Here is a 144,179-nt window from a genome sequence, read left to right as displayed (position 1 = left end):
ATCCATATTTATATTGCACAGATTACACTGCAAGAGAGAAAAGATCAATCAAAATATTTGTCCTACACTCTCACCTAATCCATTTGTAGGTCAGCAGAAAAAGGGAAATGCACTGAAGATTTACTTTATGTTATTAAGAACAGTTCTGTGAAAGAAATATTGTGACAGAAAATAATGAATTAGGTGAGTGATCAAGTTCTTTAGGACATGGCCAGCAAAAGTGCATTAACATGAACAGCTATACTTGAATTAATGAAAACTGAGCATGTAGAAATCCTGGGAGCCTTGGAGTTCCTAGAAAAGGTAGAACTGTGACTTCATTCAGTCAAGCTCAAGTCATTTAAAATGGTTACGAGTTCATCACCATAAAATGTACATGTCTGGAAAATTAAATGAAAGTGACACATTGTCTGTGGAAGGGCTTGTAAAGATCTCAGCAGAGTTAACTCACTGAAATCTGTGAGTATAAATATTTGGAAAGGCTCATCATTTTCTTTTATAAGATAAGCATGTAAGAAAAGAGGTTACTATATTGAAGTGTCATCTAGGCTAGAGAATAGACCTGTTGCTTCTCTTATCTATTTCTGTTATGAGTGTATGTGAGATCCACAATCATCAGTGAAGCTCCATTTGTATAGGACTCTAGGTCCTATAAAAACACATCTTGGACTTGAAGAATGTGAATCATTAATAAACAAGATGTTTTAAACTTGAGAGTAAGAAAACATTTTCTCCATTTTATAGGTAGAGGGGTAAAGCAGACAGTTGGATTAATTTGTTAAAGATAGCACAAGATATCTATGGCAAAGCTAGGGATTTTATCATAAATTCATAAGAATCATTGCAATGAGTCACAGAATACGCCAAGTTGGAAGGGACCTACTAGGATCATCAAGTCCAGCTCCTGGCTCCACACAAGGCTGACTGAATGTTTAATTGTTTATTTCAAACTCATAGTACAGGTACTTCTTTTTCTAATAGTAAATTCCATCCATGTTGCAGTTCTACTGTGAATAGAAATAAAGGAAATATTCCTAATTAGCTCAAAAGGATTTAGATGAGTCTGTTGAAAAGACTGATCAGTAAAAGCCACCAGTAAAAACATACACTCTTAATTTTACAGATTGCTAGAGAACAGCCTCATTGCCATGTAATTAAATCACAATCTAAATAATGGACAAGGGCATAAGTAGTTCTAAGACTGCTTGTTAAAATAAATCAGTTCAGAGGCATTTACAATGCTGAACTGAGTTTTATTGAATTGATAAATATGTGTGCTGCTACTAAAATAAGTGCAACATTTTATAATATATCTTTTATTTTTTTAATGTGCAGTGCATAAAATCAAAATCAATATATATATCATTATGGTATACTCTCCTGGGTCTTGGAGATGGTATGCTCCTGTAACTAGCATCCTACAGTTTCTACTACAAATGTCAGGTAAAACAAGCTTGTAGAAATATTCATGTAACACTTCAACTTTTACAACTCACAAGTCAATAAATTCTTTCTTATTTATCTGAAGAAAAAAAAAAGATAATTTTTAGCTGTCCAACTAACAGGTGACATTTTTTATCTCCTGAAATCTGAGAAAATTCTAGGTGAGGGTTTTTATACTGGTGGTTCACAAGTCACATTACAAAACAGAGACCACTCTTGCTGCGTAACAAAATATTAGAATGAAAACAGAGATGTTTTTACAGCAAAAGCATGTGAAGAAAAATTCTTTAACAGGACCCATTTAGTTGTCCAGAATATGGAAGTGATACTAACCTTTGATATAGATGCATTATTTTGCTTATCCACATTTGGATAGGTATAATTTTACATCTGGTTTTACTGACTACATACAGAACAGAACTACATCCAGTACATCCCTGCTCTTTCATTGAAATGTTATATTCATCTCTCTCCCCATTCTATAAAAGGCCTGAGCTCTAAGCCTGAACTGCACCTCTTCTTTAGCAAGAGATTGGCATAAGACAAGGAAAGCAAAATTTATAGGCTCTGTCTATACAAGTAAACTCAAAAAGACCAGAACGCTAACAAATGCATGGGCAGGTCATCATCAGTAGTTTTAGATTGTTAGCATGCTTCCTGGCTTGGTTTTGGCCTATGCTAACTGTCTGTCTGTGAGGCAATGAAATGACAAGTCAGGAGAGGGAGGTCACAGGCAGATAACTCTGTAGCATGGCAATTCCTGGAGATTCATCAATAGACAGATTATTCCAACCCATGAATCTTTTTGGACTACAGTTTGTTTGTTTTAGTCTGATATGCTTAGGTATAAATTGTCATAGTAACAACAATCAGAAGCCTACGCTGCTGGTGGAAAAAACTAAACTGAATTTCTGAGCCTGTTTCCAGACTGAAGACTTAGGCTGGACTAAGCATTTTGAGAAGAAAATAAAGAGGAACTAAAAGCACAGTTTTGTTTAGCTACTTCCAATATTTGTGTTCAAGTTTTTGTTTTCCATTTACAATGAAATCTTCTGCTATGTGGAGTGTCAGTTGTATCTTAGACCTTCTCTTTTATTTTCCACATTAGACATAGGATCTAGTGTCGTACTGACATCCTGAAATACATGTGAAATGTCTCTCTGACAAATTGTTTACACATATGACATAAAATAAAATACTCATCTTAGTGATAAGATGCTAGAAGGGAAACAGAATTGTTTCCCATGCCATAGCAGATGTAATAGAATCCATCAGGTCATAGGAAAACCTGCACAGATTAACAAAAGAACAACAAAGGAAGGGAGCTCAGAAAGTGGAGCAACACGTATCACAGTAACAGACAGCTAAGAATACTTCTCTATTTCACATATTTAACACCTTTGTTGTTCTTTAAAATGTAGGGAGAACACATTAGATTAGCCTCCTGGGTGCGTCTGTCTTGTGTGACTGACACATAGGAAGTGATTAATCCGAGTCATATTGTTTTTCCTCCATAAGAGTGCTGATAAACTCTCCATTAGGACTGAAAGCCCCTCTAGGCTCTGTCAGTCTCATTGCTATTTAATCCTAAATGAAGTATGTCTTATCAATTCATTCCATGCCATGACCCTGGTCAAGGTTGGATGAGGGTCTAGCTATAAAAGAGCAGGAGGTAGTAAAAAACATTATTTTTCCTTGACAGACTAAGAAAGCAGTGATGTGCATAGAGGTAACAATACTTTACTGTAAATGCATTCCCTTAGATATATTCTATATACACACTAAGAGAATATTTTTATTTTTTATTAACATTTTTAAATGACAGAACATCATAGTAGACTTTTTTTTTCCTTTATTTTTTAAGATGAGATTAAAGCAAAGATTTTGTGGTTTTGTTTTATTTTCTTTTTGATTTTGTGGTTTTGTTTTATTTTATTTTTTTATTAGCAAATCCTGTTTATGAGAAATCTATTTAAATTAATGCCACTCCTTTTTCAAATGTCTTTTAGAGTCAAAGAAGAAAGTGAGTCACATGGCAAAATTATCCTTCATGCTATTATCAGTGAAGATGAGCCAGCCCTCCTACTGTTTGTTGATGCATCTGTCTAGTGCAGAGGGGAAAAAAAAGAGACAAAAAATCCCTACTCTGGGGAACTGAGGAGATCACAATAGTTTGTAAAAAAAAATATAAAAAAATAGAAGAAGAACTAGCTCAAGCCCCACTCTATGCCTTTCCCTTTCCCCTCTGGCAATCAGTCTAAGGAATTCACCTCTACGTGTACATTGTACTTCCTGATTAATCAGCTACTGAGTCCAATAAAATGAAATGAAATAAAAAATAAAATAAAATAAAATAAAATAAAATAAAATAAAATAAAATAAAATAAAATAAAATAAAATAATAACACTATACTAAACACTAAACAGACAAACTGTTGCAAATTTTGAGAATACTGTCACTTTCTGTTATAAGGAAAACTAAAACAGATTTTACTTCATAGAATTCTAGGCCAAATTGACACTGGAAAATTGTTAGGATTGTGATCAAACTTGTAAGCAGGATTTCACCAGAGGTACCTCATTTGTACATCCTTGTAGACTTGTGAAACCAAACAGAAAACACAATAAAAGATGTTCCATTCAAGTGATGTCCAGCATTACTAGAGTCACAGGTGATAGTTTTAAAGTGTCTTCTTAATTTAGAATTAGGTTGTGCTGTAACTATTAACACTGAAGTAGGCTCGATAGGTAGACATCAGTACTTATACCTGGCAAAGCTTCAATCTGTTGGTTGTATATCGGCCAACAATTTAATCTCTTCCATGTTGCTAAGTGGCAAAGCTCTGTCAACAATAAAAACGAGGAGAACTAAAAGAGAGAGGTTGTTTTCAGAAAAATATCTAAACTTTTTTCCAACATAATTTTTCGGTTTGAGCATCTACATAGTTTGTAATTTTTATCCTTGCTGTCCTTGCAATGTCTTATAACCATGAACAAGTGGGAAGTGATATCAGAATCAGAGCCCTACATATCAACTTGTCCTGTGAGTAAAGCAAAGATTTCTATAATGTGATATCTGAATACTAGGGAGACTGGATCAAATTGTAACTCCTTGTCCTTTATTGTTCTTCCTTCTTCCATCATTATTTATCAAGCCACCCAGATTCTGCTTCCAGACTCCCACTGTTATCACCTATTAACAAAGAGGGCATGAAAGATCTATTTAATTATACTTCAGCTGTAGATTCTCAGCTGTGTACTCCTACTAGGTCCTTTGAGAATCAGTATTATGAAACCCCAGTTGTCCAGAGGAGTTCTGGAGACCTGGATGGTATTACTAAAGAATTATCAACGTCATTAATTGAAGCAGTGCTTAGATCTTAGAGCATCTGGACTTCTATGATCCCTGACCACAACACAACATTAGCTAGGCATAATTGGTCTGTCAGGAAAACCCACAATTATCATTCACACAATGGTCTCTTAACAGGTTATACTTCCTTAGGTTTGACAACAGTTCATGAAAAAGGAACATCAGGGAGGACACACTGGAGGAGGAGGTCACCTTTTTCTGACACTTTGCTGTCAAGAAATCTTCATGTACCAGCTAGCTGCTTCCTAGGAAAGCTTAATAAGGGAAAAATAACTATATGTATAGTAATACACCACTGTACAGTGCAGCCTTGGAGCTCAGAAATCTTGTATAACCTGTATTTGTTGACACATCGTAATACAGCATAAAAACTAAAAGGAGAATCGACACTACAGCAGTTACGTGCATATGAACACTCTGTCTGTATACTGATTTGTTGCAAGAGGTTCTTCCATGCATGTATCAAAAATGGTCAGTTTAAGTGAGGCCTGGGACCAACAGAGCCAGAGGGCTTGCTAGGTGGGAAGGAACAGGGACAGTGCTCCAAGACCCAGTAAGGACCCAGAAGGTCCTGCCTTTGTTCTGCCTATCTGCCAATGACTTTATCATTTTCTCAAAAAAGAAATAGAGAAATAAACAAAAAAGAAAATAAAAAGAAAAATAAATGTTTTCATACTTCTTAAAAACCCTCAGGGATGATGACTCCACCACCTCTCTGGGCAACCTGTTCCAACGCCTGACTGCTCTTTCTGAGAAGAAATGTCTCCTCATTTCCAACCTGAACCTCCCCTGGTGCAACTTGAGGCCATTCCCTCTAGTCCTATCAATAGTTACCTGCGAGAAAAGGCCAACCCACAGGTCCCCCACACCTTCCTTTCAGGTACCTGTAGAGAGCAATGAGGTCTCCCCTGAGCCTCCTCTTCTCCAGACCAAACCCCAGTTCCCTCAGCCGCTCCTCACAGGACTTGTGCTCCAGGCCCTTCACCAGCTTTGTAGCCCTTCTCTGAACACACTCCAGGGCCTCGATGTCCTTCTTGTAGTGAGGGCCCCAAAACTGAACACAGTACTCGAGGTGCAGCCTCACCAGAGCTGAGTACAGGGGGACAATCACCTGATGAAGCTACCAAAGTTGGTTTTTTAAAAAAAAAAAAGAAAGAAAGAAAATATATTAGTTGTTAGTTTTTCTATCTTAGCTCTTAAAACAGAAAAAAAGTAGTGAGAAAACATCACAGCAATATCTGTGCTATGTAAAAAATAGCATTAATAGCAAATCTGCTACTACTATCTTTTTTAATTATCTGGTACAATCCCTATGAAACCAGGCAAAAAATATTTTTTCCTCCCTCTCTTGTTTATAAAACATTTAGTATTTTTTCACATCATTTGACTCACAATATACCCTTTCACAATTATCCAGTGTGTATAGGAACTTGAAAATATTTTACAATCATAATTAACCTGAATAATTATTTTAAAAAAAAAAATGTTTTTAAGAAAAAAAAATTAAAAAGCTAAAAGCATTAGAGGGTAATAGTAATATTCTGTCTTAATGCTCGTTATATTATTGAATATATAGTTCAGAAACTATTTTCCTTGAAAGCAACTGTGCAGATAATAGGTACATATAAACTGTATAAAGTAAACAACTCTTGCTTAGCCATAGGTAGACATATTTTTTGAGCCAGATGCCTAATTTGTTCACAAAAGTTTCATATGTGCATATATATATATAACAGGCATGAAACCAAAATGTAAATTCTTTTATGCAGATGGATACCTACCTGAGTGAAATCAAAAAGTGCAACTATAAACAATGTTTAATTCTTATATAAAACATAAAGTAGTTGTGTCTAAGGACAAATATGCTGATTTAGTAGAAACAGAAAACCAACACTGACTTTGTCTTTTAAGCATACAGCATTACACAAGGGATTAATTAATTGTGTGTGCATATCTCTGTGTGTATATGTATATAATTAATATTTAATAATGTGGAAGATGAGCTCTAGTGACTCTTGTTGCAATAGCTTAAGAAATTACTGTCCATGTCTGTTCCAAAGCTCTCCTGCAGGACACCACCCTAATTTCAAAGTCGGCAGAAGAAAAAGTGCCTGATCTGCAGGAAGTGTAGGAGGTGTCACACACCTTAGTTTAATACCACTTTTGTCACTAATCTATGCTACGATACCAGTCTGGAAAGGTCCTGAGGCACACAAACATATTGCTTTCTGCCAGCTGTCTTATAGAGGCCTGATGTGTGGCAGGTGTGTGAGTGTAGACATCTGAGTTGAAAGGCAGCAACCAAATTCTATAAAGGTCTTTTACCATAGCCCTTAGAGAAAGTTTCAAAATGTATCTCTTCTTTAAAGGTTAAGTCTTAGATATATACATAAAAAGACATATATAATAGCATTTCTGGCATCCTTGCCTATGGCAGGAGGGTTGGAACTCAATGATATTTAAGGTCCCTTCCAACCTGAGCCAGTCTATGATTCTATGATTTTGAGATAAAATGCTATTTATTTTTAAATAAATATTTTTTGTTGTTTTAAAATTTACTCCAGTAATTACTCACTAATTTAGGCTTATTGAAATGCATTTTCTTAATCTTATGTTGTCAATTATACTCATGGGCTGATCCACAAGGGAAGATGAGCCAGGATGCAAGGATAATGGCAAAGCAGGCAGGGGCAGTGTCCCACAGGACCCAAACAAGAAGAGCAACACTCTGATGATAACCAACATCATCAAGCAGTCTATTGATCTCCAGACAAGTCCTCGGGGATGAGGCAGGTCTGCAGTCAAGACAAGGTAAGTCAGCAAGACAGGGTCAGGAACAGCAAGGTACAAGGCCACGCACAGGCATACCTGTGGCATAGCCCAGGTAAGGGCCAAGCCTGAGCTTAACTTCAGCCAAGGGGCAGGGGTTGCACTGGTGAAGATCACAGATGAGCCTTCTTTTAGTTCTTTCACACACAGCTTATTTCACAAAAGTCTAACCCAAGTTTATGCAGTGGCACCATTATCTGAGAAGGCCTCGAAGACTGCTAGCTAAACCACTAGAAGTAGGGAAGAGATATAAGAGTCTGATGGTACACTCAGGACTATGGCACAAGTCCTGAAAGCGTCTGCTAGGTATCATACTCTCAATTCAAGAAGTGTCACTAAGATTGACTTGTTTCCTAAGATGTTATTTTTGGGTGACTCCGTAGGACCAGCTGATTTTGTTTGAAGTGCCCAATGGAAAATAGAACTGACAAACTCTACCAGCATTACACCTGCTAGGGTTGGAGGAAAAGGTTGGTGAAAATATGAAGAGGTTACTGTGCTACACAGACCCTTAGTGATTTGCAGCATTTCTAAATTTAAATTGAAATTTCTATATTTATATCTCTAAATTCTTCCTGAAGGAATGCTAAGAAAATTTTATCTCCTGGAGTGCTATGCATCTAAATATAGACCCTTGCAAAGTGATGGTGCAACAGATGGCTGCAATCAACAGAGAAGAACTGGCAAATCATGGTTGAATAGAAATGGAAAATTAATAATTAATATCATATGTTCACACATGAAACATGATCTTTTAACCTCAATTTCCATCTATAGATTTGTTTTGATTAAGAAATAAATTACAAGTGCATAAAGATTCCCATTAGTGATAGGTATAATTGGATGTGTCTATCGCTCAGTGAGTAGAAGAGCAAAAATCAACATCTGCAGTCCTAGCTGGAAGCAGCCAGAGCATAGTCAGGGTTCCAGTGTTCAATCACCAGCAACAAAGGAGGGTTGGCACATGGCCCTCAACACTGTTACCATCGACATATGTTTCCATTATAATGAACGTCAAGCTCATTTAGAAAAAAAATTACATCTATCAAAATCGAATGGCCAGCTGAATGTTTTCTTGTAAATGGCCTTTGGGATAGATTTTGGCCATTTAAATAGTGCCAGTGAAATATCTACATATGTTAAATAGATGAGTGATCTCTCCTAAGTCTGTGTCAGCAGTTATACCATTTTTTCTCACTTATTGAAGACTGGAATTGGAAATGGAAATATGTAAGGCTAGGAACAGCACTGAGCTTATGAAGCTACTCCCATATCACAACAGGAGACATACTACAGATTTTCTTACATGCACAGTGTCAAGGAATCCAAACCACAGGCAAATGCTGTTTTGTTGTTGTGGTGTTGTTGTTTGTTGTTGTTGTTTGTTGTTGGTGTTTTTGTTGTTGTTGATGGTTTGTTTGGTTTTTTTTTGAGGATCTCTGTCTAGATGCAAGTGAACTTCTCCCAGAATATTCATTTTATCCTTCTGCTCATCTATGCCGTGGTCATTATCCAAACAAGGAAAACACTTACATGCTAATTACCAGATTAGTTTCATAGACTTCAGTAGTGGTATCTAATACTTAAATTGAGCATGTGCCTAAGTGTTTTTCTGATTGTGTCACAAGACTCTCTCCAGGGCAGATGAGCTAATTTTCTATAAATCCAAGCCCACATGTCAAAATTAAGTCTATATTATGTGTTAAATAAAAAATGCTCTGAGCATGACATCTGATTTTTTGTTTCAAGAATTAAGAGACAATATTTTGATCAGGCTTACATTTACTATATAAGTACTGATTTATTTCATTTTATGTCTTATTATTAAAACTTATCTTCCATATGCCTATATAGCCTCTGTCGAGAAACTAAAGGTAATACGCAAATAAAATTCTAGGATGAAGCATTAGGAGGAAGATGTTCCCACCTAAGAGACTTTGAGACTGGTCCACCATTTTCACATAGAGCAGAAGCAACTTGCCAAATTACAGTAAACTGATAGCTAAGAATCATCTGTCCACCCTCTTAAACTTATATAAATCTTTTAAAATAATAAATAAATAGATAAAACCTCTTGCTATTTCTATTTTTGAACAATTTTTGTTCTGAATCTATTTAGGGCAGAATAAATAAATAAATAAATAAATAAATAAAGGCAACATGACATTTAAAGTTAAACCATCCATACTTCTCTGCAAACAGAAGTGCTTCAGAGAATTTTCAGCTCCTCATTGACTTTGTCTGATTAATTAAAATCAAATATTACCCAATTAAATATTTTCCAAAAACAATGAAAAAAATGCAAAGAACAGGTCCAATTCCTTATATACCCACAATAACTTGGAAAATAATATTATTAATAAATATTAATAACAATAAATGAAGCTATAAGTGAGGTATTTCTACATATTTACAGCTGCTGAGAAATTGGATCTTTTTTTGGGGGGGAGGGAGGGATTATTGTATTTGTGAATCACATTTATTGCTCAGGGGAAATCACTGCTGTTTTTCTTGTCCTTGTTATTCCAGTTTTAAGTAATTAATCAAATAGCTATATTGGTAGACAAATAGATGGAAATTTTGTAGAAACGCTCCATTTAGATTTTTGAGTGAGCAAAGACTCATTTTTTATTCCTTCCCATAAGATATACTAAATTTCCTAGAAATGACAGAAAATATATAGACTTTTGCTAGTAAATGTCACTTTTTAATCCTGTTGCTAGAAAGACTAGAACTTAAAAGAATATGTCATGATTATGAAATTTTAAAAATTAAAAAACTTTTTAAATTAAATTTAAATTAAAAAACTGTAAATGCGTTTATACAAGGCTCAGCTCTGCCACAGATTTTCCATGTGACTTACCTAGCAATAGGTAATGATACTCAGATAGTACAGCATAGTGTTGTTAAAGGGTGACTGTAAGTGAGCAAGAAATTTTCCCAAGGCATTGAAACTCCATGGAGACTGATGAGTTTTTATTCCTCCTGTCAATAGTGAGGACTACAAGATAAAGTGTAAAAGTACAGAGATCACCTATTTTAGGTAAAGGCTTTAACAACTGAGTCAACAATTTTAAGATGGACAAGATGATTTGACCTTCCTCTATCAGTCTGCTTAGCTTACAACACATGCACTGGCTTTTATGAATGAAGCATTTCAGAGTGGCTATATATAAAGAAAGCTTTAGTACACCATGATTTGAGAGGCTTTAATAGTGGTGTGCAAACTGGAGTCAAATCACAGGAATGTGAAATGGAATCCAAATCTTCATCAGACAAAAGTCTTAACCTGTTGCAACAGATTTGATCCATACAAACACACCATTTGCATCTGGGAGAAAACAAACAAACAAACAAACAAACAAAATCCCAAATGAAATTTTTTTTCAGTCTTGAAAAACTCATCTGCTCTCCAATTTTACAGCATCTGAACCCAGTTTTCAATAGTGTTAGAAACAATAACAACAGCAAAGTTCCTATTGGAATTCAGGAGGTCTCCAGAACATCTTTCATGTGTTGTAATTCTAGTTGGGAAACGTAGCTTTTGTGCTTCAGCATGTGTGAGCAGGAAAATGGTATTTCCAACTAAAAAATATTATTTTTGGTATCTATAAGCCTTATCTAATCTCCTACTTCCAGTGGATTTTGGCTCTAGTTCTCTTTGATCCTGAAGAAAAAAATAGTTAATTAAAAGAACTCCGGGCATGAATAGTTTCAAAATAGTCTATCAGAAGCAAATGACTACAGCTTATGGCTGATCCTTAATAATCTGCATTTCCTACTTAAAAATATAGGACACAGCCTGAATTCCAAAATAGCTGAAAACTATTTTTTTTTACAGTTCTAGAAATGAATGTTTTCAATTATTGACCAAAACCACAACAATTTACATATTTCTGATTTTTTTTTTATTTTGATATATATGTCTCAAAGGATTTTTTGTCTAGATAAAGTATTCACAAATAAAAAAAGTGCCACTCAGTTCTTTGAAAGAGAGTTTAATCTTGCATATTAGCATCTATGTATCCCTTGTCATTCACAGGCATTAAAGACAAAACCACCTTTACTTAGGATTCAAGGCTGGAAAACCCCTGCCTGTTAAGTCACTGCAGTTTCCAATCAGTAACCATTACGCAGAGCTATGCTTTTCCTCCACATCTCACATACACAGATGCAATGGTAACTCACTGCTCAGGCCAGAGAAGAGAGAGATACTCAAGGTCTTCCAGAGATGTCAATATAGAGTCTTATTTTTGGTATCTCCAGTAATTTTAGGGAAGATGTAGGCTATTATAGTCACTTTTCCTGAACATTGGCATTTGGACGTCTTCTAATCTAAGATGCCTGTTCACCTTAGAAATTACCAAAAATGTCTGCTTTTTGGATTAAGCTCCTAAAAGAAACCACTATGCACTTGTCTTCAAAAAGTTTCTAAGTGATTGACCCAGTGGGCCAAGAAGGGAAAGAGGAATGCTAGGATTAAGAAAAAAAATGCCACCTGTCACCTAACCTCCAAATGGTAAAAAACACTAGTCTCATACCATTTCCACCCAAAAGGTCAACTATCAGGATGCTAACTGTGTAATCAGCACTCTCTGACATTTAAAAGAAGTAGCAGAAAAAGACCTCATTGTTATACTCTTCATAATGAAATCATGGAAAGGCAATAGTTGAAAAATGATTACAACTAAGATTTGCTGAACCACTGAAGGTACAGAGTTCAGTGTGTGGAGAGATTAAAGCCTTGTGCAATCAGTGCCTAGAGATCACATGTCATTTCACATCAATTGGCATGATGAATCTTTTACATAATGTGAATCACGGTCTAATTGTGAGTTTGATTGCATCTACTGTTGTTCTGATCGCACAACCCCAGCACATAGAGGTGAACAGGGAGCTAAGCCACTGTATAGAGTTAAAGGAAGAAAGAAAAGCTGTGTAGCATGAAATGAAACTGACTTCTAACAGGATATATACTGCTAAGAGTTGCTGAGCAATTTAACAAATACATGTAATATATATATTGACATCATCAGGAAAGGCAATTAGAGGTCCATCTCTCCCACCAATAGAAATATAACATTTCTGAAATCAGCAGGCTGCAGCCAGGAAACTCAGACTGAAAACCTTGTTGCCAATGAAGATGCATTTAGGACAATAAACTCTCCATTAGAGGCAATACAAGCAGAATGTAACTAACCCAGGACTCTCACAAGAGAAAGAAATGGTACAATATACTTAAAAGATATTTCTAAAGATCAGGTTCAGTCATGGATTTGTCATAAATCATATAGCAAAACAAAGCAAAAATTGATTCTCTATGGAAATTATATTGCTTCTATTACCATAGTAGCTGAGACATACAGAATCTGTAATGCATTTATTCCCCAATACTATTAGAACTACTGACTTCACTTTATAGATGTGAAATAGAATATCAGTTAGAATCATAGAATCATAGAATCGTTAATGTTCAGTTAGTTAAGGAACTTGTCCTAGACACTAGAGGAAATCTACAGAATAGCGAGTAATTTTATCCAGATGTTCAAGTAGCAATGTACTACTCTAGCTGCTGGATAAGTGATGGACTCTAGCCCCTACTTGCTTGTTAGTGAACCATCTCGATATGGGGTACAGGGCTTTACTACATTCGTTACAGAACTATTCTATTTCTTGGTCTTGGAGAAAGAAGAATATCTACCAGCTAGGACTTTCCAAACTTTCTTTAGGGTCAAAAAGAGTTCTTATCATTGTAACTGAAAAGGAGACAGTTAATTCACATTTTATGATAGATGCTTCACCTCTAAATAATTTTGAGGTCTGTCTTTAAATGACAGTCAACATGTAGGCAATACGAATTCATTATGGTTAGTGTTGCTTAGCTCAGCTTCACAGATCTGAAAGCATGATGAAATAGTGAAGAAATAGTAGTTTTGCCCTGTTATTCAGTATAGTATTTAGCTCACTGTCTTTTGTGTTTATTAAGGATTTGCTTAAATCCTTCCCTATGTCTACATGAAGCCTCAAAATCTGCAGAAGCCAGATTTGGGAATGACAGGAGAGCCAGAAAGACGTTATAGGGGAACAGCTGACAAATCTGCATAAGACAAGGAAGAGGCATGACCTGGAGACGTGATCAAGCAAATTCACTGTAGAGGACATAAACTTGCAGTTGGGAGCAATAACTGCTTTACCTGTTCTCCCTAACCTTAACTTAACTCCTCAAAAGTATAGAAAGCCCAGTTAAGTAGCCTTTGCAAAAGAGAGAACTTGGAAATTTTGCTAAAAAAATAACAATAAAAAAATCAACAAACAAACAAACAACTTAGCTCCATCATAAACATATAATCTTTCTTTTACAGAAATTAAAATGAACATAAAATGACATCAAAATTAACCTTCATGTGGATGTGTTTCTGATCTTGCTATCACTTATAACATCCAAGAAGGAATTCTCAGTAACACAAAAGCATTAATAGCACTGAGTTTTGTCATTAGCCTCTCATTTTTTAACTGCAATATATGTTTAGGGCAACAGGACTTTTTTTTTTTTTTCTGTCTTGTAGAAAAATTTCCATAAGGCAACCCATTTTCTCAGAATCATTACAGTTAAAGACCAGGGAGTTATTTCAAGCTTGGCTTATGTGTAGGTGTTTGGTTATAGGTTTATATAGCTTCAGTTTGATTTTAGACATATGAATGTATAAAGCCTTTGAAATGTTTCTGAATAAATACAAGTCAAGGGTTGGCATGTCAGTTGACATAAGCTGTAACCCCAATGGCAGAACTGTGCCATTTTACCTCTGCTAGATAACTGTTGAAATGATCCTGAAAATAATCTAAAACTTAATGCAAAAGAATTTGTTACACCAGCAAATTCTTCTCTTGAAGCTAAGTTGATAACTTAGCTTTATAATCTATAAATGTTTATGGTGCCAATAAAATTATTTGCACTAAATTTACACATAAGAAAATAATTATTAAAAAATAAATAAAAAGAATCTAGGATCTGGATCTCTTTGCTAGATGCTTTTGCTAGACACCTTTCCAGCCTATACCTGAATATTTCTGATGTGCTGACAGTTAGTCATATTGCTTTGCACTTAACATTTTCTGACCCACTGTGGGGTATAATTTAGTGTAAGCTGTGTAAATATAAGGATGGAATTACCATTACTCCTTGGGGACCTGAGGTTTATTTGTTAACATTATAACTAGTGCATCCCAATAGTCAGACACTATAGTATATATCAGTGTTGACTTAGGAATTATTTGGGAATAAAAAGTTATACGGAATTATATTTCAGTGCTTAAAATCCAAATATTCAGCAGATGGAATATACAAAATCTTGCAGATAACTATTTCTTTTTGTGAGGTATTTCAGCAGAAGTTAGAAATAGAAGTTGATTACAGTGAGGTCTTCCTTGCTCATTATCCTAGTTTGAGGGTTTGTCAAAACCACACACACACAAAGTATAAATATATATATATATAAAACATATAAAATATAGCATAAAAGAATCACAGAATTTCATGAGTAAGAAAAGCAGAATTTGGCCATTTGGGCAGAGGGAAGAAAAAATTCTGGAACTTGTTGATAAGAATGCCAAATTAATTCCCCCTTGAATTCCCTCCTATCTATGATATCAAGCACAAGTGTACATACTGTGGTTTAGAGATAAGAAAGGAGTGTGTTTAAGGTAAAAAACATTGCTGGTAGTGTGGATTTCATTAAGCCAAGAACATTTTTGCTAGATAATTTAAACATGATTCTTTTATCCTTCTGTCTTGCAAGGGTTCCATATCATGATGAAAACTGAAAGCACAGTCTTTTATTGGGAACAGAATAGGCTAATAGCATAAAAATATAGGTCAGCCAAAAGTAATGACCTTAACTTCTGAATTTTAAGAGGGCTCAGATTTCTCTGAAGCAGTGTCCACTCTCATCACATTAATTAAAAACTTAAGTACAGGAGATTCAGAGAATCATACAGGTATACCCTATAGACCCTTATCATACAGAAAGAACATCTTTACAGAAGACATTGAGTATTGCTTGTAAATGCCCTTTGATTTGTCAGATATTGAAGGAAGATTCATACCTCCAGCTGTAAACAAAGAGCATTCATTAATTAGTTTCCCAACAACAACAACAAAATAAGATGCAAACACAATTTAGTGGCTTGTGACAGATGCCCAGGTAACAAATCATAGAACTGGATGCATTCTGAACTATTATTGTTGGCATAAAAGCTGTAGGGCTTCTGAGAGTTAGCCAGTCAACCCAGGAAGACTCATTACTGCAAGCAGGATTGAAATAAAGAGTGACATAAAAAGTCACGTGATATCTCAAATTCTAACACATCAATAACCGATTACTTAAGCAAAATACTGCATAGGGTTGTATGTGCTAGTGTGCATGCATTTTAAGTACTACACATGCATAGGTCACTCAGATACTGCATTAAATTCAATAAATTAAACATGAATCATTGGGCACATTAAATGAGTTGCAACCCATAATCACCTAAGAAGCAACAAGGCATTCATTTAAACTGACCTAGATGGATTGTGTAAAGAGTTGTTAAATATAATGAGAATACAAATTACAAGTTAGAATCCCTGGAAGTCTTTTCTGGTCGAAGGGATTTTTATAAGTCAGTAACTGAAACTGTGCATATGTATGATATTTTGGAACCTACTTCCCTAGACAATGGTTTATTAGTGTAGTTTATATGCAAATAAAATAATGTGAGATCATAAATAATGTGTGATGGTCCACTCTGAAGTCCTGTGCCACTGAATAGTAGGGAAGTAGAATACAGAGCAGTATTCATAGAATCACAGAATCATAGAATCATAGAATGGTTTGAGTTGGAAACATTCATACAAATGATGAGTATACAGAACAGTCAGCTGAGTCTGGTATCTCCAGAATTTCAATATCTGGCATAATTAAATGAAAAGGAAAATGATTATTTGAACTTATTCTGGAATGTACAGCACTTGCTTAGGTATGCTATGTCATCTTATTTAGAATTGTTTCATGGTTCAGAGAGAAGGACACTGTTCCTACAGTCAAAGGATTTATGGTAGAATTTATCCGAGTAAATGTAGAGGTCTGCTTTTTGTGTAAGTCAGTCCAGTCTCCATGTAGAAACCATGTAGTCTCCATGTATTCTCTGAGGAGGAGGAGGAGGAGGAGGAGGAGGAGGAGGAGGAGGAAGAGAAGGAGGAGAGGAAGAAGAAGAGGAAGAAGAAGAGGAAGAAGAGGAAGAAGAAGAAGAAGAGGAAGAGGAAGAGGAAGAGGAAGAAGAGGAAGAAGAAGAAGAGGAAGAAGAAGAAGAGGAAGAAGAAGAAGAAGAAGAAGAAGAGGAAGAGGAAGAGGAAGAGGAAGAGGAAGAAGAGGAAGAAGAAGAAGAAGAAGAAGAAGAAGAAGAAGAAGAAGAAGAAGAAGAAGAAGAAGAAGAAGAAGAAGAAGAAGAAGAAGAAGAAGAAAGAAGAAGAAGAATTCAGTGTCTCACAGTATATCCCCAGTTGCACTGAAGAGGTGACAATGATTTAAATTTCATAAGCAGTTTACCTGAGAATAACAAAAAGGAATAAAAAATCTGCCTAACTATACAAATTAATGGATTGCTAAATGAAAAAAAAAAAAAAAAAGTAGTGGAAAAACAGGGGTCATCTTAGACTGAAACATAACTTTTTCCGAAAATAGTTTAATTTAGGATGCATATAGGTTGATCACTAGAAATACCACCCTGCACATTTGAAACTTCAAGAGCCACGATACCAATTGCAAGTGATAGTTTCAGATGATAGCACAGAGGTAGCCTGTTCTGTGCATATTCTTTCTGGTCACCTGCACTTGCCTAGTATTGGAATTTTGCAAGCTTTTTGCCTAACTGTCCATTCCAATGGCCATTTACAGACCCTCCAGTGAAGTCCAGCAGTGTAGCATCAGTAGTAGAACAGATAAGTACCTGCTGAAACTAAAACCTGGAGAATTCCAAGATAATCTAAATGGTGTCATAGCCAAAAATGCTGTTTTTCAAAGCAGGTCTTCAAAGAACTTAAGATGTTTATTTTATTCATTTACAAAGTAAAGAAAACACAAATTATTAAAGTTAGGAGAATTAGCCAGAATTCCTTATTATAAATACAAAAGACAGAAGAAGTTACTGTCAATCAATGAAGAGGCATATTTGTAAATTGGTTACTTTCAAATTTCTGTGACACCTTACAAGAATGTTTTTGCTTTGGTAAATCAATGAAAGGATAAATGAATCTCCAAGGAAAAGTCTCTGAATGAGAGGGAAAATTGTTTTGTTATGGAACAAAAAATAAGAAAGAGGAATATCAAGTCAATTTTCAAAACTGCCCACAGTTCTGTTCCATCACTAGAATGATTTGTGTTATTAATAGTTTAGAATTCATATGTAAGCATGTTCTTAATTAACACTAGATAAGATTATAAAGAAAAGTTATTGAGAAACGTATTCAGAAAGGTTACCAAAAACAAGTATGGTGGCAGAAAAAAAAGTTGCAGCAGTAATTATAATGTTGCACATTTGAGACATGAATAACTTTTAATATTTTAATGCACTATGAATAATGATTTAACAGAAGCCAACCATGACAATAAGCTATGTGTCATTACACGACCTCAGTCAAGTTCTGTGTCCATGCAAGAAAATAAAGCAGTGTTACACAATAAAAATGAAATAAAAAGTACTATAATGTCATTACAGCATGCCATACTTTCATCAAATTGGCCAGGATTTCATCAACTGAATTCATTCTATATCCCTAGTACTAGTGTCCAAGGAATAAATACTTTTTGCATCAAGGATCTGTAGCAAAGATTGGCAGACATCTTGGTTACCAGATAACATCCCATGTAAGTCAATGCTAAAAGTTTTATCACCTAAAGTAAATTACTGCAGGTCTCCAGAATAGCCTATACTGTAGTCACTCTTCAAGCCAGGATATTATTCTGAACTAAATTCTATGTTGCTGTGAAATTAGATTGGACTTACCCAAGCCAGAAAGTTTAAATCTGTCTTGGGTGCCTTTTCATTAGAATATAGTCATCCTGAGTGGTACAGCTCACAGATTAAGACATCTAAATTTAGATGTTTACACACAAGCTAAACTCCCATTACCATCAGTAGAGTTCTAATTAGATAAATTTAATGAAACCTAAAGATCTATTCAGTCAATCCTAAAATATAGTTACTTTTGGATAACAATTTTAGGCTATCCATACAATTCTTCCCAGGATAATATGAGCAAAACAGTCTCAAGACCTGTAGTTGGGTCATCCCTAATGTAATTTCAGTTTTATCATCCTCTTACCTAGGCTTAAAAATTTCAGGCTGCATAGTTTGAAATGTTACTCGTTGTGGTAATATTCTATTCCCTTTATTTGATAACAATATAGAATTCTAGAAAGAACCATGCATACAGTGGTCTCTATTTCCATCTCATATTCAAAGCTCAAACTTGAAGCCTGGTTTACACACAGGAAAAAAGACAAAAAAAAAAAAAAAAATTGACTAAAGGTTAGTTTCCACTACGTGAGACAGTCACCTGAAATCCTTTGTGCATAGGTCAAAGCCAGACATTTAAACTAGTCCTTTACTACACTGGCTCTAGAAAAGATCTGGTACTGTAAGTTCACTCTTAGTCATTCAAAACAGAACAGGCTGCCTAGGACTTACTTTCAGGTCACAGTAAACAGTACTGCAGATGCTTGTGTCTGGGTGACTAAGTTTTTATTGTACATAAGGAAGCTAAGGGATGGACAGACAATAACATAGAATTAGAAGTTAAATTCATAGGAAAGGAAATGAATCAGTATTTTGAAATAGAGATTTGCTCAGACCCCATAAATTGGTGATATCATCTTGTCGCTTCACAACTTTTTTTTAGGCCCAGGAAAATGATACAGAGATAATGGAAGTTATGGTCACAGTAGTAATATTATTAAAATGTCCTGTTGCAGGTGAGACTTAGGAATATTATGAAGATCAAGTTAGACCATTACTGACCAACGGTTATATATACACACTACCTTCTGTATTAGACATGTCTAGAAGTTTTTATAACAGTGCTTTATCATGATTTGGATCTATTAGAATTTCCAATAAATAATTTTTTTAGTCTGGGCAAAATCAATTCTCATCAGGAAAGGAAGTCTCCTCTTGTGATAAACTTATCTCTTTGTACCCACTCTGACCCCTCCCCAGCTGACAGTATAGTAGCGCATGTACAGCACACCATTGGCAAATTCTGTACAAATCTGTACTCTCTGGAAGACTGTGAAGATATCTGTAATATCATATATTGTACAGTACGAAGTGTTAGTTGGCAGAACTATACCCCTGCATACTCTAGACGATTAAGAAGTTATGGGGTATTTAATTCCTGCAATGTAGCTTCTGGATTGTTTACGTGTCATTTGAACTACTTGCTAATTTTAAATAACTGATGGCATCAAATGCAAGTATCCATGAAATCAGTGGCACAGAACCCTGTAGACACTGATAAGTGAATTAGCTTCTAAACTTTGTCGGGAAAGTTTGGAGTGACTACCTGGTAGTCAGTGACATTATGTCGTTATTAAAGCATGAGTCTGGAGAAAAGATGCTTCTAGACTATAGCAAGAGTTCCAAAATTAACCTCAAATAGATGTATAACATTTTTGAAAGTTTTAATATCATGAAAATCACTTTTATGTGAAATCTGAGAAGGAATAAGTAGCTATTTGCTATTAAAATTTATCATTTGTTGATATTACAAGTGTATGTTATATTTGAAATAACATACATATTTCTTATATAAGTATACCTAGGATTAGTTTCTAGCTGATAATTTATTACATATAGTATATTTTACAGAATCCCATGATCACCATATAGATGATGTTGGAATGGAACTGTCATGACTGTGACGTCTAACCCTGCTACTCATTGAAGGGTCAGACTGAGCAGGCAGCTTATGCATACCTCTAAGGATGGAGATATGGAGATATGCCCTTTCTGGGCAACCTGCACGAGTGCTTGTTCACCTTCACATTAAAATAAATAAATAAATAAATAAATGACATAATATAATAATAAAAAATCTTATGTTCAGCTGGACTTTTCTGTGTTTCAGTTTATGCCTCTTGCCCTGTCACTGAGCTCTCCTGAGCCTGGCTCCATCATATTTGTATCCTCCCTTCAGAGGATGAAGATCCCACTTGAAATTTCTTTATTGAATGAAATCTAATTAACATTAGCATGCTAAAGTTAAATTTCTAGATTAAACAACTCATATAGTCTTTGAGCGTCCAGGCCTAATTTTCCCAGTTAATACACATCTCCAATAGGACAAAAGCTAAAAATCAGAAATGAGAAATTAAACTAGATTTATTGGGCTTTCTACATATTTGCAGGATGGCGGAATGGTAAATGCCTGTCAATATTAATTTTGGAAGGAAATAATTTAATTCCTATAAATTCACTAACTCTATAATGAGACTCATTTGAAAGGAAAATGATTTTGTTAGTAGTTTTGAAAGCTACTGGAACCAACAAACCTTATGCTGTTTCCAATAGACATGGGGACAAATCTCACTTTGCTAGAATTTCTTGCTACATTTTAGGAGAAAATTAGTTAGAGAAGTGACAAGTTATCAACATCACAAGTTAGTTGGTGATTATCAGTTGAAGAGTTTTATCCAGCTAGATCAAATGTACATTCCTTCTGATTGCATTTGAAGCAGCATATTGTGCATATGATTGCTTGCCAATGATTTCGCTGGCAGAAGGATCAAGTCCTAATTTGCTTCAGAGGGTTGCCAACAGGATGACAATCTAGCCTTGTGTTTTAGCGTTGACTAGAAGATTAGCCTGCCACTAGAGAAAGGTGTTTGACTAGCTACGTACAAATCATTTACAATGCATTTTAAGCTATATTTATATATACATTGTATATTTTATCTCCCTGATTCATTCCTCCAGTTTCTTCTTGTTACAAATCATGGCAGCATTTTGCCTCCATCAGGGAGAGCAGGTGAACAGCTTGAGCCATTCTATGCACCTGCATTAATGCTAAATCAGCTCTCATGAATTGTGCATGAGATCCAATATGTTATAGTCATTAACTCCGGCATAAAGTAAAAAAAAAAAAAGAAAGAAAAAAAACTTCTTCAGACAAGACTTTCTTTTACCATGTCAGGCCAGAAATAAAAACTACAGAAGGCGGTGATTCAGACCCTAAAGATTTTTTCGTTTTACTTGTACTAAAGGAAGAACAGGTTTAAATTAGGAAACATCAGTTGAAGGAGAAAGGAAGAAAAGATGAAACTGTGACATACAGACATTGCCTGCTATTAGTTTAATTTATAATTTGCTCGGTTTTCCATGATCCATAACGGTAACTAAAGTTTTAGAGTACATTTATATCTATGATAGAAAGAATAAGACATTTCCTTAGACCAATAATTGTGTTTCGTCCCTGCAAAATGTTAATGTTGCCACTAAATGCAAAAGTCTGTCACTACAGCGGCTGTTCTAGTAGTCTCTTCAAGGCCGTAAAGCCTGCTATAGCTCGGTTAAGTGCTTCCCTCTAGTGGTCAAATACGTCACGTACATTGAATCTTTAAAACCAGTGAGCTTGAGTTATGTTAATTTTCATTGGTGGTTGCATATACATTTAACCCAATATCTCAGACTGAGGCTCAAGGCAAAGATAACATAGGATTAGTTTCACAGATTGTTTTACGTACTATTCAATTCTTCACTTAGCAGATTGTAATGCATTGCTTTTTTCCTTCTCATACCTCAATTACTATGCCAAAATGTAATCATAGTTTACGTTTTCTATTTTTTTTTAGCCCTTTTGCTTTTTTTTTTTTTTCTTTTTTAACTCCATTTTATGTTGGTGATACCATCGAGACAGGTGATTTTTTTTTTCTCCCTAATTCTTTTATATGAAGTATGGAAACATGATTTAATCTGTGGTTATAGACAGAGTTAACATCATAGACAACTTTGTATCACATAGTTAAGTGGCCAGGTTATTCAACAGCCATGCTCACCAAAGTATTGGACTGATTCTTGCTTGTCTTTATTGACTATCTCTCCAGGAAACACTACATTATTAATTTTCAGTAAATAAATAAAATGAAATAAAATATGTAAATAAAATAAAATAAAATAAAATTATATTAATAAAATAAAATAAAATAAAATAAAATAATAAAATAAAATAAAATAAAATAAAATAAAATAAAATAAAATAAAATAAAATAAAATAAAATAAAATAATATAAAATAAATAAAATAAAGCCTCCTTTCGGTTTACTGACTCAACCTGGAATGACTCATTTAGAGTCAGTTAAACAACAAAGTTCTTTGCTTCATATTGGCACCTTGTTTTATCTGAATTTTAGTTGCAGCTTTGATGTCCCACCTTTTTCTATGCTTATTTGCATCTTTTATTGAGTACCATGCAACTCAGAATTATACTTGTGCGCATTATTTCAGATAGACTTTAGATAGACTGCCCAATGGCCACTCTGGAAGCACAATTTATAACAACTCAATGGCAGTATGCTGACAGAGCAATGTAATTAATTCATATACTTTGCAATTCTTTTCTTAGATCAAGTCATAATTAAATGCATTGTTTCAGGTCAACAACACAAAAAACAGTCTGAATTAGATCAATAAAGTCAGAGCAAATGATTATATTTGCATTTTCCCTTTAGAAACTAAAAACGTATCTGGAAATGGTTTAGTTATCTATTTATATTTACAACGGTAGATTTCAATTATGTAAAATTAGTATTTTCTGTTGTAAAACTTGTTTCAGCAAAATACACTTGTGCACTTAAATCATAGTGCTAATTTAGATCATAGTGCTCTCTAAGAACTCAGTCTAGAGATACCAAGTTTGTGATGTGTGTGTGTGTACATGTGAGTACAAGACAGAGAGATTGTATTTGAAAATCTGACTTGCCTTTGGTTAACACATTGCTGTCTTATTGGTCTTTCCTGTTTCTTTGTATACTACTCTGGGAATTTTATGAAGTCAGTATTTTCTTGTACTGGCTGAAATAACAAAATTTCAGAACTACTTAGAACACAGATGCCATTGCAACTGAAAAATGATAAAAATTGGTATAAGAGAAAAGGAATGTCAACTCCCATTTATTTGTGCTCCAGGGTATGATGCTTCAAGAAATCAAGAGAATAAAGGGTAGAGAGTTTACAGCTTTAGAGAAGATATTTTATTTATTTATTTATTTTCCAGGAATAATCACAGTTACTTTTGTAAACGTTGTCTAAACATTATTTTTCTATTTACAGCCCATTGACTTGTACATTTCTGGGGGGGGAAGGGGGCTGAGGGGGAGCATTATTTGTTTCTTTCTCACCTCAGAAAATGGGTCTTATATGATTGTATCATGTGTCAGTCCATCTGTCTATCTGGCAGTTCTCCGATAATCATTTCAAGCTGATTTCAAAACACAGGGCAGGGACAAGAGACTTGAAAGACATAGGAATGTGCATTGTTTATATTAAAAAAATGGTGACTTGAGGCAAGAGAAAATTGAAATATCATTATAGAAGGAAAGATTACTGTGCATGAGATCATAAGCTCAAAATATATCACCAAACAATCCACACATGCAACCTGGACTGAAGACAGCATGTGTGCATAGACAGTAGCTAGACAGTAGTTGCAGGATACATGGGGCACCTAAAGACATGGCAGAAACTGGGGGTATTAAAGAAGGTTGTCAATACAGTTATAGGTACCATAGAAGACTTGAGAGTAATTATGAGAAAGAAGATGCAAAAATCTGTAAAAGATTGTTTTTCCCTAGATACACGGCTCATGGAACAACTCTATTTTGGTAATTTCAGAAAAAGGCAAATGGAGGACTCAGCTTCTAATGTAATTCATATCTCTTTCTTTACTGAGAAAGGATTTGCTTTTTTGTTTTTGTTTGTTTGTTTGTTTGTTTTCCATAGTCTGGAGACAAAAATAATTAGGAATGTAATAGTAAGTCTCATGAGGTCAGTTATACAAAAACAGATTATACAACCATTACTTGTATTATCATTTTTATGGAGCTGTGAAATTTCCTTTCCCTGACAGTGCCTGTGCAATCAAGGGCAGGACAAAGCCCCAAAAGTACAGCTCCTTTGAATATGAAGAAAAACATAAGAAGATAGGTCCGTCTTCTCTGGGAAGAAGAGGTTTAGTGCTTAACTTGGGATGTAGAACTTGGATTCAGTTTCCACATGACCTTGCACAAGTCAAAAGTATCCATTTCCTCTGGAATAGCAGCTAGTTACACAGCTATGGTATCTTTGAGGAGCCATGATTAAGATAACTAGACTTAAAATCAGAATAATAAGAATGCCTCTATATCACAGAAATTTTGTAAAACTACACTTGTTGCTGATGATGAAGCAATCAGATACTGTGGTAATCAGTTCCTTAAATTGTATAAAGAAAGCTCCATACAAATGATAACCATTGGGTTTCTTCCAGCAGGAGGTGATCTGAGTTCAGTTTTTTCCCAGAAACTGAGATGTGCATGGCTGTATAAATCCATACTTCTGTCTTTAACAATTCTCCTTTCAAATCTGTATGTGACTTTGTGACACAGATTGCTGCCACTTTGTGGCACGATATACGTGTTTGCAAACAAAGCCTTCATAGCCCAGCATCCTGTCAATAAGTGTCTGAATTCCTACATCCCCTTTTCATTGCAGTAGCTCAAATAACCTAACTATAGTTCTCCCAAGCTTTACCTGGATGTACACAAAGCTTTAGCTTTCTCCTATGCCTCATTGGCTTCTACATACCCAGAGGCTGGTTCAGGGCTGTGCACATACCAAATGTTTGGCAACGGGTGGAGTGGTCGCCTGTCATTGTTCTTTCATTCTGAAATACTTTCACGAGAAAGTTTCTTCTGCAGTGCATATCTTGCTGAAATGCACAATGTAAAGATGTCTGGATCCAAAAAGATACATAGTTAATTGCTATCCAGCGTAACAGACAAAGACAAGGAACAGAAAAAGTTATAAATCCAACACGGAGGTACACAAGACTTAATGAACAGCAGATAACCAAGAAAATAGCAAAGACCAGAACTCCTCAGCAATGCCCCAGGAGCCCAGCTACTGAAAGGTTACCTGGTGCTTTGTAACTGGCATGGAGGCAAATAACATTATCAGGAATCTCACAGTAAAGACCAGTTTCCTGATGGGATATTTGAGGAGTATTATGGGACTGCATAAGACTTGTTATGGGATGTTTTGAAAGCATTGTATAAATGTGAAAAAGTTATTGCAGGGTGTTTAGGGAAAAAGACAAAGGTAGTGGCAGAGACTGAAATGGATTGGGGAGGAGTAGACATGGAGAGGTGAAGAGGAGGGGGGAGTCAAAGGGGCAGGTTGCAGACAAAGAGGCTGCAGGTCAGTACTGTTCTGTGCTGCACCCAACCCCTGCACCTGATCTCTGCATAAAGCTCTGTTTCTAAGTATTTTCTGTGCAAGGGTGTCCTCTATTCTCTGTGTGTGTGTGTGTTAGTGAACATGAGGCTGGACTGCCTAGGAAGTGTAACGTGTCAGCATCTGGAATGCCCAAGGACTGAGCCATTGACTTCATAAATGGAAGATTTTCCAGTGATGAATCCAGTGTATTTAGGGTGTAACTGCACTGGAGAAATAGAAAGGAAAAAAAAAAAAAAAAAGCTGCAAAATGTCCAAGCATACTGTAAGCCTTGCATTAATCTTTGCCTTCACTCAGCATAAGAACCATTACAATCAAAATATAGTAAACAAAGAAGCTTGTAGAGAGCTTCTAAAATTATGCATAAATTAATAAAAAGATATTATATACTTCAGGTTTAGGTGATATAATTAGTGTCTCCACAGGCTCTACTTTGATCTGATTTAAAAAGTTTTGGAATTGTATAAGAAAATACTTACAATATACTCAGTAAAGCAATGGGAGTAGGTTGTTACCTAGACAACATGGCTCATCTGCAGTACTAAAAAGAAGTGCTGAGTCTCTTACAGGCGGAAGAAAAAGCTGTGACTTGATGTCATAGAATCATAGAATCATCAAGGCTGGAAGAGACCTCCAAGATCATCTGGTCCAACCATCCCCCTACCACCAGTATCACCCACTAAACAAGTCCCCAGGCACCATGTCGAACCTTTCCTTAAACAGTCCCACGGACTCCGCAACCTCCCTGGGCAACCTGTTCCAATGCCTGACTGCTCTTTCTGAGAAGAAACGTCTCCTCATTTCCAACCTAAGCCCCCCCTCGTGCAACTTGAGGCCGTTCCCTCTAGTCCTATCAATAGTTACCTGTGAGAAGAGGCCGACCCCCAGCTCCCCACACCTTCATTTCAGGTAGTTGTAGAGAGCAATAAGGTCCCCCCGAGCCTCCTCTTCCCCAGACTAAACAACCCCAGTTCCCTCAGCTGCTCCTCACAGGACTTGTGTTCTAGGCCCTTCACCAGCTTCATAGCCCTTCTCTGGGCACGCTCCAGGGCCTCGATGTCCTTCTTATAGTGAGGGCCCCAAAACTGAACACAGCACTCGAGGTGCGGCCTCACCAGAGCAGAGTATAGGGGGATGATCACCTCCCTGGTCCTGCTGGCTACACTATTCCTGTTACCAGCCAGGATGCTGTTGGCCTTCTTGGCCACCTGGGCACACTGCCGGCTCATGTTCAGGTGAGCATCAACTAAAACCCCCAGATCCTCTTCCTCTGCACAGCTTTCCAGCCACTCTTCCCCAAGCCTGTAGCACTGCATGGGGTTGTTGTGGCCAAAGTTCAGGACCTGGCACTTAGCCATGTTGAACCTCATCCCACTGGCCTCTGCCCATCGATCCAACCTGTCCAGGTCCCTCTGCAGGGCCTTCCTAGCCTCTGTCAGATTGAAAGTGATTGACACTTCCCCCCAACTTGGTGTCATCTGCAAACTTACTGAATATGCACTCAAAAGTTCTTAGGGTCTTCTTTTAAAATTATTGTTTAAAATGTAGGCTCTAGATTTCAAACATGGAAACATATAAAAAAGAAGAATGGTTCTACTAGTGAGTGAGTAAAGATGTAGTTTTTATATTTTTTTTATAGAAATGAAAGTTTTTTGAGAATTTTTAATGCTATAAATTATATTTCCCTGGGACAACACCCTTCTTTCTCTGTTATTTTCAATTTGTCCTAAGACAAGGAAAAACCCTAAACATATTATTTTTTGTCACATATAATTTTAAGTCCAACATTTTACACTAGCTTTTACATAGACTGGAAAGCCAAAAATTTCTGTGAGAACAAAATATTTATTCAAGTACAAGAGACTCATACAAGCATTAAATGTGCATTATGAAGTATCAGGGTTCCCTCTGCTGGAATTTTATGTTATTCCAGTCCTGAAATAAAATGCACACAAAAGTTCACTCTGCTTAGTTCAAACTATTTCTAAAGAATACAGCAAAGAAATTAATACTTTTTCTAGTCTGATAACAGTCATTCTTGTATTGTAATGTGTACTGGTATGGAAGACAACAAACTACCATAGCCACATCTGAAGAAAATGTATCAGTCACGTTTGTGTGCATTTGAGCTATATTAGAGCCATCTAGATTTCTACTTCAGGAAAAGTCATACAAGTTGCAATGCTCCTAAGCTACCTTTTTAAAGGAATCCATGCTAGTGGAGCACTGGGGATACTCCAGAGATTTAGTATTCAGTTTCAGAATATTATGAAAGCCTACACAGAAAATTAGGCTCAGTTGCAGTCTTGTCAAAAAATCCAAAATCTTAATCCCAAATGGAATTTTAAAATTATGATGGTAAACTAAGCATTATGATGTTAAACCAAACAGTTTTGACAATAAAATGAGAGAAACTTAGGTTTGTATGATATGGTTAAATAACAAACATAACTACAAAACAGATGTGTAAAAGTGTTCATATATACACTTGTGTATACAAATAAAGAAGGGTAACATGGTTAAAGCCAATCTGTTTGCAACAAATAATTTATCTGAGCAGAACTGTAGAAGAGATTCTCTGGGAATAGTGCTACACACGGAAGATTGCATATAAATACGAAGATACAGTGCAAGGCCCTGCACCTGGGTCAGGGCAATCCCAAACATTAATACACACTCGACAAGGAGTGGATTGAGAGCAGCCCTGTGGAGGAGGACTTGTAGTTATTGGTGGATGAAAAACTGAACATGAGATGGCAATGTGTGTTTGCAGCCCAGAAAGCCAACTGTATCCTGGGTTGCATCAAAAGAAGTATGACCAGTTGAGAGAGACGATTCTCCCCCTCTGCTCCACCCTTGTGAGATCCCACCTGGAGAGCTATGTTCAGCTCTGGGGCCCCCAGTACAAAAGAGACATGGGCCATGAAGATGATTAGAGGGCTGGAGCATCTGTCCTGTGAACAGGGAGCTGGGGTTGTTCAGATTGGGGAAGAATAGGCTCCAGGGAGACCTTATAGTGGCCTTTCAGTACATAAAGTTGGACTATGGGAACAATGAGGAGGGATTCTTTAACAGGGAGTGTAGTGATAGGAGAAGGAGTAACAGTTTTAAACTAAAAGAGGGTAGATTTAGATTAGATATAGGGACTAAATTCTTTCCTGAGAGTGGAGAGGCACTGGAAGAGGTTGCCCAGAGAAGCTGCGGATGTCCCATCCCTGGAAGTGTTCAAGGCCAGGTTGTATGGGGCTTTGAGCAACCTGGACTGGTGGAAGCTGTCCTTGCCCGTGGCAGAAGGTTGGAACTGGATATCTTTTAGGTCCCTTCCAACCCAAAACATTCTGATTCTATGATTCTACACAACCTGTCCATAATGCTACAAAACAGAGTAAGTCTACTGGGAATAGTATCATGATTGGACACAGGAAGACAAAACACAAAGAACAAAGAGAATAGTCTAGTAAATAAGTTTATTTATTTCAGAAGAGAGTTTATGGAATTAGCCACAGTATGGAGTTAAGAGGCCTGGAGGTGGAGTTAGTTATCTTGCATTTTCTGTAACCGTCAGGAATACACTAGTAAAAAATCCAGAAGAGCTGGATCTACCAACTGCTACAGCATATGCTATCCAAAGCCTAAGAGTAACGCTGAGCACAGTGCTGAGTGACTCCCTGCAAGGGTCCATTGCTAGCACTGACAATTAACTGAAAGAACACATTTAACATAAAAATTGAAAAGTATGTATTTGAAGTAAAAAATTAAGATGAATACTTTAAACTGTTCTATGTATATCTGAGTTCTTCCACATAGTTCCTGAAAGGCTTCTCCAGAAAAACCTACTGATCTAATGTAGGTCATATTCTCTCAATTAATTTTCACTGTAAAAGGATTGTCAAATTTCATCTGCATGTTTCAAAATACTAGGCTGAGGTTTTCACTTTCTATGTATGGCTCATTCCATATATGCACAGCAGTTTAAGTTTCATTTTCCTCACTTTATCCTGTCATTTCAGGGATAACCTGTTCTCCTTCGAAAACAATTTGTGGTTTTCTACATACTGTAATGAACGTAGGTGTGATGAAATATCTTACAAGTTCTCATTTCCTCTTGGACATTGAATGTTTTATTAATTTCAGTTTGCACATTTTATGAAAGAGAGAAAAAGTGGACAGAAGAGATGAACAAAAAGTTTGCTGGAGGCAAATGAAAAGTCCTCATTTAAGATCTGGATTTAATACCATAATTCAGCAGCACTTTGATATTCTTTCAGGAGTTGTTAACTTCACATCAACTTGTTACCAATATATGTTTGTTTCTAGGAGTTAGGGTGCATGTGGGGAATAGCTATATTCTGCCACTGATGGCAAAGTTCATGAGCAAATGTAATTTAAGAACAGCCTGTTGTTCCAGAAAGTATTTTACCTCATTCCTATTGGGCACGAAAATGTCTTATTTTCCATTTTTCCTTTTCAGTCTAGGACAGCTAGAGAAAAGGTTTATATTTAAGTTAGATACTTTGGGGGGGAAAAAATAGCTTGAAGAATTATTAGGTCACTAAATATTATATCTAGGATGTACAATACAGGGCTAGTTTAGATAATAAGAAACCTTATTTCCTGGAGAATTTCACAAGAAATGAAAAGGAATATATTGTAGAACAGTCTTGGCTATTTGCTGGGCAGTTCTTATCTGGACTTTTATCAGTGTGCCTGCTGAATTTTACTGAGAGTTGTTTTTCCCCCATACATATGATGCAAGTTTTATAATATTCAGAAAGACTGTTTCATATTACCCTCCGCTCCAACTCATTAGACAAAATATATTCTTTGTCAGACCCACTTGGATAGGGGAAGGTAAGTTTTAAGTACCAGTTCAGGGAAAAACATTTCTGATCATTCTTAATACGTTAGAGATTACATATGTGAATTTACGGCTGTCTAGGGCAGGGTTGACATGTCTCCCTAAGCAGAAAAAGGACATTTTAAAATCTTGTTCTTCTAGGGTTAAAAATGTCATGTAACAGAAGGAGACATGCTCTACCACAATAAACCATCACTCACATGGGGCCTTTTAATGACCCTGCTCCAAGAGGGCAAATCAAATGAAGTTTTCAGGCATGCTAGATCCAGAGCTGGCCTTTAAGTTTTGGCTTCTGAGAATGCAATTTCTTCTAATAGAAACACAAAAACAAAAACAGGAAAGTAAATGGAGTTGCCTCATCCCCGTACAGATTCACTTTCTTGTTCCAACATGGTTAGGGCATGCACTAAGAGGTAATAGCAAGTAATTGCTCTGAAATGTCTGAACACATCCTAAGAGATACAAGAACACAAGTTCTGTGGAATATTTGTTAACTTAAAGAATGGAATAGGTCTTGTAAATACTAAATCTTTTGCTAGTAAATTCAGTCCTGAAGTCCTAATTAATCTGAGGACCTCTACTGAAACACATATGACATTATTATGTTTTTAATTAATTAAATATAATAAGAATATCCCCATGTGGTGAGATTCAAGCCCTAATTAATTAGGTCCAAGTATAAAAGAATATGATTTCCTGACTGAAACTACTGTGCACTTGCCTGGAATGCATATTTTACTCTGAACGTATTCAGAGAAGGGAAAAACAGTTGCTATACAAAAGGGTATAACATTCAGAGTAAATATTGGGAGCTGCAAGATAAGACAAGTCTGAAGATGAATCATCAGGAATATTATGCAGTTGTATTCTCATTTATCTAGAGCACTCATGGCAAAAAGCACTATGATATGACAACTTCAGAATATGGCCACTTGCATTCAAAGTTAAACATTTGACCTCTGAGTCCGTAGCTCTCTCTGATTACACTCTTGGGCTTGTAGCTGCCCAAATCTTTGACTAAAAACTGTTTCTACATGCATTCATAACACATTCAACTAATTTTAACATGAAACTATACAGAAAAAAAAAAAAAAGAAAAAAAAAAACAGTGATCAATGATAATCATCACATTTTTACTCTACTGTTTACTGTAGCCAGGCACCAAACTATTTGTGGCTATTGTCTTGGCCCATTACAATTGGAATTTACACAGTTACTAAAGAGTTATGAAATTTAATGTGCTACATCATCTTTAGCTTAAGAGAAAAAATGCTAAGCTCTTACTTGAAAACAAATCCAAATTCACGATCAAGGTGATCTTGATCAACATATCATTTCTCTCATGTTTAAAATGCTTCCTTTTTTTTTCTTTTTTTTCTTTTTATCATTTCTTTCTCCCAAAGTATTCTAATAGTCAAATTGGTGAAATACAGTTTGGATATATGGGCTATAAAATGAGTGGGAAACGGGATGGACAGACTCAAAGCGTTGTGATCAACAGCATAAAGGTCAACTGACAGAAAAGTTTTCCTCAGAAGTCAATGCTGGGGGCAGTACTGCTCAACATCTCTTTTAAAGACCCAAACAAAGGAAAGGAATGTAGTCCCCGCAGCTATGTAGAGAGTATTAAATTGGGGATTGGGGTTGGTACACTGGAAGGTGGATCTCCCAGCCAGAAGAATTTCAACAGACTAGAGATATGGAGAGACCTCATGAACTTCAACAGAAGCAAATGCACCAGCAAACAGTTTTGCAAAAGGGACACGTGGTCCTGGTGGGCATGAAAATGAGTCAACATTGTGTCCTTCCAGTGAAGAAGACATACTGGCCTCTATTAGCTCTATTAGAAAGCAGGTCTGGGGAAATGATTATTGTCTTCTATTTGGCAGTTTGGAGAGCTCATCTGGAGCACTGTGTCCACTTTTGAGCTTTCCAACACACACACCTGTCATACTGGAGCAAGTTCAGCAAAAAGGTAAAAGGGAGTAAAAGGAGGGTTATAATGGTGAAAGGTCTGGAGGGGAAGATGTATGGTAAGGTCCCTTGGTTTGTTCAGCCCAGAGCAGAGCAGGCCGAGGGCTCATGGCGGCCTGCAGCTCCCTCACGAGGGGAGCGGAGGGGCAGGCGCTGAGCTCTGCTCTCTGGGGACAGCGACAGGACCTGAGGGAACAGCATGGAGCTGGGACAGGGGAGGGTCTGGCTGGGTGTTAGGAAAAGGCTCTTCACCGAGAAGATGGTCGGGCACTGGGACAGGCTCCCCAGGGCGGGGGTCACAGCACCAGAGTTTAAGAAGTGTTTGGACAGTGCTCTCAGACACATGGTTTGGTTTTTGGGTGGTGCTTTGGGGATTCAGGAGTTGGATTCAATGATCCTTATGGGTCCTTTCCAACTCAGGATATTTTATGATTTACTGAAAATGTACTTAATTTTGTCAGGTAGCATTATCATTTTAGCCTCACATGACATAATTTTAAATTACTTTTAGAATCCAGTGGAAAGCACACCTAGCCATGGCTCTAGCTGTTGTAAGAGTTCCTCTGTCAAACTACACAGGTCAGTGAGAAGGCTATGAAAAGTCCCGTGCTATAAAAAAGTAAAACCTAAGTGATTTAATTTTTCAGCTCAATTATATATCAGGAATACAAAGGATAGCCATCAATTGAATTTGCAGTTGAATACCACAAGGCCACCAACTGACAAACACACCAGTCTTTCTTGAAAGATAACCTTTTGAAATTCAGCTTTGAAACCAAATTTTAGATGATGAGTAGAAATTCTAAAAATAACCTTGTAACACCTTGTAAAACTTCTAAATATGTAATTTCGGCTAAATTACTCTGAAGTTATTCTCCAGAGTCTCGGATCTCTCACAGTTAAAATCAGGCAGCTGGCCTAAGAGAACAAAGGCTTCCTTCCAGGATACAAAGCCCAGTCTTTCCTTTTGAACTCAGCATAGCAAGGAAATGCCCTTGGTACTGTGGAAGGAAAGAAAAGAAAAGATGTCAGAGTTTATCTCAATGTGCACTCATGAAGTGTGGGGTAGCTGTGAAATTCCTCAAGTCTCATGACCAAGAAAAGTCATGGTTAGAGAAGTTCCATTTATTGCCAGGAAACCCACTAATGGAATTTAACATAAATAAAATAAAATAAAATAAAATAAAATAAAATAAAATAAAATAAAATAAAATAAAATAAAATAAAATAAAATCTGGAACTGGCAGGAATTGTCTGTTTCATGAAATGGTACTAAGAAACAAAACAAAAAATAAGCTGGACACTAAAGAGCTGCTGTAAGTTATTGTGAAGTAAGGTGTCTAATTTGTAGGAAGGGTGGAGAGTGTCTCCCAGCTACTGGTTAGAGTAAAATGAAACCATTTAGTGCTAGTCTGAGCAAGAAAATGAAAGTTAGGAAAGGAATTGCTGTATGATTTTGCACAATGAAACAGTCTGTTAGCTAACTGGAATAACCAAAAGCATAAGATATTAGAAATCATATAATACGTTTTCGCTATAAATATATATACAGGCAGACTGTATACAACTATCTATGTCATAGTAGTGCTGCTGCTTTCAAAGCCTACAGTAAAGCTGGCTGAACATTTATTACACAGAAATGAATTTTTCTACTCAGAATTATGATTTTTAAAAAGGCAGATTTTTAACCATTTTTGTTAGCCTTCTTATCAGCTTCAGACTGTAATTATTAAAGTTATGACAATTTTTAAATATAATTTTCTTCTATAGTGAAAAAATGAAATCACTATAAAAGTTACATTTCAAAAATTATAACAAATGCTATTTCCAAATTTTCTTATGAATTACTTATTCTTAATTATAGTAAATTAGTGGAACTAATATTTGTATATATTTGTACATATATGTATATGTTTATATAACTATATTTCTATACACACTAATTTAGAATGTCTTGCAGTTATCTATTTACCATTTAAAATATCTTCCTGAATTCTGAGAAATGCAGGAACGAATATAAATAAGCATGTCTCATTTTATCTCCAATTAGGAGCAATGTAAATCTGCTCCTTCATGCTGCTTTGAAAGATTCTGGAATTTGGGGAAAATTGTATTTGTAGTACACTGTGAATACTGCAGAAAATCATATTTAAAAATCATTTAAAATACCTAATAATAAAGTGCTATTTCAGCTACCTTCTCTAGGAAATATAAACAACTTTGTTCTAAAAATTTGAACTCATAGAAGGTACATCTGTTTTATCATGTTATTTATTCAGATTTGAAAGTTTCATACTTCTAAGTTTCTAAGTTTTTGAAAGGTCAGGTACAGATTTCTAAGGTCAGTCTTTATGCAATACCTTTGTAATGATGGTGCATTTTCCCATAAATGCTAAGTATCCTGTGTTAACTAACTAACTAAATAAATAAATTGTGATTGTTATTGCAAGTCAAGACAGATCTTCTTAGCAATGACAATCTACAGTATTAAGTAGACTACATATATCTTCTAAATGTCTGTTTCTGGGAACTGAAAAATTAACTGGCTTTATTCTCACCATATTTGTTACCTCAGTTTCCCATTCATTTTGCACCTAACAAGCTTTTCCAAAGTACAATGGCTGCACAGAAACAGAAATTGCTGAGTGCTTAATATGTGTCAATTTTAAAATTATCTTCCATAATTTTGCCATCTGCAAATGGTTAATAACATTAATGTTTATGAAAATCACATTAATTTTTGTTCAGTCTTATTATACAATCAATGGGTGGAGGTAGTCCAAAACCCCATATTAACAGTTCCCACACTACCTTGGTTCACCTACCACATTGTGAAAAATTTGTTTTAAATACCATAGCAATATACTTGAATTGGTGTGAATCACTCCCTAATTTAAGCATACCTGCACAAGTGCCATAAACCTAAAATATTTTATTATAAATTTGGTTGCCACTGTTTGGATTATGAGGTTGCACTTTGCTAAGCAGAAGAAAGCATTGTCCTTAGGTCTCTAAATTCAGGTTACAGCTCTATTCGCTGGGCATTACATAAAGATCGGTGAATTAGTACAAATTTTTAAAGAAATGAACCCTCCTAAGTTTTCCTCTGGGGAGGAAAAAAAAAAATGTTTTTGTTTTCCAGGCAACTCTTCTATATTTCCATACATGCAAAAGAATCAATTCTGGAGATGTGCTTGAGAACTGAGTACATTACATTTTCACTGGAAAAATGTTTTGTTTTATATCATATTGATTTTTTCTTTTTCTGGCTTCCCCTTTTTTAATCTTTGATCGTTTCAGCATAATAACTGATAATTAGCTAGAAAATTCTAAAAGGCTGAAAATCTACTGTACATTTCTAGTTTCATCCACTGTTAAAATGTCAGAAGTCTTGTCATAAAATTTACCTGCAGGTAGATGGAATCTTATGAATGTCAGTTTTTTTAAGTTATAGGTTAATGCATATTGACCAGCTATTCCAATGTAAATTATATATATATATGGGGGGGAAAAAAAAAGAAAGAAAGAAAAAAAAAAGTAGTTTTAACAGTAAACAATAATGTCTGCTTCTATAAATAGGATTAATCGGGAACAATTCCAAAAAGGATTGAATTAATATTGAATTCATGCAATTATACACTGAGGTTCAAAACTTCAGTTCTGGAAGCCCTAGAAATGCATGTATTTAACAGAACTTCAGCTTTTTGACATTCATTTATTCTAGCCATTTAATGTTCCTCTCCTGTTCTCTGCTGAGCCTGTCCAGCATCTCTCTCTTGGTTAAGCACGGCACGGATCCCATGTCTGAAACTCTCCAGGGAGTTGATCTATTAGATGCACTTTGGGAAAACAAAGTGGATATGAAGTCAATGATGTTTATTTTTAAAGCATATCTGGGGAAGAACAGAGGTGTCTTTTACCCTTTGGATGATAAAAAAGGAAACATTTATTCTCAAACTGGGAGGCTATACATCTCTCACATTACCAGTAACTGCCTTAGTAAGCAGTCATGACAAGCACAAGGCTTACCCAAACATACCAGCTAACACAAACTATATTATTGTTATGTTGTTCTCTAGTCCCTATACCCTGCCCTAATCACTAGGTTATAGTTTATTGTAAACTGAGGGACATCTCCCATACTTCTGGCTATTCCTCTGCACATATACATTTGTTTGGAATAGAGATATAATGTTACAGCTTATACTCCTGCTTAGAATTTGGAACAAAGTTCTGTTATAGCACCTCCAACAGCTTATTCAATGCCAAATGGTCTGGAATCTCTACTGTACAACCTTCACAGGTTCTGCGTTGATCTACTATAGTGGAATGTTTAGGAGTACTGAGCCTTTCTAGTATTCAGCAAAGGGAACCCATAACCAATGCTGACGACCCATTCTGCTGAGGACTTTACCTTAAGATTCCAAAATCCACCAACTCACATCCCATATGTAATGACTTAACACACCACACAACTTGCCAAAACCCATTGCCCTGTGCCCTACACATGGTATGCTTCTGCATGGCCTTCACTGCATAGGTACACACATTATTTACAATAATGCAACCACAATGAGTGAGAGGTACCAATGTGAGCATGTCAGCCAGCAGACAACACAGAGCAAATAATTCTTCACTCTGTGAATGTAGCATTCCTGTGAGATATCTGAGATCAGCATCAGCATGCACCAACAAAATACACATGTATTGAAAATGAGTGAAAAGAGAAGATGATGCATGTCCATGTAGGTCCCTCTATGTTTGTAACCTACTAGGTAAAGAAAAATAATTGTTCTTTCCCAAAAATTTGTTCTTGTATTAAATCACTGAATTACAGAAACACGGAAAGGTTGATGTTGGAAGGGACCTCTGGAGGTCATCTTGTACAATACCCTGCTCAGGCAGAGATACTCAGAGCAGGTTGCCCAGGACCTCGTCTAGATGGTGCTTGAAGATATCCAAGGAGGGAGACTCCACCACCTCTCTGGGCAACCTGTGTCAGTACTCAGTCACCCGCACAATAAAAAAGTGCTTCCTGATGTTCAGAAGAAACCTCCTTCGTTTCCAATTTGTGCTCGTTGCCTCTTGTCCTGTCACTGGATAACACTGAAAAGAGCCTGGCTCCATCTTCTTTGCACCCTCTCTTCAGGTATTTATAGACATTGATATTATCTCCCCTGAAACTTCCCTTCTCCAGGCTGAACAGCCCAAGCTCTCTCAGCCTCTCCCCATAGGAGAGTATTTTTATTTTTAAATTGCATTTACCTTTCAGTATGTGAGAAAACCTATCGAAGCTGATGAAAACTAAACAGTTAATTGAACTGGATCTTAATTTAAATTTTGAATTATGAACAGTGTCACAATCTACTGAGCAGCTGAACTATGACGCTTATCAACAGATTTTCCCAAAACATTTTTGTGTTATTTCCAGACAGAATTGACTTAATTAGCAAAAATTAAGTGTTAGCAGGACTTACATTCATACATGTTTTCATACAAACAGGGTGAGTACTAGCTAAATTTTAAGAAAAGGGGTAAGGTTAGATATGGCCATCATTTTCAAAGTCACTGAAAATTTGTATTATTTTAATTATGAAAAGCACAATTTTCAGGGACTGGGTGATCAGCACTTGCAGGAAGCTAGGTCTGTTGAAAGTGTCTTAGTCTGGATGCCAAAGTAATCATGACCAGAACGCTTCATATTTCAATACTGTTAAATAGATTATATAAACCACAAAGTTCTTCCAAACATTAACTCAGGAATGTCTGTGACATAGAGTTGGGTTGTTGCATGAAAACCTGTACACAGAAATGAGTGGGAATTCTAAAGCAAATACATAAACTTCAGGAATAGAAAGCAATGAGCATTAAAAGATATAGAAGGAAATGATACCAAAAGTGGTAAGGATTAATTATTCTCAGATGAAGTTCAGGCTTAACTCAGAATATTTAACTATTACAATAGTTCGTACAGTTGTTTTATTTGGAGTAGATATGGTTGTGAGAACATCTGAAAAAGAGGCAGCTTTTATTTTACTACTGTTTTCTGTATCTCAGATCACAATTCAATCTGGCTTAGCTAAAATATTCTGAGGATGTTTACTCTAACCCACGTTTTACAAAAAAAAAAAAAAAATTAAAAAAAACTTCTAAATTCACCAAATCCAGCCTCAAGCTCTGATATACACTGCTTGACATTTTCCTTTTCATCAACTTCTCAAGCTTGTATGTTAATACAAATTATTCTATATCACTGCTGTGAACTTTCAAGATGATAATTAAATATCTTTTTGTGTCAAATTGTTCCTCTATAGTGGAGTTTCTCTTAAAAGAACTGTACTAAGTACCCTGAAAAATCTAGCCCTAGTGACATCAGGAAGCCATTGATCTTCTCCACTATTTCTAAATTTGCATTGTATTGCTAAATACATGGAAGTCCATTCAGCTTAATACAAAGACACCTGAGTTGAGAAAATACCCTTACTTGATAAGATCTGATGAGTTGCATCTTCAGGCCATGTCCATAATTGCCATTATTAAATTACCATCAATATTCAGTATTAACCCTCAGTATTGTCATATATCTAATGTCCCGATAGTCACAAAAATATTACAGCCTGTTACAAAACTTCATTTAAATTAAATTGAAATAATTTAATAATTACTTTTAAACAACCTATGATAAATTTGCAGGGATTCTGGTGGAAACAAAATAGTACCGCATATACTTTAAACCTGTGTATTTTAATTTATTTTAATTTATTTTATTATATTTTTTAACATCCTGCTGCAGCAGCCTCCACTAAGAATGGCACAAGTGGTTAAATTTTGATAGGAAGGATTCTTTCCATTCCACATTTCTGAATCTTCTGAGTGCTGTGCTTATCAATACAGGTTCTAAGTTATGTTTTTCTGCTTTACTTTGTAACAACTTTCAGCAGATAGCAAACCTTCTGTTAAATTCCTCAAGTCAATACAATCCTAGCTTTCCCTATGGCTAGTCTTTTAGAGATGAGAGTTAAAGAACTGAAGGAAAGTCATCGCACAAAGGTCACCAAAAAAAAAAAAAAAAAGCCTGGATATTCAGATTTTCCAAGATCTTCCAAGTTTCACTCTAAAGATGATTTAAAACCTACATTTATGCCAGAACAAACATTTAAAGTGGATAGTAATGTCAAGAGTTAGTAATTTCCTCAATATGCAGCTTCTCAAACAAGTGAAAGTAAAATTTTCAAGAGCTATGACAATATCATTTCATTTACAGGACCCTAGTTTGAAATTCTAAGAAACGTGGTGAGCTGTTTAACTTCCAAATTTTTCAGAATACTTTCCCTGAGCAGCAGGTGTGGCTTTCACTTTCTGCGGACATGCTTGATACAGTAAGGTAAGCTTCCCCTCTCCCTCCCCCCCCAAAAAAATATACAGTTCACACCCACACTTAAAAAAAAAGGGGGGGTGAGGGGGGTGAGAGGTGGGAGGGGCAGGAAACACCTATCCCATACACATCGGTCCCAGAGAGAATGTAATCTTCTAGCATAATTTTTTTATTCTTACATAGTGATATTGGCCATATTTAAATACCTGATTTTGAGAAAAATAGCTGCTTTCTCCCCTGGAAAAAAAAAAAAAAAGGGCCAGAACACAACAAAGATTGTGGCTCTTATGCTTATGCTTATTAAAGATTCTGTGAATTTTTTCCCTTTATTTTTTTTTTCAAATATTTTGATTAGAAACATAACAGAACAAAAGTTTTACGACTTTTTTTTTTTTATGAAAACCACAGTAGAGGGAGAAAAAAAAACATTAAAAGAAGAAGCTAAAGCATTTCAGATGCCTTGCTGTCATCACTCAAGTAGTTCTAATGCACAAAATGAAATTATAAAATTATCCTGAAGTATGAAACCTAATGTTGAAAGCCAAGCAGAATGGAAAAAATGAAGTGCTGAATTTTCAGAGACATCTGTCAGTCATCTTTCAGACCATTCATAAGAAAAGTCTGTCATTTGCACAGCAACAAGTAGTGTTTATGTTTACCTGACTAAGATTGCTCGATTTAATTTTCTGGAGAAAAATATCAGAAAAACACCTGGTTTTGAAAGATTTTAAAAGCTGACCTATTTTAGCTCCATTATGACTGTACTCCTTCCTTGAATATTCTCACTTCTCCAATATGGTCCAACTGAATTTTATTGTAGGTACAATAAAGTTAAAGGAAGAAGAATTATGACTTAGTCACAAGATATTACATAGCTATCATTATGCATCTTCTCTTCCATAGTCTTAATCTCTCACGAAGTTGTAAATAGTAAAAGAAGAAAGGGGAGGAGAAAGACAAAGAGCACAGGAAATTTTCATGAAACCATCCAACTCCCCCAAGGCACATCTCTAAACTTCTCCTATTGAAGGAAGTCCACTGAAGATGTACTATACAATGTATATTTTCCAGTCTGTACTAATGTTGAATCAAAAGTTCATCTGAAACAAATATCAACTGTAAAATTTATGGTGACACTGTTTAATGGTATTTGTATTAACATAAACCTGGTGCAAAATGCTGTCTATCTGCAAGTAACAGTGCTTAACAAACTCTTATCACAGAGAAACTTGAGGCAATTGGATGAAGGGGCTCAGACGGGTATGAAATTACAAGGACAATACGTTTAGATGCTACAGTGCTTTGAGTTTCGAAAGGATTTAAAAGCCTAAGGGAGAAAATGTAATGAAAATATTATTATTAGGACATTTTCTAATTTGGTAAGGATTAGCTCTCTGAGACATCAATTATCTTTAGTACCTTTGAATATTCCAACCTACAGTCAATGAAAAACTTCTGTAGATTACTTCATAGTTCTTGGTGTAATGTGGGGAAGTAATGTATATATACATGCACAGGCACATAGGCATGTACATGTGTGACATGTACGTACATGTGTGTGCACGTGTTTGTACTTTGTATTTAAAAGTTCTTACAGAACTATAACGTTGGATGTTCACACAGATTTTTTTTATTGTTAAGCTTAATATTACTTACATAAGCATAAATTAAAACCAGAAGTTATATAAATTTACACATTCATAATGTAAATACAGAAAATAATAGTTCATCATGTAGAACTGTAATTGTTATATTTTATTAACTGTATGTGAATACTTACGAACTGTTAATTATTGATGTAGAATCTTGTAAAATAAAGATTTTGTTCTACAGACTCTGTCTATCTAGTTTTTATCTATTTAAATGAAAATGTTAAAATGTAGCCTCTATGCCACCCACATATAAATTCCCTATTGCCTGGAAATCAATGTACCTGAAGAAAAGGAATACTGAAAGAAGGAAGTTTCACTCTGTATCACCTACTAAAAGGAGGCGGTCAGAGATTTCTGGAAGTGGAAGAAGAGCATTTAAAAGGGACTGAGATAGCTGACAGAATGGTACCCCAGGAGCCCTCCAGCAGTGCACAATCAGGAGCAGAATATTATCCACAAGGTAGGTTTCTTTGATCTTATTGCTGATTTTTGTTTTACTCATTTCCTTTTTCCTTTACTAATGCAGTGTCAAATGAGTTTCATGTCTTACTAAAAATTATCTTATTTAGAAGCAATTGCTTTAAATTATGCTACAAGTGACAAGTATTACTATACAGCAAACGGATGGAAAAAAAATCTATTTTTTAATTCACTACTTTGTAGAATTGGCAGTTTACATTTAGTCAAATTTATTATAGAAAGAAATTTTCTATATATTGTATGTGCTTATCTATATAGAAATAGTGGTAAAACAAAAGTTTTAGAAAATCAGAATATGAATTAAAAAAAAACATTCTAATGTTTACACATTTTATGAATTATATATCAACATGTCATGTTTTCTAATATGTTTTATTTTTCTGCTTATACATTGTATAATATAACTTTCAAATAGTATGCCATAAAAATTAAACTCATTAGGCTTACCACAGAACATCCGTAATCGGTGCTATCTTCCCATTGACTTCTACCCTAGGAAACATTATGGTTGCCCTGGAGTGCTGGGCCAAATTCCTATTAGTTTAAAGTGGATACAATTGCACTGATTAAAGCTAAGTCCATGTACAGGTATAGTTATAGCCTTCATATTTATTAGAAATATTACAGCGTAAAAGTGAACATGCAGGGGTAAATGATATCAGCTGTGCTTGTATGACTTTACAGAATTGTAAAACCATCTTAATTCGGTTAGCTTCCTGTCCACTTCTTCATTGTTCCAGAACTAGACAATGTATTGCCCTGGGAGCTTCCTGATCCTCTTGTCTGTCTGCCTTATTGCTACATCCCTTGGTAATCACCAAAGTAACAGCCACCAATGCTTTGAAAGCGTGCAGTGGAGTGAGCTTTTAAAGGAGATTGAGAAACTGGTAAGTAAATGTTTAAGATATCACCATAATCAATAAACAATAATGTTGTTTGCAAATTTTCCTTTCTTCAGTGTAGATGTAAGGAGTTGTTAAATGCATAATAATTTCCCAATAGACTTTTTTTCTTTTTTTACATTATAAAAATATGTTATGAAACAGATGCCCCTTTTTCTACAAAGCCAAAAATCTTATTTTTTATTTTTTCATTCAAACTCATCTGGCTGAATATATGACATTTGTGTGTCTTTTGAAGAGCTCCACGTCCTCCACAGAGGATTGACAGAAGTCGTATATTTTAGAGTACACAGTCACCAGGGATTTCTCCAAATTAGCATCAGCTGAAACCATAACACCATAATTTACCAGGATGTAATCCCACCCAAAGAAAAGTGCTTCCACAGTTATGACATAATTGGCACAAATACTCCATGAAGTTTTTGGGTTTTTTTTGAAATCATCTGTATGGAAAGCATGTTTCCTTTCCCAGTTTAGGGTTTTGGTTTTTTTTTTTCTCCTCATGGCCTGCCTTTTCCTCACTAACATACAGATGAAGATACCTGAAACATTTGAGAAAATGTAATAGGCAAAGAGTCCTACTATAGAAGCATAGAAGTATCTATTTCTTCCATAGCTTGGAAGTTTCCCAGGCTTGGGAACATATAACCCAAATGAATGTTTTTCACACAACCTCATGAGATACATAACGTCCTCTGTGGATGCAGTTGTTCATACATTTCATTGTTAAGAGACCAAATGATTATTTAGTTAACTATTCTATGAATTGTTTCTATAATAAACCTAGTTTTGTACATATTTAAAATAACTACACTGATATTTTCTTTAAGAACAAAAGAGGCTTTTCTTTGGAATGTGAGGAAGTGAGCAGCGAAGATTTGTGTTTCCCTGAGAAGATGCTAAAAGCAGTAAGTAGGAAAAGATATGATACTTGATATTATAGATACTATAAATACTTGATAGTATTTCGCTGTAACAGCTCTGCTTCACACAGATTATGCACCTTGTCATGAGACTTTCACATTGGAATTATGACATAATACTTTGCAGGTTTAAATGACAAATCTGACTTTTGGCTTTTCACTCCAGACTCTTTTCACCGAGAGTTTACTGGCTAGGTAAAAACATACCTAGTCATATACACTGGAATCCACAGTAACCACGGCTACCTGCTAGTTGGCATCAGCCAAACCCATAAAACCAAAACCACAGTTTACTTTGCAAGAACACAATCCTACTGGAAGGAAAGTATTTCCACAGTCACAAAGTATTTTTTTTGGCACAAATAATCTCAGAATGTATTTTTGGAAGTTAGCTATATGAAAAGCACATTTCCTTGCCCAATTTTTCTCCTTTTGTGGTTTGCCCTTTGCTCAAGTCTGCAGAGATCATACAGACTAAGCTAAGTAACAACTTAGCCAGTAACTGGTCAAATTCATCCTTTTGAATTTCAAACTCTGCAGTCCTATCAGTATTGTTGCAATGACTTCTCAAATGTTTTCATAAACCATTCCTGAAAATGTAGGGGGTATTTGGAAGTATGAGGTGAACAAAAATGAAGAGCAAGAAGTTCTTGGTGGTTTTTGCTTTTGTTTGTTTGTTTTTCCTATTATTTGTGTTACTACATTTACCAGAAAAGGGTTAGATGCTTTTTTGTTAGTCCTGCCTGCTGTTTAAACCAGTAAGTTAGTTAGAATTAGTCTGGTGTTCTGAAATCTACCAGAATGGCATGCCAGCTTTGGCTTCAGCCAGAAGCAGATAATATAAAAGAAGCACAGAAGTAATTTTACATATTACTCAACACATGCATGTACTTTATATGCACGGTCCACATTCAGTCCACAAAATAAGAAGGTGCTTGTCTGAGGGTGTGCCACTGCATGAAAGCAATTCTTCCAGCCCATTTCCAGCTCATCCTTAATGGAGTTTCTAAAACAACCAGGGAACAAAAAGGAGAGAAAGCATTATCAGCCACTTTTGTATTTCCATCTTCTCCAAGAAAGAGAGAGCTCCCCTTAATCAGGCATGTGCTTGTGAGGAAAGAGCTGCACATTACTAGTGTATTGCCTTGGGTCTGAATCCAAGAGAAGCAATATATAAAATAGATACGAAAATGCAATATATATTTACATTACAAAATAGGGGTCCAGCTTATGAAGCAAAATTTGCAACTAGAAATTGCATATACAATTCCTGGCTTCCAAATAAATACTATCTTTGCAATACATATTACTTTATATATATTTTTTTGCACTTAAACTTTTAAAAGAGCACAAGAAAGTGCTGAAAACTGTGCGAGAACTTACAAGTCAACTCAGACACTTGGAGTAACTGAAACTTAACTGCAAACTACAGAAACCAAGGTAGTCTACATTTCTTTTTTCTTTTTTTTTTAATTTTATTTTCTCTTTCTCCTTGCAGGTTAAATATGATAGTGCCGCCATTGTTCATATAGTGCATGAAATTGCTGAGTTTTTCAAGAGAGCAGACACACCTTTTCAAAATAAGAACAATTTTCTAAGAGGAATATATGAAGCTCATGCTCAGCTCAAGACTTGTGTAAGTGTGTACATAGATACATATAGATATATATTCCCCCCCTCCCCGCCCCACCCCCCAGCATGATATTGAAGTCAGATTTGCCAAGAAACTTGCAGGAGAACAAACCCAGGCATACAAACATGCAGCTAACACACCCTTTTGTTCCCAAAGAGGGAACCCCCCAGTGCACTTTTCTGCCTGAGAGAGAGGGTTCCATGAATGAGCAGTAGCATATAAACACGGAGCTCCAAAATCACATTGCTGCTTCTAATCAGGTCAGATTCTTGGACAACTTGTGTATAACAACAGGTAATAATCAGTCTTTAATTAAACACATTATGTTTTTTTTTTTAATGAATAAACATAAACAGCTACATCCATGACATAGTATATCAAATGACCACCAGTTATTCTGAAGCTAATTTTCTTTAAAATATATATATATATAAACACAGTACTGTCACAAAAGAAGGAAAATCCACAGGCCCTTACCTTGTTTTGAGCACTGATGAATTCATTTTCTGATCTCTTCATAGACGTAGCAAATGTGTGCAACATGCTACCTTTAGCATTAACCCCTTCAGTGGGCTTTCATATGACAGAAGCACTACAGTGCTTTCAGCCGTAACAATTTCTATCAGTTTTACTGAGTCATGCTGAACTTCTATTTACTTCTCACTGTTCAGATTAATAGGTTCTTTTCTTTTCCATTAAAAATAACAGCTGAAGTCTGGACTTAACATTATCCATGAATCCATAGTGAAGGACTGCTTCAAAAAAATGGATAAGTTGGTGGCCAAGGTAAGCAGCTGTTTCTCAACTTATATTTTATTTTCCATAGTAATGGATGTTACCTTTTACAAAACAACTAATAAGCTTTTTAATAATATTTTCTTCACAGAAAAATGATCACTGTACTTGGCAAGAGATCCACGCACAATCCAGAGAGTTACTTCAAAGAATTGAAAACTACTCTTTCAAGAGAAGATCAACACAATAAGAATGTCAGTTTCAATCAAATAATTTGAGGATCACATTAAGATAAATTATCCTATGTTTCTAAAAATTAAAGGAAGTAGTATATACATAGTTCCTATTTAAGGTTTTATATTGCTTAACTTATTTTTGTCAAGATATTTTTGTCAAAGTATTTTTCTAAACTACTTATAATAACATTAGTCTTAATAAAAAAGATGGAAATGAACATGTAAATATGTCAATATTTATTGGTTTTAGTAAACATATACATATATTTTTTTTTTTCTCCATAAAATAGATGTCATAGATATGGCCCTCAAAACCTTGTATTCAGGCTAAACAGTGAGCATATCAGTTACACTGCTTGATTTGATAGTTCATCCATTAAATGATGGAAATATGAACTTACGTCAGCCTAATGTTTTCCCAATACTACAGATTTACACTGTTGCACTTTTAATCACTGCAATTACAAGGATACGTAATTGTTCACACGTGGAAAGATATGCATGTTTCCACAGTGTCATGCCTCCAGGTTTCCAGAACTGTTCGTGGAGAATTCTTACATTTCATTTTGATCATCCACATGTGAATTTTGTATCTTAAAAAAAAAATATATATATATATATATTACGTAGACAAGGTCCTAAATAGCAGAAACCTTTAAATGTATCATATCAGTATCTGATATGTGTTGGCAGCACTGTATATACATTTGTCCAAAAAGCTCACTGATCATGTGAAAGCTTGTAGAAGTGAATGAACAATGAATGAATGAACAGTTCAGACAATGTTCTTACCATCTTCTGACAGTGAGGTAAGCCTTGGTAAGCCAGGGAGGTAAGATTTCTGAGTACTGGATTAGAATTTACATTTCTCTAAAGAAATGTAGATGGTAAAGCAGATCAGGATGGTAAGGCAGATCAGAAGAACACTTTGCAAAACTTTGTAATATTTATACCTAGTCTAGACTGCAGAAAGGACAAAAAGGCTGAAAATATTTGTAATACCATATCTGTCCTATTTCCTCATGACTCTTTAATATTTTTTTTTTATTTATTTTTTTAACCTGGTTCAAGTCTACATGGGCAGCCTAGTACCTCACTTAAAAATTACTTTCCTAAACTACAAAGATTCCATCAATTCTTGATTTCAAAAATAGTTTGGAAAAGCAATAACAGCAATAACTTATCTTTTACAAATGAAAATGAGAGATCTCACATGATTAACATTTTCGAGATTATCTAAGGATCTACTATTTTGTCATCAGGTTCATCTTTTGGTCACCTTTTATAGCATATTCATATGCCACTTAATTTGGAAATTATTCCCTCAGCTGAGACCTCCGTCACAGATCAGCGTGCAAAGAGCGTGCACAGTATTCCAGCAGAAAATTAATACCTTGAAGTCACACAGTTATCAATACAAAAATCCAACTTTTTAAATGAATTAATTAAATTGAGACAAATAACAAATTACAATAATGAAAAATAGAAAAAAAATCACACATTTTTGAACTGAAGAAGTGCTTTTGTCTCTAGCAACATTCTAAGTAAAATATTAATATATGTTACAGTAGTTTGAATATGGATCCAAACTTTCTATGATGGAAGGTGCATTGCCAGTGTAACCACATTATATATACTGATGGCATTAAATAGTTAAATAAATAAATAAAATAACAAAAAAGTCTTTTCATTACCTTCTGAATGAGTTTCTTGAAAAAAATATATATAAATATATATAGTTTTATTACTTAAGATTATCAATTTGTAAACTGAGGTCAGGTAGGAGGGTAGGATTATTATGCTAATACATCTGTCTGAGTATTTATTTTAATAACAGCCACAATCTATTTTAATCAGATTAGAAAGGACAACATTTACTTAAAATATGCGATGCAGAAAATGTAAGTACAGAAAAACAACTTCGCAAAAATAAAGGAGTTAATAGATGCACTGTACTTTATAGCTTCGGCTAATGAATCATTTGATGAATGCAACATTTTACAATATCTACCCAAATATCCTAGCACAGAGGAAGACTTACTGTGATTAGGAAATCTTTAGGAATCCGGCAGCTCTAGTATGAGTTCCAAGCAGCAGCCAAAGACACTTTAACTCCTGACAGAAAAATTGGCAAATTCTAAACTTCTTAGCTGTTAGAATGAATAGAACAACTTGTATTCTTTCCCCAGGAACATAATTTTCTGTGTATTCACAGATATGCTATCAAATTAAAGCAACATATGAAATGAAGACATCTATCTTCTATTTACAGGAAAACAATCACAAATCATAGCTGTAATACACTGTCTGTGACAGATGGCGACTGGTGACAAAAAGTTTGGACTAGAAGATATAAGGGCTTGAATAAGGACAATTTCAAAGATATCTCAATGCAGCACAAGGTAGTACAGAACTACCTGAGCTAGCTTTTAAACTTTTGGTAATAATATGATAAAAACTCGGGGTAGAGGTAACGCTATTAGTTCTTCACTTAGGCAGTGAAGAGCTGATCAACAACAATCCCAATTTTATATAGTACAAATACAAAACAAGTCAAAAAAAAAAATACATATCAATGTATAACTCACTATCATGAGGATTTTTTTTGTTATTTTTTTTTCCCCTGGAAAACAGCATTAGAAATGTTAAAGCCTTTTATGTCTTGGCAAAAGAGAAAAATTACTCAGCATCTTCTAACACATTGTGTATTAACATAAAAACAGGGAGAGGTAGGAGAAAGATTTTTGAAGGGAAGTTTATATATAAAGGTATGAAAGAATGACCATGTTAAACAGTCTACACTTCGTCTCATGAAGTTAAAGGATTAAATGTATGCTGTTTTATTTAGTGCATTTTTTCAAAATATTTCAATATGAATGCATTTATGAGGTAAATATAGAAAGCAGAATGTATACAGTATGGAAAAAGAATCAGATAGCCAGACATTACAATTCTAGCAGTCCCCTCTTCATAGCCTGAACTAATTAATTTAATGAAGCACTTTACATCACTGGGTTTGTCGGTCAGATTCAGTGCGCATACTTCAGTGTATCCAGTACGTTAACAGTTTGTAGTTGTCCTTGACCCAGCTATTACACAATAGAAAGGAACCTGGTGGTATATGGTAACGGCAAGAATAGCAGGCACAAGTGAAAATCAAGGCACTTATGTCATCATCAAAATATGACAAACAAAATATACACTAGTTATCTAAAGTTTGAAGTTTTCAAACATTTGCTTTGCTCAGAGGCATTTTAAGAGTGGCATGGAAGAACAGCATGAGACAAAGTCATGTAGAGGGTACTTTTTGCCTGCTGGTGACTTTATCAAGCCACAGTAATCAAGGTGTTCAGGCAACATTAGGAAAACATTAGTAGTTTTATATCATGAACTTACAGCTGAAAACAAGGAGAAATCAGCACTACACACCAGTTTCTACAATTTAATGAGAATGCACGGCTTTTAGTTCAAAGACCCGAGTGCTGTGAGCATTCTGAGCTAACCACAGCATAAGCAAAAAAAAGGAGGCTTGCACTGTCATTTTAAATAAGCTTCACTCTAAGGCATACAAGAGAAAAAATATGGTATAGCAAGGACTACCACATACGAGGGAAGCTATCTGTAGTTAGTCGGGAAAAAAAAAAAAAAAAGTAGTTGCTCCAAATCACACTCTGGAGAAACTTCTTTCTTTCTCTCCAATGATCATGATGGAGAATTTGCCATTTAGCCTAAGGAGCTTAAGCATGAACCAGATTCTACATTATATATCAAAACTCTAATATTCTATGGTGCTTTGATGAAGAGCTAATTTTGTATTGGTTTATTGGAATTTAACAATATACACAAGTGACAACATTATTACCATGACCATCCTAAATCAAAGTGTTTGGTTTAGAAAATTCTAAGACAGAGAAAAAGATCTTTAGGATTTTATGACAAATACATTGCTCTTTCCAATTTAGTTCTACTACTTCACTCACAACAATACTGCAACTTTTCTACATTTCTACTTCTTGAGAAAACATACAAGCTACAGTTAATAGCCTTGCTGTCACTGGTTTGGAATATCACACTTTTTCCTTCTAACGGAAACTGTTTTTAGGTAATGATGTTTCTGACAAACTGAAAAGTAATCCTGCAACATTAAGGCTTCACTTCATGGTAAAAGCTCTTTCCTGTCTGGTTATGTCTGCCAATGACACCAAGCTGAGTGGTGGAGTCAACACACTGGAGGGAAGGGATGCCATCCAGAGGGGCCTGGACAGGCTTGAGATGGGCCTGTGTGAACCTCAGGAGGTTTGATAAGGTCAATTGCAAGGTTGTGTATCTGGGCCAAAGCAATCCCAAGCACAAATACAGACTGGGTGGAGAATGGACTGAGAGCAGCCCTGAGGAGAGGGACCTGGGGGTGTTGGTGGATGAGAAGTTGAACATGAGCCAGCAATGTGCACTTGCAGCACAGAAAGCCAACCGTACCCTGGGCTGCATCAAAAGCAGTGTGGCCAGCAGGGCAAGGGAGGTGGTTCTCCCCCTCTGCTCTGATCTTATGAGACCCCACTTGGAGTGCTGCATTCAGCTCTGGGGCCACCAGCACAAGAATGATATGGACATGTTAGAACAAGTCCACAGGAGGGCCACGGAGATGATCAGAGGGCTGGAGCACCTCTCCCATGAAGACAGGCTGAGGGAGTTGGGGTTGTTTGGCCTGGGGAAGAGAGGGCACTGGGGAGACCTTATGGAGGAGGCCTTCCAGTACTAAAGGGGGCATACAGGGAAGCTGGGGAGGGATTCTGTCAGGGAATGTAGTGATAGGACAAGGGCGAATGGCTTTAAACTAAAAGAGGGGAGATTTAGATAAGGAAGAAATTATTTCCTATGAGGGTGGTGAGGCACTGGAACAGGTGCCCAGAGACGTTGTGGATGCCCTATCCCTGAAAGTGTTTAAGGCCAGGCTGGATGGGGGCTTTGAGCAACCTGATCTAGTTGGAGTTGTCTTTACCCATGGCAGGGAGTTGGAATTAGATGATCTTTAAGGTCCCTTCCAACCCAAACCATTCTATAACTCTATGATTTTCACACCATCTTTCTTCCTGCTTCACATGCATTTTCCCCATATGTACCACAACTGCATATCAAGGAAAAAAAACAAAACGAAACAAAACAAAACTAGAAAAGTCAGGATTACATAGTCTGTTTATTGCAGCTCTGAGTCTTGAAAAAGTTTCTGTCGTCAGCAATCTGAGTTCATAAGACAGCCTCACGGGAAATGTCAAGCTTACCTGGAACTCCACCTTTCTCCCCTAGACTGGAGAGTCTAATGCAAAAGAGTACTTTTAACTTTTGTCTGGCAGAGCAGGTTATCAGATTCTTTCTAGACTCAGATGTGAAGCTGGCATGGCTCTCAGTATCTATACAAAAATACGAGACTTTCCTCTTTTGTCATGGAATTGTTAATGTTGTTAGCTAGAATGAAAATATTACTTCAGCCAGTCCTCCTCATATTTAACCATTGTTCAAGTTTTTCTTTTGTGGATCACAACTTACCTTTAAGAAACTATACAGACAACACTGGTCAAATTGCTAGAGAATATTACACAAGAGATAGATAATGGAAACACTAATTATTTATACTCTCAATCTAAGCAACAGCCTGCTCTAGATTTATAGTAGTTTAAAAAAACCCTGTGAATGGGAACAGTTTTCATTTATGCCAAGAAAAGGTTTAATTGTTTGATTTTTATTTTTTTTTAATCAGTGAGCTTAGCCCTCAAATGTGAATTATTGATAAAAACACAACACTATATTAATTTAATTTTTACTTGACCATTATATGGTATTTTCTCACATCTGAATTCTTGTTTTCTGGTAGAAGAAAGTTTATTCCTAGACTCCCAAGTCCTTGAAAAAAAAACATATGTCACTTTTATATTTTTAAGAATGATATCTACATGAAAACCATACTTATTTTACGTTCATTTGGAAACTATTTCAAGCAAGTCCATTGAAACATAAAGCTGTGGTATACAGAAATTTTTGAACATGTATGTACATGCCATAGATTATTACTGGAAAGGACATTCACAATCAGAACACAGGAGGCAAAGCAAATAAAGCTTGACAATATGATACTATCATCTTATTTCCATGTTTACATTTATATCTTATAAAGGAAGTGGTGCAATTCTTGTCACATTTTACATATAATCAGTGCTACAAATGAACAAGGTGACCTGAAGATGAACCTACCTTGGAGTGATTCCAGAGGGTCAAGAACATGGATGGTGGTCCAGGTCATTGACACCAAAATTAGTAAAAAGCAGTGGCCAAGTGTACTAGAAATACTGCTTAAAACATTTAAGTAGTCTTCAGTAAAAGGAATAAGGACTGAATACAGCAGAATCTTTTAGATTTAGAGCAGAACATAATGTATTTTATAGATTTAGATACAAGAAGAAATAAAACAGTTATCAATAACATAGGGCCTAAATTTATGTATTTATGTCACTGACAAAAACAGCCTTTCTTACAAAAAAAAAAGCAAAGGAGAAAAAAAAAAGGTATCCTTAACTTATCACTAGTAATAAATCTGTTACTATTCACACACAAAAGGAACAATGTCAAATGAAAACAGAAGAGACGGGGTTCTTAGAAAAAAACATTTTCAATCAGATGCAATACTCACCATAATTACTTTAATGATACTTGGTAGTGTTAAACTCCTCTGAAGATTAACGTTTTCCTCTGATAATTAACATGCTTTTAAGCTGAAACCACCTTCATACAATTCTTATCATTTTCTGGTCCATAACTAAGGCAGTTCCCTTGTACCTATCAGAGGAACTTTACAAACAATTTAATTCTATGACAGTTCCGTATAAATAGAGGTATATAAAGGCTATACATATGAAAGTTACACAGATTAATATATTTCATAGACTTTTAACCCTTCTTCATCCTCTCGAATACAAATTTAATCTTTTCAGTAATCAGGAAAACAACCAATAGTTCCTTACTGAGGTAAAGCTCATTCTGATTTCATGCAAGTGCTGTCTTATAGCTGGACTTCATCTAAGAACAAGAGAGCCCACACTCAATTCAAGGGCAATGAAGCTGGTGTAGGGTCTAGAGAACAAGTCTTATGAGGAGCAGTTGAGAGAGCTGGGGTTGTTGAGCTTGTAGAAAAGAAGGCTCAGGGGAGACCTTATTGTACTTTACAATCACCTTAAAGGAGGTTGTAGCGAAGTGGGGATCGGGCTGTTCTCCCGAGCACCAAGTGATAAGATGAAGGGAAATGGCCTCAAGTTGTGTCAGGGGAGGTTTTAGGTTGGATGTTAAGAGAAATTTCTTTACTGATGCGGTGATTTTACTCAGCTGGGCAGCAGAGCTCCACCATAACTGCTCTCACACTCTCCTTCCTCAAAAGGAAAGTGGGAGAAAATGCAATGGAAAGTGCTCAAAGCTTGAAATAAAGACAGGGAGATCACTCAGCAATTATCATCATGGGCAAAAGACTCAACACAAGCAGATTAATAAAATTTATTACCTATTACTAACAAGCTAAAGCACTGAGAAACAAAGAAAACAAACTAAAACCACCTTCCTCCCATCCACACTCTTCCACCTCCTCCCCCTGAGTGGCACAGGGCAACAGGGAATAGGGGCTGCAGTCAGTTCCTGATGCTTTTTCTCCGCAGCTCCCTCACGGTCCCTCTCTGCCCCTGCTCCACGCGGGTCCCTCCCACGGGATGCCGTCCTTCCCCAACTGAGCCTGCGGGGGCTGCCCACAGGCAGCAGCTCTTCAAGAACTGCTCCCACACGGCTCCGTACCACGGGGTCCATCCCCCAGGAGCAAACTGCTCCAGCACGGGTGCCCCACGGGCGGCAGCTCCCCCCAGACCCCCTGCTCCTGCGGGGGCTCCTCTCCACGGGCTGCAGCTCCGGCCCGGGGCCTGCTCCTGCGGGGGCTCTCCATGGGCCGCAGCCTCCTCCAGGCCACATCCACCTGCTCCACCGGGGGCTCCTCCACGGGCTGCAGCGTGGAGATCTGCTCCGTGTGGGACCCGTGGGCTGCAGGGGGACAGCCTGCTCCACCAGGGGCCTCTCCACAGGCCGCAGGGGAACTTGTGCTGCGTGCCTGGAGCACCTCCTGGCCTCCTGCTGCACTCACCTTGGGGGCTGCAGGGCTGCTTCTCACTCCTCACTTTCCCAGCTGCTGTTGTGTAGCAGTTTTTATTTTATTTCCCCTTTCTTAAATCTGCTCTCACAGAGGCACAAACAGCACTGCTTATTGGCTTGTCTCTGGCCAGCAGCAGGTCCCTTTGGAGCCAGCTGGAGCTGGCCCTTGTCTAACATGGGGCAGCTGCTGGATTCTTCTCACAGAGGCCACTCCTGCAGCCCCCTGCTACCAAAATCTTGCCACATAAACCCAACTCAACTGAAAGTATTGTGCAGCATTGGAATAGGAAAGTGATTGAGTCACCATCCCTGGAGGTCTTCAAGAAACATGTAGATTTAGAGCTTAGCATGGTTTAGTGGTGGATGTTGATTTAGAATTTAGTAGCATGGTTTAGTGGTAGACTTTAGTACTGGGTAAAATGATGATCTTAGAGGTCTTTTACAACCTGAAAAATTCTATGATTCAAATATAAAGAAAGGGAAATAAGACCATGGCAGCTACTAGATCTGATCAAGATGTATTCATAATTTACATATTGCTGTTCATAATACAGCAATAGAAACAAAGTGTCACCCAACACGATATCCCAAATAAGTGCATCACAGTGCCCTCATTCTATCTCAATACATTAGCACTTTGCAATGCTACCCGCTTCTCTCAAGCAATTAATACATTAGGGTATTTTTCAAGTGATGTGTAAGGATTTCCCATCCTTATGAAAGTTGGCTGGTACATAGTCTTTGGATATAAAAGTCTCTGTGCTTTCAATAATATATAACACCATCTTTGTGATATATAGCTTGATTGGTATTGGCTAAAAAACAGTCCTAAATGTATTTCTGAAATGCATCTTGATTTATGTTGGTGAATTATTCAGATGTAACTGAAGGGAAAAAAAAAACCTTATCTGATAAATCCAAGTTTAATTTAATTGATAACTTGCAAATAAATAAAGAATTAAGATGTTCTACATATTTCTGTCTTTACAAATAAGATAGCAAAATGATGCATATAGTGTATATGGTAGAGAAGTTAGCAGCTTTATACACTAAAGTATGTTACACTAATTTGAAAAGCTCTTTCAAAATTGCCTTTCCTATCCTTGCATTTCATTAAATCTCAATTAATACTTTTTCATGCCTTTGTACTCTTAGATTTCGTTTTAAGCCATAAGTCCAGAAGCTTTTTATTTCACAATTTATGAATATTTCATATAAAATGGCTTAAAATGCAAAATATAATACGATTTGTTTCTCTTATTCACTGGCTTCGTTACATATCTGACCATACACTGCTTAATTCTTTATGCTTGAGAGATTTTTTTTTTCAGGAGCTGCTAATGCTGTTAAAAATATGGTGAACCAAATCACTGAATTTTTTGAACTCTAAGGGTCTAGCAAAATCACTTACCATTCAATGCAAAAAAGATACGAAGCACATCAGCACTAACCAATAAACAGTATTTTGGCTGAATAACAACTCAAAGTAATAGTAAACATGGGGATGAAAGATATCAGTCAGTTTTAACAGTTGTGCTGGCTAATGAAATAGCAAGTTACTAGAAAATAAAGTTTGCAAAATAATTTGGTATTGTGTTATCAGATAGGTGGCTTATCCAACTATTTCTGTCTCCAACTACTATGATCGTATTGAATTGCACTTGTATTGCAGATGCCAAAGGGAAAAAGGAACAGTAAAAAATATTTTATAGCTTTCAGGTAAGTGCCTGTTATCATATGCAAATGACGTTTCACTTGAAGTCCTAACCCGCATCAGAGCACTCCCTATGCTGCAGACATTACAATGCTATCTCATTACAAGGGTGGAATGGTTGTAAAAGTGAATTAGCTCCATCATAAATTAACAGAGGACAAATCTCTCCCATATGCCCTCTTACTGCTATCCTTGTGCTGGACACGTGCTCAGCTGTCTCTGACTCCAACAGATCATGTCTTTCCTGTTAAGCTTTGTCCACATATTTGCTGACTCACTGGTGCCATGCAATGCATCGCTGCTCCAGACTTGGCTGCAGCGCTGTCAGACCTACCCTTCAAGTTATCCTCGGTTTCATTTTCACTGCTGCCCTGACTGTAGCAAGATGATATTGCTTGTTCATCCACAGCAGCACAGACAGTGGCCTCTTGCATGGAAAGGAATAGTGTCAACTACAGGATGAGAGCCTCTGAAGGAGTTAACACACAACCCCTGCAGAAAGGGATCTGGGATTCTGGTCAATGGCAAGCTGAATATGTGAACTCTGACAGCCATGAGAGCTAACCATACCCTGGCACTGCGTGGCTAGCCGGTCAAGGGAAGCAATGGTCCTGCTCTGCTCTGTGCTGGTGCTGCCTCACCTCAAGTGCTGAAGGTAGCTGTACCATTCTGCTTATGAAAGTAATATTGTGAGACCTGCGCCATCAGGTATTCCTCATCCAAATGAATGAATAAAGAAACAGAGCTTCACTACCCTTAATTTGTGACGTTGGTAGAGGTACAACCTCCCTCTGTTTGTTCTAGAGAAGGTTTCTCCATACTTCAGGGATTGTGGCACAGGATATTACTGTTAAGGAAAGCTACTAGAACTAGGTTTCCAAGTTCTGCAGACAAAGCAGTACTTAATTATCTTGTGTATAGGACTGGGGGCTGTATTTGTTTCTGATGATAAGTTTATGTTTAAATTTTGCTGTGAAATCACTGGTGTCAGTCGCAGCTAAAGACTGAAGTGCAATGAAATAATAAAAGAAATCTATTCTCAGAAGGAAATTATAAATCACAAGAAGCATAAAGAACAAGACTCTGAGCAATAGTTTTTTGGTTGTCTAGGAAATAGTTTTCTGCACCACTGTTTTTTGTTTGTTTGTTTGTTTGTTTTCCAGAGTTATTTCTTCAGAAACCATGAATTTTGGAAACAAGAAGAAAACAATACTTTCTGAATGCTTTTAGTAACTAAAGCTTGTATCTTTTCCAAAACAGAACTGTTCAGAAATTTGTCTTCAATCATTTGCTTATTTGTAAATGCACTTAAAGATAAAGGAATGTTTACCTTGTTATCCAGACATTACATAGATTGATCCTCTTAGTACTTTACAAAATTGAGTAAAATTTGGAATTATGGACTCATAGAATAATTTGGGTTGGAAGGGCCCTCACAAGATCTAAATTCAACCTCTTCCTCTAAGCAGGGTTAACACCGAATTCCAGACTTTGTACAAACAGGTCTTGAAAACATCCAACATATAAGTGAACGTTCCTCTTAGCAGCTCTCATTCTATCGTGATTCTTGATTAATTATTTTTATTGATGTCAATATGATAGTCAAGAAGACATTAAAACATTTTTGCTAATGGATATTATATTTGCTCTCTCCCTTCCTGTCTTATTTACCCTTATGTAATTAATTTTGTCCTCTGTTCTCCTTATTTAACTTTCAGTAACCCATCCTAGTCTGGCCCTAGGTACTGTAAGGCATCAGGGCTTCATAAGGCAGACACCTGCTTGATTTATTTAGTAAATGTGTGATCCACAAGCACTTGTGGATCCCAAGATAAGGACAATGACATTGCAGCAGAAGTATTTCAGGGGTAGAATGGAAATTTTTATCCCTCTCGGTCACCCAGCAAAATGGAATCACTTTGCCAGAGGTGTCTGATTAATGTTTGGTGAACATCACCATGTGCTACTGAAATGGAATGATGCTTCACTGGAGCAGATCCTGAACTCAAATTACGCTGGCTACAGGCAATGTTTCTTAGAAATACCTAAAATACTACTAAGTTTGTAGGGCACATCCTTCCCTGGGAGTCAGTTGATCGCCTTCTAGACTACCACTCATTAATTCCCAAATTCCCACTGATCTCTCTTACTCCTGTTTACTCCTTTAGAAGCTATTCCAGCGTGTCACAAAACTGAGATAGCTGCTGCTGTGAGCTAACCTAATATTTTGTTCTTCATGATTTGATAGTGAAATTTAATTTGATTAAGTTCTAAATTCATGAAAGCAGTAATGAAAACCAAATACCATGAGATGTAATATCTTATATGGTGTTGATTAACAAGAGTTAATTTTGCATCTGTGTAGAAAATTCATTTTTCTTCTTGATAAGAAGGATATTCATTTGAAAAGAAAAATCTCTCCAGCAGGCTGTTGTTATGGCACCTGTTTTTCAGCAGTATACTTTTTTTTTTTTTTTTAAAAAAAAAAGAAGCTATTTGATACACACCATTCATATTTTAAAGACAAGAGATTGTGGGAGACATTCAATCTCAGCAGCAAATAGTGGCATTTGAAATCAAGGAAATAGTGCTTTTCTGGAAGAGAATATATGATCCTAGGATAATTCACAGTAAACATTAAATATGCTCCACGTCTCATCACAACAGTCACCATTCAATTTATTAACAACGTGCCGATTATTTTGACGTAATGTTCCTAATGGTATTACTCAAACATATCATAAAAGGACTTTGGTCACTTGCATAAACAGCCAAAGAGCACTTTATTGCATTGCTAAGACATTCCAAAGAATTATAACCAATTACAGGAAAAATAAAAATATGTAAAAAGACAGATATTAAAATGTGCGTAACATGAGCACATCTAACACATACTTTTAAATACTACATACCATGTAAGTTTACAACATTATAATAAAAGCAAATACATTTTTTTTTAACCTGTCCCTCCACCGCCCCAACTCTGCTCCACAACTTAAACATGTTACTTAATTTCTCAAAGATGCCAAAATATTTCTATCTGTAGGTTCTGGCATATGACACTGTGTTTATGGAGTTGTTTTGTTTGATTGTTTGTTTGTTTATTTTGTTCTGTGGTGCGGAATGTGGGATAAAACTCCCAGTATTGCTTTGAGCAAAGGATGCATATAAATGCATTTTTACAAGGAATTAGTATTAAATACATGTCATCTAACTATTTAAATTTTACAGAAAAGGAGAAAGGAGATGTTACTAATTCCTTTCATAAGAAGAAAAGAGACCATATTGCATAAGTCATCCAGATTGGCATCTGATAAATGAAATTACTCTGCTAGTCATTAAAGGCTATTTCGTTCTTCCACAAATTGAAACATTACATAGTTTTCATCATCAATTATGATCTCCAATCAGTGTCATAAAAAATATTTAACATATTAATAGCATATTAGAAATATGCTATTTGTACCAGTTAACTTCTACACTAATACTATCCAAAGACTGAAAAAGCTGAGTTTCTTCCCATCTTCAGAGTAAGGAAGAAAAGAAACAAAGAAGATAACAAGAAAAGTAAAAAGAAAAAAGAAAAATAGATGGTAGGGAAAAAGAAAAAAAAAAAAAGTAAGCTGGAGCAAGGAGGAAAAGGAGTAAGAAAAAAAGTGCACAGTTGAAAACAAGAAATATTGACCGATCAAGAAACAGCATAAGTATGAACTATGATGCTCTCTCGAAGAAACAATCTTTGCTGTTATACATTATTCATGACACCATAGCAAAACAACAACAAAAAATCAAAGGTAAAGTCTGCTTCTTGAAGTGTAAATTATTTGGAGCAAATAGCTAACTTTATTGATTTTTTTAAGTACTTCCAATCTCTCTCTCAGAAATTGCTGGCTGCTAATACACAAACTGTAATGCAGATCCCCACTGTCTGCTTTACTGCCAAAATTCCTTTTCTAGTCTCCTCAGTCCTGCAGAAAGACAACTTTGTGGTGCTCTGCTCCACAGAGAGTTTGTGGAGGAGACAAAGATGGCCTGTAAACTCTGGAACGCATTCCATTGTGACCATTTATGCTCTCTCCCCGCCTCTCAAACCCCAGAATTAATGTTTCCATTAAGTTCAGACATTTTGAGCTTAGAATTCTCTTTCAATCCAGCAGTAAGAAACCACAATGAATAAGAAGAGCCTTTGAAGGATGAAGGTTACTGCAGCTATGATAAAAAGTGCAGTCATATCACTTTATTTGAACAATCTATCACTAATGGCTGTCTGAAGTCAAGGCAAGGATGTCAAAACCTTACTTTGTCTGCTCAAGGAAGTCTTGGGCCAACAAAACCTAGTCCTCGTGGGTGACTTCAAATGGACATTTGTTGGGAAAACAACAAGGTACTGCACAAATTGTCCATCAGTTTTCTGGAATGCACTGAGGACTACTTCCTGCTGCAGACACTGAACCTGCTGAGTAGGAACAGCATATTGCCAGATTTACTGCTCACAAACTGAGAGGATATACTCGACAGCATGACTACCAACGGTAGTCTTGGAAACAGCAATCATATCATTGTGAAGTTTATAGTTCTGCTGAGCACACCAAAGGCCAGTACGTAGAAGAGCCAGCTTCAACATGCTCAGAGTCCAGTGGTGAGGGATTCTGTGGGGAGCATCCATAGAGGGCAAAGGAGCTTACAAGTGCTAGGAGTTATGGAAGAACAGCCTCCTGGAAGTAGGCTGAGGGAAAGGAAGAAAGCAGAACTAGAGACCATCTTGGTTTAACAATGAGTTTTTGGGTGTGCTTAAAAGCAATATATATATATATATATGAATGCTAAGGCTCATAGAATTATAGAATAGTTTGGGTTGGAAGGGACCTTAAAGATCATCTAACTCCAATCCCCCTGCCATAGACAGGGTTACCACCCTTTAGATCAGGTTGGCTAAGGCTCCATCCAGCCTGGTATTGAACACCTCCAGGGATGGGGTATCCACAACTTCTCTGGGCAACCTGTTCCTGTGCCTCACTATACTTTCAGTGAAGAATTTCCTCCTAATATCTGATCTAAATCTATCCTCTTTTAGTTTAAGACCGTTCCCCCTTGTCCTAGCATTCTCTACCCAAGTAAAGAGTCCTTCTCTATCTTTTTTATAAGAGTCCTTTAAGTACTGAAAGGCCACAGTAAGGTTTCCCCAGAGCTGTCTCCCCAACTCCCTCAGCTTTTCTTCATAGGAGGGTGGCTCCAGCCCTCTGATCAGCCTTATCTAGAAGAACTGGCTAAAGATGTCAAAAACAACAAAAAAGGTTCTTCAAATATGTGAGCAGTAAGCAGAAGCAAAGGGAAGACGTAGGCCTACTGCTAAATAGGGCAGGGAAATTAGTTACAGCTGGTGCTGTCAAGGCAGAGGTTCTCAATACCTGCTTTACCTCTGTCATTACTGGCATAGCTGGACCCCAGGCAGCAGGTGAAGCAGCTATGGCAACTCATGTGCCAATCCACCAGTAGTGGAGGAAGGGCTGGTCTGCGGCCTCTTACAAGGGCTCATCCCAAATAAATCTATGGGCCCAAGTGAAATCCACCCAAGGATGTTAAGAGAATTGGCTGACATTGTTGCAAAGCCACTGTCTAAAATCTCAGAAAAGTAATGGAGATCAGGTGATATTCCTGATGACTGAAAGAGGGCAAACGTCACGTTCATCTACAACAAGTCCCCCAAAAGGACTCAGGAAACTACAGGCACGTTTGTCATGCTTCAGTCCCTGGGAAAGTAATGGAGTGAGTCCTAGAAATTAGGAATCTCCCCAGGGATATGGTGGAGTCCCCAACACTGGAAGTGTTCAAGATGCACCTGGACAGAGCACTAGATAATCTCATCTAAGTCCCCTTTTCCACAAAAGGTTGGACCAGATGATCTTGTCAGGTACCTTCCAACCTGCATTATTCTATAAATCACAGCTTCAAATAGTTTAATTTTAGATAAACTGAAATTATCTAGTAACATGGAAACTGCTGCATGTAGCCTGCAAATATTTGGGAGAACTGCATTTTTTAATTCATCTGATTGGTAATTGTATAATCAAATTTATATTACACTAATTACATTGTCTTGTTAATTTAGGAGAATAAAATATAAAATTCAAGTCTTTGAGGAAGGTAACAACAATTTTGATGTTTGTAGGACATCAGATATTATATTAAGGAAGAAACGAAGTTACACTTACCAAATGAATTGAATTAAATCAGATCATTACTTACTGTAGTCTATTTCTTGAAGTATAAAAACGGTACATAATTTTAAAGGAGCATAACATATCTATTTTTGTTTTTAATGATCCCCAGTGTTATAAAATGGGGAAGTGGTTACTCTTTCCTTAAGCAACCCTGATTTATACCTACTTTTCCAGATTTTTTTTCCCCTTGCAGTTATTTCCATGAGGTCTGCTGAGGGAAAAAAAATCAGAAAGAGCTTCAGGCTAAATTAGCCATTTGGCTCCAATCCACATAAGCAGTTAGCTGATGTCTCCTGTATTCATGCCTTGTTGAAAACAAAAGCTAAAGCATTATTCCAGCCAAACTTGTCTGAGGAATATGATAGAACAAATTTTCAGAAAACTCTTAAATATCATCTACTCTGCATCAGAAGTGACCTCCACATAAAATTTCAGAGTGCTCACCTCTCATATAATATAGCCTAACAATTACAGCACATGACCAGAAACTGACACTCCTAAGATCAACTTCCTCTTTTACCCAAGTACATTGAAGCCTTTCTCCACAGTCTGAACTGTCAGTCAGGAGGACATTTTTTTTTTTTCTTTTTTGGATGAGGACACTAACTCTCCTTCTGAAGCTGTTACAAAGATTCACTAATCCAGAAATACTGTACAAAGGATAATACCATATAATAATCAAGTAATTAGGACACTCACTTATAAGAAGTCCTGTGTACCAGACAATATTTTAAGGATTGTTTATATTTTTATATTGAGCAATAAAATACATAAGCATGTCATTCACATCACATAAACCGTAAGATTTCTCCTCACTATCTTGAGATAATCCATGCTGCTTGAAAGAAAACTGTAGCCACACCATATTCTGAGAATAGCATAATTAGTCTACGTACTTTTCACGTGAACTATGAACATGTATACATGACCCTAGTCATTTCCCAACCAGACACGTACCTTTTGTGGCTCATAGCTTACAAATTATCCTGTGGCACCAAATGATGTCTCAATGTGGAAGTTCTCTAGGTGAGAAAGACAAACTTACGTATTCTTCTTCCCCAAAAGACGAGAAATAATTTAGTCAATTTTATGATTCATCAACCATTTAATTAGCACAGTGTTTTCTTTTAAAGAAGCTACTTAGGCAGTTTTTTCTGTTTCTGAGGTTTTGTTTTTTTTTTAAACTGAGCAATTATGATACATATATGACTAGCATGGCTCAATCATTCCAAGCCTTGTATATCTGACACAACACATCTTTCATAACACAAATCCTCTTTGATCTGCAATATTGTGGGTGGTGCTTAGCATAGTCTTGAATTTTCCTCCCCAATAAAACAATAAAAACATAGTTTTAGTTTAAGAAGTGGACTCCACAGTTACATGGATCATGTTAAAATGCTGGAAAATATATGTCTAGGGTCTTAAAACATGTCTTTCAAGGATCAAAGTTTGAAGGTCAGATAACCTAGAAATATATATCATGTTAATAGTATTTGTTTGATGGTGGCACTGAACAGTGAGTTTAGCAGCTGAAGCAGGAGGAAAAAAAAAAAAAACAATAAAAAACAGTACCACATAATGAACCAACTGAGCATGGATTACAAACTCTAGTATGTGTTATTTAAGAAAACATGATTTTACAATGGAAGAAATAACTCTCTGGTGTAAAGACCAAACTGACGCATTTTCCATATAGCCATTTGTACAATATCTTCTATAAAAAAACTACCACTTGAAAGCTAATAAGAGTTGAACAATACCTCCTGGTTTTGAAGTGATATAGCAACATTCCTATTAAAGATATTTCTTCTAGGAATTAACTTGCTATTGCTTTATCAGATTATTAGCTTTTTAAAATAAGCTATTTTTTAATTAAGAACATTTATATTTAAGCAAATTTAGGGATTAGATTTGTGTTTTTCTTTATACAGGGATTGATTCAAGTACCATCAAAATGTCTTGTTGCTTGATTTTACTGGGACTTTCATTAATGCTTTAGATTAGTATCAGAACTCTGAAGTGAATAGTCAGGTACAAGAAATTCAAAGCAACAGCCATTTGACATTAAAAAAAAAAAAGTTGTAGCTGACATTCAGTGATTTTCCTTCATGATGAGTACAGTGACTATATTATTATCCCTCACTGCAAATAAGATAACATCCTTTTATAGTTGACACTTGTTCCCACTCGCACTTCCTCAGCGGACTTGGTCAGTTTAAATAAATTACACTTAGTATGTTATAAGGGTTTTATTTGTCCTTGCGTAAAATGGCCATATTCACAGACCAGCGATACCACTCTTTATCTCTGCTAAAAGCTGATATTACAGTGACTCAGGACATTATCTATCTTCAGAATGAAAATTATTTTGCTGCATTTTCCTGGGAAGTAACAGATTAATATTTTGATTACCTTTTCTATAATGTCTGTATACGTCATAGTTTTAAGTACATTCCCCTCCATGGCTCTGTCAATTGCTACTCTCCACCTAGCAAAATCAGTACCAGCAAGAGATGAAAAACACACAAAAAAATACATTACAAAATCTTATGAATATTTACTATAAGACTTAACTATTCCGGATACAATCACATCCCCTTCTCAAATCTGTGTTAGTTTCCATTGCCCTCATCTCGCTTTCATCCTCACCTATTCCTAACAGCAAGACCCTTCTTCAAATCTCTTGAAGATTTTCTTATACCTCTTGGCTCATGCTAGTTTCAGATTTTTTTTTTCATTTACACCTTTTATTTCTAGCATAAAGGAAGATTTATGGACATCAGCATCACTAGTACTGTCATTATAAAAGAGAAAAATAAAAAAACAAACAAAAAAATACCAGAATACAGCTGCTGTACTACAACATTTACACTATTAGAATGATGCAATGGAAGGGTGAAAACAAATAGGAAAAAGGCAGACTAAGAAGCACAAGAGTTCATATGCAAGATGTAGGGCCAGGGAATACCGCAGTATTAAAAAAATAATCTGTTCTCTAACAGAAATCCCTGTCTCCCTCTTCCCAGAAATGACAAACCTTTCCTTCTTTTTTCACATCAGTCTGTGCATTCTGTGACTATCCTGATTCATTTTTAAGTGCTGTAATTTCTATAAATCTTTCCATCCCATTCTCTGTTTTCTGCCTGTTTTTAATAATATTATTATTTTATAAAAAATATTTTAATAACAATCAATAATTGACTTTATGATCCAAAAGTCTCATGGTAGCTGGGCAGAAGAGACAGCTTCTATAAGCTCAGTAGAAAAACTTGAAGTGTGGGCTCAAATACTACTAGATGGCAGAGAATCCACCTATGAAAGAAAGATCTAGCAGTAGAAAATGATTTCAATTGGATCTTCAGTTTTCATGTACTAAAAGCTGAAAATTCATTAAGAATGAATTATACTCTGCTAGACTACTTATGCAGTAATCTTTTTGGACGCGCTTTTTCTTCTTAATTTAACTTAATTTCCATGGAAGTTAAATGAAGTGCTGGATGCATCTATGATACTACACCCACAATATGAATGGCTTTGTAATTCAAAGGCACAATATTGTTTAATAATATTTGCACAGTAAGTTGAGGCAGGCAGAAACTGAAAGTATTTTTAAAGGATCCATCAGGATTTCTTAGGTAGTGACGGGATTTAAAGAAGCTTTAATCTAGATGGCCTGGGGAACATACAGTCTAACTGCATTCTTCTCCTCTTGCCTACCCGCAACAGTCGGTATGAGGGAATAGTCAAAACCCACCTGTGCTGTCCCTATCCTGTGTAAACTGATTGTATTAAGTGTTACAGTAAGAGGACAATTAGAGCACCTAATGTAGTGTGCAGCATAACTGCTGAGATTTTACTCAGATATGCAGTTTCTTCATTATCAGTTTGCATATCTCACAAAAGCCTATTCTCTCCATGTCAGTAAGATTTATGTGCCTGTACCTAACTGCATTGCAACTATACCCCACAAGGTTAAACCAGATTGTTTTCCCTAACAATCTTCAATATTCAAGCCAAGAATTCAGTCCTTTTAAGATTATTGGCAACTGTAGTACCGGAATATATTTAAGTACATCAAGACAGCCTCGAGAACAAACAGTTCCACATCCTTTCCTCTCCTCCCACCTCTGTTATTAGACTTTACACAGACAAAATACAACTCTCTCCTGAGAGCTCTCCTAAAGAACAATGAGTAGCTATAATAAATGATGAAGTGAAATCACAGGCCCCTCCACAAGGGAGGGGAGAATTACATCACTTACAAGGATTGAATTCTTTATGTACCGTAAGGCAATTGGAGAAAAAAGTGTTTTCAGAAAATCATAACTCCGCAGCATCAAGGGTATATCTGGAAGCAAAGGGCACAAGTCTCCTTCAAGACAAAGTGTGAGTGCTTTAATTATAAAGAATAAAGCAAAATAAACCAATTCCAAAGATAGGCTAAATAGCTGCACCAAAGCAAACAGAATCAATGCAAAACTTCCTCAGACTATTGCTCAGATGACAAATTATCACTGGTTCATTATCTTGAAGTTGTTGCAGTACTTTATATTAGCCTAAGACCTCCCTATTGATTTTACAGGCTTTGTATTAAGCCCTGAATTTTAAAATGTTAACTTAGCTTTTACAGAGCTACTCTTCAAGAAACTGATGCAACTCCAGTTCAAAACAGAAATGATCAAAGCAGGACTTTATGGGGCTTATATATTTCTATAATAAAAGTTTATCTTTGTTACAATGTATGACTCAGAACTCTCAGATATAATACAGTAAATTCCCTATTGAATAATTGTTGCAGCTACTTGCACAGAAAAGATGTTCGTGGTATGCAAACTACTTGGAAATGTGTCTTTTCCATTGTCAAATTATGCACTCATTTTAGCCTCTGAGAAGATTTGCAAATACGTGTTGTGCATATAGTACGTGCAGATATCTCTTTGCAGGTACAATTTCTTGAAACATTTACCTATGAGTAATATTGACTGAAGTACTCAAATGACTGTGCTTCTGCCTGTGACTGTGTGAAAGTTGACAGGATGAGAACGTGTATTTTTAGACTGAGAATTAAGTCTAAGATGTGATGTAGATGTTGAATAAAAACAATAATTATTACAGCTATTAAGGTATAAAACTTGAGTCAGCATTTTGTTTCTGTTCCTGACTCTCTCCCTGACTTCCTTTATAATTTTGGGCGAGTAACTTGGTCCCTGATTCTGCAAATAGTTTTACTCATGCTAAGTTCCAGAAAGAACTGTTTATGGGATAACACATTAATATCTACTTAAATTAACAAAATCAGGGGCTTAAGCTGTTTCTGCTGCAACCATGGGCATGTTACAGCGATGAACATAATCATACTGGTTTGGTCCAATGAGATATTATAATAAAGTGAGTTTAAGAGAGCGCTTTATCAGTGTGGAACAAATGGCAGGGCAGAAAGATAAGGGCTACCCATCTAACTTCTGCCATCTGCTTGGCCTCCGCTGCTCCCTCTGACTCAAAACTTGTCTGCGAGCTGTGCACACTCACAGGCAACAACTCCACTTCCCTACATGTGCCCGAATGCCTGCAGTGCAGCAATAAATACCTGAGGAGGGATGGGGAGGGCAAAAAGAGGGACAAAGACCTGACAAAGCAGACACCGAGCAGGCCCTGGGACACACGAGCCCTGCCACAGGTGCTGCCACACGAAGGGAAGGGAAGGGAAGGGAAGGGAAGGGAAGGGAAGGGAAGGGAAGGGAAGGGAAGGGAAGGGAAGGGAAGGGAAGGGAAGGGAAGGGAAGGGAAGGGAAGGGAAGGGAAGGGAAGGGAAGGGAAGGGAAGGCGCCTCCCGCCCCCACCTGCAGCCCCTCCCCCGCCTCAGCCTCCACCCCAGCCCCCCTCACGCCCCCACCCCTCCCGGCCCCGCCCCGCCGCCGTAACGGCCCCTGCTGGCTGCGGCACCTCGGCCTCCCATTGGCTCCCCGGCCCGCCCGTCACCCGCCCCTGGCGGCGGGGCGTTGGGGGCGTTGCCGAGCCGCGCCGGGCCGCGCTGTCAGCCGGGGCCGGGGGAGGCAGCGCGGGGAGGCTGCGGTGTGCGCTGCGCCTCCTCTGGTCTCGTTCGCGCTCTCTTCGCTTCTTTTTCTCTCTCCCTGCCCTCTGGCACCCAACTACCCCTTATTTTTTATACACCCATCTGTGAATCCACACCAGCACCGCTTTATATTTTTCTCCTCTTTTATTTTTGTTCTCCGCGGAGGCCGAGCGCGTGGCGGAGTCGAGGCGCCGGGCAGCAGGGCAGAGCCCCGAGGCCAAGGGGCTCCCTCAGCGACCTCGCCCGGTCCCCCCCCCCGGCCGGCGCCATGGATCACCAGCCCAAATTCTTCGAGAACCTCTCGGGCACCGGGAAAGCCATCGGCGTGCTCACCAGCGGCGGCGATGCCCAGGGTGAGCCCGGACGGAGGATGAGGAGGGTGGGAGGAAGGCTGCGGGGGCGAGGAGGGGGGAATTCCCCCCCCGGGGGGCGGATGGAGCGACGGGGTGGCTGGGGGAGGCCGCTCCGGCTGGGGCATGGCGGGGGAGAGGCTCCGCAGGCGGCCTCGAGGGAGCCTGGAGGGGGTGTGGGGGTCCTGCGCCTCCTGTTGCTGTCTCTTACTGAGATCATTTAAAAGATAAACCTTTTTTTTTTTCTTTTTTTTTTTTTTTTTTTTTCCGCGGCCTGGCCGCAAACGGCCTCTCAAACCTCCTTGCCTCCCTTCCTTTTCTCACCCTCGCTTCCTAACGCGTGGCCTCCCCTCAGCCTGCCCCGGGCGGGGAAGAGGAGAGAAAGAAGCGCTGCGGTGTTGTTAACTCCTGCCGCCGAGACGGCTTCGCCCCCGGGGAGATGGGGGGGGGAAGGAGGTCGTGCCGCCTCACGGCGGGGGGAGGCTGCCCCGGCGACACGCTCGTGTGCCCGGCCGAGATGTAGGAAGCTCAGGCGGTGGCTCGCTCTCGGGAGGAGCGTGCTGGCAGCGTGTTCCACCTCCCTGAATGCCTTAAGTGCGGAGGGAGCCCGAGCCGCACGAGCAGGGGGAACAAAAGACCCACGGACATCGGGGGGAAAGAGAAAGGCTCGATCTCGACGTACTTAGTCGTGAACTAGTTTTTTTTCCTGCACTTTCGTTTCCCCTCTTCTGCCAGAAAACCTCACGTATGCTAACAGTTTGAAGTTGCAGTTAATTAAGATTTCAGACCTCCAGCTTTTCATGCTGCTTCACAGGACTCTCCACGCTTGCCGGGAGAGTTTCGTGATGATTGCTTTTAGCTCCTTTGCTTAATTTACTTTTTTTTTTTTTTCCTTCCCCGGAGAGTGCCTCGGAAGTACTTTAACTTCGAGAAGAAACGTTACTCGCGTTTGTGGATTGAAGAGAGAGGAGGAAGAGAAAAGCCTCCCTCTCTTTCCCTTATGCTCGGCAGCTCAGTGACCACTGCTCGCTGCTTTGCACATGGAAACGTGCGGGGACCGCTCTGCATCCATGGTGGAGCCTCTCCTGGCTCTCCCAATGGGCAAGCGGGTATGGGCAGAGCCGTGCCTGCTGCTCGCCCTCCTGGCAGCCCATCGCGTGGACCAGCGTCTGCCCGCTCCCCCCCTCTGGTGTGTACGTGATCCGCTGCGAGTCGCTGCAGATTCCGCCTCCCTGCGTCATCTGGGCTGGGAGAAGCATCCTCCCGCCCTCACTCCGCAGGAATAACGGGGAGTCCCCGGTCTTACCTGGGATTCTCGGGAATCTTTCTGGTCAGGGTGGAACTGGTGCCAGCCGGGGAGCAAAACAGTTCCAGAGAAGAAGCAAGCTGATGACCTTAAATGGCTTCTCTTTTCCTCCCCAGTCAGGTTACATTTGTTCAAGTTTTATCCACTGTTTGCTCTCATTACTTCCACTGACAAGTGATTCTAGAAGGGACTGTGAATCGAGGCTTTTCTGCTGTAGTGGTCAGGTCACCAAATCGCCATTTTAACTTTAAGTGTGACAGGGCATTGCCTCAAGCAGCAGTAGCGTGTTCAGCAAGAGGCTGAACCCTGCTGCTCGCTTCCGCGTGTCTGGAGATTATATAATGCAGCAGCAGATGCATCTCCTTTTATAAAATATTAATCCCGACTTGCCACTATGTGAATTAAGGCATTCTGCAAATCGCAGAATGCGTGGATAGCATCTAGACATTATCTGGCAGATTGCAACTGCAGCATATTTCCACAGAAAGGTGAAGATGAACAGCCTGTGAAAGTTGCTGTCTGAGGAGAGAGGTTGTCACAAAGACTAAACAAAGCAAATTGGATGTCTTCCAAGACATTTTGTAGGCAGCTTTGTTGACCTAACTTAGAACAAGAAAAAAGCAGTTTTAGGACCTGATCATTTGGATCGAATGACACGAGGCAGTTGAGGTTCATAAGCCTTACTATCTTGAATGTCAGAGATGTGTAAGATACTCAACCTGTAGTCTGTTTGCATGCTGGGTTAGGCGTAGAACAAGGGACAGAATGAGTCATGCCCTGTCAAGGTCATTTGCTCTGTGTAGGGCAAATGTTCTAGAGAAACTGTGAAGGATACGCAGAAGGAAATACGCTGCCATTGCTGCAGAACTTGTTGCAAATAAATGTTAAAGCAAAATGGTAGGGCAGGTAAAACTACAAACTCTGATGTAGACAAAAAAGTGAAAATATAAAAAAAAGTTCCAGTCTGTGGTTTTCTTTAAAATGTCTTAGGTAGACATGGAAAAGGTCAGATTATCTGTAATGCAAACCAGCCTGAGCAGGAAATGCAGTGCAAAGAGCACCCGTTAGTGTTGCAATAAACACGTATCTTCATCCCAATAGATGCTTTGATTTAGACAGGTGGGCTGTAAATCTTATCCTAGAACAAAATATGCTTGATACTGTTTTGGAATACAAGTTACTGCCTTTGCTGCTGTTGTACTTGTGAATAATTTAGAAGTAGCATTATGTAAAACAAACAAGCCTTTCTATTTATAGGATGTGTTAAGGTGTAAGTTACTTTCCCACCTTTGTGGTACTTCCTTGCAAGGTTTTTTGTTTATCTTTTTTTGCCAACTGTGGAATATTAAGCACTATATAATGTGTACATGCCATGCTGGGATTATTATGATTTAGTCACCACACTTTAAACACTGAAGTATTGTTTTTGGTGGGGTTAAAGGATGTATTGCTGGTTTATTTTATGTCAAAAAGGTGTAGCTTGTACACTAATGTGTGCAAGCATTAAACTTGGCAGTCCATCACTTTAGCTAGCCAGCTATATAGTAAACTAGAGTAAGTACTTTCTACCTTAATCACAGTTGCTTTGAGAGGCAAAATTTCTGACAATTCTCAAAATTTAGGAGTTAGTTCAGTTCTTGGACTATTTACAAATGGTAGTGGTGCAGCTCAGAAAAATGGACTAAAAATGGGTTTTATTCCTGCTTCCATCATTACTCAGTGGGACTCACTGTGGTCTGCTTCAGGTACGTGGTTGTATTTTATGGTGGTTGGCAATGGCTACCACAGACGATTTGGGCAGCTGTAGGTCACTTTCATGTTTGTATAACCTCCAGTCAGGGTGCTTATTCTAGAACCACGAAAGGTGTGTCTCAGCAGCGGGAGCAATATCATCTGAAAGCATCTGACAGAAGGCAATTGAGTGCTGTTGAAAAAGGATGAGCCTGTGGTTCCTTCGAGCTGTTCCCATTTACTTGCTCAGGATTATTGTCCTTAAAAGGTGATCACGTTATTTCTGAGATTAACGCAAAGATTTAGTGTTGTGGAAGATAGCAAGTGAGGGAGCTAGAAATATGGATTGCCTGGTAATATTCTAGAATATCCTAGACCAAGGCTGCTGAAGTAAAGATTTATATTTCTCTGGTTGAAGCATTACAGGCTTGCCAATGACATTTCAAGGCATATTTAATATAGTAGTGTAGATGTACTGTTCTTGTCCTGGTCACTTCTTTTGGAAAAATGAATTTTGGCCACGGAACAAATAATAAAATATGTGCTTTTTTATGACATCCAAAATGTGGAGTTTGTTTATTAACACTTACGTAATTTGAAGATAATCACATGGAATAAAGGCATCTTTTCCAGCAAATATGATTCTGTGTGTGTAGAGACATGTGCAAAATACATGTGTCCGCTTTTTAATATATATTAAAAAAAATAAGGCATGTAGTTACTAATGGATGAGTGTAACTGTTTCAAGACATTTAATATTTTGGAGGAAGCTCATCTGTAATTAGCAGAATCTGTGATTGAAAGTAGTCTCTTCAGATGCCTTTTAAATGGTGAAGGAGATATTTTTGTAGTCTAGATGTTATGTAAATATTTGTGTAGTACAGGGCTCTGATCTGATACAGTTTTTCTAAGCACTTACACTGTATAGTATTTCTCCTCAGGTAATTAGAATCATTAATGTGCAATAAAATGTTATGTAATTAACAAAACAATTTGAATTTTCTCAGTTTACCTTTAATGATTTGTTCAGTGTTTTGTATTTGACTACTGCTTCTTATCTTTCCATTTGGCAGTTATAGCCTCCTACTTTATTACAGGCATATCCATTTATGTCCTTGAATAAATTCTTTCTGTTTGACACTGGTAAGACATTTCCGTAGTGCATGTGTTAAGGCATTAAGCATGCATTTAAGCCAATACCTGTAATTAAAATAGTTGGTACTTAAGGATTTCTTGATATGTGAGCAAGATGCATAGTTTTGCATTTTCTTTTACTTGGTTAGTATTATAGTTACTTATTTAAAGGCCTGTTTGAGCTGACTAACATGAAGAAAATATCTAAACACAAAACAGTGTTTTAATTTTACTCAAACTCCATTGTTGTAATTGTGCGTATGCACGTGAAACAGGATGTAGGCACAAGAGAGGAATATTCTTCTGGGGGAGGGAGTGTCTATGAAATAATTTAAAGAGTTTTGCAGTACTGTTTCTAACTCTGCTATGAAAAATCAGTTTCTTCAAAGACAACTGAATAGAGAATATCAAGAAGGACAGTAAATCATCCACTCTGAAATTAGTTTTAGACATTACGTAAAGCTATCGAAGTAGTTGCAGGTAGCGTAATCTGTGCTGAGTCCAAAAGAACAAAATAAATCTTTTCCTCCTTCAAAGGCTTCTATGCAAAAGTGTTTGCATTAAACCAAAAAAATATTGGTTTTATCTGTGGCTTACTTTTAAAGCTGCTATTCTAATCCTACGTTTATCAGCACAGTATTTATTATTCAGGATTAAATCCATAGCTAACTGGATAAATCTGTTTTTCAGTAATAAGTGTGTAATTACATTTCATAGATATTATGGTAATTCACAAATGCTATTGTAAGTCTCCACAGATAATGAAATAGAACAGTGCTTTGGTAGACAAGTTATGCAGAGACTTTGTGAAATCCTCTGTATTTACATACTTGAATCACTGCAAGCAATGCAATCTATTCAGATTTAGAAAGCCAACATAAAATCTAAAGCTTCAGTGTTTTACCTGTATTTTGCAGATACCAAATTATAATATGCTTCAGCCCTTCTGAAATGCCAGCCACTTCTTTAGGAGTTTGCCAGTAGATGCCCAAATTCTCTTCCTATATAAAGAAATAAAGTATACATCGCCAAGCAATAATAATGCCTGTTACATGAACTTACAAAGTTTTAGTGGTGGTGCAGAGAAAATGCTTTTTGTCTGTAGTTCCTGCTTTTTCTTGAGCTTTTACCATCTTTTTGGACAGATGAATTATGAGTCTCACCAGTTTTTCATGTCAGACAGGGAAACTGGGAAGTATTCACAAAAAAAATATTCAACTGTTATGAATATATTCATGGGGAAAGAGTTAATGGATTTGCCATTTTAAGAAATAAATGCTTAAATTTTCTGTTTTAGAAGTGTGAAAGGTAAGCCTAATCAACATTTGTAGGCTAATTTTTAGGTTTTAAAAAAAAGTTCTGGCAGATCTGGAGAATTTGGAATAGGAACAGAGGAACCCTTCTTTAAAGTACACAGAGTAAGAGATTTATGCTAAAGATATAAAGATATGGTACAGGACCAATAAAGCAAAAACATAAGAAAAAGATAAAAGACAAGTTCATGTCTTTAGACATGGATGTTTATATTTAATGTCTTCTTATTTTATTAAATACTCTTTTTTTTTGCTGACAAAACAATTCTGCCTCAGCTGGCTGGAATCACAGACACCTTTTTTATTTTATTTTACTTAGATACATGGAGTACAGAGACAGCTAATGAGTGAGACACCAGAGTCTTTGAAGCTGAACATTTGTTAGATACCAAAGATGTCTTACTGTGTCCCCTCAGGTGCCAGACAGGAGAGGTGACAGAGTTGAACCTCAAGAACAGAAGGATCTTAAAAGGGCAGTTCTGAGTCTCTGAGTGATGATGAATGTCTTCCCTTCAGAAAATGAGCTTGCTGGCTCTCTTCTAGAACTGTGCAGTGATAGGGATAGTACAAAAAGTTGTCCTCATCTCTTAAACAAACTGTTGTGCACAGAATGAGCTGAAGTATGCGGTGGACTTTGATGAAAGGAGTAGCTTGTGCCTGTGTCATCTTGGTTTGCAGAAAATGGCAGTGCTGTGAAGAATGGTTGATTTTATACAGTTAAAGGTCTTTGTCTCTGCTTTTCAGGGTACTTTGGAAGGGGGGATGTTATTCTTTTATTTGTCTTTTCTTTTTGAACTGTTTAATTGAGGAGATACCTTCACTCTGTGTAATAGATTAGTTTTAATCTGAAATTTAGTGTGCTAACTTTCTTTTCAGTACAGCGTGTTAAAAGAAGTTCTCAGTTTTTCCTTGGCATTAGCCAGCTTTTGTTCCAGAGCTGTGCTTTTAGCTCTCTTGGCACCTGAACTTTTCCATGCTCTGCCATAAGACAGAGGGGCAACGAGAGAATTCTTGCTTTTATTTCCTAATGCAGAATTTGGGGGAAAGCATGGGGTTACTTAAGATTTTAGTCTTAAGGTGAAGTGACGTTATGCAAATTATATTATTATTTGTTAATTATACACAAACAAAGCTGTCTCCATGATTTTGGCAGACTTTTTTTTTGACTTTTTTTAATGTTAGCCAACTTCAGGAACGTTCTGGTATGGTCCTCATTAGTCAATCTTTGAGAACACCTCAGCCTCATTCTTTATTTAGACAGGTAAGCATTTATAGCTTTTTTTTTTTTCCTCCAATAATGGTAGGCATTGTAGATATAGGTCTTTATGGCTTACTGTGTTGTGAGTTTACATACTCTAGCCATCATGTTCTCAAATCTCCAGAGTGGTGAGCATGTAACACCTACGTTAACAGCAGAGATGACCTTTGGCTTTGCTATTTCGATATTACTGAATGCAGCAGATTTGGAGAATTTGTTATGTTTCTGGCATCCCTTTTCATCTGATGTGCAGAGGCTAATCTTTCCGTGTAGCCTAACTGCTGCTTCTGTCCTCAGGCTTTGGATAATCTCATGTGCCTTTTTAAGTGGTATAGAAGCAATTAGCATATTACCTTTGTGAACTTCCTAATTAGTGAGGAAGGTAACACGATATCTGAAGTGATGGATTATGATAGGAATTCATTTAACAAATGTAGGGGGACCAGTGGAACTTCCACTGTTGCTGAGGAGATCAAGCGTTTGATCATTACACTTGCATGTAATACTTTATATTAATATAGTTTGTTAGATGTGTGAGCAGAGAATTCCAGTGTGAATTTGCATTTCAGGGAAGCAAAGTGGTATATAGGCATTTTTCTTTTATGTGAAATGGGTCTAAAAAACATTTCTTGTGTTAATTTCTTGCTATTTCTTTCTTTCCTTTTAAGTGGCACCTGTCAGTGTCAGGAGCTTTGGCTGTGCTCCTGACAGAATACTCTGTATATACTCATGTTGTTTGGAGAGCTCAGGAAAAAGAGCTGTTGTAGCATAATTTCCCCTTTGAAGAACGTAAATTGGTTGAATGTTCATTGTGAAATGAATTTCCTTTCTCTTTCTGGTTTAGTAGCTGTTACTTTAACAATGCTGTTTTACAATAGGCAGCAATTTAATCACGGACCGAGGTGCATACTGGCATATTATTATATTAAAGTAAATACTACTGCACCCTTCATATTCATGGACTGATTGCACTATCATTAAGCAGATTCCTGGTTTAATAGATGCTGATCATTGTCTTTTCTCAGAAATGAACTAATTGTTGTTCTTATTTTTATTTATTTTTAAAGACACTGAAAGTTTGTAGTATACACACACAAAAAAGGTAACCTATAACAATGTGATTTTGCTTTTTCTTACCAGGTATGAATGCTGCTGTGCGTGCAGTAGTACGCATGGGAATCTATGTAAAAGCCAAAGTCTATTTTGTTTATGAGGTTAGTGTTTTTTTATTCATTCATTCTCTATTTATCTTTTGATTGTGTTTGAGCAATTTTCTGACTGTTTGTGGAAACTTCATAGAGTGAGTAATATAAAATAGAAAAAAATGCTGTAGATATCATTCCCTTTAATCATATCAACTTTTTTTTTTTTGTGGAAAGTACTTTTGACATGGTATGTGATAAAGCTATTTCATTTAAAAGTCATTTTTAAGTATATGGAATTCTTTATATACCAACACAAGCCTGAAAGTATTACGAATACAAAGGTGGTTGACACTCAACAGTGAGATACGTATTTGTGTACTTGTTAGATGTTTGTCCCCAATTATTATTATTGGATTTGGTCCCAGTTACTGTAATTTATAAATACCTCCATAAACCTAGTTAAACTACTAATTCTTATTTCCCCCAGGGTGTGATAAGAATGTGCCATTGTCACCATTTCACAAATAACACATTTTTATTTTTTTTTTTAGCAAGAGTTAGTGTTTATCAAGTGTTAGGCTGGTGCCATCTTTCCTGGTTTAAAGATTGGATTTTATTTTTTTTAAACAAACAAAAAAAGTAGCATATCCAGACATTAGAATTTTGTGGTTGAAGATTATGACTGCATGCGCATGAAGACTATTATTAACTTATATAACAATCATAACAATCCTTTGACATGAAAAATGCAAAAGACAAGTTTAAAATAAATGACAAAATAAATACTACTATCTGAGCATGTCTTATTGGAAGACTTAAATTCAGGTTAGACTTCAGCTTGAAAGACACCGTCAGTTATAAAATGTGCAGATTGCTCAATACAGTAAATGTTTTTTTCAGCAAAAAGTCATTCTGTTTACACTTGAATTCCTTTACAACTACTTAGAAGTACGGGTGTGATTACAAATCATAGAAAACATTTGCTGTGGGGCAAAACTCAGTAGTCAATGCTCCTATCAAAATTGTTTTTTGGTTTTTAATGTTATTTAACAAAAGGAGTACTCGAATTCATAGAGGTGTTATGAAAGTATTTTGTTGTCTGTTTTGTGCATGTAAAATACACAATTCAGTTTTAAAAGGCAGCTATTTATCCATCTTCTTTCTTGGTCTGCTTATTCCTACAGCTCATTTACTAAAGAGAGGTGAAGTGCATTGAAATGCAAATAAGTGGAGCACTGTGCTCCGGAATTCTTTTGTGCTACACTGCTACAGCAAGGAGCTCTGAATACTTTGTGTGTGCTAATTACATGACCAATCTCTAGAATTCTTTCAATGTTCAGCTGTTCTGAGATATTGCTGAAATGGGTCAAATATTTTTGTGAAAGTAAGGAGGTCTTTTGGCTGTTTTTAAAGACCAGAACTTTTTTTTTATTATATATAAATTGAAAATTATAATCTTTTAACTTATCTTAGAGTATGTTTACTTTTGTTGCTTTTTAAAGGCTGTTTTCTATCATGCAGTGTATCCAATGATAAATTTCCATAGAAGTGCTGTTGTTTTTCTGAATTTGCCAAAATCCCATTGAAAGTTATCATGCTTCTCTATCAATTGCTAAAATTTGATAAGGTGAAGTCACAGAATTTTTGGAATGAAAGTCAGTTGTAGAAACCAAGTTATTGTTGGAGTTTTGCTTCTTGAAAACGTACAGGCTTGGGGCTGTAACCACTTCTCCAGTGCTTGACCACCCTCTCAGTGAAGGACTTTCTCCTGATATTCAGTCTGGACTTGCCCTGACACAACCTTAAGTCATTCCCTTTCATCCTATCACCAGAGAGAAGTGATCAACACCCCCCTTCCTACTCCCCCCCATGGAAGTTGTAGACAGCAGCAAAATCACCCTTCAGATCCTCTTAAGTTGAACAAACCATGTATCCTCAACTGTTCCTCATAAGTCATGCCCTCTAGTCTTTTCAACATCTTTGTTACCCTACTTTGGCAATGTTTTCTTATTTGGAGCCAAAAATGGAGTTAAAGGTCTCAGCCTTCTGAAGCCTACTTCGCTGCAGTTGTACACTCTTTTTTTCCCATGTAACTATTGCCTTCCCTCATCAGAACTTTTGCATTGTAAAATCACTGTCTTCTACAACTGTGTCCAAAGCTAGGTCAATATTCTACATAAAACAACATAAAACATAATTCTACATAAAACAACAGCTCAATTTTTCTGTCCTTCTTTTAGAGGTAAAAGAGACTAACAAGATAAATAAGAAAAAAATGGCAGCGAAGTAGGACTTAGCTAATTTTATAGAGTTTAAGTTGATCAAAGTCCAAAGAAAGAAAACATTAGATACTGGAATTCTTATGCTATTTGGACATACCTTAATTCCCAAAAGGAGGAAGAAAACAAACAAACAAGAAAATTAAAATTTATTGTAAAATAAAAATGTAAAAAAAAAACCAACCAAACAACAACAACAACAACAAAAAACCAAAAGCCTGACACATGTATCTCATTTCATTGAAATGAGCACATTTGAGAATTCTGCTGTTCTTTTGTGGAAATAACGCTTACTCTACGCAGTTGCCCTAGTTTCACATTTTATTCGTGTTAGCATCTTTTAGCACTTAATATTAGGATTTAAACAGTTTGTAGCTACCCTCACAGAAAACCATCACATTATTTCCCAAAGTCTACCCCAATCTGAATTAAAATTTTAACACTCGTGGACTTACTTCACTCATGCTGTGAAAATGTGGTAAGTGTAGGAAGTATGTGTAAAAGTACCAGGCTGCTCTAGGAAGCTACTATATTTTTATTTATTTTTACTAATCAGAAGTGATTTTTTTCATATAGACATTGTGTCAGCTGTCATATATGGCTATCAATTTTAGAAACTGAAATCCTAAATATTTATATAAATAACTTTCCTTTTTTCCTCAATTGAAACAGGCCACATAGTTCCCAGTGGCTGTGTGCTCTTACCACTAAGCTGTGGAACCTTTAGGTTCTTCGCCTTGCTTAAGAGACCTTTTCTCAAGAGGCCAGCATTGGAAATGCAGTGGTACAGCAGTCATGGATTTCTGTGAGGAAATCTTCATGTCTTTTATGCGGTGGCTTGTGCACGCGGTGATATTTGTATTTTATGTTATTGAGCAATAACCAGAAAAACTCAGTAATTAAACTTAAATAACTGTTGAAGCCTAGAATGCCTAACATGAATCGTATCAGAAGGTAGCTTGTTCTTTTGCCAAAGCTTTTGTTTGTAGACATAAGATCAGAAGCAAGGTTTGCTGTCCCTGCTGCTCTCTCCTGGAGTTATGCTATATGCATATCTGCCCTGTGAACATGTGACCCACAGATTTCCTCTAGTTTGTCTTTAAATTCTCAGATCTTAGAAGAAGGAAGCATGAAAAGGGGTTGACCTTTGAATATGTATTGTTGTATTTTTTACAGTTTGCTTTTTTCCATGCTTGCCTTATAGTTCTAGTGTGTTGGTACTAAAGCTGCTATTTTATAAACTGTGTAAAAATTTTTGGGGGTAAATTGGCAAGTTCCTCTTTTTATTAAGGTCTATATGCATGCCAGGCAGTAATTTTCAGTAATCAGACAATTATGACAGTGTTAAATTTAACAGGTTTAGTTTGAAATATTTGATTAAATATTTAATGTTGAATTCCACTTTTAAAATTAATTGCCCAATCCCCAAGGTTAACACCAGCATTTAAATAGGTAAAGTGATAAATGGAAATCATTTTTATTATTAATACTTGAATTCTACTTGATCCTTTTTTTTCCTCTGTAGCTTTTCTAGAAGATTTTTTTTTTAAGTTCTATGTTTTTTATACCTGTTAATGGCAGGGAAGAACAGAGTTGAAATTATAGTTACGTTGTTCCAAGCTAGCTTGCATGCACCACTTGGCAAGCAGAACTGAGTTAGTAAAAGCTAATGTAAACAAAGCTAATATGGATCTGGCCTGTTCCAAAAGCTGTTTCAGTGTGAGGAATTATTAATTGTTATTGCTTGTCAACACAGAGAAGCTCACAGTCACGCGGAATTGCAGAATGGTTGGTTGAGGCTGGACCTGGCTCTGCGTGGCCCTGTTTGAGCAGGAGGTTGGACCAAATGACCTCCAGAGGCCCCTTCCAAACTCAACCATCCTGTGAGTCAGTCAGAGCTCATTTTAGCCTTGCTGTAAAGTGTTTCAAATCACAGAGCCAACTTCGAGTAGTAGTTTATTCCTTTGCTCTTTTTATGCTTTAGATCTGTTAATAAAATATGAATTGGCAATTTTCATCCATTGAGTCTCATGATATGCATTTAATGTAATACCTACAATACTTTCTTGGATCCAGTTTGTTTATTTTTCCTTTCAAGTAAAAACAGGAGGTGAATGATTGGAGCAAATATGTGGACTGTATGCATTTTTTTTGTCAGCTTGTCGTGCAGCTTGCTCTGGTCTATGTTACAAGTGGAGTTAGGGTACAGCATCATGCTATTTGTTCAGCATGTATTGGCTATGTATTTCAGTGTTGTTGTAGCCAATAGGAATGTGGATAGGAGAAGCTTTCTGTCCAGTACTTATTGGTATGAGGAACACTCCGGTTTCTTTTTTTTTTTTTTTGTTTTTCTTTTAATAGTTGTATGATAATTGAACTTAGTAATTTGTTCCTCAAGCTCAGTTGGATATAGTGGAATGTTTCTGTCTGGGGCTCTGCACTTTCTCAGAAAGAAAGACATAGATAAATTAAGTAGGTTAAGGATTTTTTGTTTCCCGGCTTGATCTTCAATTTTGAAAGAGTTATGCAAATAACATCTGATCTTTAAGATGTCTTATTTTGGATGTGTGTATGTTACCTATTAAAAGTATCTAGAGAGTATACAAAATAATGAAAAGATTTGTTAAAGACAGAAATTAGAGACAGATTATCTTCTACCTGTTTCTTTACTATTGATTATCTTACATGTAACTCGTACTTTTGCTGAGTCCAGGTTTTCTTTATATTCACATTCTATCAAGTTAGTGAGTGACTCAAGTTTTATAGAATATTCCTATCATATCCTATTCCAACGTTACCTTTTTAAGCCAGTGCAAGCTTGCAACATGGAAATGCACGTTCTTACTGGCCAAAACCTTTGTTTCCTCTGGATCATCCCAAATTAAGTGTTTCCAGTTTTGCTGTCTTATAAGCTTTCTATTGTAGCTTCCAATTGACTTATTACAGAGAACCCTAAAAATAAATATGTACTGCCTTGCAGTAACTGGATATGGAAGAATGGTTGATTAGTTCCTCGTATACACGTTTCTTTTAAATTTGGTGCATTGTTTCCCTTAGGATTTAGAGAAATGTCAAAAAATTTGAATACTAACTCCAGTTTTATTCTTCTCTATGTCTATATCAATTCGTTTTTTCCAGGTTCAAAATTTGCTGTATTTTCTTTTTCTTATCAGTATTCACAATATCACCTAATGGAAAACAGTCTGTAATTATCATCTTTCTGCTAATATTTATGCAGGGAATTAATAAAACCAAGCATAACAATTTTCTGTAGCTGCTAACTACATAATTTTCTTTCTTTCAGCTCAGTGTAGTTCTTTCTGTATTAGAGTATGCACTGGTTTTTGAAGACAAATTGAGTTAAGGCATTAAGATTGAATAACCTGATTTTTTCTTCCTTTATGAAAACTTTTTGCTTGTTGCTGTTTATTTTGTTTTGCTTATCCATACCTTGGGGGAAAAGCATACAAAGTGTTACAGAGGTAGATTTTTCTACTTGAACATTATTTCATTTGAATTAAGTATCTTTTAATTCAATGTTTTTCATTACTTAGAGTTGCATTTAATGTATACATGGTGGAAATTACTACTGTATTACTACAGTGGAAATGCTACAGCTTTTCAAATCAGCCTTCTTGAAATATTTTTCTTTTTTTAGGGTTACCAAGGAATGGTTGATGGAGGTGATAATATTGTTGAAGTTTCATGGGAAAGCGTTTCAAGTATCCTGCAAGTAGTAAGTGTTAGGGGATAGGGGTGGGACCCAAAGCATCTCTCTTTGGACAACAAACCAAAATCTTAGATCCAGGCTAACAACTGCAATTATGAAATTTTATTTCTGTGATGACTGAAGTGATCACATACCGCTTCTAACAGAGCCTAATTTCTGTGATATGGTTGCTTGACATTTTCTAAAGAAGATCTCTGTGGGATCTCATTTTTGGTGCACAAAAATAATCTTGAAAACCTTTGTTCTAGATTTTCAATATCACATGTCATTAGCTTCCTGAAGTTGTATTGGCAAAGACGTTATAGGGCCTAAATATGGAATAACTGTATTTCGTAAGGCAAGTGCTTTCTTACAAAACCCTGTTGGCTTCCTGTCTAAGTGAATTTAGAATTATAGTAATGGGTGTAATTACAGTACAGTTCTCCAGAGCTCAGATAATACCAGTGATTTTGTGCATTTGTATTACAATGTCCTGCAAGGTGGCCATTTGGATCTCCTTATGCTTTTCCTTGGCATGGTAATACTGTTACTTCTTCCAGAGCAGATGCTATGTTTGGCAAAGAGGCCTTGCTGCTTGCTAGGCTTTCTGAAAACTCCCTCCAGGTGAACTGACTGTTTCTTTGAAATTATCTGTAATATAAACATAATAAACATAAATCAGTTAGCATAGGAAAACATAGATTTTTTTAAACAAAAGAACAACAACAAAAACCTGAAATGAGATATCTTATCCATGCACATTTATTTTATCCACTTGTCTTTGTTTTATCCATTGTCTATCTTGTAGCATCTATAACCAAGAGAAAATTGAGGTGTTATGGCCAAGGACAGAGAAGAAGTCAAATTTTTTAGTGTTACCCTTTTTTCTGTTGTATGTATTGACTCCTGAGAACATAATTTCCCACAAATTCAATAACTGCTTTCATGACTTTTTACTCACTATGGAATTAAAGGTGGAGGTTATACTACAAAATATCATTCATCATTAATCCGTCTTAAAAATACAGTAATATACTACATTACAAATTAAAACCATTGTATTCTCTTTTTCTAGGGAGGTACAGTTATTGGTAGTGCACGGTGCAAATCCTTTCGTACTCGGGAGGGCCGCCTGCAGGCAGCCTACAACTTGGTTCAGAGAGGAATCACTAATCTGTGTGTGATTGGTGGAGATGGTAGTTTAACCGGTGCCAATCTGTTCCGTGAAGAATGGAGTGGACTTCTAGAAGAACTAGCACAGAAAGGTAAGCTTGGATTTAGACCCTCTAGACTTTTAGTCCAATCTCCAGAGTGGCTGTAACTATAAGTTTACAAACTATACTCGGAGGGTATTTATTAACTTTAAAAATCAAATACATGCATTCTGGGAAATTATGCATCTCTTCATAAAGTATTAGTTCATGATTTCTGTACATCCTTTCCTATATATCATAAATGTTCAAAAAGACCTCAAAAAATTACTGGGCAACTGTTTGTGTGGCTTTTTTCCCATTACGAACAGATTTCAGTGTCTGAACTTTGAGCCTTCTGCTTGAAAAGCGTGTTCACTCAAATGCAAACTGAGATGGCAATTACTTTCCTACAATAAGCTAAATATTTGGTTGTTAATAATTTGTTGTTACTTTCCTGCCTCCTTGTTTAAGATCAGAACATTATAAAAATGCATCCAGCCCAGTATTCATTTGATAGCATCTAAGAGAATGTTTAAGAAAGAGTAAAAGAACAGAGCAAACCTACACAATGCTATGTTGATGCTCTGTTATTCAGAATATATAAGTATTCACATAGGTTCCATCCATTTCTGTCTTCAAGACTTCCTGAACCAGATGCTGTTAGCAGTCCTTAATGAATTTCTCCTGTATGAATGTATACAGTTTCCTTGAACACATACAAATTTTTGCTGAAAACACTGTAGCAAGCAGTCCTACAGCTTCAACGAATTATGAAGATTGTGAAGAATCTTTTCCTCCTGATTATTTTGATCCTATTAGTTTCTAGTTTCATTTGTTGTCCTCCGATTTTTCTGTTAGAACAAACAGTGAATGATCAATCCTGATTTCTTTCTGTGTGCCACTTATGATTTTACAGCTGTCGTATTTTTCCTTCATCTCTCCTCTAGATGGAGGAGTCCTAGTTTGCTTAGTTGTTCCTTATACGTATAAGTTCTGTACCTATGATTATCTTTGTTGCCCTTCTCTGAACCTTTTCCAGTTCTACCATATCCTTTTTGAGGTGGGGAGGACCCGAACTGCACGCAGTATTCAAGATGAGGGCAAACCATGGATCTGCACAGTAGTATAATGATCTTTGTTTTGTTCTCTGATATTTTCCTAATATTTTCTAATATTTTTATTTTATTTTTGACTGCTACTGGGCACTGAAGCCGATTCATTAATGAAAACAGCAATATTATATAATTATGTAGAAAATAATATTTTATTTTTGATGTTAGGATATATTTTCATGTGGATTAGTTTATATTTCTCTACAGTGAATTCCATCTGATACTTCACTGGTGCTCATCATGTCTTGCTAGTCTTCTTTTTCTTCACAGACATTCCACACATCTAGAACCCAAGTAATTCAATATGAACAATGAACTTTGGCACCTTAGTGTTCATTTCCTGTTCTAGGTTATTGCTGAATATGTTGAACAGTCCAGATCCCTTTTAAACTACTTTGGTTACCTTCCTGAAATATAAAAATTTGCATTTACTACAGCCCTGTTCTGTATTTTTCACTCTGTTTTGTGTCATTTATTCCATGCGAAAGCCTTCTCTCTTACGCTGTGGATGCTTAATTTCCTCAAAATCCTTTGGGGATTGACAATCTTTGTCAATTTTTGGAAATCTAAGTAGAACATATCAACCAGATATCCCTTATTTGCATGATTATTATGTCACTTTAGGAACACTAGAAACGGTTTGTAAAGCATTACACACATATATATATATATGTATATATATATTCGTAGAAAACACTTTGACTCTTCTTCAGAATGCTGTAATTATCTGTATGAACATTAGTTATATTTTTCATTATGGTTTATAATATTTTCTTTAATATAGTCATTAAACAAACAGATATGTAGTTCTTGAATCTTGCATGAAAAATTTGGTATTATATTTGCTCCAGTCCCCTCCACAGCTACTAAAGTAGTTTTAAGCACTTAAGCAGCTGATATATTTCATCCTTGAGATCCTTTAAAACTGTTGGGTGACTCAGCATTTTCACTGATGTCTTTGGAGACATGAAAACTTAGAGTAGGAGCTTTTCTATTTTCTTTTTACTTATTAATCATGAAATCAGAGCCTTTCAGTGATGCAGAAGAGAAGTCTTCAGAAGTTTAAATGTGGGGTTTGATTACTTGCACATGCCCCCTTACATCTAGTTTGCATCCTTTTGCTTGTACATTGTGCGTCATACACTGAGCCTACAATTTGGATGCTATTATGTCCCAACCATCAATTTTAAGGTTGGTTTAAAAAACATGGTAATCTCTTGACACTTTGAAATGGACTGAAAAGCTCTTGTTTCCTTCCTTAGTGTAAGGAGTTCTGTGCAGGATTCTTTTGTTTGGTTGTTTGATTGGCCTTTCTTTGTACTTCTGACTAACCCTGTTACCTAAAATACCTAAACATTATTTAACGTTTGGATATGTTTAGTTTACAAAAGTAGAGCACGCAAGCAATATTTCTAATATGCATTTTTTGAAGTTTAAACTTACAGATCTTTCTCTGGATATTTCTTTACAGGAAAGATTGATGAAGAGGCTGTTAAGAAATATGCTTATCTTAACATTGTGGGGATGGTTGGATCCATAGACAATGACTTCTGTGGCACTGATATGACCATAGGTACTGACTCAGCCTTGCACAGAATCATTGAAGTCGTGGATGCCATCATGACCACTGCTCAAAGGTAATTGTGCATGTTATAGAAGACTGTAACAAACATATAGTTGTTTCAAATCTTAATTCCTATTGTCATGCAGTAATGGAGGATATATGCTCATCTTAAATAGAAGTTAGGTAACTGACACACGTAGTATTTCTGGAGTGTGAATATAAGCTATTTTTAACCACATCTTTCATGTGTCTTGGTTGCTTTTCTTTCATTCCTGTCATGGCAGCGTTTCAAACATTTGATTGTAGAGTTTTAGGGGCAGAGCTTTTATCAGCTTTATGGCAGGCTTCTTTTTTTTAATACGTTTTTAGTCTTTCCTAGACATGCTGTTTTAGAGAAGATTCAGACATGCATTGAATAGTATAAAATAGCATCTGTATGTAAGCTTTCCCCAGGTAAAGTTGTAGTAATTAAATGATAGCTTTATGAATTTCAACAACTACAAAACCTACAGCTGTATCATTACAATTCTTAACTATGAGTCTGCATCATTTACATTGCTAGTGAGTGTTCATCTCTTCTCTTGTAAGTGCTTTTATGAATCTTAGAATCAAATAAGTTTTGGAAGGTATGCAGTTTAATATGGCCTTTTATTTTACTAACGAATACTGTGTTTGGTAACATGAACACAGGCTATTTCCTGATATCAGCTGCTGATTTCAAGAATTTGGATGGGATTTTTGAGCTGCAGTTAATTTGTTTTCTCATTTTTACAGCCATCAGAGAACATTTGTTCTGGAGGTTATGGGGAGACACTGTGGGTATGTATTGTCTTCAGTAGTTTGTGTTTCATACAAATATAATTATATATATATAAAATACCAAGAAATCTGAACCATAAGTAACTAATTATTTGTTATATTTATTAGATATCTAGCTCTTGTCAGTGCCTTAGCTTGTGGTGCGGATTGGGTATTTATTCCTGAATACCCACCAGAAGAAGGATGGGAGGATTCAATGTGTGTTAAGCTTTCAGAGGTAATAAATTACTCTGTTTTGGATTTCCTGACCTTTTGCAGATGCTTGTTTGAAAACAGTGATTTAGCAATACAATCAGACTTTTTAGCACCTTTCCTCATTAATTTGATAAGATGTTTTGGTATAAGATGTTTTGGTTCATCAATGAAAAGACCTGTATGAAAATAAAATGTACGAGAACTCTGAAGTGATCAAGTATAAACCGCAAGGAGAGAGAATATTTTTTTATGCACAACGATTGCTTTTGAAATTGTGTGGTGATTTTCTATATAACTGTATGAATATGCTTTTATTTTTACTATAGAATCGTGCACGAAAGAAAAGGCTGAATATTATTATTGTGGCTGAAGGAGCTATTGATTGCCACAACAAACCTATAACATCAGAGAAGGTTAAGGATGTAAGTGTCGATACCCTTCTGTTGCCGTTTCTATTTTTTCCATACCAGAGAGCTTTTTACTAACGCTAACATTTCTGTTAAGTAAATTTGTTCAAAAGTAGATTCTAACGCACTTTGGTTGTATTTTATATTTGTGCTTTATTTATCCAGAGTGCACTTAAAGAGAAATTGTTTCAGTAGCTGTTAATTAGGACCTTTTCTATTCACAAAGTAAGACAACAGTCTGAAACACTTACTTCATTGGTACCTTCATTGATACAAAGTCTAAAATCTGCTTAAATCAGTAATTACAGGTATATTAATACTTTGTTTCTTGTAAAACTTAAATCCTGATCTGTCTCACTTACAGTGGAAATAATAATGTTTACTTTGGACAAAGTCTTCTTTTTTTAAAATGGATCTTTGTCAAAAACTTTCACTGTTGCCTAAGATTAAAAAAAAAAAAAAAACTTTTGAGCTGAAATCGCTCTGATTATTCGTAAAGTGTCCCTTTGGAAAAGAATTTCAAAAACGCTCATTGGCAGAGATATATAAACTAATGATGCTAATAAAACCAGTACATTTTGAAATTCTTTGCAGCTTGTGGTTCAGCGTCTTGGGTTTGACACTCGGGTGACTATCTTGGGTCACGTGCAAAGAGGTGGAACCCCTTCAGCCTTTGACAGAATTCTGGTGAGTTACTTAGAATAACTTTTCAGGGCATCACTTGGTACAAATGCACAGTTTGCTTTTACTTCCTTCACAATTTATCATTTGTGGTGGTTTCACACTGATGACTAGCTGAACTCCACCTTGCATAGAGATATCTGATTATTTACTGGAGAGAGGGAGATCTCAACTGTCTGTCAAATTCAGAATAGTGAAGCACTTTTATGTAAAATAATCTGTAGTAGGGTTAAAAAGCAGAGCCGCAAGAATAATTTGTTACAATTTCACCTGAAAAACAAGAATTCATTTCAGCTTGACTTTCAGAGAAATCTCGACCATTTCTGTGATTGCAGGCTTTTAGGTTTTAAATGCTTGCTTGAACACTTGAATGTTTTCTGTTTTCAGGCAAGCCGTATGGGTGTAGAAGCTGTGCTTGCCCTTTTAGAAGGCACTCCAGATACTCCTGCCTGTGTTGTGTCGCTGTCTGGAAACCAGGCTGTCCGTCTGCCTTTGATGGAGTGTGTGCAGATGGTGAGTTTCTGGCAAAAGGCCAGTTCATCGTTATTCATTAACTACAACGGACCACTGTGTACTATAATCAGTGGTCTGTCCTTAAAATGCTGATGGGAATGTGTACAACACTTAACCCGCATCTGGGAAAAATGAGCTTCGTGTGTGTTCTCTGGTACTAAGTAATATCTGCGAACCACCAATAAATAATATATAAATAAATATATATTCATCCATGCAATGGAAGCATCTGAAGAATGCTTGCATCCATTTGCACATTGTATACAACACTCTGGTTTCTCCACCAAAACTGTTCAGTGCTACTTCAGCTTAAAATAAAAAGGGAAATGCAAAATAGATACGCTGATTTTCCAGGGAGACTTGAGGTGTCAGTTTCTACTTTGTTCTTCTCCTGTCTACTATAAATTATGCTGTGATAAAATGTAGGTCATAAAATGAAAAATCGGTATTTCATTTTTCACTTTGGAAAGCTGTTTCATAGTGCCTGTTTAGAGAAATATATTGATAATCAACTTCCTGGGTTGTTTTTTTAAACTTACTGACTAATCAACTTGTTCTTTCAAGACTCAAGAAGTACAGAAAGCCATGGATGAAGGAAGATTTGTTGAGGCTGTGAGGCTTCGTGGAAGGTATGACAAATAACACATTAATTTATTTGCTCTAGAAGAAGGGCTGAATTGCTTTGCTGTTCTGCTGGCACTTTACATTTAATTCAGTTTATGTATGTTTTTGTGTATGTAGAAAATAGTAGAGAAGATGGAAGAAAAGTTGCTTAAAAAGAATAATTGAAACATTTATCTGTGTAAAACAAACAAACAAAAAAAACCACCACACAAACCAAAGAAAACTAGTTTGGTACTGTGTCAGACTCTAGTGACTGATGTTAGGGTAACTAGCCACAGAGAGAAGAGCTGCTGTCATGTATGAACTGGCTGGTAGCAACCACATGTTTGTTTATTCAAGATTTTGAAACCAATCCTGTGTAAGATGAATTTATTTGTAAGCAGCCATTAGTTTTCCAACAGTAATGTTGGGGAAAGACCTTCTGCACTCTTATGTGTCAAAAGGGCATGTTCTGTTTCAAGTCGCTTAACAGTAAAGTGCTTTATCACCCATCTAATAAAACTCTCTTGCCTAATATATAGTTATTTTATGTTTTCTTGTTATTTTACAGGACTGAGTGTTTTTCTGTGTTCCCTCATTTTCAATTATTACCATGTTTTGTGTTTGTAATAACTTTAGTCCTAACATTGGATAGCTGTTTTTAAGTTACTTTGATTTGCTAGAGTGGGGATTGGTTGTTCATACTTATAATTAAAGCAGTATTTTTTAATTAAGTATTTTGAAAGTACAGAAAGTGTTCATTCTTAAAAAACTGTTTTACTCAGTAATACTGTATTACTTACACAGAGTAATGTGATTGCTACTAGCTGCACAAAAAAACACTTTTCAAATCTAGTACTGTAGCTGAAGTTGCTGCATTTGCTATTGCTTACTGTCAAATTCAGTGCTTTGTATTTAAGGCCATGTTTCCTCTAAAATCTTCTATTTATTTTTTCATTATCTATATACAGTTATTTCAAATAAGTACCATGTCTTGAGATTAGCAGTGGAGTTTCAAATTCTTATCCTGATACAGGATAAGGATCCTGATGCGTGCTTTATTTTTGTTTGAGATAGACAAGCCTTGCATATTCATATTAGGAACTGGCAGGTATGCTCTTGAAAATGGGGTCATATTTTATTCTTTTTTTTTTTTTTTTGCTGTAGTGTTGCTTTGCATTCAACCAAGGTCAAGGCTAAACAAAATGTGGAAAAAAAAAAAGAAACCTTCTTCCAAAAGATTTTTTTTTTTATATTAGAAGACCTATGATCATCCCAATATGCTCTGTGATAACAAAGTTTAATGGAAACTATGTTGTCTCCCTTTCTAAAGGCTTTTTGTGAAGCCAGAACGCTGATTTTAAAGCTTTCTTACTTGGGAGTTGGCTTAGTTTTAACATTTGTAAGATTTCACATTATCTTTAAAAACATGTTCTGTAAACTTCTCATGCTTTCTATCAGTTTATGAAAAAGTTCACTCTTTTTAAAGTAATTCTGTTCAAAAAATTAGTGTGTTATTGTGTTTGTTTATTGTATTTATTCTTTAGGAGCTTTGAAAACAACCTTAACACCTACAAATTATTGTCACAAAAAAAACCAGATGCTGAGCTTCCGAAGGTGAGAGTTCTTTTATGAGTGTGCAATGTGTGTCTGTCCCTAGGGCATATTAACAAATCAACTTTTTCTTCCTCACCCCTTGAATATTGTCTTCAATTCTATATCGTATGTTATTTTATAAAATTATTCAAATATTATAATGGCAGAAAGATGATTGTAACACACAATCTGATTATTATAATAGCTAACATTTTTTAAAATGGTACAAGTCTAACAAAAAATTTTTCTCCTAGACAATTTCTACTATGAATATGTCTTGGATATATCTCTTTTCCCAATTGCTACAGTATCTGGTCCTAATGGTTACTGTCATCCCTTCTGTTAGGTGACATGGAGAGAAGGAAAGGTGATGTAATCACAATTAAGAGGCTAAAAGTCTTGGTAGAAAGAAGGGTATAGTATGAAAGAATTCTAGCCTTTCCTTTCAAAGGGGCAAAACTACTCAGGAACAGAGGCAAGTCCAGGAATTCATGGAACAGAATAGATAAGACACATGTAATGGTTATCTGATCTAGTAAGTCACTGTGCACAAGGCAGTAGTGGCTATTTACCTCTTATTTCCTCTATACAACTTACAAACTGAGAAAAGCTGGATTTATTAGGAAGTTGTCAATAAATGGTGTCTGAAATAAATTTCAGACAGTTTTCTTTTTTTCCCTATTAATGGTTTATTGATTAATTCTGTTTTTTACCAGTTTGCAACTATGTCACCTCACGGGTTAATTCCTTTTTAATTGTAGTTTGTGACTATTTGTTGCCTTATTTATATGATTATGTTACTATTATGTTTTGAGGATTTTTTTTCCAATGAAATGTTTAAGTAATGATTAATAGTACCTTCTCCACATTATTAAGCAGAAATTTGCATTGAAAATAGGAAAAGTTCATTTGAATAGCTGACATCTGTTCAGAAATTCTATGGATAGCTAATAGCATCGTCACAATAGCCATTTTGGTTGACAAAAATTAATGTGTAATCTGTCAGGGAAATCTCTGCATAATATAGAAAACTTGATTACAAATTAAAAGTTATAGTAGAAGCTTCTAGAGAGGATAAAATAAAATAATTCTAGTTTAAATTAAATTATATTTTTTACTTTATCTGAATATAAGTAAAAGTAAATATATCGATTGAAGTTATTTCAAATATACCTGCCAAAACAGTAAAGTAATTTAAAAATGTGTTTGTATTGTGTATGTATGTATATACACACACAGACTGAATTAGTGATTTTCAAGAGACCAAAGAGTTCAGGATTATTTTTGGTGGATATTCACCATTTGCTTTGCTGGATCAGGCTACTTGTTTACATTGCAGTGCAATTTTAGGATTGTTAGCATTGGTCTTTCCTATTTTGTTTTACGGTAGTTCTACTATGTCTTTTTGTGATGGATGACATTAGAAGGAGTTGTAGGTCACTTGCAATAATTAACACAAGTACTTGCCTATGACCACGCTAGCCAAATCTGTGCTTCAATAAAAGGGGCTAGAGGGGAATTAAAAAACAGATAAAATAAGCCTGTCACAAGAATTGAGGAAGAGGCTAAGCTGATCAGATCACTAGAGCCTACTCAGTGCTTTGCTTCAGAAGTGTTGCTGCATGCAGATATTTTTGCTCTTACGTTTCCTTTGTCTTTTTTACAACTCTTTGATTGCACTGAAGTTTAAAAATAAATAAATGTAAAATAGTTCTGTATTTTTTTTATTTGAAAAGATTCGACGATTGTTGCCTAACAACTGCTCTGTATTTTTTGTTTTGGTTTTCTTTTTGTTTGTTTTGTATTCCCATTTTCCAAGGTAAAGCAATTTTCTCCAGTACTAAGTTACAATTTTGTCATGTTAATGATTGTAAACAATTTAAGATCATTCAGCTGAACTAAAGTGTGATGAATTTCAGTGTATAAGCTCAGGCTGTTAAATTTTGTTGCATTTTTCTTACGTAGTTTGCTATCGTTTAAAGCCTGTTCTGATAAATGCATACATGTATGATTTGCATTTCATGCTTTGCAGTTCAGTTGAAAGATGCTTGCTAGCATTTACTCATAGTAGTACTGTTGCTTTTTTTACCCATACATGTTTTTGGTTTTTTATTATTTTAATGCAAGTACCGAAGCTTTAACTCTGAAAAAGAATCTGTGGTCTGAAAGGTTTTGGATTTATCAGTGTGAAGATGTAGCTCCATTGAGAATAGTGTTCTTGATATGAAAATTTTGTCTTTAGAATTGGGACTGCTGTAGCGAGACAGAAGCTTCACATCCTATTTTATATCTAGGTTGTGTGAATGTGCTCCCTTTCATTGTTCAGTCAGTAATGTTTATATCCATTTACAGAATTGTTTTATTTAGACACAGTAACTAACAAATATAAATGGGGACTAAATGAATTTTCATGGAATATACATTATGTAGCAAAATATTATTTCATGTCTTGTTTTAAGTAGAACCTTTTCTCTTACATTGCCTGTGTTTTAGTTTACAAATGTATATTTGATATCTCAGACTTTTCCCTTTTGAATAGAGGAGACGTTTACCTGAAACACGTATTAGACTTACGGGAGGAGGTAGCACTATATATAAACAGTTACTCTGAGTCACTAAAATGTTTTAAATCTGCCATAATGTGAAAATGTATGATAATGTGAAAGACACTGAATGATCCTGTTTACTGCTGCCAGCTGCTCTATAAAAGTCTGGCAGATACTTTTAAATTAAAGTTGTAATCTGTTCCACTTTGTGTGTCTACTGATGACACAGTCTAACTGCTACAGTGATGGAATGAAATACATCAGCTCCTACTCTTTTCTAGGATATTCTGAGTATATTTTGCAAAATCCAACTGTTTGGATAATATGAAAATGGTTGAATAACTTAGTCTATTTTGTTTTCTTTTTTCTTGAACCTAGCTGAGTTAGATTATAAAAAATTGCATAACAAACTGCAAAGCAAATTGAAAGTCTTATTTAAAAATTTCTAAAAATCAAATTGTTTTCATGTTTCTGTGTGGCATTCTGAAAACAGGAAAAACAGATTTATGTATGTTCTAGTTAGTTTTGAATGGTTTTCAGGGCTTTGCAAGTTCCCTTCCTACATTACAATATCTATCATCTGTGCATGATGGAAAAATTAAGCGTGATATAAAATAGAAAGTGCTTTATTAAAGATTGTTAATTTTCTCTTGCAGACTAATTTTAATGTGGCAGTCTTAAATGTTGGTGCTCCTGCAGCTGGAATGAATGCTGCAGTGAGGGCTGCAGTGAGAGTTGGCATAACTGAAGGCCATAAAATGTTTGCCGTCATTGATGGATTTGAAGGTTTTTCTAGAGGGAAGGTCAGTATTTTGTGTGGATAGTATAGTAGTATGTACCACATCCCACTCTACTGCCTTTGTTATACTCTTAGAAGGTGTGTTCTGTGATACTAGCATGGAAAGTAATTCAGTAAATTATTTCATGAAGATATATGAAACCCAAATTGTAACTATTTCTCAACTATACAAACCTATAGATTCATTTATGCTTAAATATTACTGATCACGTGCTTCAAAGCTACAGAATTAGTAGAGGTGAATCCCGCTTTCATGTTCTGGTCAATGTTTAGCATATGGTAGATTTTCTACAGAATAACAGAAGAATTGCTGTTGCATTTGTGTTCTTTTGCAATAAGAAACTTTGCAGTGATGCCTTTTAAGGAAGGAAGCTTTTGTTTTTTTCAAGGTGAATTAGATTCTTCTGTTCCTCTATTTTAAATATTATGCATCAGTTAATGGCCTAAGGAGAAAATGGATATAAGATTAGCAATTTCTACCTATTAGCTGGAGCCATAGGTCCCAAAACTAACCTCAAAGACCTACTTTTAGACTTCTATGTTTCATGTTTGGTAAGAGAAGACATGAAAACAGGACCATGGTATGAATCAAGGAGGCAAAATTTATTATGATCTGGAGAAAGAAAGAACAAATAGATCGGGAAGGGACTGGTAAGAATTAAAGAGAACTTAAGTTAGTTAACCTCTTGGTACTGATATTTTTGCCAATTTCATTTTTAGTGCTGCCAAAGTGCCCAACAACTCGGTCCAACAGCTTTATGTTAAGTAGTACCTGGTGTTTGTTGCGTGTCAAGAGAAGTAATTGGATAGTCGTGTAACAAAATCTACTTCTTTACTTTAATTCAAAGATAAAGGAAATCAGCTGGGGAGATGTTGGAGGCTGGACTGGTCAAGGAGGATCGATTCTTGGTACCAAACGGTAACATCAATATTTTTCCAATTGCTATGGTGAATTCTAGTATGTTATATAACCTGTGTATAATTCAGTTCTCTTTTCCTTTCACCAAATGTTTTAAACCTTTATTATTTTTTTTAAAACGTTATGTTCCAATCAGTGTTTCTTGATGGTACTGTATCAGCCCTGAGGAGATAATGAGAATGGGAATTGGGACTTCAACTGAAAAATTTCATAGGGTACTTAACACTTAAAAGTATTGCAAGCCTGTATTTTTCTCATAGTTGATGTGATTCCTTAGTGGCAGCCAGAAAGAAATATTTTTATGAATAGATATTTAAAATGAGAAAAATTTTATTGCCTGCTGGGTTTACTGTTATAGCTTAGTAATTAGTTCTTATTGCTGCAGAGTCTTTAAATTGTTTTTATCTTTCTTTTGGTTTAATAATTTTCAGTACTCTTCCTGCTAAGTATTTGGAGAAGATCGCTGACCAGATGCGCACTAACAACATTAACGCTCTTATGGTTATTGGTGGATTTGAGGTACAACAAAGTTTCAACTTACGTCTAAGTAGAATAGAATTCCTAACAAAAGAAATAGACCATTTTAATTTTCACCCAATCTTCATGTAAAGTGCATTTCATTTGCTGTTCTTTATACACAACATAGCATTTAGGATCAGTTTTTACTAATCACTGATTTCTGTGGAAAGTTGGCATTCAAGGCAATGACTAATAACTGAAAAACAAGGTAAGCTAAATGGATAAATAAGATGAGGTGGTGCGATGCTGTTTCTCTATTAAAAAAAAAAAAAAAACTTCAGCAGTACAAGCAAGTTCCAGTCTACATACCATATCAATACTCAGAACACATATCAAAAAGTTCTTAAGCTTTAGTCGTAATTGTACTGTGCTCCCTTATTTAAGCCACTCTTCTCACACAATGCATTTAAAAATCTGTAATAAATCAAGATAAGCGTTCTTTTTTGTCTCCTATCCATATTTCAAGTTCATTTTATTTTACCAAAGTGATTTTTTAAGGATGTCTCGATTCAGGAATACTATGATTTGAAACAACAGGTAATAGTACCTGAAGATTGGGGAATTATTTTGTAGTATATTTGTGAAGCAACTTTGTCTAAATTACGTATTTTCTTGAAATGAATGAGTGTTCTATTTATTGTTTCTTTTCAAATGCATACATGTTTTTAATCCTTTCTGTTTTTTTGTGTATCTGTCATTTTAGTGGATTCTTAATGCTATGACTTGCTGAAGTGTGTCGTGGTAGAAATGGCTCCCCCTGTGGCCCGTTCCATTTTATCATTCCAACCTTGTCTTTATTTCATTTGTCCTAATTTTTCACCCAATGCCTGTGCCCAACAGGCATACCTCGGACTTTTGGAATTGTCAGCTGCCCGAGAGAAATATGACGAATTCTGTGTTCCAATGGTTATGGTTCCTGCAACAGTATCCAACAATGTACCGGGTTCAGATTTCAGCATTGGTGCAGATACTGCTCTGAACACTATAACTGATGTAAGTCTATTCTGGTGTGTGCGCTTACTAATAAAGCAGTTCTGGTTAAAACTGACTGAATTGGCTAGAACTGGATATTTTTATAGACCAGAACTTTGGAAATATAATCTGGAAAATAATACAGTTACTCAGTATAGACACATTCATGATACTTGTTTAAAAGAAAGAAGTTTTGTGATCTCAAAGGTAGATCCAAAACTACAAGGACCTTTGAATTTGTAAACTACAAAATAGGATTGCATATATTTAATGTATAAGAAAGAAAGAAACCTAAAGTTAGGACTTGATTATCATTTGCACTGTAGAAGAAGAAGAAAAAAAATCCCTGTTATATGTGAAGTGTCAGTATACCCAGCTGTGACAAATCCCAAGTGAATATTGTTCTGTTCAGAAATTAATCCTTATTTATGTAACCATTTCTGTAATAAGAAGAATTGTATACACTACTAATAAAAGAAATAGATTTAACGTAAAGAGCTGAGACATATTATGATATATTAAAAAAAACAAACAGTAACACAATGTAAATTAAGAATGGATCAATTAAAAGTAAATTCAGTTGGATAGAATGAGAATTATCAGGTGCCACACAAACAACACGTCAAGCATGCATGTTTACAGTTCACCTGAATCACTTAGGAAGCATTAATCAATCATACACTTCCTAAGAAAAGCAATACTGTTTCTATATATTTTGAGATAATTTTATCCAAGCAATAACAATTGGAACATTATGTTTCCTTCAGTTTTATTTTTCTTTTCAGTATAATTTGTGGATTCATATCCAGTAGTGTTGGAGCCAAAATATTTTCACTGATTATACATATTGATCTACATTTGAAAACAAACAAAAAACTAAAAACAATAACCATGATGCTTGTGTAAAGTAGGAAAAGAATCTCAGATTGCTTTTGAAATGTAATGTCAATTCTTCTGTCATGTAGATTTGTTTGAAGATTTTAATCATGATAATATTTTGAAAAATTTCAAGGATTCCTCAAAAGCTATCAACCTCAAGAGCATGAACATAATTTTCACCTATTTATTTCTGTTTACCATACCAACATCAGGGTTTATTTTTCTCAATATAATTCTCATTTGAGTTAAGAAATTTCAGTTTTCCAAACTATTGCCTTGAACAAGACTGTAGGTTTATAAAGGTTGACTTTTTCCAGTTCTGGTAAATAAAAATATCTCTCCCAAATGATTGATCACAAATTGAGGTGAGTAAAATGACTGTGCATGACACCTACTTTTCTTTTCTCCTTTTTTTCATAACCTGTGTATGTTTACCTAACTGCCTTCTTTTTATAGGTTATTTCATGTAGAGTAGGGTCTCCCTCTCTTTCCCTTTCCTTATGCTGTCATTGTGTTTTGCTTTATACTTAGGTTTCTAGATACTGTTAGACTTCATTAGGTAACAAATTGTCAGTATCTCCATATTTTCAATGTAGTAGTTGAAAACTTTTTTTGTTGTATTTTACTGGTAGTCTTTGTTTTGTTCTTGCATCTTATTTTGTCTAGATTTTTCTCTGAAATATATATGAAAAGTAATGGCTTTGCAGGATTTAGTTTCAAGCCAATAGAAGGTTAAGGTTTGTTCTTTTTTTTTTCCTTGGGAAGGAGCAGACTTTTGTGTTGAGGAAAGATTCCTGCTTAGTATTTTTTCAGTTTTCTGCTCTGATTGTTTGAATATGATCCACTAAGACTGATAATGAAAAATGTTTCCTTTCATTCCTGTGTCACATGTTCAGATCAGGTTCGATAGCGATGCTGTCCCCTGTTAAGTGTGACTGATAGGCTCAATACAAGTCATATAATTTTCATTCCTGTTGACACTGTTACATGAGTAAACATGTCAGTTTTCAGTGCTTTCATATTAGTGTCTCTTAGCTTTCAGATTAACACACCAAAATGTTACCACGCTTAGTTTTTCTGTGGTACTACTTACAGTTCTATGTTCTCAGCAACTTTCAGTAAGGTAAGTAAATTCTTCCCTTCTGGGTAATGAGGCCTTTTTGGTTTTTGGCATTACTAGACGTTTGTCAGTGTTAGGTTGTTTGAGAGTTGTCAAGGCATGTAAACGGTACCTTGAGACATTTGCAAATGTGGTGATGTTGCATTTAAAAAAGAAAATAAACGAACAAAAATCAGACTACTCTGTTTTATACTTACCTAAGCTTGGCATTAAAGATGGTATATGATCTGTAAATACTTGCACAGTTACAAATCTTCTGGATGAGTTATTAGGCAAGAGCATGCTGTGTCCTAAGTCACGATAGTGGATGGTATGTTTCTCAATAACTAGAATTTGGATTCTGTGACAGATTCTTTGACCCTCTCGATTTTTTTTTTCCCAATTGTATTTTACAATGTTAGACTCTTAATCAGTAGAATAGTAGAATTTGGGTTGTCTTTTGAGTAGCATTGTAAATTTTCTTATATACTCCATTTTCACTTCAGTATAAAATATCAGCGAGAACAATTGTCAGAGAAATTGTTAGTATTCCACAGTATTGGAATACCTGGGGAAAGGTGGAAGTTTCAATATGTGAATAGGGTATACTTTAGGCTTTTTGTATCTAGGTAGACATAATAAATTATTTAGGATTGCAGGATGAGAACATTAACTTGAATTTTTCTCTGAAAAGAAACAGCAGTAAGTTAACTACTGTAATAAAAATACCTATGTTCTCAACTTCATGTTGCTAACTCAGTGAAATAAGTAGAGTACTATTTTGGATATCAGATTTCTGAAATATGACAAGAAAGAAGTGTTAGCCTTCATATTTACGTAGAAATAACTTATACATTTCTGGTTTATTTAATAAACATCAAAAAGAGAGGTTATCAATACATTTTATGGGTGAAACTAAAAAACTTGAAATCTACTCTGTAAGTAGAAGAATGAATAAAAAGTTAGACTTTCAGCTACAGAACATGAAAAAGCATGGAAAAAATGAAAAATTAATTTGAAAACAAAGCCTACAGATAGGCTAGAGGACAGCGATGGGAAGACTAATAATCCAGAACAATGTATGGAAGAATATGCATTTTGATTTAGGACATGTAGAACTAAATGGGGAAATGAAAAGTAAAGGTAGCAGCTAGAGATGGAGGATGAAGGAACTTGAAAAACGAGGCTAAAATTCTCTGATATGCTCAGAGAATTGACAGTCTGCATTTTCCTTCCATCCTTCAAAGGGAAGGGTGTGCAAGCTGATCAACTGGTGGTGAGAAAAAGAATAGCAAGCAGCCACAAGAAGACATTTTCTCACTGAGGAGTGAAGAAAGTTTGTTAGATTGTCCGTGCAGTTTCCTTGAAAAAAACGGACCACTCTCCTGTATGATCCCTATGCTGGTATTAGCATACGTGATTATACATTAATCCGAATCGGGCAGCTGAACAGGCTGAATATTAACTTGGCAAAACTAATTATCCAATTCAGTTTTCATCCAGTTTGGTCTTCGCAATGTGGATGTGGAGCTGGGGCAGTAAGTCTATCCCTTTTAATGGACAAAAGTCAACAGAACACAGTCCACTTGACTGCTTGTATTTTTATGAAACACACTTGATTCTGCCAATACACTTCTAAATAATAATATAATAAATGGATATGAAATGATTAAAACATGTTATTGATGTGGTACAGTAGTCCCTCTATGATCTTACTGTTGTCCTCATTAAAAAAAAATAAAATGTAAAGCAATTATTACAACCACTCATCATTTACCTTCCAAAATTGTTAAACTACCCTTTATTGAAAGTGTTTTTGTGTTTTCTGCAGTGATGCTAAGATGCTGCATATAATTATCTGATGCTTATGCTTGGTGGAGGTACAATCTTTGGATATGTTTGCTAAAATCACTTGCATCAAATGAAATGGCAATATTTAATGCAAGTAAAACATATCTTAACATACCATAACTAACCAGTTGTGTTAGTTACTGCTCTAAATTTCCCTTCAACATGGTTTCCCAAAAGTCTCATTGTAAAACTTTTCAGAGGAATTCATCAGCGTTTCTTTGTAGATCTCTAAGAAGCCTTATGGTTTTGACGTCACTTTCTTTCCTTAGAAACAAAAATTCCAACTGACTGACTTGAGCTGGGCTAAGCAATTACCACTTAATGAAATTCTCAGTGAAAATTCATTCTCATCCACTCAAAAAAAAAAATCATAGAATGTTTTGAATAAATAAATACTGTCTCTGTTTTGGTTATACTACTGAGAGCTGCAGATCTGAAACAGCAGCTTTTTAGACTGAGATATTAAATTGGAAGTGCATCCTAGCACTGAGCTTAGTTTAAAGTTGCACTTCCAAAATTTATCTGAAGTCAATATAGACTTTAGAAACTTAATTTGCACTACATTCACCTGATGACATAAGACCTGTCATCTCACTGAATGGGATCTGCTTCATTTGGGGAAAAGAGCCTTTAAGCAGAGTACTCATGGATGAATTTTTTCCCATCACTTTCTCCCAAGTCATTGCTTAAATAAGTAGCTGTGGAGATAGGTATCTAATAATTTGATTTGCCGTAGTTTGCTTCTCTGAACCGATTTGAGAAATCGAAAAAAGATGAGACTTTTGCGAACGTCATTCTTTTCTGGGGAAAAGATTAACAAAACGGGAACATACTATGTAATTAGGCTTTCTCATGGAGAGTCATTACATAGATAGTTGGAAAAATTGTCACACATCATGAGAGATGCTGAATGAGTTTGTATTAGGTAGAATTGGAATAATGTAAGTAAAAAAAAAAAGTTTACTGACTTAAAACAGCTTGAATTTCAAGCATTATTTTGACATCTACTAGGAACACCTAATCCTTTTCACATGTAGATTTATTTTGTAGTTTGGAATCATACCAAAAACCTGCAGCTGCTTCACAAAGCAATTTTGAAATGTACTTGCAAATTTTAACTCATCCTTGTGCACATGTTCTTGGATTTTTCTGGACCTCTGTGTGATCTGCGTGAATAGAAGCAGATGTGTGTGGTGTTGATAGAACCTTGGAAGGCAAAGGCAATTTTTTTTTTTCCTCTGTGGAAATAGATGTGTCTTGACTTTGTAGGATAACATAGTGTTAAAAAACAAGATTTCTTTTAAGCATTTCCTTCATGTTGCAGGTGTTTTCCTAGTTAACTTTCTGAACTTCTTAACACGTATCAAACTTTGTTCTTTAAGTGGCTTCTTGTTGAATGATTTCCAATCTATCTTTGTGCTGTCTTCTTTCTGCTAAACTGCTTCAGACCTCTAATGCTGTGCACACTTCATATTCACTCTATATTAACCTGCACTAATCATCTGCATTTCTTCAAAGAGCATTGTGCCAATGCAACCTCAGTGCACTGTTGTGGTCTGTACAGGATGCACCCCCAATAATCTCACCAATTGTACTCACTTGGGCCAATGGACAGCCAAATTTACCATCACATGCAAGGAGTCATTAGCAGAGCAATCCAAAGACAAGGAATGTATCACTCATACTTGTACCACTGCTTCAGGCCTATGAGAGTTGTCTGCAGCTACATGAGGCACGTTCCCGCTTTGAGGAGTTTTGCGTACCTATCTGTGTGTTGCCTGCTACTATTAGCAACAATGTGCCAGGCACAGACTTTAGCATTGGTGCTGACACTGCCTTGAATGCTATTGTGGAGGTAAGACCATGTATCTTTTAAAAGTTAAGATGATAACATGCATAACATCAGGATACCTAAAGACCTTGAAATGTCTAGTGTTCTAAAATCAGTCACTGTAATTTTTATGTTTTACAGTTAAGAACTTTTCCAAGACTGATTAAATATTAACGTAATTAAAGTTGATTATAGTCAGTGTTAAGCTTTTGGGGATTCTATTTTATCCAAGACTACTGCATTAGTTCCTAGGGAATTTGCTTTTACTGAAAATAAAAGATTTTGCTATTTTTTTTTTTAATCTTAAGTAGCTTCTCAGCATTACTTAGCTGAAAGAAGAAAGCACATGTTTTATAAACAAATACCATGTTTATTGCATGGGCCAGTGACTGAACTTAGTGTAACAGAACATTTGTGTACATTGTTAACACGTGAATAATCCTATGGACTACAATACGTTTAATGTTAAATGCATATAAATACAAGCATAGTATAAACAGTTAAGTCTGTCACTGATGCTGATTTGAGGTCAGATCTTGCTGTAGCTGAAGCTTTCCATTCAACAATCAGTTTTCTAGTTCTAGTTTGCTGTAGCTTTTTTCCTCAGGTACAATTGCTATATGAACTCCTTAATTCTTTACCATTTCATCAAGTAACAAAAAAAAAGGGAACTGAGTTGAGGACTAATGCAAACAAATGAGTGAACCTCTGAATGGCTTTGGGTTTTATTAAACCTCCTATTATGAGTCTATAGAAATAACGGTGAAGCAATTGGCCAAAGTCTGCATGGAGATCCTGGGGTTCGAGAAATGATCTTGAAAAAAGATCTGTCTTCCTGCTCCCGTACAGAATTACTTATTTATTAGAGTAAAAAAGCTCTTGTAGCTAAATGAAAGAGGTGCGTCAAAATATAGTATGACCTGGTCAGTAGGAGATGCAGTACTACATCCCTGGAATGAAGACGACCTATGATGCAGAATGGGTAAATAGTACCAATACATTCACAGGTAAGACACAAGCCCTCCCATCACTCCATTAGCTGCTTCTGCCTTACCAACTTTTATAAACGTCAGCCTCTAAGTATGGCTGATGCACATGTAAAAGTAAAAACACGACACAATGGAAAAGAAAATGTACATACTACTGCTTCCTCTTAGTTCACTGCTTTAAGTACTTTTAATTGCAATTTGCACAGCATTCAGTGATGCTCTCAGTTAAAAAAAAAAAATCTATTGAATTTCAGAAAGTTTTGTTTATTTTAAAAGATGGAAGACTTGATTTGGAGGTTTGAATATCAGACTTTTCATGAAGCTAGCTTAGTCCATATGACAACACAACTAGCAGTGGAATCCTAAGAACTGCTCCAGAAAGAATCACCATACCTCCGTGTTTAAAACTTCTGAAACCTGCATCAGATTCTTGAGCATTGGGCTTTCTTGCATATGGAGTAGGATATAAATTAAAAATACAGGACCAGGACTTAAGTCCAAGGCAGAATTTGGTAAATACAATTTCTAAGAATGTTATTTTTCAAATTTTGTATATGGTTCATTTGTTCTACTTTTTCCAAGACCATCAAGAAAAATGACTAGAAAGTTTTTTTTATCCTGGAGTTAGAAGGAGGGGAAGCTTATTAAAGAGACAGGGTAATGGGGGGAGGGAATAAAAGGTGACTTAAAATCCTGATCAGTTACTTGACCAAGCTCACTGTAAGGTTTCACAAAAGGTGGTGTCAAGGCAGTGGAATGTGGACAAGTTAAAAAGCGCTGCTACTGCAGCAGTAGTCTTTGCTATTATAGCCTCAATTTCTTTGAAGCTGTTCCCATAACCATGCATTAAGAATTCCTGGGTTTATACCAGCTACAAATCTCTCTCACTGAAAATAGCAAATAAAAATCTGTGTTAGTGTCTTATGTCAAAATCCATTGTTGTGTAGACAAGTACACACAAAGTTCTTACTGGCAGTTCTCCTAGAGCAGGAAATGTAACGTCAATGTAAAAAGCTTTGTTTTTTTCTTTTTTTTCTCATCACAGTCAATGAAAGTAAGGATTTGAAATTCTACCATGAAAAAGCTAAGATAAAAGGAGCTAGCAATGTGACTAGATAAAGTAATAGTATGATAATCCTTATATAATCACAGTAAAAAACATGAGACATTCATAAACAGGAATTGCCTTCTGGTTTTAGTACCTAACATCACCACTTGCTGTTATGGTGATTGGTATTGTATCGCTTAGAAAACAACACAGCAACAGTTTTTAATGATGGTCTGTCTGTCTAGAGCAGGCATATAGATGGACTCAAACGTACGACTGCTAGATTGCAGAAGACTACTGCTAACCATATTAAATAAATACATCTGAACATACAGAGAGACCCATGTATCTTAAGGCTAGAAAAGACCACATTTCATCTAGTCTGATTTCATGCATATTGGGTCCTAGAACTTAATCCTCTTAAGTCTTGAGTCGGGCTGCTAACTGAATAAGAAACCTTATATTGTGTCTGCTATAAAGCTGCCTGAATTTCTTTAAAGCCCTTCAGTGCCATTTGAGTATTTCTGTTACAGTCATTCTGAGAAAGCAAGAATAGCAGACAGTTTCTACTGCATGTCTCTTGTAATAGAAATCCTTCTAAATATATCTAAAATGGGTAATCCCCAAAGCAGAAAATTTCATTCTTGTACCAGCAGCAGGAAAACTTTTTTGGAAAGCTTGGAGTTTACAAATGTTTTAGGTCTTCTCAAACAGAAGGAAATCAATGTGGTGTCAATCCAGTTCTAGTCAGGTGTGTGTGTGGGGAGGTTGTTTTTTTTTTTTTTTTTTTTTTGAATTACAATCAATGTGCTTGCCACTGTTACAAGTAATAGGGATTTTTATAAATTTGTTGTTTACCATATACCAAGTGCCAGCATTCTGCAACAATTACAAAACCATGTCTGGAACAGGAAAGAAAAGCGCTTGAGGACACTGTAAAATCCAAGATGGGTAAAAGAAATTGTCACCTGGAAAAAACAATGGAAGTTCAATTTAAACTTATTTAGGGTATCCTAAACAGAAGTGTTCAGAAACATTCTTCATAACAGAGTGTTAATCAGTATTCTAAATACATCTATGTGAATTCTGCATTTGTGTGTGTGTATGGGATTGGGGGTGGAAGTATGCAGATAGATTTACATATATGTGAATATATATAAATAAAAGATAAGTAGATTATGTTACATGCATCTTTTGGTAGCTGGACCTGAATAAATGCATACTAGTTTTAGTTTTTGAATGCATTGAACATTATAATGTTAAAAGTTTTAGTTTTTAAAGTTTCCTCACTTACCAATTCAGTATTTATTGTGGTCTGTTTGGTATATTTTTTTTTAAGTCACTATAGCTCACAATTTCTTCTTGAAGTCCTGTTGTTATCTGAATGAAGGCTCTGGTAAAAATCTGTGAAACAGAAATACCTCAAATATTACAGGATCTGTAGTTGGTCATTCAGAAAATGAGTAAGGCATGGGGAGTTTTTAAAGCTATAATTCAAGTTTCAAGATTATGCAGTTGCTAGGTACTTTCATTTCGTAGTTTTACCAGACGGAACTGATGTATGGACTATACATCAATTTTGCAAAATTATTCTTGTTACCAAGTCTAGCATAACTTTTATTTATTTTGAAGGAAAAGGAGGAAGTAATATGTTTCTTTTCTTAATCTCTTTCTGAAAGGAAGTACTTTTGTCCAATGACTTAAAAATAACTTTGAACAGTTGCTGTAGAAATATTTTCATTCCAGGAAGTGAGAGTTTATCGACTAGCTTCTTGTGTTGTTATAGCCTAGAGATGCATAGTAATGTCAGTTTCCTAGGTCCTATGACCCTGGAGATTTTTTCTGCTACTCTTTCCTAAGTCTCTTAAGCAACTGTAGTAAATATTGGTAGTATTGGTGCTATGTGGGCATCAGATCTCTTAGTAGAGAATGTTTCTTAGGCTGTTCAGAGCATGGTGCAAATGAATAAAAACAAAAAAGGAACAATAGATCCAGTAGTGCTTGAGAGAATGGTATTTCTATGGATATCTTTGTTGGAAAGTAATCCACAGAGCAGAACATACCCAAGAGTATTGTTACATTTTTTTTTTTAAACTTGAGCATAGTCAGGAGTGCAGTGAATTTTAAAATCAATAGTAAGATGATATAAACTTGTCAGTAATGAATGGAGTCAAAGTAAAGAAGAGAAACTTACTTATACCCAAACTGATTTAAAAGCTCTGTTATATGTATTAGTATCTCTGTTAGAAAACTATCACAATTTTTATGTTCATGCAGAAGACAAATTTATTTCTTGTGTTAGTATTTGCATGAAACAAGTGTTGATTGTCAAAATAAAATGTTTTGCTAGTGTGGTGTTCAATGTATGACTTAAGAAAATGACTTATTGTAGTTAAATGGGTTATGTTATGTTGGAGCCTTTTAAAATACATTTCTTAATTTTTTTAAAATCAATATGTGACACAAAAATGTGTGACATAAAATAAAAATTCAGAATTTAAAATCTCTAATATCTTGTCTTTGAGTAGACGTGTGATCGCATCAAACAGTCAGCCAGTGGTACCAAACGTCGTGTATTCATCATTGAGACCATGGGCGGTTATTGTGGGTACCTGGCCAATATGGGGGCCCTTGCGGCAGGAGCTGACGCTGCTTATATTTTTGAAGAACAGTTTGATATTCGAGAGCTCCAGGTATGCAACATGAGAAATGTTTTCCTCATTTTTAAGTAGATCCTAAAATTGTTGTACATACATGTATATATTTGAAGTAGATAGCTAACATGTTTTTTGTTGTAGTTTATTTATTATTATTATTATACTATAGCTAAAAGCTGTGCTTGTCAGTAGCACTGTCAAATAGTTCTAGTTCTTATGCCATATTACCTAAAGGAACATACACCCAGTTGTTCTTGGCATTAGGGTCAGTTAACTGATGATTTTTCTGTATTAACCACTAAACATTATTAGGGGAATCATTTCATTTTTATTCTTCTGACTGAAATTCAAGCTACATGTAAATGAAAAAAGTTCAGCAGTTTGAAAAGACAAATATAGGATAAAAAGAAATACCTTTTCCATTATGATTGTGCCTCAGCTTATTGCGTCAGAAGGCTGCTTAGGTCAGGGATTGAACAGGATGTAAAGTGGATTAGATATTGACTTTGATAATCAAACTATTAAGAGCATTTTTTGAGGTGTTATTGAAATAAAGATTTTAGGATTTAAGGGCTACAGATTAGGATATGACTTTGCAGGGGGTAAGCTCATGTGAAACTTGTCTACTATGAGACTTTTACACTTCTGAGGTAGTTGGTGCTAGCTGCTGTCATGGACATACAAATATAACTGCTGAGAAAATATAAATACAAAGCTGAGCAGTACAGTGAATTGTAGTTCCTCCCCATTCAGTTCTCTGTGGCATGCACTCTTCATGTCATGCATGGGAGTACTGGCATGGTAATACATTGCTTTATCCATAACAGGACTGTTGCAAGGATTGGGAGTAAGGGCAGGATCAGATCTTTTATGACAATGTTTCTGTATTTTTATGTATATCAAGGTAATCCAACTTGGTGCTTTATCAGTATAGTATTATTTAAATAAAAAAAAAAAACACCACAACTTTCTGTGGCTACTAAAATGTTATTTGTGATGTGGAGGAAGAAGTTCATTTTAACCCAAGATGAATAGCCATACTCACTATGTTTTGCTGGATCTCTAAAATTGAGTGTTTGAATTTGCACATACTACTTGATGTGGAATCTTTACATAAGCTCTCAGGATGAGGTTGTAGGCTCATTCACGTTGTTTTAAAGTGTTCTGCTTGTCTCTTTAAAAATACCTTTGTTGTTCCTAGGCTAATGTGGAACACTTAACTGAAAAGATGAAAACCAGTATCCAGCGTGGTCTAGTCCTGAGGTAAGCAAAAGTAGTTGTAGTAAGTGAAATCTGTGATGCTGAGCACTTGCAGCCAAGGCTGTTTGGCCACTTGTGAAGACACTCCAAGTCTACGTTCCTTGATTATTCCTTTAGCATGAGATTATTAGCAAAGCTCTTGCTCCAGAAGGCAAGTCTGGGAGCTGTCTGGAAGCTGAAGCCCAAAACTTCCTTCTTTCTATGTAAATCTAATTGTTCTATAATCTAATACTTGATTCTGTTTTCAGCCTATTTTCTCAACAATTTTTAACTGTAGATTGTTAATAAAGACAGTGTGAAAACTAGCATACACATATAACCTTTACTATAAAAAAATCTACTCAGATTTTACAAGATAACACAGGATAAACCATTCTTCAAAGACCAAAACCTTTAAAATAAGTTATTTAACATGTTTTAAAATTATCCATTCTTAGGCATCCTGAATCAGTCTGCAGCTTCTCTCTCTCTTTCATTAGCATTTACTTTCAGTGTGCTGAGTAGCAAAGGGCTGAAAAATGATTACTATAATAAGTTGTATGAGGAAACTATTACACTTGTTTACATTGTTCTGCTTATGGTGAGTAGGGTGAAAAAATACTTGACATTTAAAGTACTGATAAGGAGCAGACTAGGTGTTATTCATCATCCATGCTTTTATAAATGGCAAGATACTGGCATTAGATGTGTATAACTTCTGTTTGTGCAGTTTTTCCACTGCACAGTTAATTTGTCAGACATAAATTTTATTTTCCGCTACCTTATTCAATAATGGTTTCCAGCTGACCTGCAAGTAATGTTGGTATAGTAGAAGTAATGCAGACTTTAAAATCATGAACATGTTACATGAAATGCGTTCATGAAATGTGAAAGTGAACCTGCGTGATTAGATGAAATTATCCAAGCAGTGACTGCTGCTATCAAGAAACTGGGAAAACGTTTGTCATTCAGTAGCTATAAAGACATTGACTACTTAACAGTTGAGTTGCTAATGAGTATTTGGCCTGAATTGTTACAGAAATGAGAACTGCAATGAGAACTACACAACTGACTTCATTTATCAGCTGTATTCCGAAGAAGGAAAAGGAGTGTTTGACTGTCGAAAAAATGTATTGGGCCACATGCAGCAGGTAAAAATGACCTTAGAATTTACAGACAAGCTTAACTATATGCACAAAGGGCATACACTATTCAAGCATTTCAAGTAAGTCTGACTCAGAATTAAAGAGAAAGTGTGTGGATTTTTGCTCATAGGTAGCTCTGAAGTGTTTGTTAGCATTAAAATTTATTGCAACTCCTTCCGTAAAATGTAGGAAAAAAAAACCATTAGCTTCTTAATGATTATTTTTTCTCCTCCTGTCTATATTAACAAAAAAAAATCATAGACATTACAGCTATCGTTATTACTGTAATACATATTTAGAACATACCTCTCTACCCTTCCATACTGTATCTGGCTTTGGAACTCTGGAAGAGAAGAAATTTGGTTAAGGAATTTTATGTGCAGGTGGATTATTCTGGTAGAAGAGACAGCATTCAGCTACTCCTTTTGGTCTCTGTAGCTTGCCTCTCTTTATCTCACTATGCTGATTGTTTTTGGGCAGATAATAAGTTTCTAATTTGGCTACATTAATTATCAAGACTGAGGTAGAGTCAAAAACACATGTAGAGCTAAATTTCTCGAGTGCTAGTAGTGAAATGACTGTTGTTCACATTGTCATTTAAAGTTTTATAGTCATTTTACCATTACTTATTTTTAGATTTTTCAACACTGAGATTGGCACTTTCTGCATAAAATTTAACCAAATTTAATTTGAAGGTCAAGACCAGCATTGATGAAATGATCTACTGTTTGTGAAGTAGTTCTAAATAGTTCCACATGATTTCAGTTCCATCTGCTGCATTGGAAACAAACACAAAAATCAGACTTCATATATAAACAGCTTAAAAAAATAACTTTGTTTCCAGAGCCATATAAAGGCTGTTTTAATACTTTGAATGAAAGCAGCCATAAAAAATAATATTAATAAAAAAATTACTAGTTGAAACAGTCCCAGCCCAGTTGTTTCATCCTAGTATTACGTACACAGCATTCTAGCCTTCCTTGTTCTAGCTGCAATAAAGAGCTGTGCTTCCCCGACTTCCTAGATTAAAGAGTCAGCAGTTACATTTCTTAAACTCATTCTGACACCTTCTCCTTCAATGGTTTCCTGTTTTATATTATGCTGAAACCGGGTTGTCTAGTGCAGTGTGAGAGCTAGGCGGTGCTTTACGATCAGCACTGAGGGAAAATGGAGGGCAGGGAAATCAGTGCCCTTTGTTTATCCTAAGTGAAAAGTAGTATTGATTCAGTGAGAATTCTACACTGGCTTAACACAAATTTTAAGTGTTTTAGCTTGGTTTGTGTGGTAAGTTTGTTTGCTTGTTTAAAGTGGGGGAGATAGAAATGAGAGTGAGCAGGCCATTAAACTAGTAAAATAACAAGACATAAATACTGACTTGATAACTGAATTAACCCACAGTTAAATTTCCACACAGGGTGGTGCACCTTCGCCATTTGATAGAAACTTCGGGACAAAAATTTCTGCAAAAGCTATGCAGTGGATCTCCAAAAAGCTGAAAGAAACCTACCGGAAAGGTGCAGAAACACTTGGTCCTATCTCTCGTTTTACTGCCCTCAGTTAGCCATCAGTATATGCCTACTGCCATACAAAGACATGAATGCATGATAGGTTGTTAGTCAACGTACTTCTTTCCATCTTATTCAGTAATGTCTTGCTGTGCTTCCTGCTATATTACCCCTCAAGTGAGGTCAGTATTTTAGGTAGCTGTTTTCTTACCTGCCTTTAAAAAAATGCTAGTGTGATTGCAGTATATTATGCATGAAGAAATTGATGACTACCTAAGTTACATCTGTTCTTCCTTTTTGTTTCATGATGGCTACATGGGAGACAGAAGAAGGTAATATGTCTTCTTTGGGAATTCTTATAAAACACTGTTTACTAAAATCTAATTTAAAACTGGATGTTAAAATTCAGTCTCATTGTTGATTAATTACACTGTTTTCATGGCTAATCACCAAAGCTAAATGTAAAAAGTGAAGATCTCCTAACCCTATTAAAGTACTAATTGATGTTTTAATGTTATGTTAAATGTTCAGTAACTGAAATTAAGCTCCCTGTTCACTTTAATTACAGAACAAGGATATTTGGCCATACAACTGTGAATAAAAAAATCTTGAATTATTTCATTCTTTTCCTATTAGGAAAAGTATTTGCCAATACTGATGACTCAGTCTGTTTGCTGGGAATGCGTAGACGCAACCTTGTTTTCCAACCAGTGGCTGAGCTGAAGAATGAAACAGACTTTGTGTATGTATACGCTGCTTACATTTTAAACATCCCCACACAGGCTTTCTTTCACCACATCAAATGAACATCTTCTTCATGGTGCTGACACACAGCATTTGCCAACTGTTTTATTGTGCTTCTGTCTCTGGCCTACATTCAGCCAGTGATTCACTTCAATTGTTCACTTGTCTTTTTGAACAACTCCCTTTATGCTTTCTATTCATTCTCCTTATACATTATGAAGTTCTTTTGTTATGAATTCTGGGAGCCCACTGTCTTTTTTTAATCTTTGCTTTAATGTCTGGAATCGGTTGACTTCTGATAAAATTTAGTAGAGTAGTAGAGCACCATTTTTGTGCCTTAGATGGCATTTTACCTATGAAAAACTATCCAGTAAAATCTTTTTTCCTTCAGTGCTCTGTTATTTCTTCCCTTCCTGGGTTGGTGCTTATATGCCACCATAAATAGCAATACTTGATCCTATTTGTAAGAATATTACTGTTAGTGTTCTCAGATGAGCTACAAATTGTTTGCCAGGGCTACTAAGTAAATCTTCTTTTTCCTCCACCACACCACAGACATAGGATTCCCATGGAGCAATGGTGGCTGAAGCTGCGACCACTGATGAAAATCCTGGCCAAATACAAGACCAGCTATGATGTTTCAGATTCAGGCCAGCTGGAGCATGTTGCTATGCACAGCCCAAAGGAAGCAGAAACCGGAGCCATCTAAAGAGATCATTTTTAGATTGTTGTTATAGATGCACATTGTGAGTAACAATGCTTTAGAATCGTTACAGCTTTGTTTTGTAACATTTAAGTTATTGTACCAGCACTTTATGTGAAATAAGACAGTCAGGTCACACAGATTTTGTCCTATATTTGTGTTACGTTTGAAACAAATCCCAGCATCTAAGGAATAAGCACCATTTTACTCATACTACCCCTTAACAAAAAAGTGCAACACTGTTCTATGCACTCTGTAAGTTACTCACCTACTGCACTTTGTTTCAGAGTACTTACACCCAAAAATAAGTGTAGATGGCTAGTTTTATGTTGAGTTACAGGATGTGCTTAATGTATCCGAAGTGAAATAAAGTACTGTTGCAAACATAAGTGTGATGTGTCAAAATGTATTTGCCTGCTTCTAACCACAAACAGCAAAAATCCTTCATAAAGGATTCTCTACAGACTAATGAAGGAAAAAAAGCACCTGCCTTAATCCCCTACCTAGTGAAGGGGGAAAAAAACCTGTCCTACTTTTCCTTGTTTCATGTTTCTTTCCTCTTAGCTTTGTTAAGGCTATAGAAACTCTTCATAATGAGGGCAAAGGGTAAAAATAATTTTAAAATTAGGTTAACAAATATAGCCAAACTCTTTTCTTATGCTGATTTGTTAACTAGATGATGACCCAAAAAAAGTACTAGACCATTTCATATCAGCATTGACTGAATGTTGCCCAAATAAACAAGATAAAATCTGCATTGTACACAGATTCATTAGTGATTTGCCCACTATGCTGCCATTCACTACAAACTTGCTGTGAGGTGGAAGGCACTGTCACAAAGCTCTTATCTGTAGGTAGTTTATGCAAAGTAAGCTGGAATTAACATACCAAAGAATGGAAGCTGTAGTATAAGAGACATAGTTTTTTATATATCCAACAGCAGACATGATTTCAAACAAATACCATTTAAATCTCTGGAGTTCTACATATACAAAAATATTTAATTTATATAGTATCCATAGGAGTCTTGAGTAAAATATTATGGTCTTTGTCCTAATAGAGCAAATAATTCTTGCTCTCAAATACTGTGTGGTTAGAAGATTTGACAACAGGGTTTTAACTGGTTTGTTGCACGTTGTTAGAAGCAGCAACGAACATTTAAGTTGGACCATGGGCCAGTTAAAAGTTAATATAAAAAAATAATTAATGTAGTCACAAAGATGGGCTTGCTTTATGTGAGCCTGGATGTTCAGCAGCAATTCATCGTTTGACCCATGAGGGATCTTTGGTAATATCTGCATTTTCTGGGCCAAGTACTGCCAGACCACGTGTGCTCTTCCCAACTGCAAGATACCTGCAAAAAGAAACAAATGAGAAGTTAATGTATTTGGTTATCTGTAACTACGTTATACAGTTAAAAAGACTCTAATTTCAGGAAACAGTGCTGTCTGATATGCACCCCGTGTTTGCTTTTATAACATCTTTTGGATTTACATTTTTTCCCCCCGTTGATGATGATACAACAGTCAATACCACCTGGTCATAACTAGCCTAATTTGCTTAAACAGATGTTCTTCTATGTGAAATTCTTAACTAAAGCGCAAGTCAGAAGTCCAAAGAAGTAAAAAATATTAGGAGTCCAGAAGAACCAGCTCATTCAGCCAGGAGCTGGAAGTCTGAGTGTACTCTTTCTTCAGACGCTTTCCGGACTTTTCAAAAGTAAAACAATCGCCTCCAACTTCAGAACATAGGAGGGAATTATATCTGCTAAAATTCAATAAGCAGAATATAATTAACATCTCTCTAAGGTTACAAAAACAAATAGTGGAAGTAGTACAAAAGACCAGAGAAAGAAATTCAAGAACTTAATTATGGTACCTTTAACAAACTTCTCTGATTTGTCTAGTTTTTCAAGCAAACATCTTTTTTTTTTTCTAAAGTTGAGCACAGACTTACTTGTTTGATACATCAACCAGGTTATCACTGTTGACAGCAAAAAGCTGCTCTCTGTGTGACTGCTTCATTTCATCTGAAATCCCGTATAAGAAATGATCCATACCTAAAACAAAACAAAGACACATACTGCAGCGATGTACTGGAAGGGAAGAATAGAGCCTACACTTCAACCATTGTTCTGAGACAAATTAATTGTCAATCAAATGTCAAAAGTTAGAATTGAGTAAATAAGTTTAATTTTCTGAGGTAGTAAGAGTTTGCTATTTAGAATTTGTATTACAGTCTGGCAAGTGATTTAGTTTGCCAAAAATCTAAATGTAATTGGGATCCAGAAAACCTAAAGAAATAAACCAATGAAAAGCAAAACACACTAGCATGATTCATTCTAAAAAGCCTCAATACTTCCTAAAATGTTTTAGCCAAACTGGGTTTCATGCAGCTTGTATGAACAACCTCTTAAAATTTTCAATCAGCTGTAAAATACATGCCAAGACCATGTTTTAATCACCTTCTTTCGATCAAGCTACATACAGAAGTCTGCATACAAATACTTTATTGCTTTTGTTGGAATACTTACCTACAGTATTTTAGCATCAATATTATAGCTCTGTGAATAACCAGAGAACTCCAAAATAACCACAGGAAAGCTTTTTAACATGAAAACAATTACAGAAAAAAATAGTAGGTGGGGAAGACATCTGGAGACAATTAACTCATCCGAACTTCTGCCAAAGGCTGGATAAAGTGAGATAAGGTTGCTGAAGACCCTATGCAGGACCTAATAAATAATGGTAGTATTAAGGGATAGATATTTGTCTCTGCAACAGATCCTAGGTCTATGGAACAATGTTCTTCACTAAATTTGTCACAGCTGCTACAGCGCATGTTCAAATTAAATCACTGCTCTCACAAATTACAACATCCAATATGCATTCACTTCATTCATATCTGCACCTAAAATTGATTACTTTCTTTTTCTTTAAAATCAAATCATCCAGGCCAAAACCAAATTCAGTTCAAAGAACATGAAATCAGCTTCATTTTCAAGTCCTATTTAACAAACTAGCTTTAATACAAATACATATTAAAATAACATTAATTTTATTCTTATAATTCCTTTACTTAAAGGAAAGGAATCTATTTTAAATTAGCAAGTTTTGGATTGAATTTAAGCTCAGACTTGGAGAGGGAAGGGGAAAGCAAGGAAAGCAAAGCAACATGTAGGCAAACTAAAAAGATGTGAAGATACTACCAGCTGTGATATGCATGCGGATATGTAAAGAAGGTAACACCCTCCACTGTAGCAGTATTATGCTCTAATTTCTTAAAAAAAAAAATGCACAAAAGTTACACATTTGTAGTCAAAATGTACACTTGTGTCAGGAAAGTAATTCTGCAATTTTATTTCTTTTTAATCAAAAGACAAAATACTTAATTTTTTGCTTGCTAGCATCTGACTCCCTTTCCAAGCCTAAATTTGTTTCTGTAATCTACCTCCATCTTCTAACTGTATTCCCCTGACATCAAGGAGCAGCATGAATATGAATACCTCAGTGGAGAGACTGAATGTGTGCTATTTCTGAAAAGGGACTAACAGGAACTGACTGTTTTGTTGAAACCGCAGTTGTCTTACGTCTGCCAAGTACAAATTTTAACATATGATTCAGTTTAGCAAATTAACTGTTTTCTCTCCTTTAAAACTTAAATAAAAATAAATATATTAGCTCCCAGTGTTGGGAGACTGGTGAGAATGTACCTTTATCTGAAGGAGCTATTGGTGCATCTACAGCAGCAAATACTGCTAACTTAGCTTCATCGATATCTTGTTGTGTGAATTCTCCAGATTTGGCCCATTCAACTGCTTTTTCAAATGTTTTCAAGGTGGCTAATGAATTTGGGTCTCTTAAAGAAAAAAAAGAAAAAAGTAAAATTAAGGACTTCAGTCTTACAAAATGATATACTGTAATTAATTTGTTCTTAATTCAGAGTTTACTATTCATTACACAAACATAGATACATGTGGATTGCATCAAATGAGAAACCTACTTTTTGTTTACAAGATATTTTTTTAAAGAAGAAGCTAGTATTACAATAAACCAGGCATATTTTGAATTTTCAAATACACAAGTGCAGCAAGTTCAGTTGCCTGTAAGTAGTTTCAAGGCAGTGTGCAGAGAAGTGGTATTCAAAAGATGGTAAACCAACAGTGTTTATAATGTAATATCAATTCACTGCTGCAGCTTAATAAGCATTAGCTTCCATTAATATCAACAACAGTAATATTTATGGTATACCACCTTATCTCCTCTAAGCTGCTTTTCCTGCTACACCTCTTTTTGCTCTCTGTAAAACAAGTACAACAGGTCGACAGCTACTGAAATACTAAACAGGACAAGTCCTACCACGCTGAAACTTTGCAGAGAGGCAACACTGCTCAGATTTTAGGCAGGAATACTGTCCAAGTACTGTGATGGACTACCTTTGGTCTAGGAAAATTATTTAAGCCAGGACTCTAGACACGTGACATTTCTAGTGGGGATTATAACTTCCAATTCAAATTTCATCTGAAAGTGGTTTGGCAAGTCCAAAGCAGGTTAACTGTTCCGGACTTGACAAAAAAAAAAAGGCAAAGAAAAAAAGACTTTCTCCATTCTAGCTCATCACCGGCAATGCTTTCTGCTGAATCTCTGCTGTTTCCAGACAGTCTGCCAAGGAAGCTGTGTGTTTTCAAAACCAGGGCATTAGGGAACGGCATCATTTCTACTCCATGGTCTCAAACATAATTAAATCTCCTTGTATTTGCTTATTTATTTATTAAAAAAAAAGTGGAGGACCCATGAGAAAATAAATGATAACCAGTCTTACATAAACCTGGTACACAGACACAACAATGGTTGCTACCAGCAGAGATAAGTTAAACTTTCCCAGGGACAGAAACCAGAGGAGGGGTTTATTAACAAAACTGATATACATTAAGCAATTAATCTCATCATCATCAGTGCTGAATCACTTTCTTGTGATTCAACATAGCTGTATCTCTCTTTCAAGATTAAGTGAAATAAAAATAAAGTCAAACAAACAAGTGCAGCCAGTGGTTCCCTCAGACATGAACATGAACAAATGCTGTTACCTGTAGGAGTAGAAAGTAAATATGCCGTTGTGACTGATTTTAGCACCTCCACCGTAAGCCCCTCCTTTCTCTCTAATTTCTCTATGTAGGAATTTAGATGTCATCAACCGTGCAAGAATTCGAAGGCTGTAATGAGAGAAATATTAACAGCAAACTGTTAAATGAACTGGATAACAGTAATATTCTCAACTGCCTCTAAAGTTCAAAAAGATCCCCATTTACAATGCGTTGCTTCTTCCAATCTACAACAGTAACAACACTCAATATTTAATAACAGCTGAGCAATGTCACATCATTGTAAGAGCTGTTGCTACTTTGGAATACTGCTTGATTATTCCACTTATGTCACTGTAATCAAATACAAAAGCAGCCTCCTACCTGTAACTTTGTTAGTGCAATAGGATTGTCACCTCAGACACATCCAGGTAAGTAGGGCTGTTATTTGGAAGCTAGGGGTTAGTAGCCCCTAGTTACTTAATCTCAGCACTTCGTAAAGCAGTACATTTATGGACCTAGCAATGTGAAGATTGGTCTGTAAAGAATTTGTCACAAACACACCACAAAACATTTTTATTGACACTCCATTTTCAGTGGTCCTGTTTTATTTCGTGTTATGCAACACACATACAAGCTCCCTGCTGATTTTGTTTCCTACCTTGCATAGTCCGCAGCTGTGTAGGGAACTGTTCGAATGCATTCCCCAATATAGTTCACCGGGAAGGGAAGTACAAAATGGGTCTTCATCTGGCATGGTTTGAAAGTAGGATCCTAAGAGAAAAACACATTACTGCTACAGTTAGCAGATATGAGACAATTTAGCCAGCTGAGGACTATGAAGTGCTGCCAAACATACAGACACACAGACGGTAAAGCTGCCACTTGACCTGCACTGCAATCAGTGGCATTCAGCTTGCCCCCATGTTAGCAATCCAGTAACAAAACTGCCTTAGGAAACTAAAGTATATGGATATTGTACATTGGCTACCCATCGTTGCTCACCAGCGTCTCAGTTGCCCATGCCATGTGTTGTCACCAAAGAGCTTTGATACGTATACCACGTCTTTACTTGGACTGAACCAAGTGTTCATAACTTCCCACTTCTATGTCCATCATATTTGACTCCATCTACTCAATTTTAGATATTGCAACTGGATCCAGAGAAAGACCCCCCTCCTCACTGTTTTATGAACAGCAGCAGCTATATGAGTTTCCGCTCACACATACCCTGCAATAAACTTGACTTTTACTTAGAATCATACAATCATTTAGATTGGTAAAGACCTTCAAGATTATCAAGTCCAACCATCAACCTGACATACCAAGTCCTAAGCCATGTTCCTTAGTGCCATGTCCACATATCTCTTAAATACCCCCAGGGATGGGGATTCCCCCACTTCAAAACTTCCAGTCCTTCTCATGTCTCCAGGCCCCTGCAACACTCGCTTCTTTGTCTCTTTCACACATACACCTGCTTGTGTCCTTATTTACGCATAAGCAGAGCGTTAAGCACCTCCAGAATCTTCTAAAATTTAATTTCAATGCTCGCAAATGTTCCTTAACTCCACAGACCTGCTCCCCAGCCCCTCACGCATCTCTAGCTGGTTGGGCCCAGCACAGTACCACATGCTGGACTTGTCAGCAAGAAGAACCTTCGGCTGAGCAATCCCTGCCTTTTTCCTCAATGCTCAGGATACACCAAGTTGTGTTTCTCCCATATAGTCTAATAAAAATTTTCATTTTTACTAAATTGTCACAGATACTCTTTTGTCATGTGTCATTCACATTCAAAATAATTTAGGGAGTAGAGGAAGGAAAAGAAAGGGCTAACTGGGAGTGACACCACATGGATCTGATTCTGAAAGAAACCAGGGTAAAAATAAAATCTTGTAAACATCACTTGCAAGGAACAGCATAAGTGGGAATTTCCTGCATGCACAGACAGGAAGTTAGCTAAATGATCTGCAAACCAGAACCAAAGGGAAGACAACAAATAGGATGACATAGAAACACGAAGAAGTTTGATGAACGGTTTAGAGAAACAATAGAGTAACAGTGTGGAAGTGAAGGGCACGTAGCACTATCCTCAACCAATAATGTACTTACATTAATTAGTTTCCTTGTGATCTGCAAACAATTAAGCATTTTGCTTCCCACAGGTTTGACTTCTGAAGATTTCTACAAGAGACACAGCCCTCATATTAAAAGGTGATTTAACAATTTAGACTAAGATTACAATAAATGCAATCCCTACTCCCTTGAACTTCCTGTGTAAGCTTTTGAAACCACCATCAGCCCATGTGTCTTCACACACATAAGCAACCTACTCAATCATTTGTATTTCAAAGCAAACGCTAAATAAATTTCCTTTCAAGAGTAATTTGGTACTGAAAGACACCAAGAGGGACATTAAAGAGTCCCCCAAAATTTCAGACAATCATTTCCTTCATGGGTAGGGAACTGGGAGCCTATTCAAGTCTCAGAAATTAATACAGATGTACATTCACAAAGCAGATCCTTTGTCAACTGTATTGAGCCAAGTACCCTCTGTGCGAAATGTCCATCCAGATAATAAAACAGATCCCTAAACAATTAAGGAACTGCACAATTCCCTATTTTCCTTTGGCTAACATGCCAAGTAAAGCTAAAAAAGAAATTACAGTTTTATTTGACAGAGAACAGAAGAATTTATTTTCCTTCATCCCATGCAAACGTAACCACCTCAGAGTAACATTTGACAGCTGATCTACAGGATTACTGTTGTCTGTTTTACAGGGTGAAGACAGGTACCGTGGGGAAACACATAGCAGTTTATCACAGAGCTGACTTGCAAATTTCTTGAGACATCTATGTATGGATATAGTATTTGAGTTCGAATGATCTTCTGATTGCACAATTGTCTTTACACAACATCAAATCCAACTGTACTTGATGCACTAGTCACAAATGAAGTAATTTCCTACCTCAATCACATGGGGTCGAACAGGTTTTCTCTCTTTTTTACTTCTAGTTATGCCCTTTATAAATTTCTCTACTTCTTTAGATGCCTCTGATATCTGTTGAGGTGCTGCATTCACTGAACACCTGTTAAAAGAGCATATTGAGTTTTTTAATGTTTTTGTGGTTTTGTATAGTCCAATATAATTTGCACCTCTATGTCTTCCTAAGTACTTTAAATCATCAGAATGTGAGATCTGTGATCACTGATAATCATTATCACAGAAAAACACACTCATAATGTAGCATTTGGCATGCAAAAAAACAAAATTCAAATTACTTTGTTCTTTTGCTTGCCCCAAACCAACTTCACTATTGATGACAGCAGTAGCTGTGACCTCCTTCTCTGTACAGGTCAAGACTACACAGATTTTACAGAATAGAAACATCTCATAAGGAAACTAATGACTTCCTTTGTCCCATGGTTTTGAACAGCGCAGGTATTTCAATGACTTTACACATCATTTTATTCTTTGCAAACAATATGTTGCAATTTAATGTCACCTCAAATTGGAGTATTTTTGAAACTAACGCATCTGATACTAAGCACTTAAACATGCCCTCTTACTTTTACTGATATATACATAAAACAGATTTCAAAATGTCACTGTTTTCTGTAAGGAAGAAAAAAAAACTATATTCAACTGATATAATACACTATAACAGTATTTCTATCTTGGGCACTTTTCAAGAAAAAAAGCAGAATGTTGATGGAATATTTCTGTAAAACCCAACAAGCCGTTTAAGCACTCGATACAAAAGTTACACCTGAAATCTGCCTTAAGTTTCATAAACAGGTTAAAAATCAAACAAAATAAACCATAACTACCATCAAGTTCTTAAGGTAGCAGAATGTGGACTAAAAACATTTTTAGTAATTCCTCAGGTTTTCTGTTTCACAAAACCCCAACATCCCAGAAAGCACATTAAGAAATGCCCATTCACAGGCCATGGCCTCTCTCTAACTAAATGATCCCTTTCTGTTTTAGCCAGAACTCACCTGATGTTGTCACTATTTAATAGATACTTCTTAATGCGTGGTAGTTTGCGTAGTACTGGTTTAATATCGGGCATTTCTGCTATTCTTTTCATCAACTTCACCTGCACAGGAAGGCAGAAAGACTACAGATGAAGCCATTTAGAAAGAACTAGCAAAAATTTAGTACTCTAATTCCAAAGTGGAGGATTTAGGCCTCACTAAAAGACGACATTAACTTTTCACCTGATCCATCCCACTAAACATTTCTTGCAGTTCTCCAGAAGGCGTAAGGTTTCTGCTGGCTCTAATAGAGGCATACAAATGCCCACAATCTGGAATCCCGTTTGACAGTTCCTGGGCAGTCTTCTTAACCAGCACTCTGAAGTGTTCCTCCTCCTCAAACCGTGGGCTGAAAAAGAGTAGAAGCAGTTCTCTACATCTCAGGCAAAATCACGCCAATGGGCTTTTACAATACTGACTCCTTCGTTCATTATCCCAAGTTCAACAAAGAGCTTTTAGACCATCAATTTTCCATTTAATCCACTACTTAGTCATGCAAAAGATGAAATGCTTAGATTTGATGTCTGGATGTGGTCCTGAGCAACCTCCTCTAGGTGGCCCTGCTTAATCAGGGGGGTTAGAACAGATGGTCTCTAGAGGTCCCTTCCAACATAAACTATTCCGTGAATCTGTAATTTAGAAAGTAGGAGCCACTCAAAGATACAGTTATGAAAGCAAATCTCAGAGTAGAATCTCTGAGAAGCTGGGAATGGTTAGGGGAAGAGGGGGAAAAATAAAGAAAACCCCAAAACACGAGGGAAAAAAAAAAAGGAAACCCAATGTACAGTACTTGTTAAATATTTCACTCCATAAATTCATCATGTCTGGCAGATTTCTGTCCAAGCATAGAGATGAAAAGAGTACACCCTGAAGGAAAAAAAGAAACACACACAGAAAAAAACTCCTTCAGCAGTGGAACAAGAAATGCACAAGAACTTTTTAATGGAAGTGATGCAGTGGTACCAACCTAATGCTTCACAACACAAAACCACTTTAATATACGCCGTGCTACTAGAATCATGAAATATGATTGATCTTCACACAAAACAAACTTGTCAATTACTCTTTCTCAACAGTAAGCATCAGTTCAGAAACGGACTTTCTTATTTTTCCACAAAGTACAGGTAAAACTGTTCTGGGGATGAATCTTTCTGCAAAGGATTCCCCCTAACTCAACTTCACAATCCATGGGGAGCAAGCTACAGGAAATAGACCCCAGCAAGTCTGAAAAATCTTAAGAGAGATTGCTAAAACTGTTATGCCCAATACTAAGATCTAACGATCCTGAAAACATTCAGGATTGTGAGATATACACAATGACAGCAATCTCTATGTGCAGCACTATGCCCTTCTCTCCTCTGCCCTTTGTTTCCGAAGTTTTTTGCAGCATTCAGAAACATGTTGACAGAAGCTAGTGAAACACTATCTTGAAAGAGATAACTGCAAACACTTCCCTTAACACAAAATATTGATACTGTAATTGTCGAGTATTTTACACAAAAAGGCACAAGCCCTTTCATACGCTGCTTTCAATGCACATTAGCTGACCCTCTACTGGAAGCCGTGACTGACCCTTAACTACAGAGCTGTTACTGTAATTTAACATCATGATGTTTATGATTAATTTACCTGTTCATACACATCCAGGTGTGAATCATCTGGAATGATATGCGGGCTGACAGACATCCCACCTGTTTTTAGCTCTATTTTCTGGGCCTGTTCCCTGTAATCAAGGACTCCACAACCCATCCTGTGAAAAACAATCAGAGATTTACTTCTATTTTCATTGTATGGCAAAACCATGATTCATATACCAAATGCAAAGAATACTGTTTAGGCCAATACTAATTTAGCAAGTAAGTAATTTGGGGCATTATCAAACAAACATAATACTTCATAATTTATATTAAAAAACAAGTAGTAATACAACAAGCTTTTCAACTAAAACCCACTGCTGTTTCAAAATAGTGTATTAAGTGTGCTTTATGTACAGACTTCAGAACACCCCAACATTGTTCGCCCCATATCCACGTTCAACCAGAGTAGCAATATCACGTAAGCTGGTATCACCACCAAAAAGAACAGATTCCTTCTGGTCCATGTCACTTCATCTACCCTGTGTCACTCTTGCCCCTGTGATCAGTGTTTCTGTGACCACATTGTGAAATTACACCCCAAAAAAAAAAAGTGAAAACTTCAATTTCTGCTGGGCTATTTTTCATTAGATCAAGTTTCCAATCTATTTGGGGAATGCTTATGTTGACACTGGGGAACAAGGCAATGCAGAGACTGAAGAAAAAGGGCAAAGGAGTTGGTAACTCAGTGGAGAGAGGGAAGAACCATTATTTCAGCAGCACACCAGCTTACCAGCACCTCCTTCCTAAAAGGACAGCTACTGAAATTAGTAAAAGAAGTATTATTTCAGTAAGTTGTTTTACATCTTACTGCTTTAGCTTCTAGCAAAGTAAACCTCTCACTTTGTAATGACATTGCAGAACAGCGGCACATATGGTTTGAGCTCTTCAGGAAGAGTGTTCAAGCTGGAAACAGCTCTGAAATATACCACGCCGTTGGTTGGCTGAGCACAGTACTGGACAGGAACTTCATCAGCTAGGGATCAAAAAAACAAGAAAAAAACAACCAATGGTTTACTTCTGAAATGCAAAAGCATTCTTGTAAGATCTTATTCAGAGTTACTTTCTGTAATTACTTCAGAGTCACTTCTTATTGAAACTTCATATATCGTACTGAATGCTGGACTGAAGGTTGTTGGGTTTGTTTGTTTGTTTCTGTCCATGGTAAAGTAAAGGATATCTGGACAATTTGATGAGAATTCTGTTGACAGAGCACAGATTTTAGAGGTAACATTAAAACAATGGAGTGGTAATTTGTTTCTGAACAACTCAATAAGTTTTTTCTCCCTTATTTTCACCTTCATCACCTCAAAAGTCGAGGAAAAACAGTTCCTGCACTGCACATTCTATTCTAACATTGGGTACTGGGAATATACACATTAGGATTTCCACAAAACAGGTCATTTCAGCATCAAAATTATACAGCACATGACACTTGCTGATAATTTTAGCAGAGAAGTGTCTGTTAAAAATATAATATAGAGCAGTATTACCTGCATGATTTTGACAGAACTGTAACAAAATTGAGATCTACAATTTCTTGTTTCCTATCAACTCATAGGACAGCCTTGGCAAAGCAGGAACAGACTGTCAGTGATGTTATGATGGATGACTTTTTTTTTTCTTCATGGTTCCTGCACACCATATTCTGTAAAAATAGGGAGGGAGGAAAGGCAGACACCACCAAAGGTTTGATGCACACATTGCCAGGAGTGCTGCACCCTGTAAAAAGCTGAAGTCTTCGGAAAGCAAGGGGATTGCTCAAGAGTAATTGAGCATACCACGTAGTGACTTTTCTAACTGCAGGGCAGGGCAGGCAGTGAGAAAGCAGGAGGCAGGGAGCTTGCATCAGGAGTGCTACTGCCAGACTCCTACTGAAGAGCAGGCAGCTGAACTGCAACTGGAAACAGCCCCACATCACCCCTCAGAGGCGATGGCAAGAATTTTCTGCAGATCACTGCAAACTGTGTACTGCACAGGTGGTGGACTAGATGAAAAGGAGATGGACTAGATGAAAAACTATGGACAGTAAAGTGAGATTCACGTTCAGATTTTATTTTTTATTTTTATTAATCTCACCCAAAGGATTATAGGTACTCTGTGTTTAAAACTTTACTCCAGTCTACAGCCTAATAAAAAAGACAGCGTTAGAGTCTGGAAGCTTGGCTTTGGCAAGCTGACACTGAGAACAAAGCCAGAAGCTAGGTGGTCAGGGCTTTTACTTGACTCACAATGCTACCACAGTTTGTTTTGGATATCATATTTAGCTTGCCAGAACACCCTCAACTTTGACAAACTGGCAAAAACAAACAATTCAGGCCAAAATGACTGTTTTTTCCTTCTCCACAAACTACTCCTGTTTAGCGTTTATTTACAGCTTAGCAGGTACACACACTTTTTAAAGAGCAAAGAAGAGGAACAGCTTGGCAAGTAGCTAGATAACAATCCAAGTGCCATTCTTTTCAGGACAAAATACTGGTTATACCAACCTGTGAGTGTTGTCTCCAGCACAGTGAATGGGATTTTGGGCTCAATGTCAGACACTTTTAGAGCTGGGAGACAAGAGGTATCCTGAGGTTTACTTTGAAGATCAATTAATTCCAAACCTAATAAAGAAAACAGAATACTAATGTTTGTTTACCTTCCAGTGAAAATGCTGTCAAAACCTTCTGAGATGATGCATATCAGAAAAACATGAAAAGTCTGAAGTTTAGCATTTTCTATAAACTGTTCTCTCAAACACTGTATTGAAAAAATCTGAATGTTATCATACCATATCAGCGAACAGAACAGGGTACCTTTGTAAATCCTCTTTCCAGCCCTTCCCTCTCCTTTTGCAATCTGTTTACATGTAATTAAAACCCTAAAGACGTGATATCTGCCAGCCTGCCCTGTTGTCCAGCTCTGTAGACACCATCCAGGCAACAGAGACCTTGCAGTAAAAATCTAACCAATAAGAGATCTTTCTCAAGTGCTCAGTCGGCACACCAATGCAGCTAAGTTGTTTTCACAACTTTCATCCTCTTTCAGATTCCAGCTGGCTGCCTCTAAGTACTCTCAAACTTATCTTTGTAAGAAGAAAGCCTCTTCTGAAAGACATGTTCCCTTATTCCCCCTCCCAGTAACATTGCTTCTGAACACTGACTCCACCTTTCTTCTACACAATCTCTGTGACTAGATCACTGTTTTTACAAAATGACATAACTGCTCCGTGTTTCCAAGTTTAAGTTATTCTGAGGAATAAGTCAAAAAATATTGTTATAGTTAGCTCTTTAAGTAGAAAAGAGAAGAAGTACAATTACAAAATGTAAATTTTATAGGAACATGGAACAAATATCATACACTCAAAAATAAAGTGCTTTAAGATAAATGGTGGCATTCACCTTGAATTTAGTGCAGTTAACATAGGAAAGAACCAGGTTACTATTTTAAAATAATTCCCTTTCTTCTGCCCTACTGGAGACTTTGATCATTCTATTTTTTGAGGGTTAAAACTAACAGATTATACCAATCATACAATTTAGTATGAACAGTAAACTGTATCGTCCCATACCACACATACTCAAGCTTCCAACCAACAACAAAAAAAACACATCCCTTTCAGAAGAAATGCTGGATCGTGCCCGATATATCTAAGAACTTAAGACTTTTTACAGAACAACAGAAAAAAAAATGGCTGTGCTCTTAAACAGTTAGCCAAACCAAAATACGAAAAAGCATGTTAACCTTTTTCAAAGATTTGTTTTTTTTCTTCTTCAGAAAGAGCATTGACCTTCTTTTTCAGTTTTTCTGCTTCCAGTTTTGCTTGTTTATCATAGTAGTCTTCTTCTGGACTCATTGACAGAGTCAATCTATGTGGATTATCCTGCAGAAATGTATCCCAAAACAAAGCATTATTAATTCTGAGGGCTACTTTCACCTGTTTTGCCTCAGATTATTGCTTCATCAAATGTAGAAAAGGTCATGCATCATTTGGTTTACGTATTATCAAAGGTATCACAAATAGGCAATTTAAACTCTTCAATTAATGAAGAGCAGTCTGCTGCTAGGGTGGGGAAGGGAGACAGTTTACCACATGAACAAGCATGAACAACCTTCTGTGAAATTTCAGTATGGAGTCAGATTCCCTTAACAAAACACAGTACTTATTAGTTTAATTAAATCAAGGTTAAACAACTACATATAAGGCTACAGAGCAGTATGCCAGAAGTTATATCTGGAGAATGTTCTAAGATTGGGAATCTAGTTAAATACAGGAGGGTTTCATTAAACACCTCATTCAACCTGTCCAAGCTTGAGTGCACAGAAATCCCATATGATGTAAAAGGGGCATGCCTTATCCTGCTCAGAAATGGTTTACATCAGTCTTGCTGCCAGAGAACTCCATGCATTATGCACGTGTCAGAACTGCTGGTGAATTTCTCTGTGTTTATGCTGTATTGTGGAAATTTAATCACAAAATTACTCCATCACCTTCCATTTCAGATAATAATGGGAGGCTAGTCAAAAGACAGTGACCTCAAAAATGCCCATTTCAAAGTAGGAGTCAAACACCAACATCTGTCACTGAGATTCACTGCCAATAATTTGGGACAATGTAATCGGATTCTCTATTTTATGAGCTTATCTTTCCTGTGCTTATATGGAAAGACTAAGGAAACATGACTGACTACAGAGTTAGAGAGTGAAATACAAAATCAACCAAGCACAACTGAATGGATAGGATGAACAGCATCTCTTTTGCTCACAGCCTTCCTGCTTTATTAATCTCCAGGCACAGTGTGTAATACAAGATACATAGTCTTTGGATATCAGATCATCTAACTTTTCTCATTACTTCCTGTTGAGGGGTGCTTTTGTCTTAGGCCTCTCACCAGAACTGCATAGTAAAGGACATTCTTAAAAATACCATGCCCGTATTTCTTAATACAAAAGCCAAAAGCTTAACAACTTCCTACTACTTCTAGACACTAATTATGCCTTTAGGAAATCAGATTTCAACTGATGCCACCGTGTCCTGTTGCCTTTGAGTATATGCAAACCAGCATTCACCCACGAGTAAATCAGGTTGGCAGTCACATATAATAGATGTGCCCTTCAAAACAACCTGAAGGATTTAAGCAAAACAACAAAACAAAGCCACCAACAAAAACAACAGAAGACGCTTTTGCACTGCTACCACTGGATTTTTTTTTTGTTCTGCCATTAGCTAATGCAGGGATTCAGAACTATTCAATGTCATAATGCCTTTACTGTTCTTAAATCTGAAAGCACTCTAGTAGAATATATAGAGACGAAAACAAGAAAAAGAGCAAAAAGCAGTTAGTGCTGACAGCAACATTCAGACAGCAGTTCAATGAACATTACTAGGTCCATGTTGCTGTCCACGTCTTAACTTCTCATTAGGAAAGACTCACGTGCCTTTCTATAGCATCAGGCATCACAGTATTTTAAACGTTAAATCATTAGTATTTTCTCAATGTTCTAATATGTGTGTTTCCAAGTGTCCAATGACCAATTCTTCCAGTTTTAAAAAGTTTTCACTTCAACCATTTAAAATGAACATGCTTTATTCAAAAGTGCTGCTGTTCATCAATGTCTAAAGATAGACAGTATGGATATGAACAACTCAGTTCCCTTCAATTTAATTTTAAATACAAAATAGTGATTCAAAAATCAATACTGCAGATATTTTCCTGCAAGTTTTCCTACCTTAAAATACTTTTTAACCTTTTCCTGAAGAAATGTGGGATTTTCCTTGAGGCACTGCCTGAACCGAGAGACTTTATCTGCAATCTTCAGAAGCTCCACTGGATCCCCATCCTGATTCCAGCAGGAAGCTATATACTGAAGGGCAAGAGTAACTGAGTAAGCAGGACAATTCATATATATTTCTGTAACTGGCAGCATCTGTGTTCCAAAACCACCTTATCTACTATTCATATACAGATGATAAGTAATAGCTATTGCATACTTCTAATAGATTGAGGAGGGGGATGCTGCTGAAGTGTTTGTTCAAACTAAAGGACTATGTCATCATCACCTGTCCCTTTCTTCCCTCCACTCCCTCCTCCAATCTTACCATACCAAACTACTTTTTTTTTTTCCCTCCTTTCCTCTTTTTGCATAGGTGTGTATGTCTGAATTCTGGAAATCTGTTGGAATATTCTTTCCTCTCTCACATTCAAAGTAAATTCACTTTCAGCCAGGGAAAGAAGGAAAAGGGGAACAGGAGGTGTATGCAAAACAGTATATAAATATAACAGTCTCCTCATTTACCTTATCAGTCAGATGAAACGATCTGTTCACTAGCACTGTTCCCCGGGGCTCAATTCTAGGGCTGATTCTGTGTAATTTTTTTTATTAATGATTTGGATACAGGAGTTGAGTGCATCCTTAGCAGGTTTGCAAGTTGAGGCTAAACTGGAAGATGCTGTTAACTTTCTGGAGGGCTGAGGGCCTCACAGAGGAATCTAGACAGACTGGAGCATTGGGCAATCAGCAACGACATGAAATTCAACAAGGGCAAATGCCAGGTGCTGCATCTGTGATGGAGAAATGCTGGACAAAGTACAGATGGGGAGAGGAGTGGCTGGAGAACAGCTCAGCAGAAAGGGACCTGTGGGTGCTGGATGACAGCAGGCTCACCTTGAGCCAGCAATGTGCCCTGGCAGCCAAGAGGGCATATCACATTTGAGGTACACCAAACCCTGCATAGCTAACTGCTCAAAAGAGGGCATTCTTCTGCTATATTTAGCTTTGGTGCAGCCTCACTTCAAATACTGTGGACAGTTCTGGTCTCCGCAATATAAAAACGGTATTAAGATATTTGAACGCATCCAGAGGAGGGCAACAAAGCTGGTAAAAGGGCTGGAACACATTCTGTTTGGAGAGGCTGAGGATACTTGGTTTGTCTAGCTTGGAGAAAAGGAGGCTAAGAGGAGAATTCATTGCTCTTTACAACTTTCCGAGGAAGGAAAATGGAGAGGTGCTGATGTCTTCTACCTGGTAACCTGTGTGTCCATAAGCTTTTCTTGTGGAACCTATCTTAAAGGACAAAAGGGTATCAGGAGACTGATTGTTTTTAACAGTTGCACAGATAAAAAGTAAGCAAGCCAGAACAGGCCACCATCCAAGAACACAATTTCTACTGTTTTGATCACTTTAGAAACAAATGGAAACCTCCAAGCTTACTGAATTCTCCTATTGATGTTTTAAATAAATAAATCACAGAGAAGAAGGTCCTTCTAATGGTAGGGCTAGCAATTATATTAAATTATAGTGGCACAACCCTAAATTCCCAAGAAAAATACAGTCCTTTGATTTGATTTCTACAAATGCATAGGCAACTGGCCAAAACATACCAAGAGCCAGCATGACATTCCTCTCTTACAGAAGTAATCAGTCCTACTGCAATCACAGCTACTATTCAGGCAAAGACAACAGGCTAACTGCCTGATTAAGTCCTACAGAGTAGAGTCTAGCAATGGTTTGAAGACTACTGAAAAGAACGGAGAGGTGTACAAGAGATGACAAGAAAAAAAGCCATAAAATGAAAAGTTTTAGGTATCAAGAGCCTACAAAATTACCCCATATTTTGTTAATGCGTAGAATGCAGATTCCATGCCTATGTCTGAAACAAACTAAAAGAAACCACACACAACATACACAAGCACGCATACAGACTTACTGATGTCAGGGCAAGTCCAAAACTTGTAGACTGATGTTTCAGCTGGATTTCAATTTTGTGAAGTAGAGCTTCAATCCTGTCTTCCTCAAATCCTTTCCTTTGGGAAGGGGTAAAGAGAAAAGGAAATCACATCCATTAGCACTAATCACTCTAAGTGAAATTATGAAAATGAATTATAACATCAATAAAGGAAGCATTACAACATGATGACTTCCACGCTGAATTAAAATCGATATGAAATAATCTTATCACGCTGTGTCATTTAGTAAAACAGCACTAATATCATTAAACTCCTGAAGGTTATGCTGATGAATATGCTACAACAGAGGAAGTAGCAGATAAAAGTTTTAAGAGTATTGAGCAATATAACTTTCTTCAGTGCATTTTTTAAAAAGGTAACTAAAATTTTAAGGCATATCAATATGCATGCCTGTATTATTATATATACATTAATATATTATTATATTACTATAAATATCTAATTGTAAAAGACTGCATGAGCGAACTAACAGTATTCTTATAAATTTAATATTACTCACGCAATAACTTCATCAACTGTTTTAGCAATAATCTGTTTCACAGTATCAATGTCTGTCTCAGCAATACCCTGTAGACCCACACTGAAATAGGCTTCTCTTGTTGAGCTATTAAACCTGGAACAAAATATTCAACTCAGTTACAAGTGCTAGAACTTCAGCATTAAACTTCATAGCAAAGGCAGATGGGGAAATACACTCATTCATCATTTTCGCATAAAAAGAGGACTTTAAAAGCCAGACAGAAAGAAAAATAATTATCAAAGAGACAAGAAATTGAACTTAGAAGTGCTTTTTGTTCAATTTAAGTAGTAGCAGCTCACTGTTAGGAAAACATATGGCATATGATTATTAGAGAAAGAAAAACAGTTACAGAAGAAAAGCTATTATTTTCTGTTCATCTTCCAGTTCATCAGTACGTACTTTCAGGTAATAAAGTCTCTTTTGTTAAGCGAAAATTGTAGCTACCTGTAAAGCCAAACACATACATTCTACTTAAGCAGGCGAGTGAAACAGAACTTTTAAATTCATACATTTAACGCATTATTTGCAGAGCAAGTGGTGAAGGTGAAGTGTTCTGTGTTTGCTGCAATTATTTTCAATACTACCAAACAACAACAACAAAAAATGTTGTAAACCTGTCAGCCATAGTTAACTATAAGAACTCCACTTTAGGGAGACAGACTGATACTGGCAGAAATATGCAGCATGTAGCTGTTCAGACCAAGTACAACAAACAAAAAGCAATAGGTGTTCAACTCTAAGCATTCACGATTCCACAACTATAAACTACAGAAGGGGTTCAATGACAGACTCAGATGTCAAATTGAGGATCTGTGGACTCAAAATCTGTCTTTATATTAATAACTGCAGATGAATCAATATGTATTAGACAATTCACTGCATAGATCAACACCAAATTAATATAGTTAGCCCAAAAAAGGCTTAACTGAAGAACTATAAAACAACTGAATCACTACTTCAGTGGTTGAAGACAGATATAATGCCCTGTGGTATTAAGATGTCTACATAGCACTGGAATTCATGACAGAGGTCTTGCAACGCTCCCAAAAGAGCCGATTTTAAGCCGTGTAGAGTACTGCAAGGCATTACAGTCATACTAGATTAGTATGTTTAGGTTTCCCACTCAAACATCTGAGACAGCGGAGACAAAGCATGATTTTTGTCATCCTCAATTTTGAAATTAGTCAGATGAATCATGCTCTGAAAAGTGATTCTTTCTTTCTGCCGACACTGAAGTCCAACTATGATGAGCAACCGAGCCTGTAGTTAGGTTAAGAGAATCCACCCGTCTAGTTTGCAGTGCAGAGCTAGCTCAGAAGACTGTTTGCAAAAGCTACAGTTTGAACAAATAAATACTGGCAGACATATCCTTTCACATTCTGGCAATGGCAAATTAATAGCACCTAATTGCACAAAAGCACATTTGTGCCAAACCTACCTACTACTAAATCACAGGAGTAAAGCAAAAAAGCAAATGCAACAGTATGCAGTAAGAGCAAAAACTAATTTTATTAGTTTTCTGAGTAATACTAAATGCACAAGATCAAAACACTCCAAGCAACTAGCACATTGAAAGCATAGCGTGTTCTTATCTATGCATTTTTCTTGTTGATAAACATTAAACAAAGCTGTACTACTGTTTTCAGTAACACAGCTTCTACTGAATTAATTTGACAAGCCAAAAATTACATCGGGAGAAACCTTTAAGATTCTTCTGGTGTGGCCTACGTTGCCTGCATGAGAGATGACTTTTCCCAACTTGATATTCATTTGTAACTCTCCTAATAGTGCTTATAGGGACAAAATGCAACTTGTAACGCTTACCCAACATCAGGAGAAAAATCTGTACCAACACCAGACTCGATTAAGGCTTTGTAAAAAGGAGAATTTGGTCCATCAACCAACAGTGAAGACAGCAGGCTCAGCGTGAAAGTTTCAAAGGTGTCTGTAATGCTGATGAAAAATTATTAGTTTTTAAAAGCCATCAAAAGCTCCAAATATGTCACATCAAACACCGCTGACTTAATTTCAGAATAATTACTTCTAATAAACAATGTAGGGGAGACAAGGGAGAAATAACTGCCTCTTATGAACACCACACCAAAATTTAGGAAACCAAGAGAGTTCTGGGTTTGAATTACTTGTTCATAAACTTGAATTACTCATCATAACAAGCACTAAAGCTCTCCAAGTTCAATTAGGCTGTGAGGCTGGATGAAGTTAGCATTTGGGTCATACAGAAAAGCTTGCACATCGAAGGCTGTTCAAAGACAAGAAGCCAGTGTTCCCAAAGCCTAATCCACTGAACAGTTTTGTAAGATAATGGCTGATTCTCCTTACCTCTACCTGCTAAAGAAAACGACAAGACAAATTTTACTTAGTACGTAAACTTTCATTTACTAAAGGAGAATTTGTCTAGTACTACCCCACAGCATTATTTAACTTAAAGGTGACATTTGCAAAGAGAGATGGGGGCACAAGTAAGTACACCTGCATCTTCCTTAAAGTTCTAAAACAAGTTTTTGATTGAGAATTTCATTTTGATAGACTTACTCTGTCAACAAGTAGCTGACACTGACAGTCGTCTGTTTGGAAGGATCGGCAGCAAATGAGTCTAAGCCACATGTTACACGGTGTTCTCGCTGTAAAGTACAGTAAGTACATATGATGCAGACTAACCTCATATCAGACTTACAAATGAAAAAAATGACTGCATCTTCTTTCCATAGATTTAACATAATTTCACAGATTCTCCTAAGTAAATACATAAACGCGGGATATCTACCCAGTATATCTTGAAAAACTAAGAGTGGTACTTCCACTTTTTACAAGTGCAGAAATAGAGAAGAGGATCAAGAAATTAACACTCTAAGCTTGATTTCAAAGAAAAGCTTAAGCTCCTGCACAAGCCAGGGAGGAAAAGAATATAAATAAATAAATGAAATGGAAAAGTTATTTTAACAGCAATGTTTGGAATCTTAGGTAAAATTTGCTGGGTACATGTGTTGACAATTTAAGTATCAATATTTTTTAATACCTAGCTCCAGATGCTTTAAATTCATAAATGCTTGTTCTCCAAATGCTGAGGACATTTGAATACTGAAAATAAACAACTGTATGCAGTTATTACTGAAATTGAAAAGTATACAGTGATGCAGTGTGTTTTTTGTTATTTTATTTTTTTTTAAACACACAAACACACTTTTAAACAAACAAAATAACCCCAGCAGGTTGGGCTCAGTTATACTCAGGTTCTGCAACTCCAAGACTGGATGTGCACTTCTTTAAAAATTATTCTTTATTTGTTTTAAATACTTACAGGCTTTTCCCAGAGTTTCTGTTTTGGGATGTCGGTCTTTGATTCAATTCTTTCAAATTTTACCAATGCTTCCTCATGAATTTGTTTCAAATGTTGCTCCAGTGGAAAATTACCATAAGTGAAGAATCTGCATTTGAAATGGAAATTTGAAATTACACATCGGATTTTACAGGAAATCTGTAGGAACAGCTTTTATATGTATTTGTTTATTTATGGTGTTCTTTTTTCTTCTGAATTTCATGTAACTTCCAGTGATTCAGTTATATCTAGAAGAGAACATGCATTGTAAGGTCTGTAGTTTTAAGACCCACCATATTTTGCCACATACTTAAAACCCGCAGATCTGCTGGTAAAATTTCACAACGCTTTTCAGCTCCTGTTTTATTCTTTGGAGTCCACAAAACTAGAATTCAGTTAGTTGCAGCAATATACGAACTTATAAGAAAAAAATACTAGTAACTGAAACCAGAATCCCAATGCTCTAATGTTTCAGAAGACAAGATTCTTATGGTCCTCACACAATGTATAAAATACTATGATACATTTCTCAACTTATCTGTAAAATAGAGCTGAGTTCTGCACGTCACTCTACTAAAGTACGCTCTAGTACCTACAAGAACCATTGCTAACTTCCCTTGGGTTAAAGATGAGCATGGGGTATGTCTCAGGTAAATGTTATTACTTAATTAAAATCTAAGCTCAGGTACAAATGAATACTTGGGATGATGAGAAAATTAAGGATGGCAAATTCATGATCATGTCACAAGCTGATGTTCCATCAACAAATTAAATCAGACTAACAGATTGACCACAAAATTAGTACAGAAGAAAGAATGCTATAGATTTCCCTTCACATCACCCTCATATTTTCAAGTATGTTGACTTTTAGCTTAACGACCTTATCAGTACCAACAGAATTAGTGTCTGACTCAAATGGATATCCGTTATTTAGAGCCCAATACAGTAATATGATTCAGGAGCAAATAAACAGCAATGCATTTGTAACTTCTTTTAACTTTTAATCTGGGTTGGTTTGAAGGGGTTTAGGAACCCCTAGACTCATCTGTGCTATTTGTATGGTAACTCTCTACCATCACTTCCAAATACTTACTATTTTGTATTTGTTCAGTTTCCCCCCAGTCCATATACGATCATGGTAAATTAACCGTAAATAAAAACTTTCAGACAATTCAGACAAACCCTCATAACCCAGCCGGCACACATAGTCTAGAAAATGCCCATCAGCCACCTCTCTTCAGCAGCCCCTACTTCCAATTCACCCTTTGCCCCTTCCTAAAGCAAATTCATTGCTTTGAAGCTATAATAGCTGCTGGAGGGTATAGGTTATATTGCTGACGATGAGTACAGAAATGCTGTTCCCTCACAAAGATATAAATACAATGCTAACTCACTATATAACCTAGCAAATTAGTCACAAATTTCAGATACCTGGAATTGCTTGGATGATAATGTGTGGCATGGAACTCTTTGAGCTGCTCCCATGTAAGGTCAGGAATACTTAACGGATCTCCACCAGATACTACACCGTAAGTGTGATCAGGAAGGAGTTTATTTTGCAGGTGCTGTGCAAATATCCTCTCATTATCTGTCTTAAGAGGAAAACACCGCATTTTAGTAAAAGTCATCAAAACATTTTAAAAATAAAAGGTGCTCAATAATAAGACCTGTTCTAACTTACGCAAGAACTCCCCACATACGCATTTTGTTATGCCGTATTTTGATACCCATGTACTTTCATAAAATTCGCTAAGTTATGTCAACTTAAAAGAAAAATTCTACAATAATATTCATTAACAAGGTTCTCTTCTATATGCAAACAATCTTTAAATGGGCTAACTTCAAGAATAAACACACAATAGTTTTGTCTTTACTAAGGACTTAAATTTCATAAAAGAAGAACAGAAATCTCTGGTGCAATAATGGCATTGATAACCTGCAACTGAAACCACGTAGAAGATCTAAAGCAAAAATCCAAAGAACTTACAAATGCCCCTTTCATTTCATTAAAAACAACTCCTTTGAAGACTAGAGGTGTCTGAGGATCAGCTGGGTTCTCGTGTTCTAACCTCCAGCCTTCTTGCCTGAAAAACATTAATAACAGGAAGTGTAGCTTGGGAGTTTTTTTTTTTTTTTTTTTTTTTTTAAGGTTTGCATACATCTCAAACTGTCCACATCTTACCAGAAATCTAGTTGTCGCAAACACGGGAAAAAAGCTGCATCCAAGTACACTGACAGGAGATTCTGGAAATCCTTGGGATTTTGTGTTGAGAATGGATAGAGTGTGTAATCACTAGCTGTGTACAAATAAAGGCACAAGAACAGAACTTCAGAACTTCAACAACTGAGATGCATTTTGCTCTCATTTATATTTAATCCCTCATCAATATAAATAACTGGAAGAGAAGAAACTTACTAATTGACATATACTAATGCTGTAATTATTTGTAAAGAAAACTTCATGCTGGCCAAACATACAAAAATTTAAATGTCTTGTAGTATACTATAAAAATCCAGCTCTACTGGGCCTTTGTAACTCATAGACAAAAAAGATTTATTTTGTTGCCTTGCCTTGTTAGTTTTTTTAATTCCTCACTCACAATTTTGAGTCTCTCATTCACACTTAATAATGGCCCTCCAAAGGGAAAATAAAGAGAACTAACAGAAAGTTCTGCTGCAGTAAAACCTTGCTGATTTCAAGCAGTATTATTTACTTTGGGCTCACCTGTGAATGCATTCATGAAAGTTGACAATGATCTGTTTAACATTTTAAAGAATGGATCTCTGCAAGGATACTTTTGAGAACCACACAACACGGTGTGCTCAAGGATATGCGGGACTCCAGTGCTGTCCATTGGAGTGGTTCGGAACTGTACACTGTAAGACAGACAGCACAGAGAGGAACACATTTATATGCGATGAGAAGTGCACTCACCTCCCATCTGCAGCCTAGATTTATGGAAATATTATCACTGTCTAGTAATTAACATGATTTACAGTGGGATGCAGAGTTACTGAGCTTTTACGAAGGACTGACTTGAGTGCTCAGCCATCTCTGCTAGAAGGGGTAACACTTCTGCAATTCTATGTCTGAAAGTTGCACAAAATATTTCAGCACGTGACTAAACACTAGAACCAGGGGTGGCTCAGCAGACAACCTATGTGACTAAAGTAATTCATAAACCTACAAAAGTAGCCAATATCAACAGTTAAATTTACATCCTACTGAGAAATACAATCTTTTCCCTCTACTATTCAGTTTAGCAGCTGAAATTTTTTTTTTTTTTGTATTGGGTTTATGTGGAAAGGGTTTGGTAGCAGGGGATCAGCAGGGGTGGTCTCTGTGAGAAGAATCCAGAAGCTACCCCATGTCAGATCAGAGCCAGCTCCAGACGACTCTAAAAGGGAGCTGCTGCTGGCCAGAGACAAGCCATGGGTGATGTTGGTTGGGTCTCTGTTAGAGTAGATTGAAGGGAAAAAAGAACTGCTGTGTTACAGCAGCTGGGAGAGTGAGGAGTGAGAACCAGCCCTGAAAACCTCAAGGTGAGTGCAGCAGGAGGGCAGGAGGTGCTCCAGGCACGCAGCACAAGTTCCCCTGCGGCCTGTGGAGAGGCCCCTGGTGGAGCAGGCTGTCCCCCTGCAGCCCATGGGTCCCACACGGAGCAGATCTCCACGCTGCAGCCCGTGGAGGAGCCCCCGGTGGAGCAGGTGGATGTGGCCTGGAGGAGGCTGCGGCCCGTGGAGAGCCCCCGCAGGAGCAGGCCCCGGGCCGGAGCTGCAGCCCGTGGAGAGGAGCCCCCGCAGGAGCAGGGGGTCTGGGGGGAGCTGCCGCCCGTGGGGGACCCGTGCTGGAGCAGTTTGCTCCTGGGGGATGGACCCCGTGGGACGGAGCCGTGTGGGAGCAGTTCTTGAAAAGCTGCTGCCTGTGGGCAGCCCCCGCAGGCTCAGTTGGGGAAGGACGGCATCCCGTGGGAGGGATCCCAGGTGGAGCAGGGGCAGAGAGGGACCGTGAGGGAGCGGCAGGGACAAAGCGTCAGGGACTGACTGCAGACCCCATTCCCCAGCGCGGCTTGGGGGGAGGACATAGAACAGGGCGGATGGGTGTAAAAAGGTGTTTTTAGTTTGCTTTTAGTTTGTCAGTGTCCTAGTTTGCTAGTGATAGGCAGTAAGTTACATTAATCTTCCTATGCTGAGTCTGTTTTGCCCATGACAATAATTGTTGAGTGATCTCCCTGTACTTATCTCAACCCTTGAGCTCTTTCCATCGTAGCGTCACGTCCCTTATCTTTGAGGAGGAGGATTCATAGAGTGGTTGTGATAGAGTTCATTGCACAGCTGGAAAACTATGATCTAATCACTACTGCTAAAACTTGGTGGGACAAACCACAACTAGAGCACTACAATCAATGGCTATAAACTATTCAAAAGTGTCACGCAGGGAAGGAGAGATGTGGGGGTTGCCCTTTATGCAAAAAAAAAATAAAAAAAAATTGAATGCATGGAGCTGTCTTTGAAAAACAGCAATGAAAAACAGGTTGTCAGCTTATGGGTGAAAATCAGAGGCCAAACCAACAAAGGAACCTCATGGCTGGTGTTTACTACAGGCCATCTGATCAAGGAGAAGATGCTGATGAAACATTCTTACTTCAAGTACAGGAAGCATCCTGCTCTTAGGATCCCGCTGAGGGACTTCAATCAGCCTGATATCTAGAAAAGCAGCACAGCGAGCTGTAAGCAGCTCAGGAAATTCTTGGAGTGCACTGAGGATAATTTCTTAATCCCGGTGACAGACAGCACAACCACAGGGGCAGCATTATTGGACCCGCTGCTTACCAACACAGATGAACTAATTGGAGAGGTCAAGAACAGTGACAGCCTGGGCTACAGTGATTACATCTGGTGGAATTTACAATCTTGAGGGATATGGGCCAGGCCAGTAAAAACAAGGTCCTTAATTTTAGGAGAGCAAATTTTCAATTGTTTAAGGAATTAATGGATGGGACTACCTGGGAAAACTTCCTCAGGGATAAAAAGATCAGAAGAAACAATGGCAGCTCCTAAAGGAGATCTTTCTTGAAGTGCAAGAGCTCTCAGTTTCCATGAGTTGGAAATCAGGAAAGTAAGGCAGGAGACCAGCATGGCTGAGGAAAAACCTCCTGATCAAACTGAAGATAGAAATGCACAGGCAGTGGAAGCAGGGACACACACCCTGGGAATAATATAGTGATGGTGCTTGGGAATGTAGGGGTGGAATAAAGAAAGCTAAGGCACAGCTGCAGCTGAATTCAGCAAGGAACATGAAGAATACAAGCGCACTGATCAGAACAAGGAGACTAAAGAAAACGCACCCCACCGATAAGTAAGACAGGAGAACTAGTGACAACTGGTATAGAGAAGGCTGAGGTACTCATTTTTGTTTGCCTCAGTTTTCAAGGGCAAGCACTCTTCCCACACCTCTCATATTCCTGCACTTCAAGGCAGGGAATCGTAAGAGAAGATCAAGTTCAGAGGAACCTGAACACCCATGACTCCAAGTGACATGATGAGCCGCATCCCAGTGTCCTGAGGTAAACTGGCAGACAACCGTTAAGTCACTCTTCATCATATTTGAAAAGTCAGAGCAGACAGGCAAAATCCATTAGGATTCAAGAAAGTGAAGTATCACACCCATTTTTAAAAAGAGAAATAAGGAAAAATATTACTCTTTGAAAAGAGTAATAAAGAACTATCCAGGAGCTACCAGTCAATCTCACCTCGGTGCTTGCTAAGATCATGAACGAGATCCAAGTTATGTGAAATTGTACAGAAGAGAAGGTGATTAGAGCCAGCAAACCAAGGTTGTCTCTAATCACGGCTTCACCAAGGGCCAGTTGTGCCCAACTAATCTGGTAGATTGACTGTACCAGCAGACATGAGAATCTTGTCTAATTGCTGCCTTCTAATACCTATAAGGAGGTTATGATGGAGACAGGTTCTTTGCATAGGTACACACGATGGAAGGCCAAGTGATGACGTTCATAAATTAAAACAAAAAAGGTTCCAACTTGGTACTGAAGAAAAAAATAACCTACGTATGGTCAGTCAAACACTGGTAAGAAGTTACACAGAGAGGTTGTAGAATCTCTGCCTTTGGAAGTTTTCAAGGCCTACCTGAATAAATTTCAGAAGAACTTCATTTGAGTTAAATGTTGACCCTGTTTTGAGCAGCATATTTAACAACAGCTCTCGTAACATCTGTTCCAACCTGAATAATTCTAAGGAAGTTCCACAAAGTACTACTATCTTTGTTATCACTGAAAAATCCAGTTACAAAGCTGAATTACAGTTTATAAACCACAAGTTGATGCTGAGATGGAACATGCTATACATATATTAACATTTTACCTGAACAGATTATTGGAGTCCTCTCGAGCAACATGTAAATATTTGGCTCCTGTACTGTCATGACTAAGCTTGACTGCAGTCAGGAACAACTCAGGAACAGCTGTCACCTGTATTAGAAGAAAACACCTACATTAGAATGTCTCCCAGGAGATCAAGTAAATTAAGAATAATATAGCAGTGATCAGTTTGCTGATCCTGTACATAATGACATCATATACAGTATTACATAAGTTCTTTGTTTCTATGTTTTATGAAAAAAACCCCACACTTTATGTAAATAAAAAAAATAAACTACACTAAAATCAGAGAACTATACTTTTCCAGTATAGATATTAAGACCAAAACAACCTGATAACAAATTAAAAGAGAAGGCATATATTCAAATATCAGTGGTTAGGGCAGCAAAAGAAAAGCCAAGGAATCAAGGAACTCAATTCTACTACTAATTCTGTTACTACCAATAACTGTTTGCAGATTACCTTCATTCTCTGCTTCTGCTTTTTTTCTTTAAAAGAAGTAAAAAGAAATTCCACATATTATTGCTATTGCACGTTGTTAACAAAACAATCAAAAGCAACTCTGGGGATAAATTTTACTTTAATGTCTTCTATAAAACAACACACGGCGAAGCATCAATTATCTGCCCATACTTTTAGAAGACCACACTGAATGCTCAGCATTTGTAACAGACACACATACTCCCATGGCACATCATTTACCCTGGAATAGCAAAGTCCCTACAGGATCATGTGGTTTATGATATCCAGAGAACTTAGTTGCCGGCGGATAAATATAAGAAACTACTCAGAAACTATCAGTTTTAAAAGACCAACCAAAGCATCTGCGTAAATATTTGCACTGTGTGTGGACACCTCCCCACCAAGAGAAAATGAATCTGCACAAACACGCAAGTAATGTCAAGAAAAGGCAATGCCTACCTGACGTACAGTGAAGCCATGGATTTGCTCTCCTACCCTGTACTGCAGCGCTCTTTCGTTGGCAGAAACGCTCTTCCACCTCCACGACGTCTGATTCAGAGACCTGAAACAACACTTTTCTTTAAAGCAAACGCGGTCTGATGGCAGCGCCGCACCAGGGAGCGAGGCCTCTTCCCTCCTGCCCGTGCTGGGTGAGGACAGCGGAGGGCAAGCCGCTGAAAACACGACCGCAGCCGGAGCCTCCCTCCCTGCCTCCCTCCCTCCCTCCCGCTCCCCCCAGCTCCTTGCCCACCCTCACCGGCCGCGGCTCAGCAGCCCCCCGGCTGCCCGGTAGCGGCTCCACATGGCTCGGCAGGACGGGAACCGAGAGGAGAGCGGAGGACAGGCCGGGGACGGGCCTCGCAGCCGGAGCGGCGCAGGCGTCGCGGCCCCGCGGCCTGCATTGGCGGCGGGAGGCTCCGCCCGCAGCCCCGGCCCGCCCCGGGGGGAGCCCCGTGAGGAGCCCCGTGAGGGGGCCGGGGGGGCCCTTGGCGGTGGTGGGGGTGGCGTCTGGTGGCCCCGAGCTGTAGTGGTGGTGTTTGGGGGTACACGGCCCGAAAACGTTTGATTTTGGGGAGAGGCAGGAGAGACGTTGGGATGGGGGGGAGGAGGGGGGGTGGAAAGGACACGACAAGAAATAAAAAGATAAAACCGACTCTGTGTAATGTCTTTGCACGTTCGGGGAGTTCTCAGGAAAATCAAAAGCTGTGCTGGTTGTAAAGGGAATATTTGAGAAAAGCCTATTTGCTATTTAAAAAAAAAAAAAAAGTTATATGTCTTTCAAGGACTGTCTGCAGCTGTCCCTGCCCATGAATATCAAATATGAATTTCATATTCCACCAATATGAAATGATTTTGATAGGGGAAAAAAACCAACAAAACAAAATCAACAAGGGGGAAACTAAACCAGGGCCGAATCCTGCAATTGTATCTGCATGTGCAGAGTCATTATCTCCTGCACAAGGCCTTTCATACAGGAATGGTACACCTTAGATAAAGAGGC

At 36.7% G+C, this 144,179-nt stretch overlaps 2 protein-coding genes and 1 long non-coding RNA gene across 5 annotated transcripts; 2 read left to right on the top strand and 1 right to left on the bottom strand.

Moving 5' to 3' along the window:
• Window positions 1-40,999: 40,999 nt before the first annotated feature.
• LOC310893807 lies at window positions 41,000-46,979 on the top strand. The gene is made up of 3 exons (XR_014579321.1): window positions 41,000-45,968; window positions 46,674-46,751; window positions 46,852-46,979. It is a non-coding gene; the product is annotated as an uncharacterized lncRNA (long non-coding RNA).
• A 22,076-nt stretch (window positions 46,980-69,055) lies between these two features.
• Window positions 69,056-113,864, top strand: PFKP (phosphofructokinase, platelet). Of its 3 annotated transcripts, XM_083824325.1 has the most exons (23): window positions 69,086-69,475; window positions 77,355-77,428; window positions 83,297-83,374; window positions 84,423-84,612; window positions 87,124-87,289; window positions 87,991-88,035; window positions 88,144-88,252; window positions 88,557-88,652; window positions 89,232-89,324; window positions 89,706-89,831; window positions 90,396-90,460; window positions 91,982-92,051; window positions 95,233-95,379; window positions 96,224-96,294; window positions 96,726-96,813; window positions 97,654-97,806; window positions 103,317-103,469; window positions 108,011-108,175; window positions 109,341-109,402; window positions 110,418-110,529; window positions 111,938-112,037; window positions 112,665-112,770; window positions 113,328-113,864. In XM_083824325.1, exons 1-23 carry the CDS (start codon window positions 69,391-69,393, stop codon window positions 113,479-113,481), a joined length of 2,508 nt encoding a protein of 835 aa, XP_083680451.1. In that variant the 5' UTR covers window positions 69,086-69,390; the 3' UTR covers window positions 113,482-113,864. The 3 variants fall into 3 exon arrangements, with proteins under 3 accessions (XP_083680450.1, XP_083680449.1, XP_083680451.1); XM_083824324.1 differs by lacking the exon at window positions 103,317-103,469 and having other exon boundaries at window positions 69,056-69,475; XM_083824323.1 differs by lacking the exon at window positions 97,654-97,806 and having other exon boundaries at window positions 69,057-69,475.
• PITRM1 (pitrilysin metallopeptidase 1) lies at window positions 113,532-143,615 on the bottom strand. Its single transcript, XM_083824322.1, has 27 exons — window positions 143,436-143,615; window positions 143,138-143,240; window positions 142,200-142,306; window positions 138,541-138,692; window positions 137,998-138,112; window positions 137,803-137,899; window positions 137,247-137,407; window positions 135,798-135,924; window positions 135,032-135,120; window positions 134,303-134,431; window positions 132,458-132,571; window positions 131,919-132,015; window positions 129,941-130,075; window positions 127,955-128,093; window positions 126,718-126,834; window positions 125,072-125,204; window positions 124,224-124,344; window positions 123,385-123,461; window positions 122,778-122,943; window positions 122,556-122,656; window positions 121,522-121,642; window positions 120,665-120,736; window positions 119,217-119,329; window positions 118,562-118,687; window positions 117,188-117,333; window positions 115,432-115,534; window positions 113,532-114,829 (listed from the first exon to the last, which is right to left on the bottom strand). Exons 1-27 carry the CDS (start codon window positions 143,480-143,482, stop codon window positions 114,736-114,738), a joined length of 3,102 nt encoding a protein of 1,033 aa, XP_083680448.1. The 5' UTR covers window positions 143,483-143,615; the 3' UTR covers window positions 113,532-114,735.
• Between the last annotated feature and the right edge of the window lie 564 nt (window positions 143,616-144,179).

The sequence above is a fragment of the Anser anser genome (genome assembly GCF_964211835.1).
Source record: "Anser anser genome assembly, chromosome: 2".
In the NCBI taxonomy this organism is placed as follows: Eukaryota; Metazoa; Chordata; class Aves; order Anseriformes; family Anatidae; genus Anser; species Anser anser.
The sequence above is the reverse complement of the archived record's forward strand: the minus strand, read 5'-3'. Positions and strand labels throughout refer to the sequence as shown.

Bases quoted from the DNA above. Each gene is read 5' to 3' on its own strand.
- PFKP (XM_083824325.1), top strand. From the start codon at position 69,391: ATGGATCACCAGCCCAAATTCTTCGAGAACCTCTCGGGCACCGGGAAA. The intron at 88,253-88,556 runs GTAATAAATTAC...TTTTTACTATAG, and splicing joins TGTGTGTTAAGCTTTCAGAG to AATCGTGCACGAAAGAAAAG. The intron at 89,325-89,705 runs GTGAGTTACTTA...TTCTGTTTTCAG, and splicing joins CAGCCTTTGACAGAATTCTG to GCAAGCCGTATGGGTGTAGA.
- PITRM1 (XM_083824322.1), bottom strand. From the start codon at position 143,482: ATGTGGAGCCGCTACCGGGCAGCCGGGGGGCTGCTGAGCCGCGGCCG. The intron at 123,462-124,223 runs GTAAATTAATCA...TTTTTCCTTCAG, and splicing joins ACCTGGATGTGTATGAACAG to GGTGTACTCTTTTCATCTCT. The intron at 122,657-122,777 runs GTGAAAAGTTAA...CTTCCTGTGCAG, and splicing joins TGTTTAGTGGGATGGATCAG to GTGAAGTTGATGAAAAGAAT.